The following is a 119346-nucleotide window of genomic DNA, read 5'->3' as shown; positions in this document are numbered from 1 at the left end:
AGTTACCTTGCTCTTTGATCCCAGTATTACTTTTTCCTTATGAAGCCCACTCCCCCAGATTCCAGTGTTCTCTGTTACTCAGGTACCTCTTTCTAATTCTTCACTACTATTTCTAATTCTACTGCTATTACTACTTTTACAGCTACTACCACTCCTATTATTATTATACTAGTTGCAGTATCTACACTACCAGAACTCCTACAACAAGTATTGCTACTCCTGCAACTGCTGTTTCCATCATATTATATATTGTCTTTGTGTTAATCACTGTATATGGACAATTTCTAATGTTCACACAATTGTAGAAGATAGTTGCTATTTTACCCATTTTACAAACGGCCCAATTAAGTTAACCAACTTTCTTGAGGTCATGCACAACCAATGTTACTTTGTGACTTATAATAAGAAATATATATTTGATATTCATCCCTGTTCCTGATACAAAACTCCTAAAATCTTTAGAATTTCCTGTGATGAGAGCAATAAAAGTGGCTTTTGTTATGTGGATGAGTGACTTTTGGAAAGCACCTGGGGATGGGGCAGGTTGCCAGTGGAGTTAGAAGGTTGGAAATTTCAGTCCCCTTCCCCATACCCACTGGAGAAGGAAATGGCAATCCACTCCAGTACCCTTGCCTGGAAAATCCCATTGGACAGAGGAGCCTGGTATGCTACAGTCCATGGGGTTGCAAAGAATTGGACACGACTGAGCGACTTCACTTTCCTTTCCCCATACCCACACATGTTCTGTCACCTCAAAGAAGAGAGGGGCTGGAGAATGAGTTCAATCACCAATCAACCATGCCTATGTAATGTAGTGTCCATAAAAACCCAAAAGCACAGGTTTGGAGAGCTTCTGAACTGGGGAAGATGCAGACCCAGAGAGAGCACAGAATTTCTCCCCACTTGCCTTTTATCTTGTCTTCCACATGGTTGTCTTGATGTGTATCTTTTTATAATAAGCCAATAATCTAGTGAGTAAAGTGTTTATCTGAGTACTGTGAGCCACTGTAGAATCAAACCCACGGAAATGGTCATTAGAACCACCAATCCACAGGCAGTGGGTCAGAAGTACAGATGACAACCTGGATTTAATATTGGCATTTCAAGATGGGGAAAGCATCAATTCTTCGGTACTCAGCCTTCTTCACAGTCCAGTGATGGGGAAAGTCTTGTGGGACTGAGCCCTTAACTTGTGGGATTTGATGCTATCTCCAGTAGACAATGTCAGAATTGAGTTGAATTGTAGGGCACTCAGCTGGTGTCTGAGAATTGCATGGCGATTGAAGAAAAAACCCCACACATCTGAATATAATTGATGAATGCATACCATTGTTCAGTTCAGTTCAGTTCAGTCGCTCAGTCGTGTCCGACTCTTTGCGACCCCATGAATTGCAGCACGCCAGGCCTCCCTGTCCATCGCCAAATCCCGGAGTTCATTCAGACTCACGTCCATCCAGTCAATGATGCCATCCAGCCATCTCATCCTCTGTCTTCCCCTTCTCCTCCTGCCCCCAATCCCTCCCAGCATCAGAATCTTTTCCAATGAGTCAACTCTTCGCATGAGGTGGCCAAAGTACTGGAGTTTCAGCTTCAGCATCATTCCCTCCAAAGAAATCCCAGGGCTGATCTCCTTCAGAATGGACTGGTTGGATCTCCTTGCAGTCCAAGGGACTCTCAAGAGTCTTCTCCAACACCACAGTTCAAAAGCATCAATTCTTCAGCGCTCAGCCTTCTTCACAGTCCAACTCTCACATCCATTGTTAGTAGTTAGCAAAAATGGGACTGAAATACAAGTCTGTTGGAGATTGCTGTGCCTGAGTGTCAGGACTGATCTTTACAAAGTGGTAGCTCTCTTTCCGGAGAAGGTGATGGCATCCCACTCCAGTACTCTTGCCTGGAAAATCCCATGGACAGAGGAGCCTGGTAGGCTGCAGTGCATGGGGTCGCAAAGAGTCGGACATGACTGAAGCGACTTAGCAGCAGCAGCAGCAGCAGCTCTCTCTCAGTCAGGATTGAATCTCTGGAAACTTAGAATATTCTCCTAAAGTATGGGTGCATTAAAATTACTTCAATAACTTTGAAAGCCAGACCCCACTCTCCTTGCTATAATGCAGCCAGGAGATTGTTTTAAGACACAAATCTGGTTACCACTTACCCTAAATATTTAACAGCTTCTCATTACTTCTGTATACACACCTGTCTCCTTCATATGGTTTACAAGTAGGCTGACCCTAAGTTCCAAGTTCCTGGAATAGTCTGTTTTAGCCTGCTATTTCAGCATAATTACTAACAAGCCCCTCTTTCACTCACAGATGTGTTCTGGTTGGCTAATAGATTTTAAGTTCATCCTATTTATAAGACTTTTCATTGTTTGGGTTTTGCATACCTCTCTAGTCTTCAGTTCAGTTCAGTTGCTCAGTCGTGTCCGACTCTGCGACCCCGTGAATCTCAGCACGCCAGGCCTCCCTGTCCATCACCAACTCCTGGAGTTCACCCAAACTCACGTCCATCGAGTTGGTGATGCCATCCAGCCATCTCATCCTCAGTACAACTCTCACATCCATACATGACCACTGGAAAAACCATAGCCTTGACTAGACGGACCTTTGTTGGAAAAGTAATGTCTCTGCTTTGCAATATGCTATCTAGGTTGGTCATAACTTTCCTTCCAAGGAGTAAGCGTCTTTTAATTTCATGACTGCAGTCACCATCTGCAGTGATTTTGGAGCCCCCCAAAATAAAGTCTGACACTGTTTCCACTGTTTCCCCATCTATTTCCCATGAAGTGATGGGACCAGATGATAATTTTGCCCAATGCTGTGGGAGCTACAAAAAATAGCAAGTCGTAACTTTGGTCTCATGGAACTTACAGCTTATTCAGTTCAGTTCGGTTCAGTCGCTCAGTCGTGTCCGACTCTTTGCGACCCCATGAATTGCAGCACACCAGGCCTCCCTGTCCATCACCAACTCCTGGAGTTCACTCAAACTCATGTCCATCGAGTCGGTGATGCCATCCAGCCACCTCATCCTCTGTTGTTCCCTTCTTCTCCTGCCCCAATCCCTCCCAGCATCAGGGTCTTTTCCAATGACTCAACTCTTCACATGAGGTGGCCAAAGTATTGGAGTTTCAGGCTCAGCATCAGTCCTTCCAATGAACAGCCAGGACTGATCTCCTTCAGGATGGACTGGTTGGATCTCCTTGCAGTCCAAGGGACTCTCAAGAGTCTTCTCCAGCACCACAGTTCAAAAGCATCAATTCTTCAGTGCTCAGCTTTCTTCACAGTCCAACTCTCACATCCATACATGACTACTGGAAAAGCCATGGCCTGGACTAGATGGACCTTTGTACACAAAGTAATGTTTCTGCTTTTGAATATGCTATCTAGGTTGGTCATAACTTCACTAGTCTTACCTCTCATCATTTTCTAGTTCAGTTTTTTGTCTCAGGCTAACTAAATGTCTTTCCAGTTTCCTGACACATTTTTTCTTTTGTTTCCAGACTATTGCCCACACTTTTCTTCTGGGCCACTTTTCATTTTCTTTCAACACTGCTCATTCTTCAGGGTGCAGCTTAGTTCAGTTACATGTCTGTCTTGCTATCACTTGGAGAACCAGTATTCTTGGCCTCATGGTTCTTAGCACATTGGAGCTCGATTACGTATATACTTGTCTAAAGCCACCACTATACCGAAAACCCTATGGTGGGGAACATGTCTGTTTTGCTCATGTTTTCCCCAGAAGTTACAGCTATCCCAGTTACAAAATAGATGCTCAGTAAATATTTGATGAGTAAATGAGGGAATTTGGGTATATGAGAATGCCTACGAGAGTATCAACACATCTGGGCTCTTAAGTATGGAATGGCAGTTTAATATTCAGCGAAACAAAGAGCAGGACCATCTGTCACTGTGAGGTGAGGTCCAATGGACCTCAGCGCACATCAGGAATGTCTTTTCTCTTTCTGGCTTCCAAAAAAATTTTAAGTGTCATTTCATCTGTATCAAGAAAAGACTGGTGGTTGAAGCCTGAGCTCACAAGATGTAAACTTGCCTTGTTCCTTTCCCACACTTAGGTCCCATACTACACTAGGGAAAACAGACTGAGCACAAGACAAATTTTAGGTACAACTGTGAAATTATAGGTGGCTAGGTTTTCTTTCACATCCACTTCTCAGGTCCTATCCATTTAGGGCACCGGGCTAGGTTTCTGAAAGGAATTCTAAATTTTCTATTGCGCACGTGTTTGTGCTCAGTTGTGTCTGACTTTTTTCAACCTCGTGGACTGTAGCCCCCCAGGCTCTTCTGTCTGATTATCCAGGCAAGAATGCTGGAATGGGTTGCCATTTCCTCTTCCAGGATCTTCCTGTGAGGATATTCAAACCCAAACTTTTGCTCTCTGGTTGCTCTCTTGGTTGCATTCTAAACACATTTTTCTTTCCCTTGATTAGGTATGAGTAGAGCAGGGGTCTGGAAACCATGGCCAATGGGTCAGCTGGTTTGCTGCCTGTTTTTGTAAATAAAGCTTTATTGGAACAGTTATCCCTGTTTACCTTCCCTTGTGGCTCAGATGGTAAAGAGTCTGCCTGCAATACAGGAGACCTGGGTTCAGTCTCTGGGTTGGGAAGATCCCTTGGTCGAGGGCATGGCAACCCACTCCAGTGTTCTTGCCTGGAGAATCCCATGGACAGAGAATCCTGGTGGGCTACAGTCGATGGAGTCATATAGAATCATTCACTTCCATTCTGTCTATGGATATTTTCTTGCTATATGGCAGACTTGAATGGTTCCTATGGAGATCCAGTAGCCCACAAAACTTAAAATATTTATAATTTGAACTTTTACAATAAAAGCTTACTGAGCCCTGATCCTGAGCCCCAATCTGGGAGACCTTGGGAAGAATCTAGAAGCTTGCTACTCCAAGAGTGGTCTGTGACTCAGAGACAATTGCATCATAAAACTTATTATGAATATAGAAATCTTGGACCCAACACCAGACCTATTGAATCAGAAACTGTATGTTAACAAGATTTCCAGGTGATTAATGTGTACATCAAGATTGGAGAGCACTGATCTAGATGCCTCTGGAGATTGAGGAGACCCCTCAAAGAACTCACTCTTGAGAAGACATTGCCTCTAAGACGTGCAGAAAGTTTAGATGGTGGTTGAACGTTTATGGGTTTCAGAAATATCATTATGAGAACATGCCATGCTTCAGAACCTCAAAGAAGGGGCTTCCCTGGTGGTCTAGTGGTTGAGAATCCGCCTGCCAGTGTAGGGGACATGGGTTTGATCTTCGCTTCTGGAAGATTCCATATGCCTCGGAGCAACTAAGCCTGTGGGCCACAATTATTGAGACTATGCTCTAAAGCCGAGGAGCTACAACTACTGAACCCGCGCACTGCAACTTCTGAAGTCTGTGCACCCTAGATCTGGTGCTCCACAACAAGAGAAGCCACAGTAAGAGGCCCACACACTGCAACTAGACAGTAGATGTGACTGCAACAACTAGAGAAAAGGCCTCATATAACCAAAGTCCCAGAACAGCCAAAAATAAATAGATAAATAAAGCTTAAAAAAAAAGAACCTCAAAGATAAAAACCTCATTAATGGAATCTTAAAACTATGAAAACTGACAAGGTGACTATTTGGGGGCCAGAGAAACTGTAAGTACTCCTAAAATTACATATTGCTGCTGCAGCAGCTGCCGCTAAGTCACTTCAGTCGTGTCCAACTCTGTGCAACTCCATAGATGGCAGCCCACCAGGCTCCTCTGTCCCTGGAATTCTCCAGGCAAGAACACTAAAGTGGGTTGCCATTCCCTTCTCCAATGCATGCATGCATGCTAAGTTGCTTCAGTCATGTCTGACTCTGTGCGACCCCATGGACTGCAACGCACCAGGCTCGCCTGTCCACAGGATTCTCCAGGCAAGAATACTGGAGCGGGGTGCCATTTCCTTCTCCAAAATTACGTATTAGGCAGCCAGATACTTTGAAGGAGGCAAACCCTGAGTATTTTTGAATCCAAAAGGGGCTCTGGGGGATCAGTGGTGCTGGTCAGACACAGTTGTTTTTTTATTACATGCCTCGGTGCTCCATTTTATTGCAATGACAAAAATACCCACTCCAAGTCCATCTCACTGTTTCTGATTTCTTTTTCCCCTGTATCTGTAGTTGGTACTAATAACTTTGTGGGGGAGAGGCAGAGAATTTTTTTTAAAGTTATTTGCTATCCATAATGTGTTTTGGTGGCTCTAAAATGAAAAAAAAAATAGTCACATCAAAAAAAAGCTATTTTTCTATTGCTCTCTAGACATAGCACTGGGGACAATTCCTGGAAGCCTGCAAGAATCATATTAAGCCATAAGACAGCATGATAGAGCCTGTTCCAACAAAAGAAATAGGTTGACTGCCATTAAACAATGCTTTATGTGAAAACCAGTGAGAGTTGTAGAATATTCTGTAAGTTACTTACAGGCAAGTAATTGAATGTCTCCAAGAGCACATGGTGTTCCTCTTTACAGCAGTTGTGTTTTCCCTCCCCAAACAATCCAAAATAAAATCCGGAGTCATGGACACAGAGTGCTCTTTTGTTGCGTAAATGAGGGGTTCTAGAGCCTCAACCTGGGAAACTGAATAAATCTCCCCGTCAGCTTCATCACCGTAACATTTTGTCTCAGCGAGGAACACACAAGAAGTTGGATTGGTTTGCCTGCCTGTTTTTGTCGCTGTTGTTTTGCCCAAGATTTTTATTTCACTAACCTTGGGTTCAGATCTTTTTGTCAAAGAGAAAAGAACACAAAATTTTTTAGCTCATTAATTTGGACAAAGTACATTTTGTTTATTTTGGAATCTGAGAAGAATAGTCCTAATCACTCGCAATTCAGCACTGTAGCAGGGGACAGGGTTGGTTTAGAAACCATGGTTTTAATGTCATCTATTCCTGCCCTTCGGAGAAGGCGATGGCACCCCACTCCAGTACTCTTGCCTGGAAAATCCCATGGATGGAGGAGCCTGGTGGGCTGCAGTCCATGGGGTCGCGAAGAGTCGGACACGACTGAGCAACTTCACTTTCACTTTCTACTTTCATGCATTGGAGAAGGAAATGGAAACCCACTCCAGTGTTCTTGCCTGGAGAATCCCAGGGACGGGGGCGGGGGCAGGGAGCGGCTGGGCCTCGTGGGCTGCCATCTCTGGGGTCACACATAGTTGGATACGACTGAAGCGACTTAGCAGCAGCAGCATTCCTGCCCTTACTACATCCATTTCAATAGTTAGGACTTAATAAATTAGATTTTGGGTTTCATTTTCTTTATCTCACTTATCATCATTTCCCTGATGCAGATTCAAATGAGTCAGTAAAAATAAAAATTTTGTCTAGAAGAAAAAAAAAGAGAGAGAGGAAAAGAAGAGATTTGTATATTCCAAAATGGATTTTCAGGTCCTTGCAATAAGATGCTGATTGTATAGATTCACTGAAACAGGCTCTTAGCTGGGCAGGGTTGAGGATGCTGGTCCAACTGGGTTTACAGTCTTAAATGTCAGTTGTGTTCCAGTACCCTTGAATGACTCAGTGCCCCAGAGCCTAGGGAACATATTAATGGATTTAAGATTCTGGACTACAGCAAATTTTTCTCATCAAATCCTTTGCTGTTATAAATTTAGCCTCCATGTCTAGAGAATGAAGACTACCTAAAAATATTCCACATGTCAAGGGAAAGTCCATCATGCCTTCTTGAGGCAGGCTGTTCTGATCCAAATAAACTCTTGGAGTAAGTGGAATTCATGTATTTCCTTGCTTATTAATTGATTTTAAAAGTTTCAAAGATTCTAGTTCAACAAACGGTAAGTACACCTCGCTAGGTCCTGCATGAACACATGTGTTTTCTGTTATTCCTTACAATTGCCTTGTAAATTAAACCTATTTACTTCATTTACTGATGAGGAAACACTCTCAGAAGATGAGTAATCTAGCCACTACACCATGCTGTATTGGGTTATGAGTGGATTAAAATATCCTCCTTTATTAATTCATTGTCAACAAGTAATGATTAAGGTAACTAATACACAATATGCCAGAAACTGTATTCAGTGTCTGCAATACAAGGTCTTTGCTCTCAGGGGACCTATACCAAATGGGGAGAGATGGATTTCATTTTTCAACAAATTTGAGTTGTTGTTTTTGTTGTTTTAACTCTCTTTTATTGCTTTTACTGGCTTTAAGAGTGTACATGCTTTATGGCCTGCGCTGAGTAGGACCTTGGTCAGTTGGCTTAGGCAGAGCCTTTGCCCTGAATGTTTATACTTCCTGACAGATATACTAGACATGGAGATGACTGCACAGCTGTAAGGCAATGGCAAACATGCTCATTAGCCACAACAGCTAATTGAAGAATCTCAAATTTTGAAAAACAACATTCATTCAATAAGTAAAAATAAACTTTGAGTACCCAAAATAGAAGTCACTGAGTCTATTTACTAAAGCTCACGTACTTTATTTGCAGGAAAACAATTCAGGCCCTTGCTTTCAACCAATTTACTCTTATCTCACACAGAATTTTAACACAATTGGGTATCTGCCTGCAGCTTACAGTAAATTTAAAAAGAAATGGATGAACAAAAGAAGAGATTAGATTTCCACGAAAAAACTTATTAATAATTTTGCTGAAGGCTGATTTTATCTACTGGAACTGGGAGATAGTGCAGAAAATGTGTTTGAAGGAGTTTAAAACAAACACATTTGATTTGCCTTTCCCATGAAGAGCATGATTGAATTTGTCTATTCTCAAAACCACCGTGTCTTTCATTGGAAGTAACAGTATCCTTTACCCTTTCGTTCCATCCCCTCTCATTTCTTAGTGGTTGGTGTGCATGGCTCTCATAATGCCGATAATAGCCCCAGTCAATCATTAACTAGAGAGTTTCCGCAAATCTAATGAGAGTGAACTTTTAATCTTAAACCCTCAGAGTTTCCCAGGGACATGGGCTTGAGGTGGAAAACACCAAGCTAGAGTTTCACTATCTTTTGGCAAAATAGTACTTCCTGGAGGCTTGCCTATCTTGCTTCATGTTGTTAGTCACTAACTAGGCTTTTCCAGGGAACAGCTACTCTAATAAGAAAGGAGGCCCTACAAAGCCGAAGGGAAACAGATGGGCATGCTAAATTCAAGGACAAAATTGCTAGCCATCTAGGCAAAGGGATTATGGATCTTGGTTTAGGAACTTCATTCCCAGGTGATACACAGGTTACTTTGTTGACCTGTGAAGAATCTTTATTATTATTATTAGTATGTGATTAAATATTTCCCACAATATAGTATCTGATGGTGGCTCTGTTCTGGTGAGAGAAAAAGAGGAAGTGAAAAAGCTACCAGGAAGACTTCATTTTGATGATTTGAAGAATTACAGTATATGAGTTACCTAAGGGAAAATGGATCTTTGAATCTGAAGGTGAGAAATCAACTACAAATTCTTGATTTTCTTTGAATAATGTGGGAAAGGGATATGTAGTGTTCTTGTCACTTTTAAAAATTACTTAGATGGACACAGAGTAATATAGAATTTTGACCAAGGGTATCAGAGTAAGGCAAAATGGGGACAAATACAATGCAGATCACTTGACTCATGTTTACATGTACTACAGACTAGTCTCATGTTTTTACAACTCATTTTGATAAGATTCCCATTTTATGACCAAATGACCAGGAAACATCTGTCTTTGAGTCAGGATGGTGAGAGAAACATGTATGACAGATACCACTAGATAAGACTAAAGTGAAAGTGAAAGATGCCTATCCTGTCTGGCTTTTGCGACCCCATGGACTATACAGTTCATGGAATTCTCCAGGCCAGAATACTGGAGTGGGTAGCCTTTTCCTTCTCCAGGGGATCTTCCCAACCCAGGGATTGAACCCAGGTCTCCCACATTGCAGGTAGATTCTTTACCAGCTGAGCCACAAAGGAAGCCCAGATAAGAGTAAGGCAAGGAATAATACATGCAGTATCACTCTCAAAGAATATCTGTCTAGTGAAAAAATTTATTTGACTCTTTTTCAGTGTTTCTTATTGAACTCAGATATTTAAGTTTCATTAATTTTGTATTTAAAACAATTAACAGAATCAGGGATTTATTTATCTAATGATTAAGTGTCTAAGTCACTACTGCTGCTGCTGCTGCTAAGTCGCTTCAGTCATGTCCGACTCTGTGTGACCCCATAGATGGCAGCCCCCAGGCTCCCCCGTCCCTGGGATTCTCCAGGCAAGAACACTGGAGTGGGTTGCCATTTCCTTCTCCAATGCATGAAAGTGAAAAGTGAAAGTGAAGTCACTCAGTCGTGTCTGACTCTTTGCGACCCCATGCACTGCAGCCTACCAGGCTCCTCCGTCCATGGGATTTTCTAGGCAAGAGTACTGGAGTGGGGTGCCAGTGCCTTCTCCGGTCTAAGGCACAAGTGGCCTTAAAAATTATAAACATAGATGAGACTTACATTGCAAATTTTCTCAACTGTAATTCTCTTTGGCCACTGTATATAATCACATTTTGTATTTTCTAGAATTTTATAGTTTGTAGGTGATCCAAATATTTTTACCTTACCATTTTATTTCATAATGCTCAGTTCATAAAATCATAGTCATCGCCACCACCACCACCGTCGTTATCATCTTCATCATTGCCATCATTATTATTGAGAATATATTAAGCTCTTGACACATATTAACTCTTTGGTAGCTCCCAATAATCCTTTGAAGTAGATGTTATTATTATCTTGATTTTTCTGAAAAGGAAACTAAGGCACAAAAAGTTAGTTATTGGCCCAAATTTATACAACTAGTATATATCATTGAGGATAGTCTTGTCAACATTAGTCTGTATTGCTTTAGGCCTAGTGAGACTTCAGGGAAATTTTAATTTTAGCCCTTTATTTTGCAAAACGAGAAGCTAGGACCACTGTGTATTGATTTTCCTTTGGCCAATTCTTGGCAGAGCTTTGATTAGAACTCACATTTCCTGATTTCCAGGACAGTGATCTTTTCAATACTGCAATTTGCTCTTATCTTCTAGATAGTACAATCTTTACCAGAATATCCATTTCATAGGGGGGAAAATGTAGAAATTAAAATCTTTTGCTCTTCCATAATTAAAATGTTTGGTAGGAATGGAGACAGCCTATTGTTAAAATAGGATTCTGGGAATACTTTTATATTCACTGCTACCTGTAAAGCTCTGTTAACCATCTTCAGCATTTTAGGGAAGTTATTTTATCACTAATGTGTATATTATGAAGGGTTGTAAATTCAGTGTTCTTATTCTCAGTAATATCATTGACAAATAAGCCACACTGAATTATATTGTAAGAACTTATAGTATACAATACATTTCTCATCCCTAAAACAATGAAATTAAATAACCACATCCCTAGAGTAAGGTTGAACAGTACTTGAATAAGTGTGAATGGGACTTGATTTGGCTTCTTCAGTCCTTGGAGGACTCCGTAACCATTCAGGACTAGTTCTATAGGCATATGCAAGATAAGTGAGTTCTTTTCAAAATGCAAGACTCATTGTTCGTTAATATCTGTTAAATACAACTGAAGATTCAAGTACATTAAAGAACATGTGGAAACACTTTCTGTCTGTTAACAGCTGGCATTCCAAAAAATCTGAAAGTGAAAGAATTCTAGTATTTTGGGGTACTCAATTGTATTTAATTGTGAAACCATAGAACATGATTCTTCTTATAAACTTTACTAATTACAGAGCAGAATTTATGTATTAAATCAAATTAATTTTAATCCTTCTTTGTGGTGAGGAATTTAGATTACGAAGTACCCAAAGGACTTCATTATAAAGCAGCTTCACTTATAAGCAGGGCAGCAATCTACCTATTTTGCTTTTGAGCATGATTCAAACTTATGGGTAAAATATTCCCTTGGGGTAAAGCAGATGCCTTGAGAGGCTGCATTAATAACTATTTGCAGTGACTCTTTATGATTCATGAGCTAAGTGGAGTTATTTTCCTATGGCTCACCAGACCATCTGTAAATTGGCCTGACACAGAGCTTCAAAGAATAAATACATAGTAAAGAATTCAGAGTTAGAATTGAGGCTGTTTTCTTAACTTAATATGAAATCCCAGTTGTTGATTTTAACCTAATCAAGTGCTTTTTCTTTGCGCTGAGGTCTAAATGTTGACTAATTTCAGGTCTAATTTCAGAATATAAACTTTAATATTTGGTAAGCAAGTAAGTATCTCTCATTTATTTTACATACATTTCCTAAGGTTTGAGTATATTGCACATATTTAGTAAAAAAAATGCATGTCACTTTAAAATTGCCTAAAAATAAAAAATTAACACTAAAAAGAAAATATGCATGTCTGGGAGACCCAGAGAAAAACAATAAAGTAATAATAAAATAGTAATATATATTCTAAAATAATAAGATATTTAACCACAAGGTCACTGACTTCTCTATTTTCCAAACATAAATAAGGTCTCAATGACTTTAATTATATGGATAATTGTTTAGTTATCTTTAAGAGTGTATATATTTATAATAAATGAACACATGACCTTGTACAATTCAAACAACACAGAGGTGAATAAAACATGACACTGATTACCTACCTCTAACCTGTTTTTCAGGTATCCATAGAGTATAAAATTCAGGCCCTCTTTTCACAAACATGCTTAGATATGTACATATACACATACCTACATAGTCTTTGTTTTATAATCACTGGAACTTATTGAATGGTAACATGTTTTTTAGTCTTAAAAGTGAATGACCATGTATAAGGATTAGTTTATTTTTAACAGCAGTATTATCATTCCATGTGTCGCCTTTTAAAAAATTATTTCTTTGTTGATAGATATTGAGGTTGCCTTCAGCTTTTTTCTATTAATAAGGCTTCCTGTTGAAGATATCCTTGTATATTTCCCAATAATATTTATCATTACAATTTTAATAAGTAAAATTTCTACTTAATTGAAAATTGAAAAGGTACAAATGAGTATATGATGAAAAATCAATCTCTCTCCTACTCCTATTTTCCTATTTTGCTCTATTTCCTTCCTTTTCTTGTGAATCCTTCAGAGATTTTCTGTGTGTATGTGTGTGTGTACAAATCTTTTCCCCATATATGCTGCTATTATCTATGCACTCCTCTATACCTTATTTTTGAACTTCATAATACATTGGTTTGTTTAAGCTACTTATTTCATTTTATTGTCTCTAAGAATTCCCTTGTATGGATTAGTGATATTCATCTTATTAAATATTAAGCAGTCTCTTATTAAGTTGTTTCCTATCTTTGCTATTACAATAAAGTGAGTATCTTTATATGCACACCATTTTCACATTTCTGTAGCATCATGCTTAAATGGGGAATTGTTGGATCAAAGAGTATGAGCAATTTTATTTTGAAAAATTTTAAATTGCAAGCTTCCTTTGTAGACAGGTTGTATCAATATACTTTTCAACCGACTGTATAAAAAATATGTATTTTTATAATTCATTTTGCAAAATGTATTTTCCCTTCAACTCTGTCCAGCCTAGTTTTTCTCTCTTTCTGGCCAAACTGGTAGATGAAAATGTAACTCCACTATGATTTTGCTTCCTGTTTTTAAAAAGTATCAGTGAGGCTAAACAATAATTCATATATTTAATAACCCTTGTATTATCTTTTCTATTAATTTCTATTAATTAATCATCTATTAGTGGTGTTGGTTGCAAATTCCCACCCTCCTCCACAAAGTTGTCATTTTGGTCACTGTCACTTTGGTCACAAAGTGGCTTTTGGTCACTTTTGCAATGAGGAAAGTTTTTATTTTTACATAGTAGAATTTATCACCTATCTTTAGTGGTTTTGAGTTTTGTTTGATAATTAGAAAGTTGTTAAAAAATCATAATCTTTTTAGCATGTCTATGGATTAATATTTTTCCACGTTTAGGTCTTACGTCCATCTGGAAAAAACCCATATCAAGTTTTGAATTTACTCATACTAATTTAGTGCTCGACTTACATGACACAAAACCCTAATTAACTAGATTCCAGGACCTCACCCATTTTGTTAGTGTCCTTAAGTTGTTTTTTGGTTACTCCCAAAGGGGTTTTTCATAACCCATCTGATATGAGGCAGGATAATTTCTTGGCTATAATTATAGCTTCTGGATTTTGATTTAAAATCTACTTCTGCTGTTTACTAGCTGTGGCAATGTGAGAAGTTGCTGAAGGTCATAGCAGTAATAAGGCCTACATCACAAGGTTACTGAGAAAATTAGATGAGGTGATACATGTCATTCTGATTCACCTAACTGGCAATATGTGGCGTGATTATTTTCATGACTGTGATTATTAATATTTAATAACAGCTTTATTATTGCTATTGTTATTAAAGTCAGTTTGCTGCGTAGAGTCCCAGTTGAGATAGATTCCTCTGTTGATCTAGAGAGAGCCTGAATGATGCCAAATATACATATAATGGGAATGTCTTTGTCTAAGTTACAGGCTATAGACATGCCACACTCCCAGAGCCATGTGATTTTAGAGCTGGATTATACAGAAAAGTAGGTTCCCTATTGTTCACTGCACATGATCATAGGGCCCCTGAAGAGCCTGGCTTGCCCACCAAGCTTTTAAGCATGCTGTAGACCCATTTTGGACTACAGCAAGTCCAGGCCAGTAGGCCTGGTGAGTAACTGGTATAGAAAATAGGGCTTCCCAGATAGCACTCATGGTAAAGAACTCACTTGCCAATGCAAGAAGCATAAGAGATGCAGGTCCAATCTCTGGGTCAAGAAGATCCCGTGGAGGAGGGCATGGCAACCCACTCCAGTATTCTTGCCTGGAGAATCCCATGGATAGAGAAGCCTGGTGGGCTACAGTCCATAGGGTCTCAAAGAGTCAGGCATGACTGAAGCAACTTGGCATGCGTGCATGCAGATCCATGTTCATCTAATTATGAGCTTCAAGTCCAGGCCAGTAGGTCTGGTGAATAACTAGTATAGAAAATAGAGAAGAAGGGTATATTTATAACTCTGAATAAATTCAGGAAATTTAATAATTTATAATTATTAATTTAAAATTAATGATTTATAATTACTGAATAAACTCAGTAATTATAAAGGAAAGCATCAAATAATTTTAATATTTAAAAGTTCAGAATTTCTATGCAATAAATGTCAAGAGCAAAGTCAAAAGACAATTGCCAACCTTACAAAAAATTTTTGCAACATATGTACATAAAATGATATCAGCCTTAATATCTAAAGATTTCATGTCAATTAATAAGAAAAAACAACCTAATAGAAATTTGAGAAATTACATATGGTTAACAAACATGTGGAGAATACTCAAATGCAAATTCAAACCGAGATATATTTTTGTCCTCAGATAGACATTTAAAATATTTATGATAGCCAGAAACACAGTTTGGGAGTACCTAAAAAATTATACATTCACTCTGAACTGGAAAATGCCACTTCGAGACATCTTTTCTACACACATGTGCACTAAGATATATGATTAAGAGAATTAATTGCCACATCATGAAGAAAATATAAAAAGAATCTAAATATCCATCAATAGAAGAATGGTTGCTATGGAATGCTGTATAGTGGTTAAAAAATCATGTGGTAAATTCCGACAAGGAAATGTTTCACAAACATACCATTATATGAAAGTGCAAGTTGCAGAACAAAATGTACAGTGTGATTACAAGTGATAAGAAATCCTCTGGACAGAAGTATATATCGTGTATGTAACTACACGGAGGAATGTCTGGAAAAGTGGTACCTTGGGTTGGCCAAAACGTTCGTTCCGTTTTCTGTGTAAGCTCTTACTGTGAAATTGTTACAGAAGAAAGCCGAATGAGTGTTTTGGCCAACCCAATAGTTTAGAGAGCTTCTGATAAGGAAAGTGGGATCCTTTGAGGGAAGGGAGGTGGGGGTAGGAGAGAGAATATGGGGGATTTTTCACTTTGTATCCTCTGCATCTCTTTGTTGTTTAGAGGTTGATGACTGACTGTATCAAGTACTTGTGTATCTAAAACACAAAATATCATGGTTGTCCTTACACAGTACTGCTTGCTGCAAAGTTTAATGGAATGCGTGTGCATGCTAAATCACTTCAGTTGTGTCATATTCTTTGCAACTCGATGGACTGTGGCCTGTCAGGCTCCTCTGTCCATGGGATTCTCCAGACAAGAATACTGGAGTGGGTTGCCATGGCCTCCTCCAGGGGAATCTTCTCCACCCAGGGATTGAACCTGTATCTCTTATATCTCCTGCATTGGCAGACAGGTTCTTCATCACTAGCGCTGCCTGGGAAGCCCTTAATGAATAGTTACTTCTAAAATCTCGTCTAAGATAATTTACATTTTCAGAATACAGTTGGAAAACCATTTATGAGGTCACAAATAATTAGGGTGTGTAACAGTATTGTTAATAAACCACTGAATTTAGGACTGGCTTCACCGCAGTATGTGTTTTAAGATAATGCCGAGGTCTTCATTAGAACTGGTGCCAGGTTATAATGAGATGATTTTGCTGACAAACTGCATCCAGCCACATCATACTAAAGTCTTCACTGCAGCAAGTAGTGTCACATTCTGGGTCCGGCTTCTTTCTCTGCTGCAATCCGACTGAACTTTTGCTCTTTAACATATAAGAAAAACAGGGGCAGAATGAAACTTCTCTGGTATCATTAAAATTGTGAAACTGAATTACAGTTGTTTGGCAAAGCTATTGCACAAGAACTTCGTTAATCTTTCTTGAAATTTCATGACAAAGGGCTCAATGCCCTAATATTCATGAATTTTTTGCTTCTAAGAATGGCCTTTTAGGTCTGTCATCTGTTTTCCTGCTTTTTGACACAGACAAAGGACCAAAAAATATTTCACTTTCCTCTTGTCTGTAAACACTATTTGCATTAGCAAAGCAAGAGTGAATATACAATGGTAAATAGCAGTGATGTTCACCACAGTAGCAGGGAGATACCAGGGAAGGAAGAAGACTGTGACAAAAACAGTAAGTGCTGCTCCATCCAGAGGCAGCATTGTTTAGTTCCAGCTGGTTGTTATCATTCCGGAAGATCAGTGTTGCAGATTTTCTAATTTTTCAGGAGAAAAAAAATTCTGAGTTTATGTGATTCTTAAATATTGGGGAATATAAAATATATATGCAAAACATAATATCTAAAAATCACCTAGCCAGCCCTGTAAAACATACGGAAGCCAAATTTAGCTTGTGGATCACTTTGCAACTTTGGTTTCATGTCACTCTTGTCCCGAATGCTCTGCAATATAGGTCCCCAGACATGGCAGTGCAAAAGGATGATCTGTGAAAACTATTAAAAATTCAGATTATGAGGCCCCACTCAGTGTACTGAATTTGCAACTATATTTTTAACAAGTTCCTCTATTGACTGTATACAGCCAGCCCAACAAGAGCTTCTGGATAGCTCCTTATCAGCTACAAATTGAAATGGAAGATGAAATCCATCTTGAATGCAAATTGCAATCCATTAATGGTGGTTTCCTGGCTCATTAATTTGAGTAGGACTATCTATGTCCAGGTATAGTGGGAAGATCAATGACTGTTAATGATGTCTACCTTGGGAATAGACAGGGAGAACGGTGGTACATGTGCTGTTTCTTTGCTAACCATGCCCAATTGGTTAGGATCCACACTTTTTAAAATAGCATTTAAATAATTCCATGATGTGGCCGCACCTTCTTCTCTAGTCTCATCATCCACTACATCCTGCCTCATATGTGAAGCTCCAGTATCAAGAAAGTACGTGTTGCTTCCCAGATGTGTCATTCTGTTGCACCGCTCTGTGACTTTGCTCCTGCACTTTCCATTTCTCACTCCCTCCCTTTCTGGCCAGCTCCACTCCCTGGCTGTGGCTCAGCATGGACATCTTCTTTCAGAGGAAGATTTTTCTCACTTCATCTCCCTCCCCCTTCATTTCAGGATGAATTAAATGCTTCCTAAAAATATCCCCATCATGGAATTTGATTCATATTATTAAAATGATCAGCTTACACTTGCCATTTCCTCCCCGAAGCTTCAAGCCCCAACTTGAAGCTTTCCCATCTTGAATATTTTATTAATATATGTATAAATATATAATGTACTGTTAATTACCTCATTAAACTACATTTGCAGTACTGAATTGATGTTTATTAAATTGAACTTTGCCATTTTTACAATGGATAACCTTGTATTATGTATATATTTGTAGCAGAGACTTATCTTTCTTGCTGAATTACACCTTGTTTAAGGGCAAGAAACCTGGAATCATAGATGTTTAAAAAATGTTGAAGCATTGAAAGGCCTTAGAAACTATTTTATTGATTTATTTCTCTTGTAATTATATCCAAGAGGAAAATGAGGTTAAGAGAGGCAGGAAGACTATCTGTGTAGTTGAGCTAAGTTTCTGGAATCCAACTGTCAGGGTTCAACTCCTGGCTTTACCACTTCCTAGCCATGGGAACTAAGCTGTAAATTCTAAGCTTCAGTTTTCTGATGAGAGGATGAGGAAATAATATTAAGTCCTTCAGAGGGATAACATGTTGTTTCAATGAGAAAACCCCTTTATCATGCTTGGTAAAATTCCTAACATGTTGTGAAGACTAATTAACTATTGGTTTACTCCTAAAATACATAGTAGTTAGTGGAAGAACCAGAAAGAGAACCCGTTTTCTGACTTTCATTCCAGCTACCTTAACAAGTTTAATTGATCCTCTTCTATGGCATACTAGTTTCCTAGTTTTGGCACTGGCCTTGCCCTCTAAACACCTAATACTTAGTAAGAGGGTTAGCAATGAGACCTTTTGTTGGAGCCTTTAAAAGTAAGTGCAAGGTAAAGAGAAAAGATTCTTCAGCAAAAACAAAACAAAATGAGAACAATGATAAAAATTTGGATGAGATGAACAGACAAATTCTTTCCCTCACATGGAATATATTATGTAAAGCATTTGTATAAGCCACTGAGTACCTTTCAAGTCCAGTTTGCTTCCAGTGGTTTAAAACAGTCAACCAAGGTGAACTGAAGGGAGGCATGTCTGGCTGTGTCCTCTCAATGACAACGTGCTTGTAAAATGGCAAGCATTTGTAAACCCATGCCGAAATTATAACAATTATTTGAGCCATATCATTGTGAATAGTGTGAATCAATTATTCTTTTAAATATTGTAGCATTGCGTAATGTTGAAGTTCTTGTTTTTAAATCAATTCTTCAGGATTCTCATGAATCTGAAGAAACCAAAGAATATCTTACCATTGAAGTGGGGCAACCAATTGCATATCAACTCAGCTTTGTATATAATGTTCTGTTCAATAAAACACTCTTTCATGCCTTGCTTATATTACCTTCTAACAAGCTTCAAGACATAATTTAATGTTAGCCATGTTCACTGGAAGTTGATTAGTTTGATCATATATAAAATTAATCAGTTTTTAATAGATATTTTAATAGATGTTATCAAAATTAATCTTTTAATAGTTATCATCAAATATGTTCAAATAATTCCAACTATGAAATTGACAGAAATTATTCTGTTTCTGTTGAAAATAATAATGCTTAAATATGGACAGGGAGTTGGTGATGGACAGGGAGGCCTGGCATGCTGCAACTCATGGTTGCAAAGAATCGGACACGACTGAGCGACCGAACTGAACTGAACTGAAATATAGATTTAGATTAGTATATGGTATGAACCTTGGAGAAGGCAATGGCACCCCACTCCAGTACTCTTGCCTGGAAAATCCCATGGACGGAGGAGCCTGGAAGGCTGCAGTCCATGGGGTCGCTGAGGGTCGGACACGACTGAGTGACTTCACTTTCACTTTTCACTTTCATGCATTGGAGAAGGAAATGGCAACTCACTCCAGTGTTCTTGCCTGGAGAATCCCAGGGACAGGGGAGCCTGGTGGGCTGCCGTCTATGGGGTCGCACAGAGTCGGACACAACTGAAGCAACTTAGCAGCAGCAGTAGCAGTATGAACCTAAATCCTTTTGAAAAAAGGGTATATGTAGTCTATGCAGAGTTGAGGCTGGCATGGAACACTTGGTTCTTTATGACAATGTGATCTATCAAGCCAGTGCTGAGACTACCCACCTCCAGTTTTTTTTGTTAATGAGTAAGAATTATGTCATATGCCTGTGTGTGTGTGCTAGTTGCTCAGTTGTGTCTGATTCTTTGTGACTCTGTGGAATGTAGCCAGCTGCCAAGCTTCTCTGTCCGTGGGATTCTCCAGGCAAGAATACTGGAGTAGATTGCCATTTTCTTCTCCAGGGGATCTTCTCACCCAGGGATTGAACCTGGGTCTCCTGCATTGCAGGCAGATTCTTTACCATCTGAGCCACCAGGGAAGCCCCACTAGACAAAGGGGAGTGACTTAGACCAGTGGTAATTGATTCCACAGGGTTGGACACATTGCAACCAACAAATCAGATGGAAGAGGATAATAAGTGATGGAGCAGTAACCAAGGGTGTGTGCTATATCACCTTTAGAAATCAATTTGAAGAATAGATTCCAGTGCTAGGAGGATGTTATCTCACACCAAGATGACATTCCTAAGGATCGGGCACTGATGTCCATAATAGTTCGGAGGATAAAGGTGTGCAAAAGTAACTATTGTGAATTTAGCTATAGTAATAAGATATATACTGTTTAAAAACTGCTCTGGTATCTATGCAAATGTGATATGTACTGAGGGAAACTTTTATTATTTCAGGCCAGCAAACTGGTACTAGTTAATAAAGAGATTTCAATTAATAAATAGAATTAGTGTTACACCAAGAGGTTCAGTAAACACTAGTTGTTCCCAAACCTGGCTGTGAATCTGAATCACATGGACTTTAGAAATTCGAAGAGGCTGTGGGATGGATGAAGAGGCGTTAGTAAGAAAAGTGGGATGGTCCAAGGTATTTGTAATTTGAACAATAAAAAAAGCTTTGAGATACTTTGTGACCTATACAGTAACACTATATAAAATAAAGACACCTGCCCTGAGTACATTATTCTTAAGGGGTGAATCAAGTGTACTCAGGTGTGAATAGAAACCTTCATTTAAAAAAAAAATGGGACAAATCCACTTGTGTTTGCCTCTATCCAGTGGTTCCTAACTTTCTTGATTCAAGGGCCTCATTGAGAATCTGAACAAGGTTATGGAAGGCTTCCCAGAGAGATGCACATTTGCATATTCACACAATGCCTTGAATATTAATACCCCCTTCTCTAATGTTCTTGGTCTTATTAGAGAAATTGAAGCGGCATAACTAATAACTAACAACAGATACAATTGATCAAGTCCTTACCAGGTTTCCAGGTTCTATCTAGACCTACTGAATTAGAGGCTTCAGGGGCTCAAAAATATATAATTTCATGAAGTTCCTTTGTTGTTTCTGATGAATTTAATTGGATCCCTCTTGATAAGTCAGAGAAACAAGGGACAAACATGTTAAAAATCCAAACTTTACATTTAATAACCGAAGTTAAGTCATTTCAACTCTGTGAGCCTTAGTCCCTTTCACCTATAAAATGGGGAGGGTAGTGTGATGAAAATAAAGTAGGATAATGTATGACAGCACAAGAGCATGCATCTTGCACAGAGTAAGCACCATATGCGTCTTTTATTTATTGTATGTACTTATAAGGGGCCCAGTTTGTTTACAGCGAGGATATTGTCCTAATATTAATTTCTTGAGCTAAGAAATTCACAACAATTTAATTTTAAAATTAAATTGGTAATAGCAAATTCTTACACTAAAACAAAAATAAAATAGCAAACGCAAGAGCTGGCGATGTCTTTCATTGGAGTCACATGATGTACAAACACATGACCAAGGCAGAGCTTCAGAAAACAAAGCTCACAGACCTCCAGATCCACAGGTCTCATCTTTAACCATAATTTTGCAAGGCTTTTGGAAGGTTTCCAATTTCTAAAGCTTTTAAAATTTTCATGTCAATATAGTGAATTCTTGCTTGTGTGAAAGGAGACCAATTATTCAGAAGAGTTCAGAATTGGAAAAAGGATAAAGTAAATCATGTTTTCTGTCTAGCAACAAGAAAAACAAATCTCTGAGCAAGATGCAATAAACACTGAAGAAGAGTTAAGATTTAAGAGATGTACCCTGATTGTTTGGTCAACAAAAAAACAACATTCTTATTGAAAATGTTAGCTTTGCTGCTGCTGCTGCGTCGCTTCAGTTGTGTCAGACTCTGTGCGACCCCATAGACGGCAGCCCACCAGGCTCCCCCGTCCCTGGGATTCTCCAGGCAAGAACACTGGAGTGGGTTGCCATTTCCTTCTCCAATGCATGAAAGTGAAAAGTGAAATGGAAGTCGCTCAGTCATGTCTGACTCTAGCGACCCCATGGATTGCAGTCTACCAGGCTCCTCCACCCATGGGATTTTCCAGGCAAGAGTACTGGAGTGGGTTGCCATTGCATTCTCTGAAATGTTAGCTTTAAAAAGGATAAAAATGGGTGGGGTTTGCGGCAGGCCAAAAAAAAAAAAAGAAAAAAAGGACAGTAGAGGCATTGGGTGAAATAACCAAGGAAATAGAAAAGGAGTGAGCAGACTAAAACAGGGAAGCAATGACTACTGCTTGCCTTTTGAAAGAGATTTTAAGGTATTTTTCATAACTCAGTAACTTATTTGGGAGGTTTTCTATCATTTCTTATGTTAGAGTGTTTTTGACCCATCCAAGGATCTAAGAAGTGGGTCAGGCAAGTTAAGGTCAGTGATGGTGTGTCCAGAAGTAGATCACTCAAAGAGCTTAGTAACACATAGTGACCCATGAGGCCACTACTGTCTCTCAGAAAGACAACATATAAGGTGAATATTTGCCTGAGCTGGTGAATGTCCTCTCAAAGAATTGAGTGGGGAACTGTGGGTGTGGGTCTGTGCTTTCATAGAGAACAGAGTCAAATCATGTTTGCCTTTTTGCCATGGTCCTTATATTTTTTCACTCATGGACCTCACTGAAAATTTGACAAAAGTTTACATATACCCTTCCTAGAGAAACAATTTACATTTACATATAAGCATAGTGTGGATTGATTACCGATTCTCTAATGTTCTTGGTCATCTAGGGAAATAGAAACAATGTAACTACTAGTAATAGTTTCAATCCATTATTAATTAAACTATTAATAACTAATAGCTACTATTTATTAAGTCCTTACTAAGGTACAGACATTGTGCCGAGCCCTTCATATGCATTACTTCATTTAATCTTCATCTTGGCCTTAGGAAGCCTCACTACAAACAAAACTAGTGGAGGTGATGGAATTCCAGTTGAGCTATTTCAAACCCTAAAAGATGATGCTGTGAAAGTGTTGCACTCAATAGGCCAGCAAATTTGGAAAACTCAGCAGTGGCCACAGGACTGGAAAAAGTCAGTTTTCATTCCAATCCCAAAGAAAGGCAATACCAAAGAATGCTCAAACTACCACACAATTGCACTCATCTCACACGCTAGTAAAGTAATGCTCAAAATTCTCCAAGCCAGGCTTCAGCAATATGTGAACCGTGAACTTCCAGATGTTCAAGCTGGTTTTAGAAAAGGCAGAGGAACCAGAGATCAAATTGCCAACATCCGCTGGATCATGGAAAAAGCAAGAGAGTTCCAGAAAAACATCTGTTTCTGCTTTATTGACTATGCCAAAGCTTTTGACTGTGTGGATCACAATAAACTGTGGAACATTCTGAAAGAGATGGGAATACCAGACCACCTGACCTACCTCTTGAGAAACCTATAAGCAGGTCAGGAAGCAACAGTTAGAACGGACATGGAACAACAGACTGTTTCCAAATAGGAAAAGGAGTACATCAAGGCTGTATATTGTCACCCTGCTTATTTAAGTTCTATGCAGAGGACATCATGAGAAATGCTGGGCTGGAGGAAGCACAGGCTGGAATCAAGGTTGCTGGGAGAAATATCAATAACCTCAGATATGTAGATGACATCACCCTTATGGCAGAAAGTGAAGAAAAACTAAAGAGCTTCTTGATGAAGGTGAAAGAGAAGTTGGCTTGGGGTTTTGTTTAGAAGACACTGAAAGATATATTTTAAAATGTTCTAAAGTAAATGCATTAATAGTAGTTGGCTTAAAGCTCAACATTCAGAAAACTAAGATCATGGCATACAGTCCCATCACTTCATGGGAAATAGATGGGGAAACAGTGGAAACAGTGTCAGAATTTATTTTTGGGGGGCTCCAAAATCACTGCAGATGGTGATTGCAACCATGAAATTAAAAGATGCTTACTCCTTGGAAGGAAAGTTATGACCAACTTAGACAGCATATTGAAAAGCAGAGACATTACTTTGTCAACAAAGGTCCGTCTAGTCAAGGCTATGGTTTTTCCAGTGGTCACGTATGGATGTGAGAGTTGGACTATAAAGAAAGCTGAGCACTGAAGAATTGATTCTTTTGAACTGTGATGTCAGAGAAGACTCTTGAGAGTCCCTTGGACTGCAAGGAGATCCAACCAGTCCGTCCTAAAGGAAATCAGTTCTAAATATTCATTGGAAGGACTGATGGTGAAGCTGAAATTCCAATACTTTGGCCACCTGATGTGAAGAGCTGACTCCTTTGAAAAGACCCCAATGCTGGGAAAGATTGAGGGCAGGAGGAGAAGGGGACAACAGAGGATGAGATGGCTGGATAGTATCACTGACTCAATGGACATGTGTTGGGTGAACTCCAGGAGTTGGTGATGGACAGGGAGGCTTGGCATGCTGTGGTTCACGGGATCAAAAAGAGTCGGACATGACTGACCTCATTTTATAGATCAGAAAACTAAGGCTTACGTATCTTAAATAGCTTGCTTGAAGCTCTACAGCTAGCCAGTGGCAGAACCTGGAGTCAAACTGAAATATGTCTGATGGCAGTGCATATAATCTTAAGTACTCCTTCACAGTACCTCTAATTTTTTATAGAATTTTTTATAGGCACTTAAGATCCCAGATATTATAACCAGAATTCTAAAAGACTAAAGGATTAGTGAACCTTCTGAATTTATATGCTATATTGTGTGTGTTTGTGCAGGCAATGTGTGTTTTTCTGGAGATCCATCGCTTTAAGCATATTCCCTTAGGATACCTCATCTAAGACAGTAAGGAGTCAGTCATCTATATCTGTCAGATTTTAGCTGTGGATTAAGTTAGGCCATCACATAGCCACATGGACCATCTTCCCTCTACTTCTGTCACCGCATAGAATTGCTGTCATTAAGTTGTTTTTGGAATAATGTCCTAGTCTTGAAGAACACTACCAGAAATAGCTATATAAAATCTACTACTATTAATGCATTTACTTTAGAATATTTTTAAATATATCTTTCAGTGTCTTCTAAACAAAACCCCAAGGAATAAATTACTTTTAGAAAAGAAAATTTACCTTCCTTATGTTTCACAAAGAAAATGATGATGTATCCCTTTACCCAAAAGCCAAAATGTCAGGCTCATACCTACAATCCAACTTTAGTACCTCTGGAGGGATCTTTGGCCTACATACTTGCATTTTACCTCACCCTAGTTATACTCAACTGCTTTGTGTATTTTTCCTTTTTGTGTGTGTGTGTGTGTGTATAAACAAATATTTAAATGTCTCATTCCATGAATTTTTGGGGGTGGGGAGAAGGAAGGATTTATTATTTGTAGCAAGTAAGGTGAACACAAGGCATCTTTCAGAAAGCAGTGTCTGAATTCCATAAATTCTTCTAAAGCATCTCAAATTCTTCATAGAACACAGAGGACTATAAATTTAAAATATAACTTTTCTTCCTTTCTTTTCTGTTACTTCATGCTTAAAGAAAAGTAAGAAGAAAGTGAAGTTGCTCAGTCATGTCCAACTCTTTGCGACCCTGTGCACTATAGCCTACCAGGTTCCTCTATCCATGGAATTTTCCAGGCAAGAGTACTGGAGTGGGTTGCCATTTCCTTCTCCAGGGGATCTTCCTGACCCAGGGATCCAACCTGGGTGTCACACATTGCAGGCAGATGCTTTACCTTCTGAGCCACCAGGGAAGCCCTAAAGAAACCAGAAAATTTAAAGAAAGGCAGAGCTTTAAGACCTTGAAAATATTTGTTTCTTAATTCCTTATCCCTCAAAGATCGTTTCAAGGAAATGATCTCCAGTTAGGGCAGTATAGTCGATTAAAATAATATAAAAGCCTTCAAGGACAAATGTTTTTCTTACTGATTAACTTAGAGGACTATATCTTGCTTCCCTCCTGCCCCACAAATATTTTCTCAGGCAACATGGATTTCTTTCATTCATGATTGGATTTTCTGAGAAGCAGCTGTACCGTAGCTATTTTGTGTTGTGAATCTAACAAAAACCATATGGTTTAAACCCAGATTTGAAGGGGCAAAGTCCTCTCCCGGCTGTGTATACTTGAGTATCTGAAGGTGAAGTCTAGCCAATCAAAAGATCAACATATCAGCATAGGAGTTAGCTAGTATGCTGGTATTTATGCATACAGTCAACATTTTCTCAGGAAAGAACTTTGGATTTTCTTAACGAGTTACAATAAGTAATTGGTTAAGAGTCTAAATGTTGGTACCACAGAGCATGATTCTTGAAAACATTTTAAGTCAGACTGGACCAATTAGGAACTATACTGGGAGACTGTAAAAAGTCAGGAAAAACCATAAGACAGCTTCAGTGGATGTCTGAAAAAAAATGTATGTAGAAAATCTTATCCATAGCCTTGGTTTTAATTACCTCCTGTATATCAAGAGAACTCTCAAATTTGTGCTTCTTGCCAAGATCAGTCTTATAAACCTTATAATTACATATATCACTACCAGCTCCACAGCTCTAATGAATATCTCACCATTTTGAGCTCAGTATCTGAAATGGAATTCATATACTTCCAATCATTTTTTTTTTCTGAAGTATAGTTGATTTACAATATCGTGTTAATTTCAGGTGGAAGACAAAGTTATTCAATTATATATATATATATATATATATATATATATGCTTTTTCAGATTCTTTTGCCTTATAGGTTATTACAAAATATTGAGTATAGTCCCTGCGCTATACAGTAGATCCTTGCTGGTTATCTATTTTATATATAGCAGTATGTGCTAATCCCAACCTGACTCTCCTCGGTGTTTCCTCTCTGAGTGGAATGGCCCACCCAGGGCAGGCATCAGAGGGATACTTTGAATCATTCTTCCCTTTCCTGTCCCCACCTCCTCTTTCAACAAACTGCTCTTTTTTCTATTTCCTTTGCCAAAATTGGTTCCTGCCAAAAGTCTTTTTCATCGAAATGACTGAGAAGTCCTCTAGCTAGTGACCTAGATTTCTCTTGCCTAGGCACAGCCCATTCTCCACGTTAGAAGCTGGGGTGATAGTTTAACATTTCAGTCTGATCATGTCATTCCCTTTATGGAAAATTCAGTGACTTCCTATTACTTTAAAAATCAGGATACAAATCCTTAATGTGGCCAAAAGGTACCCACGTGATCTGAATACTTCTTCAGACTCATCTCCAGCACTCATGTTTTTCTAAGACCAAGTGCCTACTTGCCTTGAGTCTTTCATACACATGTACACACACATACACGCACATGCATACAAGCAACCACTCAACCTCTGACTTAATTTCTGTTCTACTTTCAAGTTCTGCTCAACACACTCCTAACAGAAACTTTCCTTGCTACTTCTGACAGATTCACCCCATTTTAATTTTTATAGTACCCTATATTTGCCCTTTCTAATATTTATCACACTTTAATTAATTATGTAACTAGTTTTTAAGATCTTTTCCTTTTGTTTGACATAAATTTCAAAAAAGTAGTTGACATTTCTTTTTTTTTTTTTTTTCAGGCTATATACCAGTGTCTGAAACAGTGTTTTGCATAAAATAGGTATTGGGTGAATTAAGAAAGAATTGATGAACCATCTGTGTAAGTTAGGGCAAAATGCCACTCTAAATAGTTATATGATTCTTACCTTGCAGAAATTATTGTACTTTAATATTGCTATTTCTATTTCCTTTGCAAATAAGTCGATTTTAAACAAAATTTTTAGAAGAGGATGGGCATTTCCATGTACTGAATGCTTACAATGTAGAAGGGCTTTAGATCATCAAGTGATACTAATTCTAGAGTAATTCTCACAATTGCCAGTGAGAATTCATGAGACAGGAATGGAGACCCTGAGGATAAGTTGACCATAGTTACAGAGTTATCAAATGACAGAGATGGCAATAATTCAAAGGTCTCAACAAAGTAAGTTCACATTTTGGAAACAATAGGACCAAATTTATCTTCTGACTATGGATAATATCTTTTATGTTGTATGCATTCAATAAATATTTATGAACAATTATGCCAACTTATTTAGATTTTTGTTAAAAAATAAAAGAGATGCTGGGATCTAGGTCTATTTGACTCAAGTGTCAAGAAACCATTTGTATCACATTATGGTCACTCCATTTATGGAATGAATGAAGAAAGGCTCTTAGCAGTAATGTTTTGATATGCACACTGAAAATGTATTAATTTTTCATAAAACTTAAAACCTAAGTGAAACTTTAGGGCTTTGTGGGAGCCATCTTAATTAAATCATGATAAAACATAGCAAGTCTTCCATCTGTTTCTATGCCATGTGCTATCAGATACTTCGACCTTTGAGATTTACGAAAGAGTATGAAAAATCCTGTTCTCTATTTCATTTATCTTCCCTTTTGGCTCAGCTGGTAAAGAATCTGCCTGCAGTGTGGAAGACCCGGGTTTGATCTGGGTTAGGAAGACCCCTTGGAAAAGGCAAAGGCTACCCACTCCAGTATTCTGGCCTGGAGAATCCCATGACTGTATAGTCCATGGGGTCACAAAGAGTTGGACAAGAGCTACTTTCACTTTCACTTTAAGGACATAAAAACTTGCTAATATGTCTTCCCAGACCTGGAAGAAACAGATGACAACTGGTTGTCCACTTCACTGCCTCCCTCTGGGCTTGGTCTCTTAAGAGATTGCTGCTTCAAGGTAATGGGACAGGCCACCCTCTTCAGCAAAACTCATATTTGATGCTTTTGATTTCAGACCTATGTATCCACAGATACATCTGGTGCTGTACTGAATTGGGTCCCTTACTATACTGTGTGTGTGTGTGTGTGTGTGTGCATCTGAGTGTGTGTCTCTTTTGGTGCTTTGGAGGCCACATCTGTGTAGGTAGGGGGAAAGAAAGAGGGTCTCACTTTAAAGAGTTGGATAGTCCTAGAGTTGATGATGTGGTGAAGAGGAGCATTTTCAGAAAAGAAGGAACATTTAGAAGGTGGGCTTTAGAAAGGCAAGAGGAAATGTCTGTTGCTCTCTGGAGTCAGCCTCCCCCTAAAGTGGATTCTGTGGGACAGGCCACAGGGAAATCAATCGAGACCTGGGAAATACCTCTCTAGGAGACCACGAGATAAAACATGGACAACCAATGTTTTAATAACTGTGTTGCCTGGTTGTATCCTCCTTTCTGGTTTGGTTACCCTTTTTATTATATCAGAGCTTAAAGTGGAGTTTGATTCTCTCTTTCATTCCTGGATAAACTCTAGTACTAAGAATTTAGAGAACAGTCGTGTTCCACGTTAAGCTGGTTTATTACAGGTGAACATTTTCTTCTATTTAGGTCCCCATGTCCCTACTCTCTGGGCCCATGTGGTGGTAGCAGAGTGGTTTATTAAGTTGTTTATCCATCTACCTCTTCACCACAGGACAATATTCTCTCTATTGAAACCTTGGAGGATATTAGACTTGAGTTATCGAGCAAGATTCTGGACTCTTTATTTATTTATTTTAAAATTTTATTTATTTTAATTAATTTAGTTTTTAATTGAAGGATATCTTTAGAGTCTTTTTCTAGTAAGTTTCTCCATAAGCCCTCAGATTTTCCCCATAATCATTGCTGTTTTCTGAAAGTCATGTAAGAAAAAAAAGTTTATTTCTTAAAAAAGAAAAAAAAAAACCCATAAAGGCACGATACACAAATATTCAGCTATTGTACTAGAATGATAGAATTTTGTTCATTCTGACATATTTATTGACCAATAACAGTACAGTTTCAGAACCTTTCTTGTTTGAATGGGAAGAATGGGTGGGAGATTAGGAGCCCTTCATAGAGGACAGGGGCCAAGAGGGTAGGGAAATAAGAGAGGCTAGAAATATCAAAGACAAGCTGGGCTTACTTGGCCTTTTTTCTTAAAGTGAGGCTAATTTACTTTCAACTGGATATGAGTCCTTTTGCAAGAGTGGAAAGCGGTAAACTATAAGCCAACTTGGTTTTCAGTGATGGATCAAGTACTGGCTGATTTTTCTTCAACCACAACAGTTTCTTAAGTATTTGATCCCCAGAGAATCCATAAATAGAAGTATCAGCATATGTTACACCTCTGTACAATAGATAAGGAGAAGGGGCATACCAAGAAAATAATGTACCCATATTCCAACATGTCATGATTTACTATATAGTTGATAATCCTAATGTAGGAGTCACCTTGAAGGAAATGAGTGGCTTGATAATGACATTATGAACTTCTAAGAGCAGAACACATGTCGGGTCCCAATCAGAAGACAAGTACCCTACTTGGCAGCTGGATAGTAAAAGCTTTGCATCACAGATAATCCAACAGGAAGTAACTGATTTGAGTTTTGGGGGGTATCTTTCAGCATCCTTCACGTCACTCTCAAATTTGTTCCTCTGGAGCTTTGGGCAGTAATGCTTTCCATCATCGCTCGTTTTTGGTTTCTTGTCCTTTTAGGTTTTAGAAGAATCCCTGACTTTTGAGTTTAGGAACAAGAATTCTACTTTTAGGGGAGAGAAAGCGAATATTGTGATAACTGTTTTTAGGATTTTTGTCACTTGCAATCTTTTTTATCCTGTGTATTTTATGTTTTACATTTTGTTTTGAAAAACATGGAGAAGCAAGGCCCTGCCAGACAGATAAACAGGCAAATAGAAAGGAACAAATACGATCATGTGGGCCCTTTCATTTGGAAGCATGGCAACCTATATTTGCACATAAACTTTATTATCATAACAGAAAAAGGAAAGCAAACATCCAATATTTTCTAAAGAATTTCACCACCAACAATACTAAATCCTTGTAATTTTAATTATATTTAAGTATTTATTTCCTTCTCACATAAGTGATTAAAATTCTATTCCTTGTATTTGTCCAACTTTTTTAAAAATTCAAAAAGACTTCCACATAATTTTTATCTCATTATCAAAGATATTTTTGCTTGGGAAAATATTATTATTCCCAGTTTGTGACAATAGAACTATTAACACATATTTGCATAATAATATAAAATATTCCATTCACAAAATAAACCTTGGAGATATATTTCCCCATTTTATAGATGAAGAACATAAAACATGGTAAAGTTGGGGCCAAATAGGGTTTACATAAGGTCTGAAACATGAATTTCTGGTTCTAACTTTGTAAAGATTAAATAACTTGTCTGAATTCTGGAAGTGTGATTAGAATCCTAGGCTTCTGATTCCCAGCTCGCCATTCCTTTTGAACCACCTTTGAACATTCATCTTATCTGAAGGTAATTCTCTACCTTAGGCATCCTTATCCCTCACTATAAAAACTGGATGCTTGGTTCCCAAGGCTTCCTTGAAGCTACAGTTAGAGTGAAGAAAGCTATAGTTAGTGTTCAGATGTAGCATCAGGAGTGATCCTAGCAGAATCATCCTCCGTCCAGCCTCAGGGTGTTGATGGTGCCAGATGCACTGTATGTGTCCACTGGGACACGAGGCAGAGCACCTCAAAGGCCAGCAGGGCAGCAGGACAGCCATACTGCCCCTGTCTGTATAACTTCCAAGCTTAGTTCATGGGCTTTTCTAGAGAAGTTATGAGGTGTTTAGTATTCTCTAGTAAATGTAATTCCTGCTTAAACTTATCAAGGTAGGTTTCTTTTATCTGCAACTAAAACCTTGCCTGATATAAAGCTCAAATTTCTTTTACTGGGATGACTTTGCCTTCAAGCCAGAGAGTTCCTTAGTGAACGTTCTTTGGTCCCTTTTAAGGTTTGAAGTGAAGTCACTCAGTCGTGTCTGACTCTTTGTGACACCATGGACTATAGCCTACAAGGTTCCTCTTCTTGCTCAGTTTTAGTATTCACTCTCATTATTGGTACTTACCCAAACTACAGTCTCTGGTTTTGCAATGTGAATACAAAGGGGCAAATCTTTAGCTATGAAAACACTGCTGTCACTGAGCTAAGTCATTCATTCAACAAACATAGTGCTAACTTCCCTGGTGGCTCAGAGGGTAAAGCGTCTGCCTACAATGTGGAAGACCTGGGTTCAATCCCTGAGTCTGGGAAGATCTCCTGGAGAAGGGAATGGCAACCCACTCCAGTATTCTTTTGGACTTCCCTGGTGGCTCGGACGGTAAAGTGTCTGTCTACAATATGAGAGACCTGGGTTGGATCCCTGGGTTGGGAAGATTCCCTGGAGAAAAAAATGGCAACCCACTCCAGTACTCTTGCCTTGAAAATCCCATGACGGAAGAGCTTGGTGCAGGCTACTATCCATGGGGTCGCAAAGAGTCTGCACATTGCACAGTTTTGCAATATGAATACAAAGGGGCAGATCTTTAGCTATGAAAACACTGCTGTCACTGAGCTAAGTTATTCATTCAACAAATACAGTGCTAGTGTGTAGGAAGCAGGGAGAAAAATGGACATACACTTGGAAAAGCAGGTTTGGGGCAATATGGTTGAGGGTCTTAAATGTCATTTACTTATTCTTTCAATAAGTATTTATTCAGTGCTCATTATGGGGTCTCACAGAGTCGGACACGATTGAAGCGACTTAGCAGCAGCAGCAGCATTATGTGCCAAGTTAATTTCTGCTGCCAATGTCAGAACTACCAGTATTAGAACTAGCAATATGTCTTAGGTAGCACTCAGCTACATAATCGCAGATTCTTTACCAAGTGAGCTACTAGGGAAGCCCAGTTACATGATCACATTTGTGCTATAAAAAGATCCCTCTGACTGATGTGTCCATGAGAATAGATTGCAGAGGAGTGAACCTCAAGGAAGGCAGACCAGTGAGGAGGCATTTTTGACATTTCAAGCTAAAGGAGATGATGACCTGAGGTTGGATGGTTACAGTGAGATGGAAAGAAGTGAAAAAAATATAAGAGGTTTTTTTTATAAAACTTAGAATCCATAGAAACTGCTGATTAATTGAATATAAAAGATGATACAGGAACGTGATAAGGGGGAAAAAACAGGTTATTTGTCTGGGGTTAAAAATATCTGTCCTCTTTGACTCATTTACTTAGGAAATGGTAGATTTGTACTGAATAATCTAACTCCTATTTCCTGTGACCTCACTCTGGTAGAGTATAATTATAGGCCCACTCTAAGGAAATGATCCAAACAGTAGTGGCTTGCCTACTTGGAACTGGATCTCTGACCTGCCTTTTACAGATAGAGCCTGTATTGAATGCAGCTAATCAGCTCAACACATTGACATTAGTCAGCAGAAGAGAAAACAAAGTTTGAGTTTGTGGAAAGACCTTATTTATTAATAGTATTAAAAGCATGTGAAGATCAATGAAGGGGCACAGCCATTTTGGAAGGTGATGAAAACACATAGTGTGAATCTTAAAAAAGACTTTAAGCTTTTATTAGTGGCAGTTGAACTAAGAAACTGTTTGATATTCCCCTATTACCCATGTCCACAGAGGGGAGTCATTATTTTTCTTTTTTATGAGACCCAAGCTGTCCCATGAGGTATACACTTCGAAGGTACATATTGTAGAATTTCAACAAAGGTCCTAAAACACATGACTATTTTCATGGAATAGAATCAACAACAGATGAAGGAGAAGGAGAAGAAGTGAAATGAAATCAGGATTCCCCAAGGCAAAGATTTTTGGGATTAAGAGATAAGATGAGTGGAGACAAGTGTCTCATGCACTTCTTTAGAGAGAATGTGAGTTCAGGGAAGGAAAAATGCAGTAAAAATGAGAAAAGATTAGACCTTGACAGTATATAACAAATTATCATAGCAAGCCTCCTCACCATATGCTTGTTCAATGACAAGTTCATGTTCCAAGATGAAATGAGAAATTAAGATGCATGGCATTCATGATTTTGGAAAGGATAATAACAAAAGAAACCTGTATGATAAAAAAAAAAAAAAAAACTTAAACAACCACACTCAACCAGTAGTCATTTTCGAAGTTCTGTTATTACACATTTATTTGTATGGATGTGAGAGTTGGGCTGTGAAGAAAGCTGAACACCGAAGAATTGATGCTTTTGAACTGTGGTGTTGGAGAAGACTCTTTGGAGTCACTTGGACTGCAAGGAGATCCAACCAGTCCATTCTGAAGATCAGTCCTGGGATTTCTTTGGAAGGAATGATGCTAAAGCTGAAACTCCAGTACTTTGGCCACCTCATGTGAAGAGTTGACTCATTGGAAAAGACTCTGATGCTGGGAGGGACTGGGGGCAGGAGGAGAAGGGGACGACAGAGGATGAGATGGCTGGATGGCATCACTGACTCTATGGATGTGAGTCTGAGTGAACTCCGGAAGTTAGTGATGGACAGGGAGGCCTGGCGTGCTGCGATTCATGGGGTCACAAAGAGTCGGACACGACTGAGCAACTGAACTGAACTGAACTGCCTTATTAATTCAGAATGTTATTCTGAAATGTATCAAATCTTTATAATTTATACCTGCTTTGATTGGTTATATAAGATTTACTCACCCAAAGTCTGTTTTGCTGATGGGTTATGAACTTCTCAATTATTTTTTTTTTTTGTTTTCTTTTGATGATGAGAATCCAGGAGTAGTGATATAATGTTGCTATGGTAATGAATATATACAAATAGATGATTAAGGGTGGGGAGAAGGTTAAATCTTGAGAAACATATTTGCGTGTAAATTTTTTTCCAGTTTAATTTTAAAAAAATCTCACATGTAAATTTTTTTCTGTTACATACAAATATGTGAAAGATGTATTTTATCACATTTTGAACAATGCATTTGTGCTGCTTATATTAAATGGCAAGAGTCACTCCAAACAGTATTTTCTTAATAATACTCTTTTTGACTAATAGCTCATTTTAAAAGATACTGCATTCTTAAACTGGATTAATTTCCATAGGTGTGTTCATGTGCATATACAAATAAAGTATATTCTTTCAAGTAAAAACTGTGACACATTATAAGGGTGAAACTCTTTTCTTAAAGCATATCAAAAATATTTACAGTTGCCTAATATTTTTACAGTTGCCTAAATATGTACTTTGCCAGCCATTGGAATTTAATATTTGGAGAGTGGTTAACACTTTACTTCAAACCTGCCATAGTACTGATGTTGGAAGAAGAATATGTACTTAGGACAGAGGAAAATGGGATTTGAAGGTGTAGTGTAAAATAATCCTGTAAACTAAGGTATTTAGATTTTTAAATATTAATTTTTTTTGTTGTTGTATCATAGAACGTTGCACCAAGAATTCAAGAGTTCCTGCTTCCTTCATTGGCTGGCCACATGTTGACTGGCAAGGCACCTAACAAGTCTTGGCTTCTGTATACTGTGCTTAAGTCAAAACAAACATAATGATCTTTTGCCATTTGAAGAGGATTCATTAGACCAGCACTGTCCTATAGAGACAGAATATGAGTCACATATGTAATTAAAATTTTCTAATAGCTATATTAAAAAGTAATAAGCAATAGGCGAAATTAATTTTAGTAATATATTTTATTTAACCCAATGTTGCAAAATATTATCATTTCAAAATGTAAATAATATAAAAATTATTACTGATACATTTTATATTCTGATTTCATAGCAAGTCTTTGAAATCCAGCATGCATTTTACACTTACAGCACTTGTTCAAGTGGTCACTATTCACATGTGGCTGGCAGATACCACAGTGGGCAATGCACCATTAGGCTAGGAGGAAAATGTTTGTTTAGAAGTTTGTTTAGAATATTGGCATTATTCAGTATCAGACTTCTTAGGATACTAACCTTGCTTTCTTAGAAGATGAGAGTTTTCCAACTTGCAGGGACACTGCTTACAGTATTTAAGAGACTAAATATGTGCAAGGTAAATATCTGACATTAGTGTAATGCCTTAAGCTTTGACAGTATGTTCACATTCACTACCCTTATTAATCCCATTGTCGTTCTGAGAAATAGGGAGGAAAGAAGTTCCATTTACTTTTGAGGAAACAGGCCCCAAACTTTAGGCTCCAAGTCTCATGATCCAATGGTAGATTCCAATCTAGGATATACTTACCAAATAACGAGCAAGCCAAGTCAGTCAAAATGTAATGTGTCCTAGCATTTTCTTGTCTTTTCTCAAAAAAGCATCTGTTTTGTGGGTGTCTGGAAGGGCTCAGGCTTGTCCCACATCTCCATTTTTTTTTTTTTTTTTTTTGGATTTGTTTACTTGGATCCAGAGTGAAAGGAGAACAAAGTCACTTTATGCTTACGGATGTTTTGATTCATGCAAAGTGGTGGTGGTGTTTGGGCTGGGTGAGATCCTCAAGACTGTCATTATTATGCAAAGTCCGACAAACATCCCAGCCCCAATACTGTGGTTTCTTCGATTAAGTCAGTTGTATACATCATTTCACCTTCATCAGATGAAGTCTTTCATAGACTTCAGAAAGAACATGCATTATTTAGTGCTAAACTAGATGCAGAAGCAAGTAATATCTCTTACTCTAAAGCAATTAATTTATATGACAACCATTCTTCAAAGAGCCAGCTAATAGCAGCAACAACACCAGTACTGGATTCTTGGCTTTCTGTGCTTTTCAGTTTAAAATAATTCCATTCAGACTGACATATATACACTACTATATATAAAAGAGATAACTAATAAGGACTGATGCTGAAGCTGAATCTCCAATACCTTGGCCACCTGATGCAAAGAGCCAACTTGTTAGAAAAGACCCTGATGCTGGGAACGATTGAAGGCAGTAAGAGAAGGGGACGACAGAGGACGAGATGGTTGGATGGCATCACCAACTTGATGGACATGAATTTGAGCATGTTGCGGGAGCTGGTGATGGACAGGAAAGCCTGGCAGTGCTGCAGTCCATGGGGTCGCAAAGAGTCAGAAACGACGAGTGACTGAACAACAACAATAAGGACCTACTATACAGCACAACGGAGAAGGCAATGGCACCCCACTCCAGTACTCTTGCCTGGAAAATCCCACGGACGGAGGAGCCTGGTAGGCCGCAGTCCATGGGGTTGCTAAGAGTTGGACACGACTGAACGACTTTGCTTTCACTTTTCATTTTCGTGCACTTTTCATTTTGGAGAGGGAAATGGAAACCCACTCCAGTGTTCTTGCCTGGAGAATCCCAGAGACAGAGGAGCCTGGTGGGAAGCCGTCTATGTGGTCACACAGAGTCGGACACGACTGAAGCGACTTAGCAGCATATAGCACAAGGAATGCTACTCAATAGTCTCTTAAGGCCTATATGGGAAAAAGATTTAAAAAGAGTGGATATATGTATATGTATAATTGATTTCTCCAACACCACAGTTTAAAAGCATCAATTCTTCGGCGCTCAGCTTTCTTCACAGTCCAACACTCACATCCATACATGACCACTGGAAAAACCATAGCCTTGACCAGACAGACCTTTGTTGGCAAAGTAATGTCTCTGCTTTACAATATGCTATCTAGGTTGGTCATAACTTTTCTTCCAAGGAGTAAGTGTCTTTTAATTCCATGGCTGCAGCCACCATCTGCAGTGATTTTGGAGCCCAGAAAAATAAAGTCTGACACTGTTTCCACTGTTTCCCCATCTATTTCCCATGAAGTGATGGGACCAGATGCCATGATCTTCATTTTCTGAATGTTGAGCTTTAAGCCAAGTTTTTCACTCTCCTCTTTCACTTTCATCAAGAGGCTTTTTAGTTCCTCTTCACTTTCTGCTATAAGGGTGGTCCATTCTAAAGGAGATCAGCTCTGGATGTTCTTTGGAAGGAATGATGCTAAAGCTGAAACTCCAGTACTTTGGCCACCTCATGCGAAGAGTTGACTCATTGGAAAAGACTCTGATGCTGGGAGGGATTGGGGGCAGGAGGAAAAGGGGACGACAGAGGACGAGATGGCTGGATGGCATCACCGACTCTATGGATGTGAGTTTGAGTGAACTCCGGGAGATGGTGATGGACAGGGAGGCCTGGCGTGCTGCGATTCATGGGGTCGTGATCGACTGAACTGAACTGATAATTGATTTACTTTGCTCTACACCGGAAATTAACATAACATTACAAATCAATATACTCTAATAAAAATTTGAAAAAATCCTACTCACTTTAATGTACAGGCTAAATACGTGGATTGAATTTAGGCTAATTATTAATTGGTAAGACTGCCCTTATACTTGCAAACACAATCCACATGGGAAACACTCATTTGATAAGCCCCAGGGATTTAAACAACACTAAAACAAGTTTCTAATATATTACTTTATACCATTCTTCACCTCTCTTTAAACTCTGTGTATGATTCCACTCTGCCCCTCAGTGTTTCAATTACTAAAATTGTAGTTGCTAAAATATCTTCCGTAGGACTTGGTCCTCTACTTCCTTCCAAACCTGGATTACGCACTGCAGACGACCACATCGCGTGGCGCAGGTAGTCTGCCTTCGGTCGCCATTCATAGAAGGATGGGTTGCTAGAGGGAAGGGTTGCGTGAAGGCACCAGATCAGAGAAGAAATTTGTTTAAACCACAGCTACAGGGAACCCAGGCAGTGGGGCAACTGATTATTTCCAGAGTTGGACACAGAGGGCGCCCTTCCACATAGGCGCGCACAGCCAGGACGTGGCGGAGCCTGGAGCCTGGGTGTTTCAGGGCTCAATCACGTTAGAAAACCTTGAGGGCACTGACGACAAGTGAGTGTCAAGAGACCTGGACGCGTGGATCTACAGTAGGAGACTACAGAGCGGAGCCACCAGGAAGCAACTGCTGCAGGGTTTAAGTTTTCCTAAAGTCTCAGTAGGGCTTTTCCTCCCGTCCCGACCCGCTTCTCAGCGTACCCAGTCCTGGGGACTCCGCGCCACCCCACCATCTTTCTTATTCCGCTCCGTACCCATCCCCGCCCCGCCTCTGGGCGATCTCACTGCCTCTCCCACGAGCCGCCTTTGCCCGCCTGCTGGGCAGCGCCAGGCCCCGGGCAGCTGCCGGAGAGCCCAGGGGCGGAGGCGCGGCAGGGGCGGGCTCTGTCGCCCCCCCACCCCCCGCCCCTGCCAGCCCGGCTGCGGGGCCAGTGGCTGGAGCCCCGCGCACAGCCAGCCGCGGGGGGCGGGGGATGGGGGAGGTAGGGGAGGGGGACGCCAGCGCTGAATAGAGCCAACCGCACACTTCACAAGGGTGCCGGGCTGCGCTTCCTTTCCGTGCCCCGGGAACTTCAAAGCGGCCCGCGCTGCCCCGGCCGCTCCTCTCCCGGGCCTCGCAGCCCGGGCGCGGCGCCTTGTGGCCATGACCCGAGCGCTCTGCGCCGCGCTCCGCCAGGCTCTTCTGCTCGCCGCCGCCGCCGCACTCTCGGCAGGTACCACAGGCTCCCTTTTCTCCGAGCCCGCGAGGGTGGAAGTCGGGGGCTGTTTGCGGGTGGGCGAGGGACGGGGGAAGAAGGTGCTCCGAGCGAAATGACCTTCCTCGGGGAAGGGTGGGTAGCGCCAGTTGGATTGAGAGGGGCGTGGGATAGGGCTCAGCGTGGGCACCTGACGTCTGATAGCGGGGTAGACAGGTGTGTCGAGGATGAAGCCACTAGGAGGAGGGGAAAAGCTACAGGGACGTGGGGGTATAGTGTTAGGGGGGAGCTGAGGGGAGCTGAGTGACAGATTGGGGGGCAGTTTGCAGCGGAGGGAGTAGGAGAGTGTTTGTGGGTGTGCGCAGGGTTGGGAGTTGGGTGACACCCTGAGTTCACTCTGCTGGGGCTTTAGGGATGCTCTGTGCTGAGCTCCGGAGAGCAAGGATGGGGAGACGGTGGTGGGAGGGTAGGGAGTGGTGGTGGCAATTCAGTCTGAGTTTTAAGAGATGAGGGTTACCTCAAAAGCCGCTGGTGCCAAGCTCCGTAGGTGGGAGTGGGAGCTTAAATCTGCGTGGTTTGCAAGGCACAGTGCTTTCGAGGTATGATCTTTACTAAGAGTTGCAGGGGAAAAAATGTTCTGGCAAGAGTCCCAGCGTTTATAACAGGTCTGTGCTTTGATAGGCTAAATAGAACCCTCGGCCCAAGCTAGAAATTAAACATTTCTTTATAATGTTGACTAGAAACTGGGGCAAATGCATCTTTTAGTAAAATTATAGTGTGCTATGATGAAAAATCCTTTAACCCTAAAACTCTTTTCATTATAACGTTATTCTGGGTTACGGAGAGACACCAGGAGCAGATTCCTTGCTAACTCATTCTTTAAACATCCCAAAACGACATTTAAAATATTTGCACATAAAAACTACGGTGTTTTTCCGTTGGGCTGTATTTTGTCCAAAGATGATTTTTATGCATTTTTGTGACAATCTGTTTGATATTAATAGCTATACTCCAGGTAGTTTTCATCTTAGCCACATATTGGGGAGAATGTTTTGAATAGTATGATTGCTGTCAAATGCACAGTCAGTGTTTCAGATGGTTTGAGAGACTTACCAAACATTGTATTTAAATGAGAATTTAATTGTTGGAAGTGATCAGTTGATGCAATATGAGGATTAAAACATTTCTTATCTTTGAAAAGGCCAGCCTCTTAGGAGAGCGGTTACCCAGAGACTTAGCCAGAAGATGATGTGATAAAGGGAAACATTTGTGTTCAGAGTCAGTAAATTCATCAATGGGAAGAAAAATGGCTAAGGAAAATCTTTATAAGAAGTGGGCAGAAACTCCACTAACTTGGAGTATTCAAAGTGCTCTTGATGATTTAATTGAATTTACACACTTTTACATACACATACACAGTCTGCTGGAGATCACAGTTCTGACTGGGTACCTCTCAAGTTGCCTCTGAAGGCTATCTGTACACCCTTTTTTATTTCAGGGAACTAATAGTTTTGTTGCAGACATTTAAAGAGTAGACTCAATTATTTTTTAATCTAGCTTGAAAGGTTTATTATGTGACAGAATCTTTAGAAAATTTCGGTGTTTAGAAACACTAGGCATAGCAACATAGGAAAATATGCCCTGCTATGTTCTCAAAAAGGCATGGAAACTTTTGAAATTAAAATGTGAAAAAAACGAAGAAAATAGATCATCCCTTCAAATTTGCTTGTTTCCTGGAAATTAAAAAAAAAAGAAGTGAAAGTTGCTTAGTCTTGTCCAACTCATTGTGACCCCACGGACTATACAGTCCATGGAATTCTCTGGGTAAGAATATTGGAGTGGGTAGCTGTTCCCTTACTCCAAGGAATCTTCTCAACCCAGGGATAGAACCCAGGTCTCCTGTATTACAGGCAGATTCTTTACCAGCTGAGCCACCAAGGAAGCCCAAGAATACTGGAGTGGGTAGCCTATCCCTTCTCCAGGGGATCTTCCCAACCCAGGAATTTAACTGGGGTCTCCTGAATTGCAGGCAGATTCTTTACTGACTGAGCTATTGGGCAAAGGCTATGGAAAATGCCTGATATGGAGATAATGTGGCAATATAGTAGAAAAGTACTTATCAAAATCGAACTTTTACAGTGAACTTTTCTATGTGGAATGAAATCAGTTTCAAATCTCTTTAAGAAGCTTTACTTCTCTTTGTGTCCCACAGAAAAAATGTAGATTGTGCATTGCATTTTTGATTCTTGCTTTTATAAAAATCTTTGATTATTTGATAGAGGGATTCAAGGTAATTTATTTCATCTTTTAAATTGTTTTTCTCATGTAGTTACCTTCAATAATTTTGACCTAGTCACTTACAAATTGTACTGTTAATCACATTTACCATCTTTTGAAAACATACATGCCATGATTGACATATGAGAAGTTGCTATTGACACAGTGACATAGCAAAACTGCATGACAGAAAACATCGCTTTCCAATTTGACTCTGCTGAGCACCAGGCCTAGGACTTGAAATATCTGAAAATATTGATGAACCAATAAACCCTTTTTGCTTTGGCTGTTCTCCTCCAGCATCTCTAGCACCTTAGGCGCGTTAAGCCTTGACAGCAGAGTAGAAATCATTGCTCCTTGCTGAGAATCTCAGAGGGTAACTGCTGGTCTGGTAGAAACTTAGAGAAAATGTTTATTGGTCTGGACTGGCTAAAAAAATTATATTGCTCTGAGTTGCTCTAATTATCTGTTTCTGTGTTCCTTGGTGTTTGATAAGGAAGACCTGACATGATCTCACAACATTTATCGTGTGTACTAAACACCAAATTGCCAGAAAATGTCTTGGGGTTCTCAAATTTGAAGCTGGACCTGGGTATTATACAGATTTACACATTGTATATCCTCTACTTATTTTATGAAAGTCCTTTGTCTTCTAGTTGGAAAGGATTATTAGGCCTCTAGAAGGCTAGGTGCTATTACTCTAAAAGTGAAAAGAGAACTTTTATTTAATAACTTGAGTAGGAGTGGGGGTTTCAGGTGATGAGTTTTGTCTTGTTTTCCCACTTAACAGCAGTTAGCAGTTCCTACTACACATTTTAAGCTGAGCTGAAAGTGAAAGCATTGGACTGACTGAGTTTATCATGCAAAAGATGTCACCTTTGCCTTTCTTTAAGGACAGTCATTTATTGGTTGACTGACACAAATGTAGCAAGAGGCTCCGTGGTTCTGAAAAAGAGACTTCTTTGGACTAGAAGCAACTCTGTGCAGGAGTACTTGGGGGCATATTTCTTCATTGTCTCTACTGCCTGGACCCACTGAGAGTTCCTCCGTTTTACTACAAAGATGCAAAAATGAAGTATTTGAGGTGTGAGAGTATGAGAGGAGCAAAGGATGACACCCAGTTTTGACCTAAGCAATAGAAGAGACCATTAAGAGGGGTGAAGCTAACTGCAGGAGCAGTCTGAGGAGGACTGAGGCATGGAGGCAGAGAGTTGGGTATGTTGAGCTTTAAATGTCTATTAAGCACTGAGTGGAGATGTCAAGTAAGCAGTTGGTTGTACTGAGTCTGGAGTTTTGTGGGTAAGACTAACCTGAAGCTTAAAAATCTAGAGCCAAAGGCATTTACAGATAAAAGCTACATTAAATAGTCATATACTTAGCAAATCATAGCATGTCCAGTTAAACTGAATTTCAGATAAACAACAAATAATTTTTTAGTTATGTTACAAATATGACATGGGACATACATATATTAAAAATTAATTGCTGTCTAATATCAATTTAGCTTGGCATTCTGTACTTTTATCTGGCAATCTAACACTAAAAAAAATATTGTAGTGAGATGAACTGCTTCAAATATATGAATTCCAAGCCTTTGTATTAGAAAATGTGCCTATTTTCCTGTCGTTGTCTCTTAAAGCTTCTGTTCTTGTTCTGCTGCCATCTCCATAGTATCTCTGAATAGGTCACTTCCAAGCCTTTGAACTGGATGTCTCCACGGCTTAGTCAACAGTGAGGGATACTCAGACTTTCCTGACAGGAAGGAGTACCTTAACATGAAAGAATGTGTGAAAAAGAAGTACTCTCTAGACTCTGCGAATGATTTATTATTATGTGAAAGCAGTTTTTTTTTTTTTTTTTTGTACATGATTGTTACTTTCAAATCCATTTTTAGAGCACACGGGGACTGGTTCTACCCTGGGATACAGAGATTTGAGGATGCTCAAGTCCCTTACATACAACTGTGTAGTATTTGCATATAATCTATGTACATCCTCCCATATACTTTAAATCATCTCTAGATTCCTTATATTAACTAATACAATGTAAACACTATGTAAATAGTTGTAAGTACAAGGTAAAAACTATGTAAAGAGTTGCTGTGCTTGCATGCTAAATTGCTTTAGTCCTGTCCATCTCTTAGCAACCCTATGGGCTATAGCCTGCCAGGCTTCTCTATTCATGGGGATTTTCCAGGAAAGAATACTGGAGTGGGTTGCCATGCCCTCCTCCAGGGGATCTTCCCAACTCAGGGACTGAACCTGTGTCTCATGTCTCCTGCATTGGTAAGCAGGCTCTTTACCATTAGTGCCATCTAAGAAGCCCACCAACAAATGGCAAATTCGGTTTTTGCTTTTTGGAACTTTCTGGAGGTGGTTGGTTGCATCCACAAATGTGGAACCTATGCATAAGGAGGCCAACTGTATTCTCCTTCTGAAAGAACTCTAGGCGGTAGCTGAGATCAAGCTTGTTGTATTTTTCTTGGCAGAAGCTGCATCTCCTATTGTAAATAAGAAAAAGTTAAGGAGAGAGGAGAATGAATAGAGTCACATACGACTTAATAACCTGACACAGTTTGAGGTTCCAGAACATGTTCCTAAGAGAGTGATTTCAAGTCCTTCAGGAGAGGGTCAGGGATATATAAATATCATCCAGAGGCTGTGTAGTTCCCGCTCTAGCTAAGTCTTGACCTGCTACCAAATAATTAGTGTTGGCTTCATTTTGAGATATGTAGGGGAAAAGTATCCTATAAATGATCAACTGTGGGCATGAATCATTAATTAGCTCAAACAGATATGTTCATATGCATATAAGTAGTTTATTTTAATAAATAATCAAACAACAGGATTAATTTTCAAATAAAAAATAGAAAACAGAACTAAACAGGAGAAAAAGGAAAAGATTTAGTAATAGAGTGTGTATTATCTATCATTCTTTAACATTTATATCTGTGTGGCTTTTTTTTTATATTTTTGATTGCTTATGACTTCATATTAAAAATTTTTCACAGCTAGTAGTAAAAAATCTCAAGATTTATCTTTATGTTGTTTAAGAAATTGGAATAATATTGCAATATGTTCATAAGTGATATAGAAATTCCAGATGAATGCACAAGTATATGAATGTACTAAAGCCATCAAATTATATACTTTAGATTGGCAAATTGTATGGAATATTATTTTAATAAAGCTGTTAAAAAGTAGTTTTAATAGTAATAATAATAAGAAGAAGAAATTCCACTTTTGCTAACAGACTTAGGAATACCTGAATACTGTCTCGGTTCAGCTGTGTGTCTCCTCCAGTCTAAGGGGAGTTACTAAGGGGGGCATGTAGAAAATGGAGGGAAAATAAGTCAAGGTAACTTTCTTTGCCACCTGGTACTTTGGCCTTGAATTGTATGGTGGAACTCTAATATCCTCCCTTTTTCTAAACTTTAAAAAATTAAATAACCTAGGATAAAGAAAGGAGGTTTGTGGTAAGTCAGAATCCTAGATCCTGACACTACAATACCATCAAAGGGTCTTGCAATTCTTGGATGAAGCCAGAGTGATGAAGTGGGGGCCCTCTATCTTCAGTAGCTCATGGTAGTTCAGCCTTCATGGCAGCTCTGACAGGAGTTCCAGGCCGTAATCTCAGGGGTGACTGCTAAGTAGGAGAAAGGCAGAGTCTGTGGAGAAGGGTGGCTGGTTGTGTTCTGTGGTGAAGTGGGTGCTGCCCTTCCCATGCTTGCTGTGAAAAGAAGTAGGAGACAGGGTCGTGACCAAGAGGTCTGTGCCTTTCATGTTCTTTGAAAACTGGATCCCTGAAGCATGTGGGCCTTTTAGTTCCCTGGAACCTGAACAATAATGATCACTCCTGCTTTGCATTTAGGGATCTAGCAAAAAGTAACACAGAGAGAGAGGAGGTGAGTAGGAGTGTGAAAGAGATGAGGAAGACTTTTATTTCCATAGAAGCCAACCCTCCAATATTTTTCACTCTTTTGCCTTATCATGTGGCTCTTGAATTCACCTGCTCTGATTGACCAACTAGATTCTGTTCTGTCCTGATGCTTCCCTTTTTCTCCTCCAGAATAACTGCCCTCTTCCATTGTCTTCTTCTTATTTAGAGCAGGTATATGAAGATACTGTGTCTTTGGAATTGTTTTAAATTAATCCCCTCAAGAATTCATGGGTGAATCATTCAGTATGACTCAAGAGCTTGGCTTATTATTTTTTTAAAACAATTTAAATGTGTCAGTGACTTAAGCATCCCAAATTAGATCAATCTACTTTTTCATTAAACTTTTCACATCGAGAAAATGATTAGGTTCTCTAATTTTGCAAGTAAAACACATATATTTTCTTCTAATTTGTTTTATCATTTTTGTCTCATGCTAAGGTAAAATGACAGAGATAGATGCCACATCTCTGTATGTTGATTAAGCTCCATGTAAATTTTTCATTCAGTGCCATGATTGAATTAATACTGTGGTCAAAAACCAGATTAGAAAAAAATCTAATCCATCAAGATCTGGACAATGATCATTTTAATGCAAAATGTCTAGTTTCGTAAATGCATGCTTAGTTTAGAGATGTTAATTTAGAGGGTGGTAATCCAGATTAACAGTTTTCAGGAACCAGATTGTTTTAAAACAGAGCCAAAATATATTAAAGAATATTAATTCATCACATATCATAGCTCCATCCCATGACATTTTCCTGGCCTGATCCTCTAGAAATGTGCTTTTTTTTCTCCTTTCTGTTTCCGTTATTGCTCTTCAAGGGTAAAGATCTGCACTGTGAAGCTTTACCTCTCTGAAACCATAGGGAGACTGCATGTGTGTTTAGTCACTCAGTCATGTCCAGCTCTGTGCGAACCCAGAGTAGTAGTCCATCAAGCTCCTCTGTCCATGGGATTTTTCAGGCAAAAATACTGGAGTGGGTTGCCATTCCTCTAGGAGATCTTCCTGACCCAGGGATCGAACCTACGTGTCCTGAATCTCCTGCATTGGCCCTCAAATTCCACTATTTCCAGGAAATAGGCCATTCACGCTAAATTTGAAACACTGAATAAGGAATAATTATATGATTAGCAGAAGATTCCTTAAAGAATAATAAATGCATAGTTGAATGAACTTTTCTCCCTTTTAAAATCTTTTTCTCCTATAGCTGTTCTCTATAAATATTAGCTCTATTATATTAAAAAGTGTTGCTTTTTTGCATGTAGAAGAAAGTTGACTTTGTTAAAACAGCTGGACTTGAACTCTCCTTTGGATATTATCATTATCATAAAGATTTTCATAGTATTTCCTTATTACTTTTTAATACCAATAGTATTGTAGTGCTGTCCCATCTTTTGTTGTTGACATTGAGCATTTGAATTTTCTTTCTTTTTACCTTGATCAGTCTAGCTGGAGATTTATCAATTTTATTGATTTCTTTCAAGTGTGTAAAACATATGAGGTTAATAGCACAAAAGACAAGAAGAGGGAAATAGAAGAATATGATAATAAGGTTCTTAGATTAAACTATGATAATTTAAAGGTGCATATTATAAATCTTGTAGTAATAACTAAAAAGGAAGCAGAGATGTAGCTTATAAACTAATATTAGAAATAATATAGATTACTAACAGTCAATTAAACCAAATGAAGGCAAAAATTGAGGAAAAAAAGGAAAGATATAAAAATAAAAAGATAACAGATTTAAACATAACCACATTGATACATACATTAAGTGTATATGCTCTAAACACTCCAGTTAAAAGATAAGTATGGAAGACTAGATGTAAAACAATACCCAACCATATGTTCTTGTCAAGAAAACCATTTATATACACATAGGTATGTATGTTGGAGAAGGAAATGGCAACCCACTCCAGTATTCTAGCCTAGAGAATCTTGTGGACAGAGGAGCCTAGTGGGCTGCTGTCCATAGGGTTGCACAGAGTCAGATATAACTGAAGCAACTTTGCATGCATGCATGCATTGGAGAAGGAAATGGCAACCCACTGCAGTATTCTTGCCTGGAGAATCCCAGGGACAGAGGAGCCCAGTGGGCTGCCGTCTATGGGGTCGCACAGAGTTGGACACTACTGAATCGACTTAGCAACAGCAGCAGCAGGTATGTATGTGGGCTTTCCAGGTGGTGCTAGTGGCAAAGAATCCACCCACCAATGCAGGGGACCTAAGAGACGTGGGTTTGATCCCTGGGTCAGGAAGATCCCCTGCAGGAGGGCATGGCAACCCATTCCAGTATTCTTGCTTGGAGAATCCCATGGAAAGAGGAGCCTGGCTGTTACCATAGGGTAACAAAGAGCTGGACATGACTGAAGTGACTTAGCACGCATGCATGTATGTTTGCAGGTGTACATATGTACACATAAAGTTAAGAATATGAAGACGGGAAATCTATAATATGCAGACATTCAGCACCAAAAAGCTGGAGTAACTATATTAACAGTAACAAAATGAAGAGAGAGATAAACAATAAAAATATTAAGCATAGCTGGGATATCTGTATTAATTTTGAGAGAGTAGATTTTATAGCAAAGAATATCAGCAGTGATAAAGAAAGACATGTCATAATAATAAATATTACCAGGGATAAAGCAAGAGATTTCCTAACAATAAATATACATCAAGAGGACGTAATAATCTTAATGTGTTATGTACCCATTAACAAACTTCTCAAATATGTGAAGCAAAACTTTCAAAAACTAAAAAGAAGAATAGCCAAATTCAAATATAAGTTGAAAATATTAACATCCTCTGTCAGTGGTTGATAAAACAAGAAGACAGAAAATCAGTGAAGATAAAGATGATTTGAATCACAAAGTTAAGCAACTTGACCTGAATAACGTTTATAGAACACTCCACCTGACAATGGAATACATATTATTTTCAAGTGCACACGGTACATTCTTCAGGTCAGATGCATGTTAGACTCTGAAATAAATAAAAATGAAATTAAAAATAACTAAAATCATACAGATGATGTCTTTTCATCCCCAATGATTTAAATTAGAAGTCAATAACAGAACAATCTGGAAATTCCCAAAATATTTGGAATTTATTCAACACATATATGAATAGCCCACAGATCCCAGAACATCACAAAATATAGAAATTATTCTAAACTCAGTGAAAACAAAAACACAGCATAGCACAATTTATGGATGAGCTGAAGCAGTTGCTGGGAAGGAAGTTTAGAGCTTTAAATACTTATAGCAGAAAAAAAGAAAGGTCTTAAGTGATGACTTAATAAAGGGTCAGCAGACTATGACCCATTGGCTGTCCAACTTGTATATAAAGTTTTATTGAAACACAGCAACACCTATTTATGTATCGTCTATGCTTACTTTTATACAATGATGGCAGAATTAAGTAGCTGCAACAGAGACTGTACAGCCCATGAGACTAAAATATGTACTGTCTGACCCGTTAAGTGGAGAAGGAAATGGCAACCCACTCCAGTATTCTTGCCTAGAGAATCCCGTGAACAGAGGAGGCTGGTGGGCTGCCATCCATAGGGTCACACAGATTCAGACATGACTGAAGCAACTTAGTATGCATGCATGCATTGAAGAAGGAAATGGCAACTCACTGCAGTATTTTTGCCTGGAGAATCCCAGGGACAGAGGAGCCTGGTGGGCTGCCGTCTATTGGGGTCTCGCAGGGTCGGACATGACTGAAGCGACTTAGCAGCAGCAGCAGCAGCAGACCCTTTAGGAAAAAGTCTGTAAACTTTTGATCTAAGGTACCAACTTAAGAAGATACAATAAAAAGGAATAAATTAAGTTCAAAGTAGGTAGAGGAATGAAATAGCGGTAAGAATACAAAATGATTGAAGGAAAAAAAAAAAAAAGAAAATCATTAAAACAAATTGTTTTTCATCTGAAAAGTGACCAATATCACTCATAGAGACTGCAAAAATCTTCAACAAAATATCAAGTTGAATTCAACAATATAATAACAGGGTAATACATCATGATCAAGCAGGGTTTATCCTGGGTATGCAAGACTTTTCAATGTTAGGAAATCTAATATTACAATTCATCATTTCAGTAGAGTAAAGAAGAAAAAATATGGCAATATCAATAGATTCACAGAAACCAGATGACAATACTCAACATCAGTAATACAAACTCACCAAACTAAGAATGGAAGTGAACTTCTTAACATGAGAAAGAGCTTTTTCAGAAAACTTAACAGCTGCTGCTGCTGCTGCGTTGCTTCAGTCGTGTCCAACTCTGTGTGACCCCATAGACGGTAGCCCACTAGGCTCCCCCGTCCCTGGGATTCTCCAGGCAAGAACACTGGAGTGGGTTGCCATTTCCTTCTCCAATGCATGAAAGTGAAAAGTGAAAGTGAAGTCGGTCAGTTGTGTCCGACTCTTCGTGACCCCATGGACTGCAGCCTACCAGGCTCCTCCATCCATGGGATTTTCCAGGCAAGAGTACTAGAGTAGGGTGCCGTTGCCTTCTCTTGTACTTACCTGTGAAAGACTGGACAGTTCTCACTAAGAGTGAGGACAAGGCAAAGATGTCTGTTCTTACTACTTCTAATCAATACCAAATGGAAAGTCCTAGCCAATACATTAAGATAAGAAAAATGTATATAAGGCATATGAATTACACAGGAATATGTGCAAATTTGTCTATTCACAGATAATTTGATTTTATATATAGAAAATATAAAATAATCTCCAAAAAAAGTTTTAGAACCAATAAGTTCTTGTTGAAGTTCAAGGTTGCATGATACACTTAATATAAAAAAAATCAATTCTATTTTTTATATAACAGTAATGGAAATTTAAAAATTGGAAAAAGGAACCATGTACAGTGGCATCAAAAAATTCATGTAATACTTATGTGTCAATCTAACACAATATGTGGAAAATCTCTATTTTGGAAAATATGAAACACAGTTGAAAGAATTTAAAGACCTTAATAAATGGAATGATATACTATATTCTCTGAACTGAAGCTTCAGTGTTGCTCATATGTGAGCTATTTTCAGATAGGTCTGTAGACTCAATGTAATCACAATCAAAATCCCAGCAGGGATTTTTGCAGAATTCACCAAGCTTTAAAAAAATTATGTGCTAAGTCACTTCAGTCATGTCTGACTCTTGGTGACGCTATGGATTGTAGCATGCCAGGCTCCTCTGTCCATGGGATTCTCCAGGCAAGAATACTGGTGTGGGTTGCCATGCCCTCTTCCGGGGAATCTTCCTGGCCCAGAGACTGAACCTGTATCTCTTATCTCTCTTGCATTGGCAGATAGGAATTACATGTAAATGGAAATGAAAACCAAATCTATTTGGAAAAAGAAGAAAAGTGAAATCTTCAGTGCCTGATCCAAGGCTTATAAATCTAGAGTAATTAAGATAGTGTGTTGTTGGCAAAAGAAGAGAGGAACATTGATTAATGGAATAGAATAGAGAAACAAGAAATAGGTCTACACATTAATGATCAATTGATTTTTTACAAAAGTGTAAAGGCAATTCAATAGAGAAAGGACATTCTTTTCAACAAATGTTGCTGGAAAAATAGGCAAAAAAAAAAAGAGAGAGAGACAGAGAGAAAAGAACCTCAAAACACGCCTGGCATGGTTGTAATTGTTAAGTCAGAATAGGTCATGAATGTAAAAATAAAATCTAAAACTATAAAAACTTAGAAGAAAAGTTTCTACTCTTGGGTTAGGCAACATTTCTTAGATGCAAGCACCAAAAACATGATCCATAAAAGAAAATATTGATAAATAGGACTGTATCAAAATTTAAAACTTCTATTCCCTGAAAGGTGCAAAAAAGAGAATGAAAAAACAAGCTGAAAGCCAGGAGATAATATTTGCAAGACACATACATATTTTATAAAACACTTAATTCAGAATACATGAAGGATTCTCAGGACTCAATAACAAGGAAACAAAGAACCCAGTAAGAAGCGAGCAAAAGACCTGAACAGGAAGATACCTGAATAGAAATAAGCATACCAAAAAAAATGAGGAAATGCTTATAACCACAATGACATGCCACCACATACCTGTTTCAATGGCTAAAAAACAAAACAACGAACAAACAAAAAGCAAGATGACAATACCAAGTCCTGGCAGGACTGCTAAGTACCTGGAGCTCTTAAATATTACTGATAGGAATATAAAATACTACTTTGAAAAACACTGGTAACTTTCTATAAATTTAAAATACACTTTCTATAAAATGTGGTAATCTCACTCCTAAATATTTAGAGAAGAGAAATGAAACTTATTTTATATAAAAATCTGTATATTAATATTTCTTACAGAGTTGTTCCTAATCAGCAAAAACTGGGGAAATATGTCCTTTAATTTGTGAATGAATCAACAAACTCAAACCTTCATTCAATGAACTTTCTTTAATTAAAAATTTAAAAAATTTTCTATTTCTGTTTTGTAAGTAATTCATTTGTATCTTTTTTAGATTCCACTTATAAATGATATTATATGATATTTGTCTTTGTTTGACTTACTTCACTTAGTATGATAATCTCTAGGTTCATCCTCATTGAATGACTTGTATGCAACAACATGAATGAATCTCAGATGCCTTAAGTCGAATGTCAGAAGCCAGAATTAAAAGGCTACACATTTATTTAGCGTTCTAGAGAAGGCAAATGTATAAGAACAGAAAACATCGTTTGCCATGGGTTGGGGTAGGGGGGTAGTTTTCTAAAAGGTGTAAGAGGAAATTTGGGGGAGGCATGACTGAGCTGAAGTTGTCAAAACTCAAATCTGTATACTAAAAAGGAGGAATGTTACAGTATGTAAATCATATCTCAATAAACTTGACCTACTTCCCAAATTGGAGGGCATGTAAAGTCAGCAGACAGTTGTTCAAATTGGTTAATCAAGAAAAGCACTGTATTTTTAGATTAATGCCCTAAGATAAGACAATACCCTAAAGCAAAAATAATTAAGAGTAGGTGCCTCTGGAATGTGAGACTGGACAGATCCTTTTCATTTCAGTTTTTCCTAACCTACTTTTTTTTTTTTTTAAGTTTAACCACTTGCATCTGTAACAACAAAACAACAAATAATTGATTACAAATAATTGATTTACTTTTGTTAACTTCTATTATATAAGTAAGGAGTTTCTGTACACATTAAAATGTTTTTGTGTATATCATCTTCAGTCTGTAAAATGGCATAGAGAGAAATGAAATCAAATTAGGATAAATAAGTCTATGTTTCATTCATTAGCATGGGTTGAGGATTTTTTTTCTTCTCTTAGGAAATTGCAACTGAGGGTCATTATCCATACACAGATAAAGTCCATTGTAAAAGTGGTATTGCTTACCTGCTTTTTTAGGTTAAAGTATTTGGTTCAACTTGAAAAGTCATTTATCACCTTCAGGAGAGCACTTAGGGGCTGCTTCGGCTCTTTTTGTTGGTTTACCATAGCATTAAGCTTGCTTATGGAGAATTTTGCTTACAGCTGCCGTCTATACAAAGAGCCATTAATGCACTAACAAACCTTATTTTGCTGAGTCAGGTTAGAGGTACCCCTTGCTTAATAGAGTGTCATGCACCCAGTGGGCAGTCAGCATTTTCTTGATTGTCTTCTACACACTCAGGGAAAGTCACCATGCTGATTTTGACCCTCTTCTAAAACAAAAGATGAGAGGAAATGTTATAGAAAGATCATCAAGCTAGGCTAGTTTGTTGGTTTATGTCCTGGAGATCAGGTAAGCTTCCAGTATAGAGCAAGGGTCATTATGTGATATTCATGTATCTGAATTTTCAGGGATAGCCTTATTTTCAAATACACTAGCCTATTTTCAGAACACAAATTTAAATTTTTGAACTTGAAAGTAGAATTGCTATAAGCAATGGAGTAACATGGTAGTGCACATGTGGGTGAATACCAGACTCTACGATCAGTGTTTTTTTAAAGGCATATGCAGAAGAGTTGGCTGAAGATATCCCTATGATATCCTCAGTGACTGTCGATGAACTAAGTACTTTAACAGAGTGCGAAGTGATGTTAAAATCTTGTTGTTTCTGACTGCAGCATTAATATGTGTTCATTATAGGAGATTAGGGAAAAGTGTTGGAAAATGTGAAAATCATCGTTTACTTTGATACCTCAAAGACAATCATTATTAATGTTTTGATATATTTCCTCCTAATCCTTATTTCTATGCATATGTATGTAAATTCAGATCATATCCTATATGTTTTATGATTCTACTTTTCATTTGATTTTATGATTCTACTTTTCATTTGATAGAGTAGTGAGCTACTGTAATTAAATGGGCTTCCACCGTGGCTCAGTGGTCAAGAATCTGCCTGCAAAGCAGGAGCTGCAGGAGACTTGGGTTTGATCCCTGGGTCGGGAAGGTCCCCTGGAGGAGAGCGGGGAGACCCGCTCTCGTGTTCTTGCCTGAAAAATCCCACGGATAGAGGAGCCTGGTGGGATACAGTCTATGTGGTTGCAAAGAGTGGGACACAACTGAAGTGACTGAGCACGGTGCTCTAGTTAAATATTATTAAATACAGAATATTATGCCATCATAATATTATGCCATCATAAATATTCAGTCCATTCTGAAGGAGATCAGCCCTGGGATTTCTTTGGAAGGAGTGATGCTAAAGCTGAAACTTCTGCACTTTGGCCACCTCATGCAAAGAGTTGACTCATTGGAAAAGACTCTGATGCTGGGAGGGATAGGGGGCAGGAGGAGAAGGGGATGACAGAGGATGAGATGGCTGGATGGCATCACTGACTCGATGGACGTGAGTCTGAGTCAACTCCGGGAGTTGGTGATGGACAGGGAGGCCTGGCGTGCTGTGATTCATGGGGTCGCAAAGAGTTGGACACGACTGAGCGACTGATCTGATCTGATCTGATGCCATCATATGTATTATCAAAATTTATTTAAACATTTTGATTTGGAGATATGTAGGTTATTTCCATTTTTTACTTTTGTGAAATAATTCTGCAGTAGAAATTTTAAATAAAATTTTGTTTTTCTGATTATTTCATATAGAGGAAGTGGGAATACAACTGCAAAGATGATAAACATTTTTAGGACTCTTGAGGCAAATATGTCAAATTGTACTCCCTAAAGTTTGTAAATGAAACTCCATCTATGTATAAAGATGAAATGTAATTGATCCCCTCTTTCACTTCTGAGTGTTATAACTTACAAAATAATATTAAATAAAAATTACATCTTTGCTGTATTAATTTTCTGTTTTGATTATTAATGAGATCAAATCTTTTCATGTTTATTGACAGTTTTTCTTTCTCTGTTCATCTACTTCATTCATTTCTCTACTGATATACTTGTCTTTTTCAAATATATTTTGTCAAACTGAAGAAGTCATTGATTCTACTTTTTAGTAGAATCATTTTTGTGAAAAATTTTAGTATAGTTAATTATAGTATTATAATTATAGTTAAGTTTAGTATAATTTTATATAAAATTTGAGAAAAATTTTAGTATAGCAATCAATATTAGAGTTAGGATTCTAGATCCTTCTACTCTTTGATCATGCTCAGATGCCAATGTTTTTTGTTTTTGTTTTTAAGACAAAGAAAGTCTATTTGGAGTTGAAGCTGCTGATTTTATCACGGTAGTGCTGCAGTTTCACCACCAAAGAAAACGTTAATCAAAGCCATAAAGAGTTAAATAGTCACAGTTACATTCAAGGAGTGTGGTTTGGGCTTTGAATGATGAGCTCTGAACAGGTAATAGTCAATAACTTATAATAGCAGGAACTTAATTTTTAGGTTTTTAACATCTGTGTGTCACATGTCTTATATAAAATAGCTCTCTTAATCACCAAACCTTGTGAGATTAGAATTATTGTCCCTGCTTCCCCAGTGCATAGTCATGTTTAGAGAGGTGTAGAGACTTCCTAGGTTATGCAGCTGGTCAGGCGAGTGACTCAGGATTTCAAATACAGATGTGGAGTCTTCTGAGGCAGAGAATCCTCTCCCTACACCTTGCTGAATTCCCACAATGTTAAATTCAAATGAAGAGAGCTACAAAGACAAGGGTTGTTTTTATTATTTTGCTATAGTTTTTTGTTTTGTTTTATACTGGCTTATCATGACAATAGCAGCAAAACTCTGGACAACCTGCCTTAGACTTTCTCTGTTTTTTGGCTTAATATGAGTTGAACCTTCCAAGGTCCTCTCATTTCTTGTATTTCTTCATTTTTATGTCTTGAAATATATTTGCATAGTTGGAAAAAAGCAAGGAGTTATTTTGTTTAATAATACCTTGATAAACAAAAATGTTAGTTGCTCAGTCATGTCTGACTCTTTGTGATCCCATGAACTGTAGCCTGCCAGGCTCCTCTGTCCATGGAATTCTCCAGGCAAGAATACTGGAGTGGGTTGCCATTCCCTTCTCCAGGGAATCTTACTCACCTAGGGATTGGCCCCAGGTCTTCTATATTGTAGGCAGATTCTTTACCCTCTGAGCAACTATGAAAGCCCAGAAAGAAAACATAATTCCAGAGAAAGCCATGTAACCCACCTTTCATAGAAGCTATGATAACCCCTCAAAGTCTGAGAATTACATATATTTTTAAAATTATGAATTTAAAAATTCCATCTCCCATTCATCAGCTTCCACTCCTACTCAACTTTTTTTAGTAGAGGAGCAGATAATGCTGCCCCTTTTATGCCTGTACAGTATAAGTTTTCTTCATAGTATCCAAGCTAAATAAACTTTTCAGTTTTGGGGTCAGTGTGGGAAAGTTGGGATCAGCCCTAAATAAAACTTCCTTTTAAATCACTTGCCCTCCTCTTCCCCTTTCAACTCTTCACTTCTCACTCTATTTTTAGTTAGAGCAGCTTCTTACTTTGTATAGTTTCCTTTTATTTCTAGATTGAGAATTATCTATTCTTTACCATATCTGATCATAGAAATTAAGAAATGTGGATTGTGATAAAAATTTCTGACAAGTGAGCCCTTGAGAACTCTGAAGACTAACTTTTCAATTTTATTTGCTACTTTCATTCCAAATGTGAGGCTGTTTTGTCTCTTTTTCTATCTACCTATTCTTTTAGTCCTGTAGTTTGGTAATTATTAGTTACTCTTTTCTTGATTGATTATTTTTAATTGCCTCCTTTAAATAAACCAGAGCTTCTTTAGCTTTTAAAACTTTACATTTGTGTCAACTTTCTGTGTTTTATTCCATTTTTCACAAATAGATGAAATATGTCTTCTGTTTTCCCTTCATCACCAAATTCTCTGTGATCTTCTCCTACACGATTTCTATCTTTTCAACTTCAGTGAGCTTGAAAACACAAAACTAGGCTTCTACGACTCAGTGGAATTCCAAAGTATAAACTCTGATTTATAAATTCAGTCTTTATCAGAATAATGTAATATTCTTCTGAACAGGTTTCTTTGAGAACTAAGATTCTAATATAACTTTTTTGTTCTTTGGATATGCGTTCATTCACATTGCTCTGTCTCATACTGCCTGGTGGCCATCAATGCACTCACAATAAAGTCATAGAACTTTAGAACTGGGAAGGACAGTGTGTGTATGTGTGTGTGTGTATGTGTGTGTGTGTGTGTGTATTAGTTGCTTAGTCTTGTCTCACTCTTTGTGACTCTCATGAACTGGAGCCCACCAGGTTCCTCTGGCAATGAAATTATCTAGGCAAGAGTACTGGAGTGGGTAGCCATTCTGTTCTCCAAGGGATCTTTCTGACCTAGGGATCGAACCCGATTCTCCTGCATTGCAGGCAGATTCTTTACCGTCTGAGCCACCATTCTTTCTTGGGTGGATCAATTGAGGTCACTGAAACCTCAAAGTTCATGTTACTAGAGCTAGGATTAACACCCCCATCTCCTAAATACACTGGGCTAAATCAGGACTCTGGGCTATTCTTTTCTTTACATAGGTTTATTTCTCCATGCTTATCACTACAAGATGTTGCTGGAAATCATATCCTTCAGGAGTTGGTTATAATTGGTAATAATCTCATGGAAACAATATTAAAATTATGTGATGTGTTCTGATCAAGACTTCATCATAGATTTGAGAAGCAGTATATTGAACACAGGTCTATTATAATTAAAAAAAAAAAAAAACACTGTCCAATAAAATAGACTTGAAAGTGCAGACTGATCAAATACAGTATTAATATCTGTGTCCCTATAATGGTGGAAGCATTTACACAGTGACTCAATGGCAGGTGAGCATTTGCCTAGGGTGAGCTCATTGAGTTGAGCCCAGAAGGCCCAGCAATTTGTTTTCTGAGCAAAGAAAACAATCAAACACTGGTCTCCTACTATTAGCTTTCTTTGTAGCTTGGGATGCATGGCTTTTATTATTCAGCTTTATTCAGGTTTTTTTTTTTTTTTTTGAACATTTCATATTGAATAGAAACAGCACTATGAATGGTTGCCTCTTCCATTTAAGAGAAAATTCCTGTGTGGATTGTGGCCATTAATCATCAACAAAACAGTTTAGGAACAGGTTGAACACTCTGAGTTCCACTTTTTGATGCACAGTCCACCCCCAGATTGACAGTTTGTATCAGAAAAAGACAAAGAAATGTAACATAATAGCAATTATTTTTCAACATTTGAAAAATTTTAAAGATATCCTTGATCTTTTAAGCCCTGTCTTAGATCTATGATTTATATCCTTACTTACTTGGTTGGTTTTATAATTCCCTTTCTTTTTGAAAATGATGGTAGTAGAAATTGCTTTTTTTCCAATGTTCTTCCTTGGGAAAGCAAAAATTATTTCAATCTTTGATTAAGTCCTAGAATTATTTTTGAGATTTTTACAGGCGGGTGATATCCCCAAATCTAGTAATCAGTATTGTCAAGTATGATTTTATAGGAACATCAACATAACTGCTCAATGGGCAATGGGATCTTACTGAATATGCCAATAAGACTTAAAGGCTTAATTATCAATTTTTCTTTTCTTACAATTTGGAAAAACTTTGCTAGCAGTATTTGGATAGCTGGGATCTTGTGGGGCAAGCAAGAGATTTCTTTTAATAAATTCTGATCTAGCAAGCAGCAGCTTTCAAAGCGCTTTCCCTGGGCTAGGGGTGTGACAGTCAAGGGAATTGGAGAGCAGAAGCCCACTTTTCCAATGGAGAAGCGCATTCAAGTCACCACTGCGTTGATTTGTTTCTAGAAAAGTCGTACTCCCTATACGTATGTATGTTCAGTCCCTCAGTCGTGCTCCACTCTGCGACCCCTTGGACTGTAGCCCGCTGGGCTCCTCTGTCCATGGTCTTCTCCAGGCAAGAAGACTGGAATGGGTTGCCACTTCCTCCTCAGATCCCGCATCTCCTGCATTGCCAGAGTGTTACGGCTTGTGGCTCAGCTGATGAAGAAACCGCCTGCAATGCGGGAGACCTAGGTTCGATCCCTGGATTGGGAACATCCCCTGGAGACGGGAAAGGCTATCCGCTCCAGTATTCTGGCCTAGAGAATTCCATGGACTAGTCCATGGGGTTCCAAAGAGTAGGACACGACTGAGCGACGTTCACTTTCCTTTTAAATGTCAAATAACAGAAAACCAAGGATGGCAGATTAACGAGGCTTGAGGAACGCTCTTCAGGAATGGTTCCTGTAAAAAGAAGCCGGCGTCTTCTCTCTGCTGCCGCTAGGTGGCACCCGGGATCCCCGGGAAGGCATCTCTGGACTGAGACTCTCTTGGGAGGCAAGGGGAGAAGCCAGGCTGAGCTGACACAGTCCGGAATTCACTCACGCCAAGGCCCGGCTGACCATCCTTCGTGTCCCGGCGACCCCGGGGAGGACCTGAAAACCCAGCAGGCGAACAGGAGGTGGAAGTTACCGGGCCCTGCGCTGGAGGAGGGCCCAACCCCCAAACTGCAACTCTGGGGAAGGTGACCGAACCTTCCTAGATAGTAGCAGAGTCCAGAGGGGCCTTGGGAGGGTGGTGCTCTGGACGCCAAGATGCTTGGACTGAGAATGGAGTTCCATCTGCGGAGTGGGTGTTACAGGAACATGTTGGTAAAGTGGAGACAAGTTACTTCCCATGTATTTCACCCCACAAGAGGAGCTATTTCCCCACTGTCCAGTGGGTGAGGACTGCTCATGGTTACCCAGGCTGGTGGGACTGACTGGGAGCTAATTTGAGGACTGCGAAGAGAGTGGGATGGGACAGGTATCCTGAATGGCAGGGGTGTGTGTGGTGGGGGGGAATGGGGGTGGGTGATGGCGGTGGGGGTCGTGGGGAGACTGGGGTTGGTGAAGAATCATTGTGTTGCTCAAGACTTACCTCAAAGAAGCCTCCCTTACCTATCCTCCCCCTCCAGTGCTGAATTAAGAAACATTCAGCCGCTGTGTCCTAATACACTGTATACCACCTCTGGCTCCATTTAGCACACTGTAGTGATGTCCTTTCGGAGAAGGCAATGGCACCCCACTCCAGTACTCTTGCCTGGAAAATCCTATAGGCGGAGGAGCCTGGTAGGCTGCAGTCCATGGGGTCGCAAAGAGTCGGACACGACTGAGCGACTTCACTTTCACTTTTCATTTTAATGCATTGGAGAACGAAATGGCAATCCACTCCAGTGTTCTTGCCTGGAGAATCGCAGGGACGGGGGAGCCTGGTGGGCTGCTGTCTCTGGGGTTGCACAGTCGGATACGCCTGTAGCGACTTAGCAGTAGTAGCAGTAATATCCTTTAACACTGCTATTCATTTAGAGAATAGCCTTTTTGCTCTTCTCCCTACCTCTTTCTTACCATGGTGTTTGATACATAGTAAATATTTGTGATGGTTAATTTTACAAGTCAACTAGACTAAACCATGGTACCCAGATTTTTGATCAACCATCAGTATGGATATTGCTGTGAAGTTATTTTTAAGATGAGATTAACATCTGGCTTAAAGCTCAACATTCAGAAAACGAAGATCATGGCATCTGGTCACATCACTTCATGGGAAATAGATGGGAAACAGTGGAAACAGTGTCAGACTTTATTTTTCTGGGCTCCAAAATCACTGCAGATGGTGACTGCAGCCATGAAATTAAAAGACGCTTACTCCTTGGAAGGAAAGTTATGACCAACCTAGATAGCATATTCAAAAGCAGAGACATTACTTTTCCAACAAAGGTCTATCTAGTCAAGGCTATGGTTTTTCCAGTGGTCATGTATGGATGTGAGAGTTGGACTGTGAAGAAAGCTGAGCGCTGAAGAATTGATGCTTTTGAACTGTGGTGTTGGAGAAGACTCTTGAGAGTCCCTTGGACTGCAAGGAGATTCAACCAGTTCATTCTGAAGGAGATCAGCCCTGGAATTTCTTTGGAAGGAATGATGCTGAAGCTGAAACTCCAGTACTTTGGCCACCTCATGCGAAGAGTTGAGTCACTGGAAAAGACTCTGATGCTGGGAGGGATTGGGGGCGAGAGGAGAAGGGGACGACAGAGGATGAGATGGCTGGATGGCATCACTGACTCGATGGACATGAGTCTGAGTGAACTCTGGGAGTTGGTGATGGACAGGGAAGCCTGGTGTGCTGTGATTCATGGGATCACAAAGAGTCGGACACGGCTGATCGACTGAACTGAACAGAACTGAACATTTAAATCAATAGTCTCTGAGTAAAGCAGATTACTCTCCTTTACTGGGTGAAGTGAAGTGAAGTCGCTCAGTCGTGTCCGACTCTTTGCGACCCCATGGACTGAGGAGCCTACTACGCTCCTCAGTCCATGGGATTTTCCAGGCAAGAGTACTGGAGTGGGTTGCCATTTCCTTCTCCAGAGGATCTTCCTGACCCAGGGATCGAACCCAGGTCTCCTGCACTGTAGGCAGACGCTTTACTGTCTGAGCCACCAGGGAAGTCCTTTACTGGGTGGGCCTCATCAAATAAGTTAAAGGCCTTATGAGGAAAACAAACTAAGTTCTGCAGAAGAAAGAATTATGCCTTCAAACCATCTTCAGACTTGAGGCGCAACATCCACTCTTCCCTAGGTCTCCTTCCTGCTGGCCTAACCTGCAGATTTGGAATTGTCAGCCTCCACAATCTAGTGAGCCAGTTTCTTAAACTGAATCTCTCTGTTTGTAGATATAGATGTTTATATCTATAGATATATGTATACATGTGTGTGTATATATGTTCTACTGGTTCTGTATCTCTGGAAAACCTTAACGAATACAATATCCTTTTTAAAAAATCTAGTTTACATTTATCACCATATATTATAATAAGACTTTATTTTCAGATTCTACATATAGATGAAATCATATATTAGTCTTTGCCTTTTTTCACTTAGCACAATGTTCAAGGTCCATCCTTGTCACAAATGGCAAGACTTCATTTCTTATTATGACTGAATAATATTCCAGTGTGTGTGAGAATGTGTGTTTGTGTGTGTATACCAAATTTTCTTTATCCATTCATCTGTTGATGGACACCTAGCTTCTTTCCCTATCTTGGCAATTGTAAATAAGATTGCAGTGAACATGGGGTACACATATCTTTTCCTGTTTGTATTTTTGTTTTCTTTGGATAAAAATGCAGAAGTGGAATTGCTTAATCATATGATAATTCTGGGCTTCCCAGTTGACTCTAGGGGTAAAGAACCTGCCTGCCAATACAGGAGACATAATGAGCCACAGGTTTCATCCCTAGATCAGGAAGACACCCTGGAGGAGGGCATGGCAATCCACTCCAGTATTCTTCCCTGGAGAATCCCATGGACAGAGGAGCCTGGCGGGCTACAGTCCATAGGGTTGCAAAGAGTCAGACATGACTAAAGTGACTTAGCACAGAGCACACACTCATGATAGTTCTATTTTAAATGTTTTGGAGGAACTTTGACTCCATAGTGGCAAGGTCATGATGTGGGAAAGAAACTTGTTATTTAGAGCTATAAAATGGAGACAAGTGGGTCTAGGAGGCTTAGTTATAAGAAATGATGTTCAAGGATTTGGAAGAATCCAGACTTTGTAGTCTATTAGGTTATAATAACGGAGAAGGCAATGATACCCCACTCCAGTACTCTTGCCTGGAAAATCCCATGGACAGAGGAGCCTGGTGGGCTACAGTCCATGGGGTCGCTAAGAGTCGGACACGACTGAGCGACTTCACTTTCACTTTTCACTTTTCACTTTCATGCATTGGAAAAGGAAATGGCTACCCACTCCAGTGTTCTTGCCTAGAGAATCCCAGGGAAGGGGGAGCCTGGTGGGCTGCCGTCTGTGGGGTTGCTAAGAGTCCGACACGACTGAAGCGACTTAGCAGTAGTGGCAGGTTATAATAACAATTGTAGATTTTGTTTTATTCAATGCAATTGGATTGTAATTAGAATCCATTGAGAATTAGTCTTCTCCTAAGGGGACAGTACAGATCTCAGGACTTGAAATAAAAGTTTGATAAAGAGCCACTTAGGCTGCCGAAGTAAAAAAATAGCTTCTCAACTTAAGGCAGAATTATATGGGACGTTAGCAGAAGAAACATGTCTTGTGATTAGGAACAACTTTTTCTTTGACATACTTTGCTACAGGAGACTCCAAATAGAGTCAGTCCTTTTTTTCACTACATGATTATAGTCAAAGTCTAAAGTTGTAATTGTGTATATATTGTGATTTTAGGGATTAATCGAGTCTTGATGTCTACACCAATTCAGAGAGGCTTTGAACTTTTCTCTACTTCTCCCAAATATCATGTTGACACTGGAAAGAACAATGGATTCTCATATGATGAATATAGGGCAAGATAACCTTTAATATTGACGGGAGAAGTTTTGTTGGATTATAAATTGGTAGGATCAGCTCACCCACTGAAATATCAGTGTATGAATATGGCAATGCAAACCTGTCCTTCACTGGGTGCTTATGTTTCTAACCCCAGCTTTCTGTCTGTCATAGATATGATAACCCTAAAGTTACTTAAGTTGAGAATGAGCTCAGACTAACAGAGGGCTGTAAAACTGGAGGGGTCTTTGTGTGTGTTAGTCGCTCAGTGGTGTCTGACTTTGCTACCCCATGGACTGTAGCCATCCAGGCTCCTCTGTCTATGGAATGCTCCAGGCAAGAATACTGGAGTGGGTTGCCATGCCCTCCTCCATGGGATCTTTCTGATCCAGGCATTGAACCCAGGATTTGGGTTGAGGATATTCTGAGTGGCAAGTACTAGAATTCAAGATGTGCTGGACTCTTCCTAAATTGAACCCTGCAACTGGAGGTGAAAGCAGTTGTCCTGGGTAGAATCTCTCCTGTTAGGGTAGTTCCATTCCTTCTCAGTTAGGAGAGTGAGACCTTCTTAAACAGGGAACATAATAGCCACTTGGCACAAAGGAATAATTTTCCTTTGTGTTTGGTATACAATATTTTAGGAGTGATGAATTTCTTTGGATATATCTGGGCAAATAGAATTCTAGAAGTTGAATTTCAGCTGAAGGGTCATTTGGCCAAAAAGTTTGCATTTGGGACTTCTCATGTGGGACTAGTGGTAAAGAACCCGCCTGCCAAAGCAGTAGATGTAAGAGACGTGGGTTGGATCCCTGGGTTGGGAAGATCCTCTGGAGAAGGACATGGCAACCCACTGCAGTATTCTTGCCTGGAGAATTTCATGGACAGAGGAGCCTGGCGGGCTATAGTCCATGGGGTTGCACATAATTGGACATGACTGAAATGACTTAGCACTAAACTAAACTAATATTTTATTAAAGCTACGTTCTTTCTCTATTCTTTCTTGCCATTAAGAAAGGCAAATACTTTGAAATGACTACATGACAAGAAAATAAAAATTTGAAAAGAAATAAAAAGGGAAGACAGATCCCTGCCTGGTTTCCTTTGACCCTGTCTAGCTTTATTTCACAGACAGTAGTTCTGGTTGTCCTGGCTCCTTTCTTGTTGCTATACTTTTCATATTCAGCACACTGATGAGCTTGAATTATTCTTTTGTTAACTCAGAAGACTGCAAATGATGAAAGGCAGCAGGTCAAGCTTGAGACAGTTTTCTAAATTAAAAAAATATTTTGTTTAATATCCAACTCCCAAATTAGGGACATTGAATCAACTAATTTCTGGAAAAGAAGAAAGGGGATGTATCAGAAATTTGGGTAAGGCACTGGCCAATAGACGTGTTAGCACATAGCCCCCAAATGTAGGAAATCAGTTTATTGAAAATAGTATCTAATTCAAAACAGCTAATATTTCCCCACCGAATATTATGAGTAAGAATAGCACACAAACACAAGTGATACATTTGGTTCTTTTATGTAATCTGATGGTTTTTGCATTTCCAGACGCCAGGATATGCTTGCCCTCACGTGTAAATACGGATGAACATTTATTTTCTGGTTGATTAAGAATGTTCACATCCTTTGGTTTCATGTGGGTAACAGATGTCTTGTGGGTAACAGATGTCTTGGCTTTTATAGACTAATTGGCAAAAAGGGGGAAGAAGAGGATAATTAAAAGGGTGGGAGGAGACACAAGAAAAGTGCAATCTTCCTTGTGGGGAAAAGTCTAATAGGCCTCCTTATTACGCGTAATTACCTTCTTCTTCAACTTCATTTGCTATCCCTTTCTGTATGACTCAAGGACAGTATAATGAGAAAGTATAAAATAAATAAATGTTGAGTCTGACCTGTTGTCTGCTAACAGATTATCCTGTCGTAGGATATTCTAGTGCAATTGACTCAATTAACGTCAATTTTTAAAAAAACAAAATATGAACGTGTCTTGTCTCTAATGGCAACCTATGTTTTAACTGGTAACACTAGAATTCTATGTTGAGTCTTGCATTTTTTATTTCCCACCAATTCACTATGTGCAAGATTAACTATGTTGTCGATTGTGTATTAGATACACACCTTAGGTTCTTTTTAGTTTGCTGTTTGTTCTCTGTCAGTGATATATAGTTGAGCTAATTGACTTGGAGTAAATGAGGACATTTAGCAATTGTTTGAAGCCATTATTATCAATAGATTCTCAATTTTGTCAGTGTTTTCTATTGTGTAGGATTTAAAGTCAACATGTCATTTACTATGACTTAACTGTATCACTTTGGTCTGTATTATTCTTCTGATTGGTACCTTTTACTTTAAACTGAGGGATATTTTTATAGCCTGTTAAACATTCAGTGAGTATCTACATTATTCCTTGATAAGAACTATTATGTAATCATTTCTATAAGGAGCTAGTAATGCTTCCAAGAGAAAGTATTGATTAGGTATACCTTAGAAACTTACACTTAAAAAACACTTAAACCAACTGAAAGGTAAGGTTATTTATACTAGATGTGAGGCACAGGATATTTGACTACCTGTCTCTCAAAAAATAGGTAGATTTTGTTTAAAAAGATTATTTGAACAATAAAGATAAAAATCTCAATTGTCCATTGTTAAGTTATTTTAATTTGTTTTGCTGTATTAGAATTATATTTTATTCTAAAAGTAAAATATTTTCTTATATATAAAATATAAATGTTATAATAAGTTATATTTTATTTACCATCGCTAGAAACTGGTGAGGTGGGAAGATGGTTTTTGCACTCATCTTGTTTTTAAAATAATATCAGCTTTGGTAGGATAGAAACAACATTGTTTAAGTAGTCTAATGACTGATGCATAAATTCAGTCAGTTGATCTTTTTGAGCCTCATTTCATTATCTGTAAAATGGAGAGAGTGACAACCAACTCCTCTGGTTGCACTGGGAATTACACGCAATGATAAGCACACATGAGACCAGCATATGTTTGGCTGCTGAGTACCTTATGCTTGTCTTTACTCAGTGGACCCATAGCCCTAAGTTATGTGCCTTGATTTCCAGGTTATGCTTCTCTTGGAAATAAAAATTCAAGGACGCTGATGAGGAGTGTAGTAACAAATGTTTTGAGACTATGTGTTGGGAAATTTATTCTTCCCAACTTCAAATGCTTAAAGTATGAGACTGAAGAATAACCACAGTAGGATAGGTTTTTTAACTTTAAAAGAGCTTTCCATACTTTGTGGTTGTAAATTTCCATAAGTTGTAATTTAATAGAATCGTAAAATAAATAATACTCAGTTAAACTTCAGAATTTCTGGACCTACGGCCTCTCCCCTGGTTCATTTCCCATTTTCAGAGGAAGGCATTGAAACCCTGCAAGGTTAAAGACCTTCAAAGTCAATCAGCAAGGGAGTGATAGAGCTAGGACTGGAACCTTCCTCTTTTCCTGAATTCTTTATCTATACTATCACCAGATCGTCCTGCTGTGTCATCATCTGGGATCTAGCCTGGGCCATTAAAAGAATGAGAACATTCAACTCACTCGGCAGTATGAAAGGAGATGCATTTCTTTGTAATGTTTTTCCAATGGTCTGTGTACCTAGTTCATTCAGTCATTCCTATATGAATTACAAATGTATCTTGATTGTTTCATAGAACAACTAGCTCTAACTTCTCCAGTAAAATGAGACATAGTCACTAATTACATAGTAATTAGTAGTCACTAATTGACATAGTGCTTTCTAGGTATCAGGCATTATTCTAAGGGCTTCAATTTTTATTTTCCAAAACAGCCCTATGAGGAGGAATCCCTTATCTTTCATATAAGGAAATGGAGGCACAGAGGAGGCAAGCAATAGTCAAATATGAAGGCCTCTGTCAAATTTGAATCAGAAGATGCTAGAGAGAGAGATTCTACTGTCAGAAGATACCTAGGTGGATGGATCTTAATTATATGAGCTCTGTTTTCTGCAGAAAAAGTGACTTAAAACATTTTCAAATCATCTACATTTTATATATCTAGTTCTATTGAATCCCAGTCAGTCTACATTATAAGGTTCTACCACAGCAAATAAATATCAACAAAAGATTATATTTATTTACATTGATAACCAGTGGTATAAATAGAAGAGTAACCTGTTACGCTTGGTCCAGTGTTGATAACAAAATGGTATTTTATTTCATGATTTTAAGTCCCTTAGTATGTAATAATAAAAATGGTTATAGAGACAGTATTTTACTGGTCAAGAAAAATTATCAAAAGAAGAGAGAATTTCTATTAATCAATATGTGGTTTTTCTTTCTTACACATGCAATTATATAGAAATATTATCTGTATTGCTTACATTGATATTTGAAGTTGAGTATAAAAATAGCCATTAATGTATCAAATATTTTACAGGTATAAAATCAGCTCCAATTTGAGTAATTAGCAATTTTAAGACTAATTTGAGTAAAAACAGTTGGATGGAAAAACTTTGGACATTCAGATATTGCAGGGGGGTGTTGTGATTTAACAAAAACCTTCATTAAGTAATGATACAAAAGGGTTATTCAGTACTGTTCTATTTAAAAGTAATTCAAATGAAATTTGAATAAGTTACTCACAACCACTGGATTGTTCATGATAGATATTTTACATCAGAACAGAAGTACTCTACTACTTTGATCATGTGAGTTAATGTGGGGTGTGTGTGTGTGTGTGTGTGTGTTTATTAAGTGGGGAATGTTGTGGAAACTTGTGAAGGGAACAGATTAACAAAGTCTAATTTTTATTGATGTAGATTTATTGCATTCTACAATTGATGTGTTTTGCTCTATTGAATAGATGTATTCATTCAAAGAAACTTGCCTGAAGGTCATGGTCTATCTTCAAATGACTCATTCTAAGATGTATTCTTTAGTGAAAAGGGGGATATATAATGGCTCATCAATGCCTTAAAGGCACTGTGACAATACAATACTGTTAAAATATCATAGAATATAAATGTAAAGAGTCACACAGGTTTTTAAAGCTGTGACTGTCTGTGGTTAGCTTTGTGTTTTTAGCACATTGACTTTAAAGTTTAAAGGAGAAATCGTACATGAAAAGAATACACTGGATTGCTTGGGTAGTGAGCGCCTTAAACAGTGCTTGAATGCTCTACAGATGATGCTGGACTGCACTTCTGGGTTGCTGTGTTACTGTATCCTGGTGTTTCATAGGGACTACTGATTTAGGAATGAGCTGGTTGAGTTTAAAAAGGAGGGATTTACACCAAGGGTGAGAAACTTGTTTAAAAATACAGTATCAACTGAAGAGATTGCTTATAAAAATATAAGCAATAGTAAGTGATGATTGGGCAACACTTTTGATAAAGCACATGACTGAGAGAGAGTAACAGCTTTAGCATGTATGTTTTATCCAGTGCTATTAAACTGTCTCTCAGTTTTCATTAAGATTGACTTTCTTTGCATGATAACTTTCGCATCTTAAAGCGTTTTGCCTTATCTTTTCCAGGTTTGAAGTGTGTTTGTCTTTTGTGTGACTCTTCAAACTTTACCTGCCAAACAGAAGGAGCATGTTGGGCTTCTGTTATGTTAACCAATGGAAAGGAACAGGTGATCAAGTCCTGTGTCTCTCTCCCAGAATTAAATGCACAAGTCTTCTGTCATAGTTCCAACAATGTTACCAAAACGGAATGCTGCTTCACAGATTTTTGCAACAACATAACACTGCACCTTCCAACAGGTAAAGGGTTTATCTTTGTTCATTCCAAATTTCATTTTACTCTTGGGAAATTATAAGCATGATAGAAATCAAACTGTCTTATGTTTCTTTAAATAAGAAAATCTGTTTTACAGTTCTTTCTATTTTTTTGCTAAAATTCTCTACAGCCTAGCTGAGGTTGATTTTTTAAAAAATTGTACAAGACTGTCGAAACACTGACAACAGCATAACAATTTTGAAGAAATCTGTCCTCATGAATTGTATTTTTTGAAGTGATTAATGAACCTAGAATAAAATATAAACTTTTATGTATCCTTTTAAAGGAGAGAAATTAAAATGTATACCAAGAAAAAAGAAGAGAAAAGAGAGCAAAACTAAAAATAGTAGATTGCCAACTTTTATGGAAACAGAATCTTTTTTTCATGGGTGCCTTCTGCATATCTTCTTTGTCTGCCCACACTCAAGTGAGAGCACTTGTTAGCAGAAAGAGTAGAATTTGACCCTCTATTATTGGGTGAATATATTGCTGCCTTTCCCACAATTTCATGGAGTTTCATCCTAATTTATAAGATACAAAAATCTTAATCTGGTCTTTTATCTGGAATCTGAAATTTGAGGGACTATTAAAGAGGTAAGCAATTCAAATTAAAAACTAATTTATAACATGAAAATGTCCTGATAGTAAATTTTCTTTAATATGTTAGTATCTACACAGAGATAGATATTCTTCTTCACAAATGAACATTTGAAAGTACTGTTATCCAGTCTCAGATATTCATATATCACCATATTCTACTATAGTATTTTTAATGTATTATTATTATTAATAAATTAACAGCTCCTTTTTTTTTCTTTTTACTGGAGAACATTTACTTTATGCAAAAAACAAGTTTACTTGGCATAAATAGAAGATAAATAAGTAAATAAACAAACAAATGTACTGACTGTATTTCTGGTAGCTATTTTACATTTTCTTTTCAAGAGAAGATACTCATGTTAAAAACATACTGACATGAAATGAGACATTTTGATACATAATCAGAAAAACTAGGAGAACCAGGGAAGAAAATCTTGTGTGATTTAATGTTATTTAGTATCATATTGGTTTACCACTTCAATAAAATCATTTCATATACCACCTTTGATACTTGTCTGATTCTTTGGGAAACATTATTCTAAAGCATTGTCCTATGTGTTATAACCTCAGAAGTCACACTTGGAATGTTTCATCCCTGAAAGCTACTAGGAGTCTTAGATTTTACACCGCAATTATTCTGTCTCAGATTCCATAGACTTCCTTGGTTTGGTAGTCATTTGATACCTATTGTGATACGAGAATTTATTTTCCATATACTTTCTTCCCTGATTTTGGTAGACTAGAGACATGAAGATCCCCTGTATTTGATGATGTTCTTCCCATGACCAAGATCAAAAAGACGGAGGGGAAGGAAAGTCTCCATATTAGTCTGTGGCAATGACGTCTTTAATGTGTCTTCTCGATAAAGAATTATCCATAAGAACATGTTCTGCCAGTCAGTAGGGGTACAAGATAATACTGTGCAACAAAATGTCTAGGAGGACAAAATGTTTCACATACAGCTGGGCCAATTAAAGGTACTGAGTGCAGTCAGGATGTGAATCCTTCCCAGTTCAGCTCTAAATTCTGCCTAACTACTGAGATGCCTGTATTCTACCTTCAAGTCCAGTTGGGAACCAGCCTTTCTTAAAAAAACAAACAATTTTATGAGGTATAATTTAGATATAATGAAATGCACACATCTTAAGTATATGGTTCGATGTGTTTTGACACATACATTTATGTAACTGCCACATTTCTATTATCTCAAAATGTTCTCAGTCAGTCTCCACTTTCACCAAAGCCAGGAAACTGATTTTCTGATCCCTGTAGATTAGATTTATTTTTCCTGGAGTTTCACATCAGAGGAGTCCTATGGAGGAGATTATTTTGCACTTGACTCTTTTCATTCATCCTATTTTTGAGATTTATTCATGCACCTTGTTCCCTTTTGGCTGCTGGGTAATATCTCTTTGTATGTTTTGCTTTGTTCTTTTTACACACCCATCCACAATGGGGATTCAGGTTGTTTCCATCTGGAGGCTGTTGTTAACAAAGCTGCTATGAACAACTGGGTACAAGTCTTTGGATATATGTCATCTTCTCGAGAAAATATCTAAGAGTAGAATTGAAGGGTTGTATGATAACTATATGTTTAATTTTTAAATTTAATCTCCCAAATAGTTTTCAAATTGCTTGTACCATTTTGTATCCCCAATAGAAATGTCTGATAGTTCTAGTTGGTCCATATTTTCCCAGCACTTAGTATAATCAGTCTTTTTAATTGTGGACATTCCAGTGATTATGTAGTGGTATTTCACTGTGGTTTTCATTTGCATTGCCTTAATGGTTAATCATGTTAAATTATTTTTTTTCTTGTGCATATTAGACATTTATGTTTCTTTCTTTATAAAGTGTCAAATCTTTTGCACATTAAATTCATTTATCTTCTTATGGATGACTTTAAGATTCTTTATATATTCTGAATACAAGTCCTTTATCTGATAGGTGTATTATGAGGATTTTCTCACATTCTGTGGATTTTGACATTTTGTTTCCTTAAAGGCGTCTTTTGGAGAGTAGAAGATCAAAATTTGATGAAGTGCATTTTATTTTTTTAAAAAATATTAATGGTTCATTTATTTGATGTCCTAAGAAATCTTTATCTATCCAGAGGTCATAAATATTTTCTTTTATGGCTTCTTCTAGGAATTTTAACATTTGAGCTTTTACATTTAAGCCCATGTTTAGTTTAAATTTAATTTTTGTTATTTTGTGAGGTTAGGTGGAATATTTATTTTTTCCATGTGTATTTGAAGTTGTTCCCAGTATCAATTTATTGCAAAATCCATCCTTTCAATTTCTTTGACCTTTTGATTGAAAATAAAGTGACCATATGTATATGGTATATTTCTGGCCTCCAAATGTCTATACTTATGCCACTATGAAACACTCTTGATTATTATAGCTTTATAGTAAGTATTCAAATCAGATAATATGACCCTTCCAACTTTATTTATGTTCAAGTTGATTTGCTATCCTAAGTTATTTGCGTTTCCATTTTGGAATTGGTACTTCCCTGGAAGTCCAGTAGTCAAGACTACAGTCCCACTGCAGAGTGCACAGGTTTGATCCCTGGTCAGGTAACTCCAGCATACCGCTGCACAGACAAAAAAGAAAAAGTGGAAAAAATAAATTTTAGAATCATTTTGAGAACTTTCATAAAAATACAATGCTGAAATTTTTATTAGATTGAGTTGAGTATGGATTAGTTGGAGAAAATTGTCATGTAACAATGTTAACTTTTTTGATCCATGAACATAGTATGTTTTTCCATTTATTTAGTTTTACTTCAGTTACTCTTAGTGTCTTATAGTTATCAGAAAACACATCTTATACATATTTTCTTGGATTTTTCTCTGAGTATTGCATGTTTTTAGATGCTATCATAAATAGTATTTTTGACATTTCAATTTCTAAATGTTAACTGCCAGTATATGAAAATAAAATTAATTTTATATATTGGCCTTATATCCATTAAGCTTGTGAGAATAACATATTCTAGTGGCTTTTAAAAAATTTCTGTGACATTTTCTACATACAGAATAATTTTGTCTGTCAGTACAGCCAATTTTACATCTTCCTTTCTGGTCTCTATGCATTTTATTTTATTTTTTTCTTTCTTTTTTTGCACTGGCTAAGATTACCAATATGATGATGAGTAGGAGTGGTTAAATATTCTTGTCTTTTTCCTGGTTCTAGGAGGAATGCCCTCACTCTTTTACCATCAAGTATGAAGGGTTTTTTTTTTGTTTGTTTGTTTTTTGGTAGACCATTGTTATCAACTGAAGAAATTTGCTTTTATTCCTAGTTTGGGGAAAGTCTTTTTAAAAATCATGAATGAATATTAATAATTTCAAGTATTTTCATGGATTTATTGAGATTATAACATGATTTCTCTACTGATATAATGGATTACCTTGATTAATTTTCAAAGGTTACTTATAACTGGGAAGGTATATACGCTAGTAATTAATTTGTCTACAAAGAAATGCTTTGTGACATTTAATGATATCAAATTTCTTTTACTAAACTAAGAATTTGTTTCTTTTAGTGGCGTTTTTAGTGGCATGGTATGGCAAATTGACATTCAGTTGAGTAGGCTTGCATGTGCAGTCATCTTGGATTGGATTGTTCTCTGTGAGGTAGCGCTGAGTGGTTATTAGCTGTGTCTGGAACAGCATCTGTTGGAGAGGAGTTGGGAACCCTCAGACTGAGCAGTGACACAGCCAGTGCCAGTAACTTTGGTGTTTTTGTGTCATCAATAAGTGTGGCTGATATCACCTGCTTTGCCTAAAGAGAATTTATCAATTTCAAATGTGATCACATATATATGAAATATATAAACGTGCTCTGAAAAGCAGACAGTGTGACATATCTACAGTACTTAATACGCTGCATCGTACTCATGAGTAAAATGGTAGAAGAAAAGGGGGAGAGGTTACCAGAACAGGTTGAAGAAAACCTGGGATTCTCTTTTCAGTTGCAGCTGGAAACCCAGTGGGTACCTCTTGGCTCTTTTAGCCATCACCCGACTATGGGGTCATTTCTGGATGGCTGACTTGGTGCAGACATAGTGCCTACTCTTGTCATGTTTCAGCTGTCTCTTTTCTGTCCTTGAGTCCTGCTTATGATGCTTGATCTCTGACTATATTTCTTTGTGACAAAATTCCTACCCTGAATACATCTTGTGACTGTTTTCTCCCCAGTTCCTCTTCCTGATGGTGTCCTTATAACTCAGCACCTGGAAATCTGTAGCCACAAACTCTTGCCCTCCTAAAATCCTTTTAAGTGTTTGATTCTAATTCTTCTTAGACTAGTAGCTTTTGTACAGGTTTCCATTGTGACACACAGAAACACATTTTGTATAATTTCCCCCATATGCACACATATCTGAAATAAGAATTTTACAAAATATTCTTACTTGTAAAATGTGCAAGGTACTCCATGTGCTTTCATTAAGTAAAAATTCTAATCATATCCCACAAGTTGCTTACGTGTTTACAGTTTAAGAAACACTGCTTAGTTGATATTTAAAATGTAATTTTAAATGCAGCAAGGACATTTATTATTTTAATTTACTAGTTCAACAATCTGTTGATATTAAGAATCTAGTTACTATTTTAATTTACAATGTTTTTTTTTTAATGGCCTTTTAAAACCTTACCCATTCATTTTTAATACTAAATTGGATTAGAGTCAAATTAATTTGGATCATTGTAACCAAGATTTGATTTAGATCACATGAAATTCAATCACTTGCCCTTAAAAAAGTACTTCTTTGACATTGTATGTGGGTTTAATCCTTAGGAGTTAATTTTTTTGATAGAAGTAATTTTATAGTTTGGTAGACATATAACATTAGAAAAAATTGCTTGTTTCCCTGGAGCTTATTCTGTTAGATATATTTGATGTCACTGGAGTGACCTTCAAGTTCAACTATTATCACAAATATTTAGAGGGTTTTTTCTTATGTAAACTTGAAAGCCAGCAACCATTTCCAAAAACAGTTGTGTTTTGACTAGTGCTTGGAGTTCATGTCTCTACTAATAGCAAATATGTTATTATTTTCATTAGGCAGCATACCAAATATATTTAAAAATTACAATTAAATACAAGCAATGCAAATCAATTAAGAGAAACATATTTTATGCAGTGTAACCTAATTTCTTATTACTGTTTATTTTTAGACCAGATTAAAACAACTCTTTTAAACTCCAAAAATATCTACCCACCTTTCCAGAGGCTGCTTGTCTTGCCCTGACTCCAGTGACTTTAGATTTACTACTTCTCAGGCTTTATTAAATTTCTTTCACAGTAACTCATGCAGATTGTCCATTCACAACTTCCTCTTAAATTAAGATAGAATCCACTTTGGTAGGAAAAATTCAGCTTCAAAAGTAAATGATATATTCTTAACTCTTAAAGAATATTTACATTTCAATAAAAAAAAAGACTTATTTACCCAAATGTGTACTTTTTTGGGTGGAGGATGGAGGAGGGAGGTTGTTTGTAGGGTGAAAAAAACAAATAATAAATGAAAGAGTTCCATTTTTTTGAAAAAGTTCCAAGAGATATTTTGGGTGTGTGTCCCTGTAATGGGTTCTGTCTGTGAGCCCTCTAATAAATTTCACAGTTTCATCACTGATTTAGTTTAAGTTGGGCCTTTTGTATCTATTCTTAAAGCTTCTTAAACCCTTTTCCCTATATTTTCTAATGTTTGAGTCTCTGGTCATTTTAATATCTACAGCTTCTATGAATTTGAATCTGCTGATTTCTATTCTTGGTTGGCCACTTTCCTTGTGTGTTTTGTAATTTTTTGATTGTGAGCTCATGTTTTGAGAATCATATCTGGAGGAAACTTTTGAGGCCTATTTTAAAATATATTCCTCCAGAGGAGATTTATATTAGTTTCTGCCAGGTATCTGGAGGTGCTACCAACTGAAATCTATTCAGTGTTTTGATTAGTTGTTTTTTGTTTTGTTTTGTTTTGTTTTTTTTTTTGCCAACATATAGCATGAATTCTGTGCCTATACAGATGCACACTTATGGTGAGAATCTCTTGAAGAGATTTTTTTTCTGCTCTACTGAAAGTGAAGATTGAGACAAACAAATAGATGAATATAGACCCAGTGTCTCTCTGCAGAACATTTTCTACTTAGTTTTATTTTCAACGTAATACCATTCATATTTAACTGATTTATACTAGGATCTCTGACCTGATCTTTTGTGATTTCAGGAACCATGTTTTATCTCCTGATCTTGTGATATAAGTCTGATAAACTAAGCACTTAACTACCAAGGACTGGCAGATGCCTCCAGGGTAAATGGCCATCCTAGTGCTCAGATATCTCTTTGGATCTGAATTTTATTTTTGGTTGCTGAGTAATTCATTTATTTCCCCACCAGGTTAATCATATAATAGAAAAACATTTTTCATTTGTGTTTTATTCAGCATTTTTGTGTATGCCATACTAAGAAGGGCTTCTGTGGACATCTAAAGTGTAACTTGGCAGAAGTGGAAATTCCATGATGGTTTATTTTTGAAATGATGCTGGCGTAATTATCTATCCATCTGGAAGACGACAGGGCTGTACCACAGTGTCATACCGTATACAAAAATAAATTACAGCTTGATTAAATATCTAATTGTGAAACATAAAACAATTTAAATGTCAGAGGAAAATTTAGGGAAAAAAGATTTTTATGACTTTACAGTATGGAAGCTGTTTTAAATAAGACAGGAAATCCAACTGTTATAAAAGGAAAAGACATAATTGACTACATGGAAACTAAAATAAAAATGAATAATAAAAGATAACATAAGTGAAACCAAAGATAAATGAAATATGGGATAGAAATATTTGTATTATATATGACTAGAGAAAAAGGTAACTATTTAAAAAATAATGAGCCTGTGTGTGTGTGTGTGTGTGTGTGTGTGTATCCATGTACCTGGCAAGAGAAAAAGTGAAAAGAGGGAGGAGAGTGTTAAATGAAAAAAAAGGGGCAAAAAACACATTTTACAGAAATTTTATAGAAGAAAATATTCAAAATGGTCAAGTATTGAAAAGATGATCAAGTACTGAAAAAATAAATGCCGGGGAGATGCAAACTGAAGTAACATACCATTTTTTTCCACCCATTGGATTGGTAAAAGTTAAAGGAGGATGTTTTCAACTATAAGTGTCAGACACTTAGATAATATCTTAACCAATGAAGGAGTTCACAGCCTTAATATGATAAGAAATCTGGAAATAGGTTCTTTGATTTGTTAACATACAGACTCAACAGTGTCAACAGCCTACTTTCAGTTTTCTTTTCCTGAGAGTCAGTGAACATCATCGTTGTTTAAGTATTATTATCTAACTTTCTGATACTCTTATTTGGAACGTTTTTTCCCCCTGCATATCTGCTTTTTCTAGCAAGGGAAATGTTGGGTTTTGCTACTAGCAATCTCATGATTCAGAGAAAAGTGAAAAAACATGGGTGGCTCAATTTGAGTCGTCTAATAAAAACTGCCATGTTTAGCAGAAATATCAAAAGTCTCTTCCTTACTACCAGTTTAAAATGGATGTAAATTCATCTCCTTCTAACCCCAGGGAGGAGGCTTGGATTTATTACTAAGCAGAACAGGGCAAAAAAAAAAAAAAAAAAAACAAATAAAGATAAACAACTTTAAAACAAACCCAAAACCTTATTTTTGGAAAGATGTGGACATAGTCTAGCCATCACAGAGATTTTACACCTGAGTTTCCATTGCCCGAGTGAAACTCTTCAGAAGAAAAACTTAAAAAAAAAAAATTGACCCAGATTAATAGTGTCCCCAGTGGCCTGCCAGAAGAAAGTTCAGACTCTCTGGAGAAAGGTAATTTAATATTAGGTCTCAGAGAGAAACACACAAACACTTTTGCAAGGACATGAGAAGTACATAATGAAGAACAAGCACTCCAAGTTCACAGGGGTTCAAAATGACATGAGCATGAGCCAGCGGAAGAGAGCACAAGGTTTCATATGTTGGAGTTATCAGACAATAATTATAGAGCACCCATTCTTCTAAGTTTAAAGAAGCAAAAGGAAAATTTAAAACATTTCTTAGAGAATAGGAAATTGTTAAAAAAAAATAATGGACTAGTAGATTTGAACAATAAAAGAAGAAAACTTTTTAAAATTAAAAATACAGTAACAAAAATTAGAAACTTAATGTATAGGTTTAACAACAATTGGTACAACAGCAACTGAAGAGAGAATTAGGGATCTGAAATATGGGTCAGAAGACACTATTTTGTATGCAGTAATATAGAGAATACATAATAGAAAATATGGAAGAGAGGATGATAATTAGAGGAAAGTATAAGAAGGTTTGATATACATATATGTGATATATGTGCATTAATATACAATGCATATATTAAATAAAAATGTTGACATTTCTATTAGGTAAAATTAACTTCAATGCAAAAAATATTACTAGAGTTAAAAAAGATCACTTTTTAATGACTAAAGTTTCAATTTATGAGGGATTCTTAATAAATTAAAATTTCTGTGTACTTAAGAATATGGTCTCAGAGAAAATATTTACAGATGTATAAGGAAAAATAGAGAAGTCCATGATCTCAGAAGGGGATTTTAATATACTATTGTCTTGGTAATAGAATAAATAGATTAAAAAAAAACAGTGAGACTACATGAGGCTGAAACAACATGATTTATGAACAACCTAACTTTTAGAAAATTATAACATAAATTATAATAGTCTTATGACATATCTGTAAGGAACATTTCAAAGCCCAAGAGGTTCTATCACAAAATTCTGCTAAATTTCCAGGAATAGATAATTGTGTAATTATTACACAAACTCCTCCAAACCATGCACAAAGAGGAAACACTCCTTAACCCATTCTGTGCATAACTTTGATATCAAAACCCAACAAAGACAGTATGAAAAAAGAAATAGCAAGTCATTCTCATCTATGAACATTATATGCAAATACCCCAGGCTTCCCTGGTATCTCAGACATAAAGAATCAACCTGCAATGTAGGAGTCCTGGGTTTGATCCTTGGGTTGGGAAGATTCCCTGGAGAATGGCATGGCAACCCACACCAGTATTCTTGCTGGAGAATCCCCATGGACAGAGGAGGCTGGCGGGCTATAGTCCATGGGGTCTCAAAGAGTGGGACAGGACTGAGCAACTAAGCAGCACAACACATGCGAATATCCCAACTTTAACCTGTAACAATACAGGAAAAGGGATTCTGGGGAAAACAGCACAAGGACAGAGAAATGATTATTCCCCAAATCAGGATAATGATACCCTGGGGGATGGGAAAGGATCTGATCATGTGACTTGCCTCTTGAGTGGGGAACAGGGAAGGGATAAGGGGGCCAGAGATGTATGGGAATTTATATGCTGTACATGTATATTATATGCACTTTTCTGTGTATTTGTTATATTTCACAACAAAAGAGCAAAACATCAAGCTTCAAAGTAACTTTTGGCAATGGGTGAATTCACAAAACTTATACATTTTCTTAACATGTGGAGTTGATATTGGAGAGCTACCAGGTTAAGGACATTATTCAGTTCTTCCCTTATAAATTTTTATGCTGTCTGTTTTGCTGCACATGTGTTCTTTTTCTAATGGAAAAAATCTAATGGCTCAAAGTTTACGAAAGCTATAAGTATTTCAAAGACATCTAGTTTCCTCCGATACCCATTTAGTAGCAGAATCTAGACTTAGATGGCTGTCTTAGATGTGGCTGTCTACCTAAGTGACAGTATTTTGAGCTACTCTTAATGGTAAGTGTGGCCAGATGACTAAGTTCTGACAGAGTTTTGGAGAACTGAAAAGACTCATTTATAACACAACTGATAGCTTATTATGCCATCTTCCATCATGCTGCCTGGAGGTAAAGGGTGAAATACAGCAGCTTGCTTGTACTGTGAGGACAATGACTACACCACAGGAATGGAAACGGGAGATAATAGGAGCCTGACCAAAAACTTCATGGAGCCAACTTGCTACCACTGGACTCTTGTTGTTTAGTCTCTAAGTCATGTCTGACTCTTTTGTGACCCCAAGAACTGTAGCCCGCTATGCTCCCCAGTCCATGGCATTCTCCAGGCAAGAATACTGGAGTGGGTAGCCAAGCCGCTCCCTTCTCCAGGGAATCATCCCACCCAGCAATTGAACCTGTGTTTGTTTACTGATGAGCCACCAGGGAGGCCCAAACATTGAACTACCCATCTTCAAATGTCTTTCACATGAAAGAGAAAAGGAAACTTCTGTGTAGTTTGCTCTGTCGTTACTAGCTAAACCCAGTTTTAATGAATATAGAAACAGCAAAACAAGTCACCCAGAGTTCTACCTACTTATGGGTTGTATTTGACCTACAGACAGCTTTCATTTGAAGTATATAGTTTCTGGGGAAAAAGTGAATTTCTTTATAATGTTAAACATTGAGTCGTAAAATAAAAATATAGATACCTGGCTTATCTTGGGGCTTCCCTGATAGCTCAGTTGGTAAAGAATCCACCTGCAATGCAGGAGACTCTGGTTCAATTCCTGGTTCGGAAAGATCTGCTGGAGAAGGGATAGGCTACCCACTCCAGTATTCTTGGGCTTTCCCTGTGGCTCAGCTGGTAAAGAATCTGCCTGCAATGCATGAGACCTGGGTACGATCCCTGGGTTGGGAAGATCCCCTGGAGAAAGGAAAGGTTACCCACTCCAGTATTCTGGCCTAGAGAATTCCATGGACTAAAAATCAGAAGATTTGGCATCCTTGAAGTCTCCCTCTTGGTATCAGATGGCTGAAACAGAAGTGACTGACTTCCTTATTGGGCATGAGCTTTCCTTGTTCATTCATTCACTCATTCAGTACTTATTGAGCTTATATCCTGGTAACCTTGAGCTTCCCTGGTGGCTCAGATGGTAAACAATCTGCTGGCAATGATAGAGACATTGGTTCGATCCCAGGGTTGGGAGGATTCCCTGGAAGAGGGCATGCAACCCACTCCAGTATTCTTGCCTGGAGAATCCTCATGGACAGAGGAGCCTGGAGGGCTACAGTCCATGGGGTTGCAAAGAGTTGGATGAGACTGAGCAACTTGCACTTTCAGAGTTCCTACTTTCAATAGTTTAGTATATTTTCTAATATAGTCGAGTTATTCTGTTTAATACAATTTTATGTCAGACTTTCTTTTCTTATTATTAAAACATGTCTTTTCGTACGTGAAGGAGTCATATTTTGTTGCTTGTTTCTTTCATAGCTGTGTTACATTGTAATTTGTAGCAGAAATGATTTTTGGTGACTGTAGGTGACATCAGAAAGATGCTCAGAGAAATAGTGGTGATGTCAAATAGCATCAAGAGCGCACCAAAACTGTCATGAAAATTCATCCAGGATAAGGTCAGGAAGCCTAGGCTAGAGAAGCCTGTTATTTATAGGGTTCATTTTTATAAGACTTGCTATTTAGTTTATGCTTGCACTAATTATCAACCTTCATATGGAAATAGACTATTCAGCAAAGCATTCAAGTTCTGAGTGTCTTTGTTCCTATTTTGCTACCAAAACATACAGTGCTTTAAAGGGTACGTATAATAAGAATTTCTGATTTTTCCTTTTGGTGTTCAGTACACTATTTTCATACTATTTTTGACTAATTTAAATAATTAGTTTCCATACAAAAAATATGTGCACAGCTTTAAAATGTGAGTACTATCTTAACCTCAGTACAATTTTCACCTTCCTGTTCTCAGTTGTGTAAAGAAAAAAAGAACAATTCGTTATTTCTATAACCTAGGGTGGATGAACAATGCATATTGATTAGGTGCATGTCTAAATTAGACTTATTGAAACCAAACTGAAGGATTACATTTAAAGGAAGATTAAGTGCCGAAACATTATAATTGAATTTATCAAAAATTAATAAGTTTAAAGCATGTTGTAATTATAAAATTTTGCGGACTCAGATACCAAGTATTATTCTTTGGGGAGTTGAAAAGTCTCCTTATTTTAATTCCTTTAAAGAAACCCATTGATGTCTCTTAACTTTTATGGTTTTCTATTTTAAACATAAACTCATAGCTCTAGGCAGTGTAAGGTGACAGGACATGCTGAGAAATACTCATGGGACCCCTTGTGGAATTGTTCTGCCATCACATCAACAAATCCATTTGTAGCTCATTCTCTGAGGACTCACCCACACCTGACAGGTGTGCCAGACAGGCATATTTTTTTCCCCATAAACTGAAGGATGCTATAATTTTTGCATTTGGAAAGCACGTGAAATGTAAGCATACAAAAAGTCAAACTTGTGCTCTAAGAGATTAATATAGGAAGCATTTCTTGTCTCAAGGAACAAGTACACTGATTTTAATCATGAAATTTTGTTCATAGAGATATAATAGGAAATTGAAAGTGAAATTTATAAGCAATCCTAAATTGAGGATTTTACACTATATAAGCCATCCTCTTCTCAATTATGTAAATACTATTACCTGTTTATTGAAATACTTTTGGGAGTCATTATACAGACATTGAACTGACTGAAAATATCATTATCTCAATGTCATTCCTTTCAAGTGAACAAGCTGCTCTGTGTGAATGTGTTATCTGTTTAGTTCAGTTCAGTTCAGTCGCTCAATCGGGTCCGACTCCTGGCGACCCCATGAACCGCAGCACACCAGGCCTCCCTGTTAATCACCAACTCCCGGAGTTTACCAAAACTCATGTTCATGGACTTCCCTGGTGGCTCAGATGGTAAAGCGTCTGTCTACAATGTGAGAGACCTGGGTTCGATCCCTGGGTTGGAAAGATTCCCTGGAGAAGGAAATGGCAACCCACTCCATACTCTTGCCTTGAAAATCCCATGGACGGAGGAGCTTGGTGCAGGCTACTAACCATGGGGTGGCAAAGAGTTGGGCACGACTGAGCAACTTCACTTCACTTCACTTCGTGTTCATTGAGTCGGTGATGCCATCTAACCATCTCATCCTCTGTCGTCCCCTTCTCCTCTTGTCTTCCTGTTATCTGCAGGAGTAATTATATTAGCTGGAACTTTAAGACAGAGAAGTGTAACTTTTCCTTCACCATCAATATTTTAAGTGCTTTCTCTGAACAATGCTCTCCGCTATGAGATTGGGTGCTGTTTCCAAGAAACTTTCATTTTTTCTTATGGAAAAGATTGACTTAAAAAAAAACAAAACACTAACATATTCCTTGAGTAATTACTATCTAATTTCTTTATAGAAATGTATCGTTGAAGAATGAAAGTGAAAGTAAAAGTGAAGTGTTAGCTGCTCAGCTGTGTCTGACACTTTGTAACCCCATGGACTGTAGCTGTCCAGGTTCCTCTGTCCATGGAATTCTCCAGGCAAGAACACTGGAGTGGGTTGCCATTTCCTTCTCTTGGGGATCTTCCTGACCCAGGGATCAAACTCAGTCTCATTCATTGCAGACAGGTTCTTTACCACCTGAGCCACCAGGGAAGCCTCATTTAAGAATACTCAGTTCAGTTCAGTTCAATTCATTTCAGTCGCTCAGTTGTGTCCGACTCTTTGAGGCTCCATGGACTGCAGCACGCCAGGCTTCCCTATCCATCATCAACTCCCAGAGCTTGCCCAAACTCATGTCCATCGAGTCAGTGATGCCATCCAACCATCTTATTCTCTGTCATCCCACCTCCTCCTGCCTTCAATCTTTCTCAGCATCAGAGTCTTTTTCAGTGAATCAGTTCTTTGCATCAGGTGGCCAAAGCATTGGAGTTTCAGCTTCAGCATCAATCCTTCCAATGAATATGCAGGACTGATTTCCTTTAGGGTTGACTGGTTTGAACTGCTTGCAGTCCAGGGGGTTCTCAAGAGTCTTCTCCAACATCACAGTTCAAAAGCATCAATTCTTTGACACTCGGCTTTCTTTATAGTCCAACTCTCACATCCATACATGACTACTGGAAAAACCATAGCTTTGACTAGACTAGAATAGAATAGAATTAGTAGTATAATACACACTACTATATATAAAATAGATAATCAATAAGGATCTACTACATTAGCACAGGGAACTCTACTCAATACTCTGTAATAACCTATAATGGAAAAAGAATCTGAAAAAAAGATGGATATATGAATATATAACTAAATCACTTTTCTCTATATCTGAAACTAACAAAACTTTGTAAATCAAATATATTCTAATATAAAATGAATAAATAAAAGAATATGTGTTTTGATGACAGATTAATAAACTAACCCTGGTACATGCCCTGAAATGAAGAAAAACTGTGAAACCAATTTAAATTCTTCTACATTGTATTAGTCTCACCTCTGCTTGAGTCAAAGTTCTTCCTACCCCTGATGCCAAAGATTATATTCTTCATTCTTCAATCTAATATTCCTATTTCCTTAAAATATAAAGTAATTATTATTCTTAAATTCAGGTGCTGGTGGACAAAAGAAGATTTGAAGCTTCTCAGTGTTCCTCTCAGAAACCAGAAGGACAAGGAGAACTAGCCAGGAAATATTTTAATGTGTGGAGCTCCCTGTCTGTTCCGCACCCATGAAATCAGGCCATACATGTAGAACGTGTATGCAGATAGCCATTTACAGATTGAGCACCGAATGATGGAATGGCCCGTCGATACCTCATCTGAGTTGGTCAAAAGGCGGAAATAATTCTCCTATTATTTCTGTCACTGTCAGGGTTCAATTGAATCTCTAGAGAAGAAAATATTCTGCCATTGTTCACCTCCTTGAGGTTCACATTTATCAGAAACTACCTGTTTGACATGATTATTCTCTCTGTGAAGAAGGGGGACCATATAATGCCCCCTATAGTGGAGCATAATGGAGGGATCTAACCAAATTAACTTCTCATTGGATTTTTCCTGGTAACATGTATAAGGGTCACTGTGAAGAAGTAGGAGGCTAGGACAAGCTTTGGTAAGTGATGGTGGTGGTGGAGGGACCCTGTAATCGGGAATAAAGAATTACAGTGAAGTGTCAGACAAATAAAACTAGTGTTTGCGATGTAATTCCTTCGACCCATTCTACTTCCCATGCGTGTAGTTCACACATATAAGTTCAGTTACATATTCTTTATATTAGACTGATTCATCATGAATGGAACTCTTCATTATGATCTTTTTATCTCCCATATCCCTTGCTCCTATAAAGTTTTCTCATAGTTTTGCCTGCAGACCTGGCCTGCTCTGCTGCAGTCCGTAGGGTCATGAAGAGTCGGACACGACTTGGTGATGGAACAACAACAAAGTTGTTTTGGAATTGCACCCTAGATGGGTCATGTATCCTTAGTAGATTTAAAACTACACAAAGAAGAGGAAAAAAAGAAGAAAGAAAGGAAAGAGGAAGGGAGGAAGGAAATAAAGGAGAACATTGTCTTTTTGGTTATTTATTCTGAGAACATTTCAAAGCCACAAGCTTAGAGAAAGAAATGCTTCTCTTTTGTGGGGGAGTTGGTGGTAGTAGGGAGGCAGTCGAAGGTTTGATATTTATATTAATACATTCATGGATTCACCCTTGCAATAATAGCATCTTTTCACTTGAGGAAAAATTTAATGAAAGGAAGAGGAGCAGTTTTAATGATAAATTACTCTGTGGTTTCTTTAAGGATGTTTTGGACCCTTTTAAATTTATGTAGCTGCTTGCTATAGCAACTTTTGGGAAGGACGCACTAACCTGGAAATGGTTCATAAAAACTCACGTTGTCTGGATGAAGGCCTCTATTTTCTCTGTGCGAATGTTTTTTTAACAGCTGTCGAGTCCGTATATATCTTTTCAGTCACTATATCTTCATTTTCTATACATCTCTCCATTGTAATATCTTAGTTTCTATTCAGTTGAATGTCATTCACATACAGTCAAGAAATATACCTTTAAGTTGAACATAAATATACTACAGACTTTTGTGCCCGTGGTCAATACAAGTTATTTGAAGCAATTGATCAAGTCCACATCTCTGCCTAGTTCTAAGGCATCTCCTCCTCATAGCATGTACTAAAGAAATGCAAATTAATTGATGTGAAGGTCATATAAATCTCATACACATCAATAATTTTTCATACTTTTAATAAACAGAAAGGGTCAGCAGGGGAGGAAACATGGAGACCATCCTCACATTTTGTTATCTTTTTCTTTTAATCTTGAGGAGTTCATTTCCCTAAAGCCAGAAATAGGAGATGGCAAGGAGGTCATGAAAACTGTCCTGGGAGAAGCTGAGGTATCTAAACTGGATCTGAACTTTATCTGAGCATTGATAACCACCACTGCTTTCACCATCACCAATTTCACTCTTTTTTTTCTTTAGGGAAAGTTGTAAATTCACAAAGATTAAAAAATTTCTCCTTTCTTTCCTTTTTCCTTCCTCCCTTCCTCTTTCCTTTCTTTCTTCTTTTTTTCCTCTTCTTGGTTTTTTTTTTTTTTCCCTTGGTCTTTGTTGTTCTTTAGTTGCTAAGTTGTGTTCAACTCTTTGCAACCCCATGGATTGTAGCCTGCTAGGCTCCTCTGTCCATGGAATTTTCCAGATGACAGTACTGGAGTCAGTTACCATTTCCTTCTCCATTTTTGGCATTACTTAGCTTTTTACAGGGGCTTCCTAGGTGGCTCAGTGGGCAAAGAATCTGCCTGCAATGCAAGAGACATTGGAGACACCAGTTTGATTCCTAGTGTTCAGGAAAATCCCTTGAAGGAAGGCATGGCATGGAGTAGGTACTCCAATATTCTTACCTGGAGAATCCCATGGACAGAGGATCCTGGAGGGCTACAGTCCACGGGGTTACAAAGAGTTGGACATGACTGAATTGACTGAGCACGCACGAACACACCTTCTTACAATCTTTTAACTTCTGCATGATTCCCTCTAGCTGTGCAGAATCTCCCACCTCATACATGCCCTTCTTCCTGCCTTATCTGTACTTCCTTCCCCTGCTCTGTCTTGGTTTAATGTATTGCAGAACTTATATAGCAGAGACTTTTGTAAGCTAAGCACTCATCCGTCTGGGCTAGTACCTGTCTCTATTTTCCCATCTTCTTCTATTTAATTTACTAGGGAGTGAAATAACTAGAATTAGCAATTGCAGCACTTCCGGAACTCACTTTTGGGATTAATATATACCCCACCATGGAGCTACTATTCCGTGGAGAAATCATCTCAGTTGACATGGTCAGAGAAATTAGAAAATGTCAAATAGGAGTTCTCCTATGATCAAGACTGTAAAACCTGCTAGAAAAATTAATAGGCTCATCCAAGATAACTTACTAAAATGTATTCTTAACTGCACTACTGTCTTTTTCTACCATGATTCATTGGGTATAGACTATAGTTTTCTTCATTTGTCCCTTGTAGAGATTACAATCAGCATTTGGTTTAGAAGATAGTGTTACAAATGTTTGCCTTAAAAATTGCTCAGTGCTTAGGGAGCTTTCTAGATGGTGTTGCTAGCCTTTTTCTAGCCGAGTCATCTTTTTTTCTTACTAACTCATATCAGTAAATTTGTTCACAAAAGTAGAAACATTGCCCATCTGTAATAAACATCCCTGAGTGCAGTAGCCATCACCAGAGAAGAGCACTTTTATAGATATTGTGCTATTTTCAGGCTTGCTGACCTTTTGCCTCTTTATTGGTTGCTATAGTGATGATCTGAGCTCTGCTTAATAGAGCTTTACTAAAATGAAAGCAATCAATAAGCTTTTTAACTATAATGTTTATATTGATAGTTCCTAGTAACATGTATCAAAATAAAATTTATCCATATAAATGTATCCAATAATGGAATTTTATTTTTTAAAATCAAGTGTCAGTACAGGTTTATGTAAATTGCAAATTATTAAGTGCATTCTGTGGCTTTCTTAGAATTCTGGAAATACTTCTGTGAGGACATAAAAATATGGATCCAACTTGAAATGTAGATTTGAAAGACTATTTTGAAGTGGACAATAAAACTTTTTCATAACAGCAAATTTTTGAAGTTGCAACTTCCATTGTTGATGGTTTCTTAAGCAAAGTCAAGTCTGAGAACTCTTTTAGCACCTTGTCCTAAGAACATTCAAGGCCAAGCTGTCCTTCTATGCACCTGTACAACTTCTAATGATTTCAGAGGAACCCTGTGACACTCAGAACAGTTTGATCCACTGAAATTCACCTGGCAAAGTAAATAGAAGAGCATGAAATATGTTTCCAAAGCTCACTTAACAGTTTTAAATCTTTTATTCATTAGTAGTAGATAGACTACTATTTTTAGGATTATAGTGAAACTTTCGTGAACACGTTTTTGAGGACTTTGATTATTTTTCCTTTAGAATTAAATAATATTTATTTTTGAATTATGTTCTCATATTCTGATTAACATGTTGTAAGTGAAATTCAAGTACGTTTAATATAATAAGCTCTCTTGGACTGTCATTGCAAAGAAGGAAGTCTGAGAAATGACTTAGTTCTTCCTCTCATGAAGAACTAGCATATGTGCTTTGGAAGGAATTGGATAATAAGTAAATGAATATATGATGTTCCAGATAGTGATAAGATTCAGGAAGTTAAATAAAACAGGAAAAAGGTATAGAGAATAAACAAGCAATAAGAAGGAGATACTATTTTAGACAGAGTTGTCAGCCAAAACCATCATCTCCTGCCTCAGTTATTGCATCAGGTTTCTAATTGGGCTGTAGGTATTTTCCAGGTAAGCATCTTTACAGCAAACATTTTTGCAGCAAACAGTTTTTGTCATATAACTAATTGGCCTCAAGGCAATTTTGCTGTAGAAGATCAAATAACTGGCTGACACTTTGGTTTGATAGTTTGGTTTCATTTCTCCATTGATGGAGTGCCCCCATTTTTATATTACATGAATGTTAGCTGTCATAATGGTCTATAGAGTGATGAGTAGATGTTGTTGATCTTAAAACATTGGATGACAACAATTACTGAAATGTGAAATAAGAGAAGGTAAAGCCAAATTGTGTACGGTACTAGAAAATGATAACGTTGGTTTTCAAATCCTTTGGTGACTTGAAGGTGCAGAGTTGAACCCACATTTTCCATGCAACTTTGGAATGTCTGTCAGTGGACATGGACTATCAACATGTGACATATCTATCAACATGTGACATATCTATCAACATGTGACAGTTTGCCAAGAACGAACAACAGCAGAGAGGCTTTCACAAAGCAATACAAAACTCAGTTACAAATATACACCCTAGTATTTGGAAACGGATACCTCTCTTTCTCTTTTTAAAATTTCTTACTGTTTTTTGGCTGTGGTGGGTCTTTGTTGCTGCATGTGGGCTTTCTCTTAGTTGCCGTGAGCAGGGGCTGTTCTCTACTTGCGGTGCCTGGGCGCCTCATTGTGGTGGTTTCTCTTGTTGCAGAGCACAGGCTCTAGGGTGCGCAGGCTTCAGGAGCTGCAGCACATGGGATCAGTAGTTGTGGTTTTCGGGCTCTAGAGGGCTGGCTCAGTAGTTGTGGCACAGGGGCTTAGTTGCTCCGTGGAATGTGGGATCTTCCTGGATCAGGGATTGAACTGGTGTTCCTTGCATTGCAAGGCAGATTCTTAACCATTGGACTATCAGGGAAGCCCTGGTACCTCTCTTAAGGAAGGAATACATTTTAGTGAAAAAGTGTTGCACTAAACGAGGAGATGAATCAACAAGCCTATATATATATAAAATACTATGATCAAAAGACTTGAAGGACAAGTTCTTAGGTACAACTCACTGCTGCTGCTGCTGCTAAGTCACTTCAGTCGTGTCCAACTCTGTGCGACCCCATAGACGGCAGCCCAACAGGCTCCTCCGTCCCTGGGGTTCTTTAGGCAAGAACACTGGAGTGGGTTGCCATTTCCTTCTCCAATGCATGAAAGTGAAAAGTGAAAGTGAAGTCGCTCAGTTGTGTCCGACTCTGTGCGACCCCATGGAGTGCAGCCCATCAGGCTCTTCAGTCCATGGGATTTTCCAGGCAAGAGTACTGGAGTGGGGTGCCATTGCCTTCTCCTACAACTCACTAAATAAAATTAATTATTTATGCAGTATCACCATGAACCTTTACACATTTTAAATATATTCACATATTTCATATTTAACTATAAAATATTTAAAATTTTGTTACTAATTTTCACATTTCATTGTTTCCTTTTTTTTTTTTTTTTAATGTTTATTTGTTTATTTTTTGGCCACACCAAACAGCATATGGGATCTTAGTTCTCCAGCCGGGGATTAAACCCATGCTCCACACATTGGAAGCACGGAGTCTTAACCACTGGACGGCCAGGGAAGTCCCTCATTGTTTCCTTTTTAACGTCACCCTTTTATTTTTTGTTATTTTATCTTTTACAGCAAAACTGCCTTATGGCCAACTAGTTATTCAGCAAAAATATTTGTGGCAAAAATGCTTACACTGAAAATACCAGACACGCTGTAATTGGTTTCTTAGCTTTTACTTTCATTCCCCTAGCGTCTGTTCATACAGCAGCCACTCAGAATATAAGTTAGATACTATCTTTTGTCTGTTCTAAACCCTGCAACAGCTTCTACTTGGAATAAAATTCAGAGTCCTTTTAGCCTGCAAGAGCCCACATGACCCTTCTCTCTTTGACCTCACTGACCCCATTTCCTTTCACCTTTCTCCTTGTTTACTGTGCTCCAGGCAAAGATTATTCCTGAACATGCCCAGTAGGTCTCTGCCTCAGGGCCCCTTGTTACATTTGATTTCCTTCTGCTGAGAATAGGCTTCCTGGAGCTACTTCCCTTATTGCTCCCTGATACCTCCCCGGAGTGGCCTTCCGTGACCAGTCTGTCTACAAGTCGCATCCCACATCAGTCTGTCTCTTTATTGGACTTTATTTTCTTTGACTTATGATCTCTTGCTTTTGTTTCACGTTTCCGTCCGTGGGTATGTGAGAGCATAAAGCACCACAGAGCAAGCATGTGGGCTCTTTCACTCGCTGCCCTGTCTCCGGCACCTGGAATAGTGGCAACGTGTTGTAAGAGCTCAGTGGTCATCTGTGGCAAAAAGGAGCAAACATGCCTTGAGGATGGATGACTGAAACATGGGGAGAAAGTACTCATGAAATGTTAAATGATTTGGAGGCTTTAAAAAGGATCCCGGGTGCTAGAGCTTTCCATGAGATCCTAATCCCGTCTCCACTGTCACCTGACAGAACCTAACCGCAGTTGCATCCTAACCTCAACTCTCTTTCCCTGCCTTCGCTTTTTACCACAGAAACTCTTTACCAACTAGCATGAGTGGATATTGTGTAGCTGCACATTATAGATGTGAATTTTTGGTGACTGCATTTCCAGTTCTAAAATACTTAACATGGATTGACTTATGGTCATGTTCTTTCTTTTCTTAATTAAAGCATCACCAAACGCCCCAAAGCTTGGACCCATGGAGCTGACCATTGTTGTCACCGTGCCAGTTTTCCTCCTGTCCATAGCTTCAGTGCTGACAGTATGGGCATGCCAAGGTCGACAGTGCACCTACAGAAAGAAAAAGAGACCGAATGTGGAGGAGCCCCTCTCTGAATGCAATCTGGTAAATGCTGGGAAAACTCTGAAAGATCTGATTTACGATGTGACTGCCTCTGGATCTGGCTCTGGTATGTGCCTGTTGTTCATTTTCTCAGTAAGAAAAATTCTTATTTAAAAATAAATCCCATTTTTTTTCTTAAAATTTTTTATTGTGGTAAAAGTCACATAATATACAACACACTATTTTAACTGTATTTAATTGTAGAGTTCAGTGGCGCTAACGACATTCACATTGTTGTACAACTCTCGCCATCTTCCCATCTTCTGAAATGTTCACCTTCCTAAGCTGAAGCTGTGACCCCACTAAACACTAACTCTCCATCCCCTCCCGCATCTCTCCCCCCATCCCCCAGCCCCTGGCATCTACCTATGTACTTTCTGGCTCTATGACTTTGAGTCTTCTAGGTACCTCACTTTTTAACAAAAAAGGGGCCCAAATATTATTAATTCCATTGTTTAAAATACTTGATATGGTACACGGTAAATTCTGGCATAGAAACTTCTTTCAGCATTTGATGAAGAGTAAAAACTGTCCTGGCCTAAAGAATTAAATCTTCTCAATTGCTTTTTGTGCCTTTAGGTATTCAGATTCTTATTTTCACATGCCTTCAGAATTTATTTCTGAAGCCAGGAGTTTCTTTTCTCAGCCCTCTGCCACATTCTGGATAGTAATAATAGTGGTTGCTGTCTTGGTCATGTTTCAGGGGCACAAAAGAGTTATAGGGCTTAAGCATTGAATTCTGGGGAAAAGATATTAGTTATGCAAAGTAGTGTTATTTGCTTGTGATTATGAAGGTCTTTGGAATCTGTAGTCAACCCCTGGGATGTGTGTGTGTGAAGTTAATAGGGAGCTGACCTGAAATTCAAATTAAGAATATGTTCTTAAAGCTTAGAAACAAAAGGGAAGAGTACAACATTCCTGTGGTGGCTGCTGCTGCTGCTGCTGAGGTTATATGGTAACTCTTTCCCTCTTTAATGGAACTTCAGAACCCCTGATGAAGCTGTTCAAAATACCAGGCTGTGTTTTGGCTTAAATGAGCCTTTCTCATAGCACAAAGCATCTGAGGGCTTTCTGGGTTTCGGGTGACAGAGCAGCTTCTCCCTAGTAATCACAAACGCCCTAAGATGGCAGAGGACTCCCAGCTATCATGTATATTTCAGCACATGGTGCTGCAGAAACATGAACTAGGGTGAGCCTCAGTGAACCATTTCGGTCATTCCTGCTTTGGAAAGATCATTAAGGATGATTACCCCCAAACAGATTTTGAAAACTTCCCTTGCCCATGGCCTTTAGGAGCATCCAAGCAGGCACAATTAACAAGGGCAGATGACAGAGGAGTGGGTAGCCTCTGTATGGGCATCCATATTTAACACAAAGCCGCTTTGGACTCAGAAGTATTTATCAGAAAAGAGACCTAATTACATCATCCAGAAAGCCCAATTAGGTTCCTGGCTCTGGGGGCATGATCACTTGCTGACTGACCAAAGCCTCAGTGTTTACAACACTGCACAAATCAGGAGACATGTTTTCAAAGGAGAAATATTGAAAAGAATATCTCCAAACTGTGAAGCTTGTAAAAGACATCCAAATTATGTTGTTGTATAGAAAGATGGCACTTTTTCTTTAAAAGTAAAACCTGTTAGGATTTAATACTCTTTCTTCCTTAAGTGTTACATTCTGGGGGCCACTGGGCCTTAATTTCTTGAGCCCTGGCGATATTCTAGGCTCAGAATATTGGCCCAGAAAGCTCTGACTTGTGCCAACTTCCTTGAAATCTTGTATAATTTCTGAAATGTTTAAGTGATTAAATAGCCATCTATTTCATCCCCACCAAAACATTTTAGTTCATATGAAGATGTAAAGCAGAAATACATGTTTTGGAGCTACTCCTATTTTTAAAAATAATTTTTTTATTTTCCTATACATGGCTGTAGTGGGTCTTTGTTGCTGTGAGGGCTTTTCTGTAGTTGTGGTGTGGGCTTCTCATTGCTGTAGCTGCTCTTCTGGCAGAGTGCAGTCTCTAGGGTGCACATGTAGTTACAGCAGGTAGGCTCAGTAGTTGTAGGTTCTGGGCTCTAGAGCATAGGCTCAATAGTTAGTTTCTCATATACTTAGTTTCTCTTCGGCAAGTGGGATCTTCCTGGACTAGGAATTGAACCTGTGTCTCCTGCATTGGCAGGCAGATCCTTTGCCATTGAGCCAACAGGGAAGCCCTGGAACTACTTCTTGAATATGTTTAAGATGATCAGGGATTTCCCTTTCTAATAAAAGAAATGGAGATTTTATAACTGGAAGCTGAGTATTTAGTTTAAGAAAGTATTCATGAGCCAGGGCATACAATCAGAAATTAAGTTTTTTGGTATTTTTGTTCATCTTGAAACCTAAATCTAGACTTAACTAATTGCTGGACCCTCTCTTTAGATTTTTCTACATTCTTTCTTAAAAGAAAGCTGTAAATGTACCCAGACATGGATGATTTTTTAAATGATCAACTTAAAAGCGTTCTAGGCATTTTTCTCCAAAGCCAGTGGCATATGTTTGGCAGTAACCACTGAATAACAGGAGTGGATGGCTACACTGCCTTGGATCACCAGGGAGAATATGTCCACGTGTAGCAAGGCTTCTGTCACAAAAGCTCACCGATCGGAAGGCAATCAGGCATTTTCCTTCCCCTCTGCTTCTCTTCCCTGGCCAGTGACTTGAAACAAGAAGCAACTTTGTCAGGTGTTGAGAGACAAAAATTGTGAAGCATATCCCAACCTGGTCAGGGACAAATTTCAAAGCAATACAATGCCTGTAAGAGAAGAGAACCGACTGATGTTTGACTGCACTGTCTTTGAGAGATGATGGTGTCTCAGGTGGCTTCAAAGAGGCTGGGTAGGTTGCTGGTTTCTGCTGTGATATTACACTCCTGATAAATGATGATGTTTCTATCAGACAGGCCTCAGTTTCTACGTGCTGCATGCTAAGTCGCTTCACTTATGTCTGACTCTTTGGAGCCCATGGACTGTAGCCCATTAGGCTCCTCTATCAGTGGGATTCTCTAGGCGTGAATACTGGAGTGGGTTGCCATGCCCTCCTCCAGGGGATCTTCGATTTGCAGAGAAAACCAAAGTCCTTGTGTCCGAAAAGGAAATCTCTAAGAGTGTAACACTTACTCAGGTTATTTTTGGTGGTTGCTTTCAAAGACCCTGAAGCAACTTTCATTGAATTTTACACTTTGAACTTAATTGCTGTGCTGATTACCTTAGATGATATCCTACTTCATCCCTGGTCTGCAGTCTTGATCATGTGCCTAATAAGTTTGCAATTTGAAAATATTGACTTATGTAGTTTTCTAGCCAGTTGTCATTGTTGTGTTTTCATAGGTAGTGATTGGTTATGGTTATGCTTTTTTGAATTTGTGCGTGCAAAATGAGGGGAGGGAGGAGAGATATTGGAATTGTAATTTGGCTTAATAACTGTTCGTACAACTTTCATTATGTGTCAGGTAGTAAAACTGACTATACCTTACAAAAATAGCCTGGAAAGTTTTCTGCTAAAAATGTTTCCAACAGGCAAGGATTGTAGTCATATCCCTTGAAATGGTGAGAGAGCAAGAACTTGGATTGAAAGCCAGTGTTTTAGTTGTAGGTCTGCCTTCCAGTTATTCCTGGGCAAGTTTTTGATTACCTTGCAGGCCCAATATTCTCAGCTCTAAAATGATAACATTGAACCAGGTGATCTCAGAAGAAATTTCTGGCTGTGGGGCTTTGTGACTAATTGTTGAGACCTATAATAGCAGACTTATAGTCTGTGCTTATTTAGTCATAGTGGGTGGTTCTCATGAAGAAAAGAACATTTGAACAAATTGTGGCTCATTTCAGGAGTAGAGGTGAAGCCTACAGGAGCTTACAAGATTGATGCTATCAGGGTTTCCCAGCCATCAGAGTACAATGATCACTAAACATCACTCTTCTGAATAAATTATACTGTGACCTCTTCAGTTATTTTCTCTCTAATTATAAAAGTAATAAATATTTGTGGAATGTTGGGGAAATCAAGAAAACGTACAACATTAGAAAGAAGAATCTCACAATTTACTTCACCCAATTCCCACTAAATAGAAATACCCATCATAGCATCTAGCATATATTGTTTTTAGTCTTTTTCCTAGACATATTTTGAATAGCTAGATACACTTATTTAGATGGATAGAATTTGCTGCTTTTTGTTAGCAAAAGTATTTTTTCATTTAACAAAGTATTGTTTTTATTATAGCAAAAGTATTTTCCTATGTCATTAAGAAATACCTCTATAAACAACATCGTTATTTTTGGCTCTAAGTAATCCTTCCTTGGACTTCACTGGTAGCTCAGTGGTAAAGAATCTGCCTGCTAATGAAGGAGATGCAGGTTTGATCCCTGAGTCAGGAAGATCCCCTGGAGAAGGAAACGGCAACCCACTCCAGTATTCTTGCCTGAGAAATCCCATGGACAGAGAAGCCTGGTGAGCTATAGTCCGTGGGGTCACAAAAGAGTTGAGTGTGACTTAGTGACTAAACAACAACAACCCCTCCTTAGACTTAATGTTAAGGGCAAACCATTATGGAGCATGTAATATGCCAGGTACCATGCTGGGTGCTTAACGTGCTGATGAATTCTCACAGTGTTCCTTTGAGAGAGGTAATATTATTGCAGTTTTGCAGGCAAGGAAGCTGAAGCTTCAGTTCAGTTCAGTTGCTCAGTTGTGTCCGAATCTTTGCGACCCCATGAATCACAGCACTTCAGGCCTCCCTGTCCATCACCAACTCCTGGAGTTCACTCAGACTCATGTCCATCGAGTTGGTGATGCCATCCAGCCATCTCATCCTCTGTTGTCTCCTTCTCCTCCTGCCCCCAATCCCTCCCAGCATCAGAGTCTTTTCCAATGAGTCAACTCTTCACATGAGGTGGCCAAAGTATTGGAGTTTGAGCTTCAGCATCAATCCTTCCAATGAATACCCAGGACTGATCTCCTTTAGAATGGACTGGTTGGATCTCCTTGCAGTCCAAGGGACTCTCAAGAGTCTTCTCCAACACCACAGTTCAAAGCTTAGAGAAGTTCAATAACTTGTTCATGATAACCATTGGTTCAGCTAAAATTGGAATCCATCTTTCTTATCTGTGGTCTTAATCTCTGCACCGTATTTAAAACTTTTTCTATTATCAGACATTTTCTCTTATTTTGCTCTAAGTAATAATATATTAAATATTTTGACAAATTCTTCTGCATTTTATGTTACATCTTTAGAATTCTAGAGGTATAAAGCTATTGGTTCAAAAGAATCTAAACATTTTAATACACTCAGAATATATTTTCTTTGACTTTCTTTTATTCCACATTTGATATTTTCTGTGACTGTACCTTGCTTTCAATGTAACATGATTGCTTCACTTCATTATTGAATCTGATTCTTCATTTTCAAACTTTAATTTGTTTTTTTTTTAAAAATAATTTATAAAGAATTCTTCTGCACTCTCAGTTGTACTAGGAACCATGTATTTTATTTAAGAGGATAACAGCATATAGTTCTTAACTTTTATATATTTAGTAAACTGATTTTAATGTGCAAATCAAAGAAATTTCCAACAATTTTGGAAAGTTAGATATCTGCCATGGCAAGCTATGTTCAGGAAATTTTTGTTTGTGAATATGAATAGAGAAATTCATAGCAAGAACCTATAGTATTTTTTGAGCACACTTTGACATTTAAGTTTGGTATAATGGTGCTTATTTCTTCAAAATCAGTAAAATTATTAAAGCGCTTAAATGTTTGCCTTTGATGTGAAAATAATGGTCATCATGACAATTATTTTCTGGCAGTTACTTGTTTTTAATAATCAATTTCATGTTTTCTTTGGTTAGGTCTGCCTCTGTTGGTTCAAAGAACAATTGCAAGGACGATTGTACTTCAGGAAATAGTAGGAAAAGGTAGATTTGGTGAGGTCTGGCATGGAAGATGGTGTGGGGAAGATGTGGCTGTGAAAATATTCTCCTCCAGAGATGAAAGATCGTGGTTTCGAGAGGCAGAAATTTATCAGACGGTTATGCTGAGACATGAAAACATCCTTGGTTTCATTGCTGCTGATAACAAAGGTATTTTCAACCTAATTGAGTTCAGCAAATAAAATGTTTTGTTTATTATCAGAGGAGAATAAATAATCTCTTTGTTTTAATAAAATCTCCATGAAAGTCTGATTTCATTTTTGAGAAAAGAAGATGCTTTCCTCTTCTCCACAGGTAAACGTGCAATAAATGTACAAGAAAGGAGGGCAGATGAGTGATATATAGCCATGACGACACGATAGCCAGTTTGATATTTAAAGTATCTGATGACTGGTATGGCACAGGAACTAACCAATCAGAACAGAAAATTCAACTGTAACAGAGTTCTGGGAGAACCCTGCCATGCTAGGTTTTATCCCTTTAGTTGCTGAGTCATAAAAAGATCTGGAGGCATCTGGAGGGTTCCAGAGTTGCTTTGGGTGTCTAGGGCAAAGGAATACCATTGGAGGTTTTGAATAGCAGCTGTTAATTAAACAGGACAGAAATGTTTCAATATTTTGATAATTGATACAAAAATACCAATGAACGATGGCTGAATATTCATCTTTGTTAGGACTATACTTTCCTCTGTACATCACAATTCAACTCCAGGACTCAGGTTTACTATGAACTTTATTAGAATGGTAGCAAGCAAGGTAATTTTAGTGAAATTAATGTACTTTAGGTATGGTTTATATCTTGAGGTTTAACATTAACAACCCCAAATAATACAACTTTCTGAGATTTGTGGAACAAGACAGATCATCACCTTTTTGGTATAGAATTCAGTAGTCACATGCCCAGTAATCAGGGACTGAATATAAAGCCTGTGTATTACCTATGCTGGCTTTCTTCTTTTTGCATAGCTTTTATTTATTCGGCTGTGAAATAGTTTCCTTAAAGACAAACAGAGAACAAAAGTGAGCAAAACTTAATCCAGTCAATTATTTTATTATTTGAATCAGTAATACTCATTAAGAACCTTGGAAAGGTATTGATTGTAACCTCTGTCTAAAAAACCAAATTATCTGTGGCTATTAGAAGCCTACCATTACCTATGAAATTTAAAGTCTATGGTTACTTCTATTTAATATAAGCTTGATCGTGAAAGTATTTATGATTAATTAGATAGTCAAAGATAAGCTTATTGTTGTTATATGATTTGCCCATAGTTACATTTGCTGATGCCTTGTCTTTTCTGATTTGCCAGGGAGAAGGTGAGTAAAACCAAGAAAAGCCAGGGAGAATCTTAAAAAAAAGAGTCTTTCCAAATTCTTAACTATACTATTGAAAATGAAACATTTCTGATTAAGTTGTTAAGAACTTATACTTTTTCTGTGTAACACTGAGCTAAACTATCTAATTAGCTTAATTTGCAATGTTATGAAAGTGACTGTAGTTATTTGGTCTATCCTGATGAACCTAATTTAATCATTACATTTATTGGATTATAAAATAATGTGCACAAGAAAGATAACCCCTGATTGTTTTTTATTCAGTTTAACTGGTTTACCTTTGTTGATGGCCTCCTTGTCTGTGGCTTTGATTCCAAATGGTCTCTAACATCACTTTCATCTTCATGCATTTCTATGTCTTTTGCAACATTTACAGTTTCACTTTTTAGTCAACTGTCTGACAAAGACATTGATAGGAGAGGGCAAAGATAACCACTGGTGTTAAGCAGGGAGAGAGGTGTGAGTAAGGATTAGTTTTATTAATATATGTAGTCTGTTTTTTTATTAGTAAAGTTTATCATGTTATATTGATCTTTGAATTCCTCAGAAATTTTATCACTACCTGGATTTGGAAATTAAATATTTGGATAACCAGGAGCTCTTGTATGTAAAGCACTAGGTGGAAAAATTCCTTACCAAATGTTCATTAATTATAGTTTCTTTTCACTGAGGATAAAAACTGATCAGGACTTCCCAGGGCTATTGCAGGCATTTTATTCTGAAAGCTAAAGTGAAGTCTAGGGACTCTGAACACCTACATAATTTTTTAGGCTAATTTGTGTTCTGCTAAAAAGCTTTTATAAACTGGATTAGCTTTTGGTTAAATAAGGTAAATTATTTGAAAAGGTCTAGTAATTGTGATTGGTACTTAATATAAGCTTTGAAGGAAATTGTAAACTTCGTATTTTGAAAGGTGAATAAGATGAACATGCTTGGAATAGTAGAGCTTTTATGATAGTAATAATACTTTGTGTAAATTTGCTGTATTTCTGTTTCCTATTGGTACAATCTTTCTTAAAAGCTCAAGAATAATTTATAACACAATGCTGAGCCTAAGTGCATCTCTCAGTAGTTTCTCCTATAACGTGGTTGCTATTACCAGCAGGTATTGATATAGAGGGAATAAGAAAGGATTGTTCAGTTGTGCGAATCACTGCCTCACCCTCCTATGGTGATGGTGGGTACATGTAATAGGTTCTACTCTATCAATAGGGATTCATTGAAAATTGTCATTCTACTGACTCGGACTGTATTATCACTGAAGGAATTAACTTTGCTTTGTTAACAATACAAATGTACTTTAAATGCTGACATTGGTTAAAAGCTTTTGGCTTCTTTCTTAACATAAACTTACAGCAACAAAATAATTTTTCTGTTAGACAATGGAACCTGGACTCAGCTTTGGCTTGTCTCTGAATATCATGAACAGGGCTCCTTATATGACTATTTGAATAGAAACATAGTGACCGTGGCTGGAATGATCAAGCTGGCGCTATCAATAGCTAGCGGTCTGGCCCACCTTCATATGGAGATTGTTGGTACACAAGGTATGTATTTTCTAATTGTTTTTTCTCCTTGAATATGAAGTTAGAAGCACTAAGTTGTATTTTAGTGTTCACTTAGGTTTTAGTTTATTACAAAAAGTTATCAAATGTAAAGAAACACTAAAAGTACTTTATAAAGCTGAAGGTTTTGGCATGATATAGCCAACTCTTACCTACATACTCATCATTTTGTATACTAGCCATAATAATATTTTTATTCCAAGCGTCTCTATTGTCACCATTTAGCATATGTATCTGAGAGATCTTGCTTTGGTAGCAAATGCTCCATTCTCAGAGGTTACAAATAATTGAACTGTTTTTAAAAAATTGGAAAGGGTAAGGTGATCTTAAACATACTCCTATACCATGTACTTGAAAGCCAAATAATACACACTGTCTCGTCTATTTATTGAGTTAATAGAGAATTGGCTCTAGAAAGTTGTTCTTGTCACTGTAGTGCTTCTCAGATTTGGATTCTTGATCCCTTTAAATGCTTAAAAATTATTGAGGATGCAAAAGTTTGTGGATGTGGGTTATCTCTGTTAATATTTACTATATTAGAAACTAAAATTGAGAGATTTAAAAATATTTATTAATTTACTTAAAGTACAATAATTAATAATTAAATATTAAAATAACAGTTTTAAAACATAATTTTTATAATATAAAACCCAATATAGCTAAAATAATGGTTTTGTTTTACACATTTGCAAATCTCCTTAATGTCTGGATTTTCATACCTGTTCTTCATTTAGTCTGCCCCAGTATGTTGTTATTGGTTAAAGTGTGTAAAGAAAAGGTGACATCACACAGATATGTCATTGAAAAAGAGCTTCAAGGACCGCCAGGGATCTTTGGGCCAAATTTGAGGACTTCTGTTCTAGGATAATAAAAGTTCGAAACTTGTTTTTTAGGAGAATTTTTGCTATGTTCTTATGTGGATGTAATAATGCTAATACTTTCCCTACTTATTCAACAAATATTTATTAGTGGTTACTAAATGTCACCTAGTATTCTAAGCAAGGAGGGATGGCAATGAGTAAGACATAACCACTGTCTTATGTAGCCTACCGTCTACTTGGGAATGACAAATAATGCCTACAAATAAATAAGATAACTCATCGATAAAAGCTGTGAAGAAGGCAAAATGGGGGTAGTCTGCTGAGGGTGAGTTGGGATGTTGATTAGGGGTCAGGGAACACTGTTCTTAGAAGGTAACATCTGAGCCAAGTCTTTCAAAATGAATCCTTTTGGACAGATTCAGTCTTCGGTAATGGAAAAAGTGAATATATTTATCTTATGCTTCATAGGTAAACCTGCTATTGCTCATCGAGATATAAAATCAAAGAATATCTTAGTGAAAAAATGTGAAACTTGTGCCATAGCAGACTTAGGGTTGGCTGTGAAGCATGATTCAATACTGAACACTATTGACATACCTCAGAACCCTAAAGTAGGAACCAAAAGGTAAGATAACATACTTTGGTAGCATGTTGTTGTTTAGTTGCTAAGTCGTGTTCGATTCTTTGCTACCTCATGCACTGTAGCCCACCAGGCTCCTTTGTCCATGGCATTTCCCAGGTAAGAATACTGGAATAGGTTGCCATTTCCTACTCCAAAGACTTATGACTGCCCCATAAACATGAATGCCTGGGATATGTGTTTAGAGAGGAGGGCAGCATATGCAACATCATTAGGCCTAAGAAAGCAAGAATTCTTCTCTGGTTCACTGAGAAATCAGTGGCACAATGGCTATAAAGCAAGGAGAGTTGGCATTTAATCATACAGAAAGTAGCTATTTGGGTGGGGAATCAGTATAGAGGGATGATGGAATTGATGGTGATATATTACTTTTAATGTGCCACATCTGAGAATACATTTTCTTACAGAGAGGAGGAAAAAAAACAGCCACATCAACAATGTATAGCTCCTCCAAAGCCTCTATATTTCATAAATGATCTGAAATTCAAGGCTATTTGTGTATATTCAGACTCTAAACAATAGATATAGAATCAATATACAGACAAGTAAGGGACTCTTACAATGAATACATATATGTGCTATTATATCCTCTCAATACTTAAAAATATTATATATGGTTATACTTATGCTATGGTTGTACTTATCCTGAAGTCTCCCAAGTTGATGTGTATTAAGATACTATGAGTTTGGACACAGTTCCCACTTCCAAGGAACAGAATCTCTGAAAGTTAAGAACAAACATGATACAAATAGAGCATACCACACATATGTCAAGACAGGCCCATTAGTAATGGGATTTCTGGTGTTTTCCTATTATAGCCAGACTGTAGCCACATGGCCAGCATACTTCCATTTCCTTTCACTTGAATTTCAGGATCTGTGCTATTTGGCATAATTCCAGGTTTATTGACCTTGAAATCAGTAACAACCAAAACACTTTCCTGGAGTTGTTAAAGGCCCTTGATAGTAGAGGATTTCTAAGCTGGTATAGTTAGTGTCTAAGCCATATTTGAGATTCCAGGCTGAGTCCTTCACTTGGTTTCCTGGGAGACTTTAATGGTCCCAGAAACACTTCAGGATGGTTTATTCAGACTGGGCAAGCCCTAAGGGATCTCTTCTCTTTTCCCCTTAAAAAGCAAGCTTCAACCTGTACTTCAGGGAAGCCCTTGGATACTGGATTCCTTCAGAGAGTCTAAAACTTAAAAGACTGGGAAGAGTGTTGCATCCTCATGTCACTATTCTGAGAAATCCTTGAAATCTCCCTAGGACAGCTTGGCTCAGGCAGGTCCCATGGATTGTGGAATTCGATTTAATTCTACTCAAACAGCCTAAATTATCTTGGTGCCAATATGTAATATGAATATATGTTTCAAAGCCAGTGTATTCAGTTGGCCAAAAAGTTCATCAGCCAAGCCAATATAATAAAATTGTTTATTCAGAGTAGGTATTTGTGGAATAATTCTGAGCACTGTGTACCAGGCCCACCATGATGAATAAAATATACTCCTTGACCTCAAAGAGCTTTCTTGGCTTGCTGGTGGAACTTGAGTTCCATCTTTTCTGTTGAGTGCTTTCCAAGTATTTGGCTCCTGACCCACATGTTTTAACACTAGGATGACCTCTAGTTCTATTTTTAAAGTTTTTAAAATTATCTTTTGATAACTGTATTATTTAATTTTATTCTATTATAGTGGCTCAGGACAACCTGTAAATTTGATGTAAACTGCCTTAACTTATATATCAGGATTAATTAAGATTGTGTTTTACCAGACTGCTATAAAATCATAGACGGAATCTGAAATATGCATGTTTTTGAAGGTATATGGCCCCTGAAATGCTTGATGATACAATAAATGTGAATATCTTCGAGTCCTTCAAACGAGCTGACATCTATTCTGTTGGTCTGGTTTACTGGGAAATAGCCCGGAGGTGTTCAGTTGGAGGTAAGATTTTGGAAATACTCTTTGTGTTTGCCTTTCCTTGGTGCTTGAATTCAATGCACTGTATCAAATTATTTCTAAACATTTAAAAGGTTATCTTTTGTGATATCTTTCCAGTGGTAAAAATGGAGCATCTTGAACAGAATGGAGATTTTAAGTTGTAATTACTGCTTAGTTCTCCTGATAATTCTGGTTTCCATAATAATATTTTGCAAAGCCCTTGAAATGTTTTCTGTTTAAGCTGTTTCCCTATTTTATATCAGAAATGAAACCCAAAGAAGCTAAATGGCTTGCCAAGGCTACAGGATTTAAATTAAAGTGTTTTGGTTCTCAGGCTTTTCTTGTTCTTTTCTTTCTGGTGATGATGAATATGTGAGAATTAAAGTGGAGGGCCGGAGAAGGCAATGGCGCCCCACTCCAGTACTGTTGCCTGGAAAATCCCATGGATGGAGGAGCCTGGTAGGCTGCAGTCCATGGGGTCGCTAAGAGTCGGACACGACTGAGCGACTTCACTTTCACTTTTCCCTTTCATGCATTGGAGAAGGAAATGGCAACCCACTCCAGTATTCTTGCCTGGAGAATCCCAGGGACGGGGGAGCATGGTGGGCTGCCGTCTATGGGGTCGCACAGAGTTGGACACGACTGAAGCGACTTAGCAGCAGCAGCAGCACCAAAGTGGAGGGCAGAGGTGAGCAAAGACTAACTTCCTGATTTTGCTCCCAGCAGTTTAGAGATTAATGAGAGGAAGAATTTGGGAGGATGAAACCCTGTAAACACAGGCTGATGAAATTGTTGCATCAGTGGAGAAAAGTTAAATCCTGGTAGAAAATGATTTAGAGTTTTCAATTTCAAGTGAGACAGAGTTAGGCCTAAGCTTTGGTTTAGCAACTTCCTGAATATCTGACTATAGGTGAGGTATGTGGGCTCACTTTCCTCGTCTGTAGAATGAAGATTACTAAAACTGACCTCTTGGGTTTTAAGGATTCAATGGACTAATTCAGTTAACTCATGTAAAGCTTTTAGTACAGAGCCTACTCCGTAAACAGGAACTGTCAAGATGAAACCACTGTCAGTTATTGCATTTTGTTTTGATGTCGTTTTGCCTTACATCAATCTTATTTTTTTTAAAAGTGAAAACCTTACAAGGTTAAAATTATATTTGAATGAGGAAACATGCTTTTCCCCTTTTATTCCTAGGTTAGATAGTAAAATATTCAGGAAGATGAGACGATTTATAGAAACAATAGGGTGGTGCAGAAGCAAAACATGGACACTGGAATCCCCAAACCCGGGACTGAGTTCCAGACCTGCCACTCAGTAGTGACGTGACCTCGAGCAAATTCACCACACTTTGTGCCTCAGTTTCCGGATTCAGTAAACATGGGATAATCTGATATTTTCTTTAGTCACTGGTTTTGAGGAATAATTAGTTAAAACATGTAAAGGACTTAGATAGATACTCAGTAAATAGCAAGATTCAAAACACATTTGTTATTATTTTTTCAAATTTCATACTGATGTTTGCCTAGATTTGCTTTTAGATTTTTATCTTTAAATTTTCTTCCATAGTTGAAATACTAATTTAGTAACATGATTTGAATTTCACTTTCAAAATTATGGCACTTTTTATATACTTAAATTAAAAAAAAAACATAGTTAATTAGACTGATTTTGTAAGGAAATTCTTAAATTCAAGTATCATTTTGATAATTAAGATCATCTTCAAATACTTTTGGCTATTTCTCTGGAACCTTCTCAGATGTAGTACTTCTAAAATCCAAATGTTAAAAAACTCAGCTTTTGAAAGGTTACCTAACAATTTTCAAAAAGAAGAAAGCCATTTTGTTTTGAAAAGGATAAACATACTTTATTCATGGAGAAATATACATCATTCACAGATCAATGAGGATCTGCTGTAAATTTTGCAATTAGGTATTACTTTTGAATTGCATGATGGCATTTTATGGAAATCCAAATTTATGTAATTTTATAGTATAAAATTATATTTTATAGTTATTAAATGTTCTAGAAATATAATAATGTTTTAATATAAAATTAAGTGTAATATATAATGTAAAACAGTATATTTTATACAATTTTTTTTTCTAGAATAATATTTCTCTTTTTTTAATTAATTTATTTATTTTTACTTTACAATATTGTATTGGTTTTGCCATACATCAACATGCATCCGCTACGGGTATACACGTGTTCCCCATCCTGACTCCCCTCCCACCTCCCTCCCCATACCATCCTATTTTGTTTTATATCATATAAATAATTACCAAAATTATATATATTTTTATAATAAAAATTTTATAAACATATAACTACTCAACTGAGAGCTTTCATCTTGTAGGTTTGGTTATTACAGTGATATATAATTTGAATAAGCTTGATTTTCCAGTTTTCCAGCATGCCACTTGTTCCTAGAAAACTTAACTGGTATTATTTTCAAATAAACATCTTTGTTTATTAGTCACACCAGGAAATTTATTATGTAAATTTTTTATAGGAATTGTTGAGGAGTACCAGTTGCCTTATTATGACATGGTGCCTTCAGATCCCTCGGTAGAAGAAATGAGGAAGGTTGTTTGTGACCAGAAGTTCCGACCAAGTATTCCAAACCAGTGGCAAAGCTGTGAAGTAAGGCTATGTTCTTATATATATATTTCCCCATTATAATTTTGAGGCAAGTATCAGAGAGGATTTTCAGACACCATGTAGTTCCTTTCTCTTAATCTAGGCCTCCAATTCATTTCACGTATGTGGGTATATGTCTTTGTATAGGCTTCGGAAAGATTTTATTCCCTATAGCTGCTGGTGTCATAATGCTAAATTATGTGACAGGAACTACTTTGCCATCCCAGTGACTTTACATAAGACTTTATTTCTTGCTATGCCAAATCCCTTACAGGTTAGGCAACTTTCATCAGCATCTGTGCTATATTTGGTGACTCGGTAATCCAGGTGACTTTGACTTGGGGTGCTGCTATTTCAACACACAGTTCCAGAGATATAGGTCAGGGGAAGGGAGAAGCTAGAGGGTCAGACACCAGCTCTCTAGTGCTTTGCCTCAAGTGACACACAGCGCTTCCACTCATGGTTCATAGACCAGAACCAGATACACAGTCCCATCTAATTGAAGGGGGCTGGGGATGTCAGAAACACAGGCATATTCAGAGGGTAGTCAATGTTTGTGCTACACAATTATTACAATTTTAGTCATCCTTATATTCAACAAATTATTCTTAATCCCTAACTTATGGTTTTCTTTCATCAGAAAACTTCCCCATAGCAGGGATCATTGTTGTTTATCTCCTTATCCTGAACCACACATGTAGTAACCATCATAGAGCAGATATATTGTAATGCTTGTTTTGCCTATGTGAAGAGAAAGACTTTTCTAACTCCCACAGGAAGTAGAAGGGAAGGTAGGGGAAAAACTATAAATCATCTAACAAATTCCAAAACTATTTTAATGCTTTAATCTCCCCATCCCAATTACAACTGTTTATCTTCTGTCATGTTTAAGTGTAATGCTTGAGGTCTTTTTTTAGGTGACATATTTTAGTTTTGGCTTTGTCATATGTCATGTCTTAAATAGTTATTTTTCCCCTCATTTTTCCTCTCCTTCATGTTTCGCTCAACTTATTTTCTATTTAAGGCAAGATTTATGTCCTGATATTTCAATTTTGTTTAGAATACAGGTAAAGTATTCTATATAGGTAAAATATACTTATTTTAGAAGCAGAATTTGAGGCATTTATAAAAAAATTGAAATTAAATTAAAATTGTTTCTAACATTAACCATTTCATGCATGAATGAAAGAATATTAACATATATATAAATTTAAAGGATAATATTAGAATTCCACATTTGAAAAATAGAACACTTCTAATACCTTTGAACATTCTTCACCCTTCTGAGAGGCTGCTATTGTAACTAATAATTTTATTATTACTTTTCTTTTCTTTAGAATTTAGCTATATATTTATGGCTAACTTTTGTTTATTTGTGAAGTATATTATTGACACTATGGATATTCTTCTTAGTTTTTTTTTTTTTTAACTTTACCTTATATAGTACAGCTATTATTGGTTTATTTTCATATCTGTATAGTACTCTATTGTATGGATGTAGCACAATTTCTTTTTTTCATTCTGCTGTTGATTGCCATATGTGTGATTTTTAGCTTCTTTTAGAACAACACTGCTCTGTGTGTATATGTCTGTAGAAATTGGGTATAAAACTGTAGATTCTTTTGGAGTGTCCACATAGATGATCATTCAGTTCAGATCAGTTCAGTCGCTCAGTCGTGTCCGACTCTTTGCGACCGCATGAATTGCAGCACGCCAGGCCTCCCTATCCATCACCAACTCCCGGAGTTCACTCAGACTCACATCCATTGAGTCAGTGATGCCATCCAGCCATCTCACCCTCTGTCGTCCCCTTCTCCTCCTGCCCCCAATCCCTCCCAGCATCAGAGTCTTATCCAATGAGTCAACTCTTCGTGTGAGGTGGCCAAAGTACTGGAGTTTCAGCTTTAGCATCATTCCTTCCAAAGGACACCCAGGACTGATCTCCTTTAGAATGGACTGGTTGGATCTCCTTGCAGTCCAAGGGACTCTCAAATAATGAGAGTTCTAGAAACAATCCTCATAGCTTTGTTATTGCAATTTCTAGGACTTCCAGTATAATGTTGCCTGGTAAGGATGATAGGTTTGCTCCTACATGTCTCACCTTTGAATGTCATATTTGCTGTGGGTTTTGCTCATAAAAACTGACTTTTGTTTGATAAAAGCTTTCTTCCTATCTCTGAGGTGATATGTCATTTCTGCTTTAGTGTCTTATTATGACAGATTGCATTTATGGATTTTCCACTGTTAAACCAATCATGCATTCCTAGAATAGGCCTAACAATGTCATTTTTATACAATGAATTTTCTACATTTTATGTAATGAATTTGTTCATTTTTGCCCAATATTTTAGTTCTCTTTTGTTTTGTATTAATCCCACATATTAGATATTTATGAGATATTTATACCATCATCGTTTTTTTTCTGGAATTGTGAACATGTTTATCATTTTCTTTGTTCAACATTCCTTCTTGGCTCTCAGAGCTTCATTTTAAGGTAATTTTCAGATTTTTTCATGTGCATCTTCTAAATGTATTTTATTTGAATTGCTTTTTAGTGAGGATCTAAAAGTTGTAAGTTCTTTCAGTGTTTGGGTGTCTGAAAATATCTTTATTTTGTCCTCAGTTCTGAACAAATAGTTTATCTGGGCATTAGAATTTAGGTTTGCAGTTATTTTCTCTAAGTACTTTAAAGATGTTATTCCACTGGCTTCTAACTTCCATTATTGTTGTTGAGAAGTCAGCTAATTTTATTTTTAGCTAATTTATCTTTTCTTCCAGACCTCTTTAAGAACTTCTTTATGTCTTTTGCATTCTGAGTTTCTCTATGATGTATTTGGTTTGGATATCTCTTGATTAATTTTGCCTGGACGTTTTGGACTTTCCGATTCTTAAGATTTGTGACTGTCTTCAGTTGTGGAAAATTCGGAGCCATTATCTCTTCAAATAGTTCATCTTTTCATTTTTTTAATTGCCCATTTTTAGAGAACTCACTGTATGCATGTTAGACCTTTCATTTTACTTTGCTTGTCTCTTATTCTTTCCTATTATTCATATTACTGCATTTATGAATAATCTCTCATATTCATCTTACAGTTCACCAATTCTATATTTACGTGTGTCTAATCTGCCATTTGGGCTACCCAGGTGGCACTAGTAGTAAAGAACCCATCTGCCAAAGAGGGAGCTGCAAGAGACGTGAATTCTACCATCCCTGGGTTGGGAAGATCCCCTGGAGGAAGGCATGGCAACCCACTCCAATATTCTTACCTGGAGAATCCTATGGATAGAGGAGCCTGGTGGGCTATAGTCCATACAGTCACGAAGAGTCAGATACAAATGAAGCGACTTAGCACAGCACAGCACAATCTGTCCTTTAACTCATCCATTTAGGTTTTTATTATAATGGTTATATTTTTCATGTCAAATTTTACTGACATGAAAAGTACTTTTTCTTTTGTAAATACACTTTTTTATACTAATGTTTAGACTTTTCTCGTTGCTTTTACTTATTTTATTTTTCATATCATTTAACTCTAACATCTAGTGTTTTGATAGGTTTGATTTTCCTATTTTTTGTTTTAACTGCCTCTTGTTAAAGATGGTTTGTTTCCTCATCTGCTTGTGAATTTTCATTATGAATTCAGGTTTACTGCAACATCATAAGGCTAAGCTTTGGTTTTTTTTCTTTACCAAGTGTCAAGATTTAGACAATTTTCTTTGCAAAGTTCCTTCTACAACCAATTCATCCTTACAGTCTAGACTTTGTAAACATTTTTATCTGACACTTTTTGTGTGCTGTGGACTATGTTTCCTGTCTTTCACATGTAGTCCGTCAATTCTGAAGTTCTAGACTGTAAGATCCAAAGATGCCCTCAGAGCAGCTCCTTGCTATAGTGATTTCTTTCACCACTCTGGATTCATGCCTTCTCATTGTTTTCCCTTCTGAGTATTTATCTTATTTATTTACCAGTTCACTTATACTGATTTTTATCATTATGTTATTGTGTTATAATTTACATATAATAAAATGCATAAATTTTAGTGTCCAGCTTGATGACTTAAAAAAAAAAGTATATGTGTATACTTATCATCAAGATCAACACAGAGAATTTCCAGCCCATCCCATATCCATTTTTGTCTTTAATGTCCTTTCTTAGAATATTTTGTAGAATAGTCATTCTGTCATATTCCCATAATTAAATTAATTTTCAATTAAAGGAAAATGTATATCCTCTATAGCGTTAATATCTGTGTTTTTATAGAATTTTAAAAAATATCTTAATTTCACTGTTCAGTTCAGTTGCTCAGTCTGTCCAACTCTAGGCGACCCCATGGACTGCAGCACGTCAGGTCTCCCTGTCCATCACCAACTCCCTGAGTTTACTCAAACTCATGTGCATTGAGTCGGTGATGCCTTCCAACCATCTCATCCTCTGTTGTTCCCTTCTCCTCCCGCTTTCAATCTTTCCCAGCACCAGGGTCTTTTCCAATGAGTCGGTTCTTCACATCAGGTGGCCAAAGTAGTGGAGTTTCAGCTTCAGCATCAGTCCTTCCAATGAATATTCAGGACTGATTTGCTTTACGATGGACTGGTTTGATCTGCTTGCAGTCCAAGGGACTTTCAAAAGTCTTCTCCAACACCACAGTTCAAAAGCATCAATTCTTTGATGCTCAGCTTTCTTTATAGTCCAACTCTCACAAACATACATGACTACTGGAAAAGCCATAGCTTTGACTAGATGGACCTTTGTTGGTGAAGTAATGTCTCTGCTTTTTAATATGCTGTCTAGGTTGGTCATAACTTTTCTTCCAGAGAGCAATTGTCTTTTAATTTCATGGCTGCAGTCAGCATCTGCAGTGACCTTGGAGCCCAGAAAAATAAAGTCTGTCACTGTTTCCTTTGTTTCCCTATCTATTTGTCATGAAGTGATGGGACTGGATGCCATGATCTTAGTTTTCTGAATGTTGAGTTTTAAGCCAAATTTTTCACTCTCCTCTTTCACTTTCATCAAGAGACTCTTTAGTTCTTCTTCACTTTCTGCCATAAGGGTGGTGTCATCTGCATATCTGAGGTTATTGATATTTCTCCCGGCAATCTTGATTTCAGCTTGTGCTTCATCTAGCCCAGAGTTTCTCATGATGTACTCTGCATATAAATTAAATAAGCAGGGTGATAATATACAGCCTTGACGTACTCCTTTTCCTATTGGAACCAGTCTGTTGTTCCATGTCCCATTCTAAGTGTTGCATACAGATTTCTGTATACAGATTCTGAATACCAGACCACCTGATCTGCATACAGATTTCTCAGGAGGCAGGTCAGGTGGTTTATATTCCCATCTCTTGAAGAATTTTCCACAGTTTGTTCTCATCCGCATAGTCAAAGGCTTTAGCATAGTCAATTAAGCAGAAGTAGATGATTTTCTGCAACTGTCTTGCTTTTTCGATGATCCACCAGATGTTGGCAATTTGATCTCTGGTTCCTCTGCCTTTTCTAAATCCAGCTTGAACATCTGAAAGTTCATGGTTAACATACTGTTGAAGCCTGGCTTGGAGTATTTTGAGCATTACTTTGCTAGTGTGTGAGATGAGTGCAATTGTGCGGTTGTTTGAGCATTCATTGGCATTGCCTTTCTTTGGGATTGAAATGAAAACTGACCATTTCCAGTCCTGTGGCCACTGCTGAGTTTTCCAAATTTGCTGGCATATTTTGTGCAATACTTTCACAGCATCATCTTTTAGGATTTGAAATAGCTCAACTGGAATTCCATCACCTCCACTAGCTTTGTTCCTAGTGATGCTTCCTAAGGCCCACTTGACTTCGCATTCCAGGATGTCTGGCTCTAGGTGAGTGATCTCACCATTGTTATCTGGGTTGTGAAGATCTTTTTTTTATAGTTCTTCTGTGTATTCTTGTCACTGCTTCTTAATGTCTTCTGCTTCTGTTAGGTCCATACAATTTCTGTCCTTTATTGTACCCACCTTTGCATGAAATGTTCCCTTGGTATCTCTAATTTACTTGAAGAGATCTCTAGTCTTTCCCATTCTGTAGTTTTCCTCTATTTCTTTGCATTGATCACTGAGGAAGGCTTTCTTATCTCTCCTTGCTATTCTTTGGAACTCTGCATTCAAATGGGTATATCTTCCCTCTTATCCTTTGCCTTTTACTTCTCTTCTTTTCACAGCTATTTGTAAGGCCTCCTCAGACAACCATTTTGCCTTTTTGCATTTCTTTTTCTTGGGGAGGGGTCTTGATCCCTGCCTCCTGTACAATGTCACAAACCTCTGTTCATAGTTCCTCAGGCACTCTGTCTATCATATCTAATCCCTTGAATCTCTTTGTCACTTCCACTGTATAATTATAAGGGATTAGCTTTAGGTCACGGAGAAGGCAATGGCAGCCCACTACAGTACTCTTGCCTGGGAAATTCCATGGACAGAGAAGCCTAGTAGGCTACAGTCCATGGAGTCATGAAGAGTCAGACACGACTGAGCAACTTCACTTTCACTTTTCACTTTCATGCACTGAAGAAGGAAATGGCAACCCACTCCAGTATTCTTGCTTGGAGAATCCCAGGGACGGGAGCCTGGTGGGCTGCAGACTATAGGGTCTCAGAGAGTTGGACACGACTGAAGCAACTTAGCAGCAGCAGCAGATTTAGTTCCTTTCAGAGGGGGGATGTCCTACTCTCTGAGGAGAGCTGCCTTTGTCCTTGTCTGAGAGGAGACTCCCTGATCCCTGAGAATGGACACCTTGCTGTCTGTATAGGAAAATGCTCTGGTGCCTTTCTGAGGAGAGACACCCTGGTCTTTTTCTGAGAAAAGTTGTCTTGGTCTTGGCCTGAGAGGAGAAGCCATGGTCCTTGTCTGAGGGGAGATACTTTGGTCTCTGTCTGAAGGTAGAGCTCTGATCTTTTTCTAAGAGAAATCCCTCTGGTCTCTGTCAAGAGGAGACACTCTGATCTTTTTGTGAGAGGAGGACCCTGGTCTCTGTCTCTGGGGAAATGCTCTAGTTTCTGTTTTTCTTTTTTATTTCAGATTTATTTATTTATCATTTTCAGCACTGGGTCTTCATTGCTGTGCTTTGGCTTTCTCCGGTTGCCATGAGCAGGGGCCACTCTGTTGCAGTACGTGGGCTTCTCATTGTGGAGACGTCTTCTCTTTTGCAGAACACCAGCTCTAGGTGCACAGGCTTCAGTGGTTGCAGCTTGAGGGCTCTAGAGTGCAGGCTCAGTAGTTGTGGTACACAGGCTTAGTTCCTCCAGCGTCTGGGATCTTCCCGGACCAGAGATTGAACCCATGTCCCCTGAATTAGCAGGCAGATTCTTAACCCCTAGACCAGCAGGGAAGCCCTGGTTCTTTTCTGAGGGGAGACACTCTGATGTCTTTCTGAAGGGAGTTGCCCTGGTCTTTTTTTCTGAAAGAAATCACCCCGGTTTCTGTCTGAGAGGAAATGCTCCAGTATTTTTCTAAGGAGAGGTGCCTTGACCCTTGTTTGAGAGGAGACTGGTCCTCTCTTCTGGTTACCACGTGATCCTTGTCTCAGAGGAGACTCTAATCTCTGTCTGAGTGGAGACGACCCAGTCTGTGTTTGAAGGGAGACACCCTCGTGTCTGTCTGAGGGGAGACACCCTGCACAGGATTTTTGAGGTGATTTGACCCTAATCTCCTTCTCCTATTGATTTAAATTTATTATTTCTATATCAGAGCTTAGCATCAATTCCTGCGTTTGTGATTTTTCTTCTCTTGTACTGTGTTTTGTGCTAAAGATTTTGATATTTTTTTCTCTTAAGGCACTCCGAGTCATGGGGAGAATAATGCGTGAGTGTTGGTATGCCAATGGGGCAGCACGACTAACTGCTCTTCGGATTAAGAAGACTATATCTCAACTTTGTGTCAAAGAAGACTGCAAAGCCTGATGATGAAAATCATGTTAAAAAGAAATAATCACACAGCTTTCTTTCTCATTTTCCCTTTTTATGTGAATTTTTTGCCTTTGTTTTGTCCTTGTTTTTGTTCTACCTCAAAGATAATGCAGTGCAGTATTTAAGTGCCCAAAGGCACCATGAAAAAATAACTAAAGTCAAGTGTGGGCTGGAGTTGATGTCATCTACTCCCCATGTTGTCTTTAATTTTATTTTGAAAAGCAACACATCAGCTCATCTTTTTATTTAAGGAACATATTACAAAAGTGTAAAATAAGCTATATAAAGTAAGAAAAGTTATTAAGATTTTATTTTACTTGAATCAGGAGCACATGAATGAATAGAAAAAAATATAAAAGCCCATTTACTTTTTCTCCCGAGATGAAAACTTTTCATTAAAAATGTGAACTGGAACATATTATATCTAAACAAAGCTTTAGATTATATAATCTATGGTTTTTTTTATTTTTTTTTTAATGAATAGGACCTTTAAAAAATTAAACAGTGCTCTGAAGTTTAGGATACAAAATATGTAAAAGTAGACCTGCTTGATTGGAAGATGGAAGTGAGATCAGATCACTTACTTGGTTTCTCCTTCCCTGTCCTCCTACTCTTCGTAATGCACAACCACAGCAGCTCCTGAGACAAACAGTTTGAAAGTCACTGAGATTGTTACTTTCTCTTATTTTCACATGAGATACCTGACATTTTGAATCATTGAGAAATGTCCCAAAGTGACACAGCTAGTGACAAAGCCGGCGTTAGGTCCAGATCTTGTGATGATCCACGTGGTAGGTTTAGCTAGCTTCCTACTTTCCCTTTAATTCCTATAGTATTTCTTCTCCCTGTGGAGAAACAACATCTTTCATGATGATATTTGTGGTTTAGTCAAACAGAAGGCAAATTATTTTGCAGAATCCTAATGGACCTGGATGAACTCCCAGGACAATATCCACTGGTGTTTTCCTCATGGAAATTCCATAGTCAACCTATTTGTTAAATAGTTTTAATGTTCTCTCAATAGTTCCAGAGATTAATCCGTCATAAAAATCCATTGTCAGAGATTTTTTAAGGCATTTTTTTAATGTTTTTAAGGCATTTCAGAGGTCCCTACTACCTTTGTACATATACATTTAGAAAGAGGACAAGAGAGGAAGAGGTTACTAGGAGATATTTTGAGGAAAAATTAAGAAAACTCTTAAATGAAGTGTAATAACCAAACCTAACTAAGGATTATCAGTAACTGTAAAGGATATTCTCTTGTCCTTTCAAAATGAGCAATGAGTGTGGAAGAATGCTCATGATAATTTTGCTTCTACTTCCTGTAGAGACAGAAGTGAAACATTCTGAATAATACATGGGATATTAAATATTTTTTCAAATCTATAATTCTGCTTTGGCAATGTTAAATCTTCTAAAACATTGCTCAGAATGTTTTTATTCTTCTAAAACGTTGTTTCCTAAACCCTGTTCCTTAGAATGCTCTTCTGAGATGATCAAAGACCAAAAGTATTCTTTGATACATCTTAGAAAGTGATACTGCATATTAGCATATTATGTGCTTTGTGAAGTCTAGCAGTAAAAATTGTTACTTGAATTTCTTTAAACTGGATTTCCCAAATTATTTGACCAATGGGACTCTTTTTATAAAAAACAGGGGAAACCTTTTATTAGCCTACGTTTTAGTTTCTACAAAGCATGGCTTGGGTAACAGTGTTCTAAAGGATGTGCTCTATATAGAGCACAATCTAGTGATTACACTTCATTCCACTATGAAAATATGTTACTGAACCCATCTTCATTTGACTAGGATGAGCTATCAAAGGCAAGAATCGGACAGCTCTAGCTTGCATATTCTTTCACTCTCATTCATGCAGTTGTCCATTCATTAAAGAATATCTTCCTTGCCACAACTTTGGGTCCAATAAGGAAATTAAAAGATGGATAGGTTCTGTTCTCAGGGATTTTGAAGTCTAATTTGGGAATAGGAACAGGGGTGTGGGTGTTTGGGGGAAGTAAATTGGCAAATAAATATGATACAGATTAGGGTGTCTCAAATTCTGTGTGATGATGGTTTTCAAAAACAAATCCCAATTTGCAGTGCATTTAGAAAGTATCTTTAGTTATTCCAGACAATCTAAATTATGTAATCAATTTTTAAAAGTACATATGGGAAGAGATTCTAAAAAAAGCTTATGTGAAGGGGTAATCTTGCTTGTGCTTGTTACTTTAATTTCTCATAGATTGTTTCTGCATATATGAGAATGAAATTATTTATGTACTATGATTGTATGACTTTCAAACAAGAATAATATTTTCTCTTTTATTCATGTATGTTGGGTGAATATACTTACTTAATTTTAAGAAATGATTTAAATCTCCATTTTATTTGACATTATGTTTTATAATCTATTTGAAAGTGTCCATAATTCCATAATTTTATTGATTCAACTTTCACTCTAGGGCAATCTGTACATTTTGAGATATTTTCCTCATTTTTGTGTTGGTTAACTGTACCTCCTAACTGAATAGTCTTATATTTCAATTTCCAAAATATATTTTTAAAGAAAAGGGGTAGGTTAACAAAAATGATAGGGACCTTAACTCTCAGAATGATTATAAATAGAAAATGCTTACAAAATAGGATATAGCTTAGAGCATTAGACAAATTTATTGTATATAACCTATGATGTTAAACTTTATATTGTTTCTTTTTGATAGAGTCTTACTGTGTAATATTTATTTCTTTTGAATTTTGTTGTAAGCAAAAAATTATTCTTCTTAGACTCAGAGTGTCAGTGTTCTTTTCTCCTTTCAAGTATTTTGGCTTTGGGTATAATGTGGAGCTTGGGAAAATGCTATTTATGAAATTTCAGTACTGTATAAAGTGATGGAATTTAAATGCAGCATCACTTCCTTAAACTAAGGGAAACATCATTTGTTGTCAATATTTCAGCATGAACTTGTTGCCTTATAAGCTAAGCATTTAAGGATGTAATTGGTACAGATTCTGTTGTGTGCTTTATTCTGTCTAAAATATTTGGCATGTCACATCTAGAATTCTTAATTCATATTCTGACTTGAAAGTTAAGTGAAACATGACTGTGTCGTGCACTATTTTAGGTATAGCACTTGCTTCTCATCTTTATACTTTCAATTAACTTTGCATTTTAAATTTCCATGATTATATGAAAATAGTAACCTGATTCTAGTGTCTGAAGACTTCAAAATCAGCTTTTATTTTAAAATGAAAATCTACAATAGATTCACTAGGTTAGATGTTCCATAAACATTTATTATTTGTAATACTTCTACCTTAGTAGAATTATTAAATAAAACAAAACAAAACTACTTCTACTATCCTGGAATTTTGCCACCATTTGACTTACTGGGGCAGAGAAAACTCAGGGCTATCTTAGAATTTATGCAAAAGTACTGGAGAATCCCATGGACAGAGGAGCCTGGTAGGCTGCAGTCCGTGGGGTCGCAGAGTGGGACATGACCGAGCGACTAACACTAGCCTGGCACTAGAGCTCCAGGGAAACTACTAGCAAATCATCCGAAGGCAGGAAACCCATGTTTGCCATTATACAAAGTTCAACTTAAAAATACTTAGCAGGGAATAGTTTCTGGTTAGTTATTTTAAAATAAATATGGAAATGTAATTCATTTAAATAAATTTAAAGTATGGATATTTTATTTCCCATAAGGAAATCAAGAAAGTAACAATAGCAAATGAGTGAAGTTAATGTCAGTTGATGTTTTCAATAATTGTTCTTTTAGATGAATTTACAACTACAGCATTTTAAGTTATTTGGAAATGTATAAGAATTAGTATCTTAAGATGATGTCATTGTGTTTTTCAAAGAGTTTATAAATATTTTTTCTTTTGTGAAACCTACTACTTCTATATTTGATAATATTTTGTGTTAACTCCCTCCACAAGCTACCACATGGACTTGATGTGTTATTTAGTAAAGACAGTAATCCCTTTGTTCCTGAGAGTTTCTTCTAGACAGAAAAAAATTTCATTTGGAATACAAAAATTTCATTGCAATGTTAAATAGAATTTATGTAGTATAGAAAATTTTCAAAGTGTTTTAATGCAGAATTTTAGTTATTTGACTTTTTTTCTCCCTCTAGCTTTTCTTTTATATTTCATTATTTTTCGCCTCCTTTTAAAATATTCTCCCTCACTGTCTCCCCAAATTATTTTTACTCTCTAATTAAAAGAGAAGACTAGTTACTATGTAACTTAATCATGCTACTATTTAGCCTTCTAATGAAGGGAGAATCCCTTGGTGGTCTAAATTATTTTAGAGGTATCAGACAAAATTGAAACCCAGTATTTGGGAATTGCAAAGGATATAAGAGATTTTATAATTCAATTCCCATATTTTGTAGATGAAGAAAACAAAGATCAGAGATTAAACAACTGCTAGTTTTTAGCAGAACTAATATGAGAACCCAGTGGTGATACCTACCACAGTACCCTGCCATATCCAACATTTACTAATTAAAAAATAATTAGCATCTATCTGCACCTACCTTAAAGGTAAACTAATGAACGTGGCAATGATCAAATCTCACTTCTCTTGATTTCTGCTAAAACAATTTGCTCACTTATGATGAGATTAGTGAGAAAAACCAAAGTAGGCTAAGGAAGAACTGTAAAATAGTTGTCAACCTAGGTAGGCAGCCATTGGAGTGCTGAGTAAAATTTAGGAATTGTGAGAATATAGAATTTTTTCATGCAAGTAGTGATAGGAGACGCTTCATGGCTCTTCTTGTCTCCTTTCTATAGGGATTGTTTTTTCTCTGTATACATTGGAGCGGGAATAAAAAATGATTTGATAGTTAAAATGTGGGACCATGTCTAGTAGCACATTGTCTTACTTCTTTCTTTTCTTAGTTTCTCATTAGCTCATCCTCATTCTTTCAGTGCGTTAAATAATATCTTTGCTGGATTTCATCAATTCCAATCACTGTTCATTTAGTATTCTAGCTCCCATCCAGATCGCTACACACTAAACCTCCTAACAAGACTTTAATTTCCCGTAT

The 119346-nt window shown here is 37.7% G+C and overlaps 1 protein-coding gene across 1 annotated transcript; it reads left to right on the top strand.

The window, feature by feature from the left end:
* The first annotated feature begins 39269 nt into the window (after positions 1-39269).
* On the top strand, positions 39270-114327 carry ACVR1C (activin A receptor type 1C). The gene is made up of 9 exons (XM_086353917.1): positions 39270-39590; positions 69056-69286; positions 91278-91517; positions 97337-97567; positions 100131-100298; positions 101606-101762; positions 103596-103720; positions 106233-106363; positions 114154-114327. The coding sequence occupies exons 1-9, from the start codon at positions 39521-39523 to the stop codon at positions 114277-114279; spliced, it is 1479 nt and encodes a 492-aa protein (XP_086210043.1). The 5' UTR covers positions 39270-39520; the 3' UTR covers positions 114280-114327.
* Positions 114328-119346: the final 5019 nt, after the last annotated feature.

This window comes from Bos grunniens, chromosome 2, assembly GCF_055505025.1.
Source record: "Bos grunniens cultivar Pamir isolate PY7600 chromosome 2, Bosgru_T2T1.0, whole genome shotgun sequence".
Classification (NCBI taxonomy): Eukaryota; Metazoa; Chordata; class Mammalia; order Artiodactyla; family Bovidae; genus Bos; species Bos grunniens.
This window is presented reverse-complemented; position numbering and strand designations above follow the sequence as displayed.

Bases quoted from the DNA above. Each gene is read 5' to 3' on its own strand.
- ACVR1C (XM_086353917.1), top strand. From the start codon at position 39,521: ATGACCCGAGCGCTCTGCGCCGCGCTCCGCCAGGCTCTTCTGCTCGCC. The intron at 39,591-69,055 runs GTACCACAGGCT...TATCTTTTCCAG, and splicing joins CGCCGCCGCACTCTCGGCAG to GTTTGAAGTGTGTTTGTCTT. The intron at 91,518-97,336 runs GTATGTGCCTGT...TTCTTTGGTTAG, and splicing joins TGCCTCTGGATCTGGCTCTG to GTCTGCCTCTGTTGGTTCAA.